At 48.8% G+C, this 141,164-nt stretch overlaps 1 protein-coding gene and 1 pseudogene across 2 annotated transcripts in view; one reads left to right on the forward strand and one right to left on the reverse strand.

Moving 5' to 3' along the window:
• LOC309660906 (NF-kappa-B inhibitor-interacting Ras-like protein 1 pseudogene) overlaps nt 1–873 on the reverse strand; it is an 11,383-nt pseudogene extending 10,510 nt beyond the window's left edge. Inside the window, exon 1 of the transcript in view lies at nt 1–873. This exon is cut by the window's left edge and continues 10,510 nt beyond it. The product of the transcript in view is annotated as an NF-kappa-B inhibitor-interacting Ras-like protein 1 pseudogene (transcript).
• A 30,798-nt stretch (nt 874–31,671) lies between these two features.
• On the forward strand, nt 31,672–82,108 carry LOC309660904 (solute carrier family 2, facilitated glucose transporter member 9-like). The gene is made up of 5 exons (XM_082462029.1): nt 31,672–32,518; nt 35,028–35,126; nt 47,012–47,172; nt 59,357–59,481; nt 75,330–82,108. The coding sequence occupies exons 1-5, from the start codon at nt 32,408–32,410 to the stop codon at nt 75,560–75,562; spliced, it is 729 nt and encodes a 242-aa protein (XP_082318155.1). The 5' UTR covers nt 31,672–32,407; the 3' UTR covers nt 75,563–82,108.
• Nucleotides 82,109–141,164: the final 59,056 nt, after the last annotated feature.

The following is a 141,164-nucleotide window of genomic DNA, read 5'->3' on the forward strand; positions in this document are numbered from 1 at the left end:
CTAAGGGAAGAATCCAAATGATAAAGGAACTATTTGCTCCTTGACGTGGCTGCACCTGCTCATCTGGCCTCATTCTTTGAAATGCATCAGCCCTCATGCACACTCCACAAATAAATAAACGCTTAAGGGACAGACAAGGGGTAACAAAGGTTTAGGAAGAAGAATTAAAGCAGGGAAAGTGGCCACGCGATGCCAAAGGCTGTTTTTCGGAGAATGTGGGTGGAAAACCTTGTCTCAGGATCCGATTCTACACTTGTAAAACGCACCCCACTAGCCTCCCCTCATTCCCCACTAGATCCTGCCTTTATTTAAAATGTTGATATTTTGTTCATCGTGGAGTTTTTTTGTTCATTTTGACTTTTTGGAAATACTGTGTTAAATATTATTTATCTCGATGACTGAATTTTTCAATACCTCCTTCGATTTTGCTCCCAAGGTGAATGTCTCACTGCCCCAAGTCCCAGCTCCAGGAGGAGGAATAACTAGGGTAGTAGGGAAACAAACAAACTCAGTGTCTTGCAAGCCAAGTGAAGAAGGTTTATCAAGAAGACGCTGGCCGACAGGATGAATGGCAAAAATGTCATGCTTAAGTGAAAGAAACCAGACACAAAAGGTCATGTACTGTGTAATCCTGTTTGTAAGAAAAGTCCAGAAAAGGCATATCTGTAATCTACAGAGACAGAACTTAGATTAGAAGTTGCCAAAGCTGGGGAGGCACATGGAGGGGTAGTGTCTGTAAGGGGGCATGAGTTTCTTTTCAGGCATGATGGTGATATTCCAAAATTAGATTGTGGTTGCCTAACTCTGTAACTATTTAATTATACACTTCTAAAGGTGCCTTTTGTGGTATATAAATTACACTGTAACAAAGCTGTTTTTAAAAAACGAAAAAAGGCCAAATAACATGAAAATTGAGAATTAAGCATTGAATGAATAAATGAATGAGTGAATGAGTGAATGACTCAACAAATGGGCACTGTCCCTAAACAAGAGTGCCATGACGCGGGAGCAGAAAGAACTGAGTCGAGAGGCTCAGATTGTTCCTTAGTAAGTCAGAGGAGGGAGTCATGTGTCATGCAGCCTCGTATACACCCCCAAGAATGCAAATTTGTATAAATTTTCTGGAACCCAAAATATCAATGTACATCAAGAAACCTAAAAATGTGCGTTGCATTTTGTGCTTGTGCATTGCATTTTGATGCAGTAATCCCATTTCGTGAAATCTATTTCAAGGAAAGAATCGCAATGTTGGAGGACCTATTTGCCCACATATGTCTGTCTATTCCGGAGCTGTTTGTAATATTGAAAAAAGGAAATCAACCATGACCAACTGGTTAAAGGACATATGAGCACCTAAAAGACAGACTATTATACAGTCAGTACAATAATGTTAATGATGATGGGAATATTCTGGAACATAAATTGGAAAAAGGCTGACAAAGTATAAATAGAGTATGGAAACAACCATATGGAATTACCTGTACACAATGGTAACAAAGTAACAGTGATGACCTTGTTTATGGATTTCTTTTTACTCTCTGTCAACACTGGGAGAGGACATTTTCATACGTTATCTCTTTTAATCCTGACACAAAGCTCGTGAGTTAGATATCATTTTTCAGTTTTACAGATGAAGAAATGAACACTGAGGTTTAAGGAAACTCGTGCAGGGTCACGCAATTGGCAAGAGGTAGAACCCAAACTTTGCTAGCTCTCACCTCTGTGCTTGTAACTGTTATGCTACATATATTTTTCTTCTTTGTTACAAAAAGTGTGAAAATGGAAACATTTGGACTAACTGTGAACTCTGGTCTAAAAGCAACAGCTACCACTTATCGTTGGTGTTGTCCCAATAGTTTGTCCGAGGCAGTCACAGAGAGAGCTTTCCCGAAGATCGAAGAATCCCTCCCAGCCGGTGAGGTGGGGTTTTCTGTTGTTATTCCCATTTCACAGATGCAGACACTGAAGTTTGGAAGAAACAATCGTGGCTCAGGGTCAAGCAGCAGGGACCGAGGGGAGGGGCCTAGGACCCCTGCGGGCTGATCCCAGGCGAACTCCTGACAGCTCATGTTCCGCAAGAGGGTGGGAACCTGCTGGTGCTGAGAGAAGGCCAAGGGTCAAGGGCCAAAGGTCAAGGACCAAGGGTACCACGGGCAACCAGGCAGCACTGGGGGAGCCGGGCATCAGGTGCGGGAAGGAGGACTTAGATTGGCCGCATGCTGAGTCACTGGAGAGAGCTGATGCGCGGGACCGAGGGCAAACACCAGGGATCTTGGTGGCGCAGCAGACAAAGCCCAGCCCAGGTGCTGAGGTTGCTCTTCTGCAAGTCACCTCTCAGAGCGGCCAGGCCTTGGACCTCAGAAATCTGCAGGCCAGCAGTGTTCTTCGGGGAGTGGGGCCCAGATCATCAAAAGCAAATGGTAAAAAGTGAGGCCAACATGTTAAAAGAAGGCAATGGGGCCCGTGCTGGACCAGGGTTCAGGAATTCAGGGATGGATTGATGGGCTTTAGTGCTGAGATTGACGGTGGAGTCAGTCCAAAGCCAAGTGATCCAAGGTCCCTACAGGTCAAAGGTCAGCAGCAACACTGGAGCTTTCCTACGTGTCCTGACCCCATGCCCAGGTACAGAGAAAACCCCTCACGTGAGAGCCAGTGGCCTCTGACATGCCTCAGGAGCTAGTGCGTGGCGGAGGGAGCTGGCTCAGGGGCACTCTGCCCCTGTCTTCCTGTGTGACCTCGGGCTGACAGCCTCCCCTCTGAGCCTCGATTTCCCCGCCTGTTATCAAGCGTTTCTAGCAGCAGATGCTATCGTAAGCACTGCGCACGTGTTGGCTCGATCCACACAACACTCCTGTGAGGCTGGTCTCATGGTCTTCACCCCTATTTACAGATCACGGGACAGAAGCCCCAGGAGGTGAAGGGACTTGTCTGGAATCCCAGGCAGCAGGGAGAGGAGGTGGGATTTGAGTGCAACCCATCGGGTCCCAGGTTCTGGGCTCCGGCTGCCCCTGGGCCGAGGCTACGGGCTTGTGAAAATGAAGCCACATAAAACACCAGGTGACTGGCTCTGACCGTGGTCTCCCTGTCACCACCAAAGGCAAACGCTGGGTGGTTTCTCCAGGTCTGGGCTGCACCCGGGAGATCCTGCCCCTCCAGAGGTGTCAGAATGTTCCAGCTGACAGGAGAGAATTGAACCAGTTCTTCCTGTGTGCATTTCACTTAAAGTTGTTAATGAATTAAATGGCTTAAACTTGAAAAAAAAATTCACCGAATATATATTTCAATGGACTCCCTGCTGTCTCTGTCTTGTGTGAGTCCTTAATTCTCCCAGTTTGTCATCCTCCTTCCGTTTGTGTCCCTGTGGGGACCGGGAGAAGACTAAGTGGGGAAAGCTATGCAGTGCCTGTCAGGACTGACGGGTGGGGTAGACTGGGGAGAGGGAGTGGGCACTGGTGGAAGGCTTCATGGGGAAAGAATCACAGAAGAGAGCAAGGTCCCTGGGGATGGAGGTGGAGAGAGCCGTGAGAAGGGGTGGGGTGACCCCTGAGAAGGATGGAGGGATCTGTAGGGAGCCAGGGCTTGGGGTGACATGAGCCCTCGGGTTTAAGAACAGGAGGTCCTATGGCTCTTCAAGGGAATCGCTTGGATGGGCCTCATCCCGGATTTCAGACGGTAGCACCAGGAAGTCAGCCCCACAAGGGCATGGACCAGGTGGCTTGTCCACCGCTGTGTCCCCGGGACCAGCCCAGGTCGGTCAGGTACGCTGTAGGTGTCAGTACTGATGACTGATTGAATAATTGAGTAGATGAGTGTAGGACACAGGCCTTGACAATGAAATCAGAGAACAGCCATATTTGGATAACCAGCAAGGAAGACTCAGCCCCTTAGGGATGGAGAAAGGATTTGACCATCTAGGGGCTTCGCCACATACATATTTTAAGAATGACAAACTTTCAGAGGAACCCGGCCTCTGCTGAACCAGGCCATGGGAATTCTTGGTGCAGAAGCTTGTCCAGAATAAAGCCTAACCCATGTTTATAACTTCCCTTTTCGGCTCTCATCCCCTGTGATTAAAAAACAAATCAGTGAAGGGTGTGCTCGCTGCCGTTCTGAGTTCCTCCCAGAGGCACTGGGCTCAGGAGGAACTTGGTGCTGGCAGCCCCGGGGCAGAATCCTCGGGCAGATGAAGGCATCATTCATGCCTCCTGGCTGCGCTGGACCATCTTAGGAAGGAGGCAGCTTGGTGTTGGGCAGCGGTGAGTAGGTAGAGGAGGCAGGGGAAGGAGTAAGTACACGCAGGCTCCGAGTTTGTGGCACTCACACTGCAGCACCGAGGCAGCTGCCAGGACAGGCGGGTGGCACGCCCTTTCCCACCCAGGTGTCTGGGTGCCCCTGATGCTTGTGGTGCTGTGTTGAGAAGGATTCTGAAGCTGAATCTGGGCTTAGTGGGAAGAGTAGTCCGAGTCATTAATAATGTCTGCCATGGGACTGGGGCGGGGAGAGGGATGGTTCATTTGTTACTTCTTGGCTAGAAATGGATAGTGAGACCAAGCAGTGAAGGCTAGTGCATATCTGGCTGAGGAATTTGGACTTGATCATGGATACCAAGTTTAGTTTCTCCATTTACAAAGAGTACTACAACCAGGGGCTTCCCTGGTGGCACAGTGGTTAAGAATCCGCCTGCCAATGCAGGGGACACAGGTTTGAGCCCTGATCTGGGAAGATCCCACATGCCACGGAGCAACTAGGCCCATGTGCCACAACTACTGAGCCAGTGCTCTAGAGCCCACGAACCACAACTACTGAGCCCGTGCGCCACAACTACTGAAGCCTGCACGCCCTAGAGCCTGTGCTCTGCAACAAGAGAAGCCACCGCAGTGAAAAGCCCACGCACCACAACAAAGAGTAGCCCCCGCTCGCTGCAACTAGAGAAAAGCCCGCGTGCAGCAACGAAGACCCAATGCAGCCAAAAATAAATAAATTAATTAATTTTTTTAAAAAAGCCCCCAGCCTCTCTTTGGTCTCTAGACTCGGACATGGGCCGGCTCTTTTGTGGACTCACTTGCTTATCCCATCTACTGCAAGACAAACCATCTTAGTTCTTTCCAGTAATATATTCTAACGTCACAGACTCAAGGCAGTTATAATAAGCCACTAAGAGCAGAAATCTGATTTTCATGGAGCACAGGACAAGAAGAGGAAGTTGAGTTAGATATTCAGAGACCCTTTAGCCCTGGGAGAGGATGGAGAGAGAAATATATGCTACCAAAGATGGAGGGAGGGGGCTAAGGTTTAGCGAGCTTCCCCTCAGGGCCTGGCTCACCGCATCTTCATTTGCTGCAGCCCTCGACCTGCAGAGAGAGGTTCCCATTTCCTTTCTCGAAGTGGAAATCATGGCTCAGCATGTTTACACAACTTGCCCAGGGTCACACAGCTAAGTCAGCAGGATCAGAACGGCTCAGTGTGTCTCCGAAGCCAAAGACCCTCCGCTGCCCAGAGGACTGCGCTGTCTTCCCTTGAGGCTTCCTGGAGAGCTGGAAGGAGGGTAACGGTCGCCTGTCCGGCACGGTCTGAGGGCAGGATGGGCTAAGCAGTGACAGTGGCTAAGCCAGGTCTCCTGTTCCCGTGGGTCAGGCCGAGTGTGCAGGCCTCAGCACGAGTGGGTCTCCTGTGATCCCTGGAACCACCTCACGAGTCGTCCACAACTCCTAGCCTCACTCTGGTCCAAGCCTCCATCACCTCTTGTATGGACCAAATTGGGTCTTCCTGCTTCCACTTGGTCACCATCCTCGAATCTACCCCCAACGTTAATAGCCCAGCAATATGGGCTGTCCGAGAGGCCTCTGTAAAGAGCCCGCCTCATTGTCACCCTCAACCCCCCACCTACGTGTAGAAACCTTCAAAACTTTGTTCTCAGGATGCAACCCCGCCTCCCTAACCTCGTCTCTAAGGCAGGACTTGCCCAAACCCCACGGCTGAGGCTCCAGCCACACTGGTCTCTCAGACCCTCACACACAAGCCCCTTCCAGTCCCGGCCCTCCCTGCTCGCTGCTCCTTTCACCAGGCCCCACTGCCAACCCCACCTACGTCCACGCGGGGTTAATTCTCACTCTTCAGTTTAGGTCAGAATCCCAATATTCTCTCTCATACCACCTTACACCACTTTCTAGAGTTTTCCATAATTGTACCTAAACATCCATTCAAGCGCATGCTTGTTTCCTGTCTGATTAGCCACTGTGTGAAGGGCCAGGAGGACAGGGACTTTCTCTGCCTTGTTCAGCTCTGGGTCCATGATGCCTTGAACAGCGTGGTCCTGACATGCAATAGATGCTTGGTACATACTGTTGAATGAATGAATGATGAATGAATGAATGAATGAATGAGTGAGTGAATAAATGAATACAAGAATGGGTAAACATCAAACAACACAGCCACATGCCTCCTCTCTGGCGTCCCACCTCTTCCGCTGTTAGAATATGCTGGAAACTTCCGTGCATGTCTGTGACCCACTTCCCCATCCACAGCGCATTCCTGGGGGACAGGAGCTAAACCTTATCATCTCAGCATCCGCAGTGCTCAGAATCCGGAATGACGTCAGCCTCAGGACGTGTGGCATCAACCCCTTCCAGTTCTGCGAACCAGCGTGTCCCTCTGAACCCTTTCTGACCTCGCTTCTAAAAGGAAGATCTGTAACATGATTCTTCTGATCCCATCATGGCTAGGACTGATATGCTAGGATTTCGTAATCAGAAGCACTCGTTGTCTTTAGGAAAAAAATTAATTTGGGAAATCCCTTCCGGCTTCCTACTGTGCCCATCAAGACGGGGATTTTGTGTCCCCTTGAAGAATCAGACTATAAATACAGCTGCCTCGGGCTACCCGGGAACAGGGAGGCCTCCTTACTCGCTTTGGTGAACACAAGATGCAGCTCATTGCTCTTGAGCTGGTCAGGGAATCTAAAGCTAATTAGATTGGATCAGTAAACAGGCAGGCAGTTTTCAAACTGAGCACAGCTTTCCTGTAATTAGGCTTTGCCAGGAACTAAAGGTCATGGGTCAGCCTATGAGCCACACTAACGATGGAATCATGACAAATCTGATCTTTCTAATGCTGATTAGAGCTTGGCTTCTCTGACAGTAGTAAAACTTTATTCCTTTCTGCTAATCTCAGAAGAAACCAGAGGGAATTAATCACGAGGTGAGCGTGGTAAAGCCAGACTCTTTGCAGAGTTCTGCATACATCTGAACACACTTGATTCCCAAGGTGGGTCTTTTGGAAAGCCTCATCTTAGCCTGTGTTCCAAACTGGTACACAGAGTGAGTCCCATCAACCCTCAATCCCACCCCACTGGAAGGCAGGACCACTCACTTCTCTGCCCCTGACCGGGCAGAAAAAGCATGATGTTTAGAGTTGGGTGGCTGAAATTGAATTCTCTGCAAGTAACGTCCTAATTCTAGAAGAGTCAGCATTTGGGAGCCTCTAAGCCTCAGTTTCCAAATCTGTAAAATAGGCAGGATAGCGACCTCTGCCAGGGTTTCTCAAAGCACGGAACCCAGGATGCTTTTTGGTTGGTTGTAGACGAGCATGCTCTTATGTTAGCATTTATGCATATGTTTCAATATCTAGTAGATTCCATTCATATCATACTTAAGGCTGTGGTCCTCAACCCTGGCCATACCTTACAACTGCCCAGGGAGGTTTTAAAATGCTCCAGCTCAGAGGGGCCTGGTATTGGGTTTTATACAGCACTCCCCAAGGGGCATTAATGAACAGCCAGGGTGAGAACCACTGTCTCAGGGCAAAGCTGGGTACAAAATATAAATAACTCTGCTTAAAGTAACACATCATCAAGGCAGCCAGCTAAGGCTGAAGTTTGGGAAACACTCAAAAGCTGATGATCTGCTTGAAGGCTGCACATCAGGATCATTTAGGATGGCGTGGGGTGAAGTGGGGTGCTTGTGAACTTAATTTGGAAATAGGGTCATTGCAGATGGAATTTCAGATGCCCTGCCCCATCCCTGATCCATTAAATCAGAATCCCAAGGGGCAGGCTTGGAAAAATCTTTGTTCTCACCAGCCAACCTGGCCCTGGTCCTGGTCCTTCAGAGGGCACTTAGGAGCCATTCATTTTATAAAGGTCAAGGCCATGCTCAGGAAGAAGGGAGATACTCCACGGTCTGCCAAATAGCAGAGCAGGGAGGATGCTGGCCAGCCAATGCCAGCCAATCACGCTTTGACTTCTGGGAGGTGTTGAGCCAATGTCCACCCCAGGGCAGTGAGGCGCACAGAGGCTGCAGTTCTGGGTGCACTGAGGGGCTTTCTGGGGGAAACTCTGTGCTCAGTGCAGGAGGTAAGGCTTCTCTGAGCAAGTCCAACCCGAGTCCCTAGGACAGGAGGGAGACAGAGAAGCAGCACGAATGCCCAATGCAGGAGCATGGTTCAAGGGTGCATTTGGCAGGAGTGTTACCTGGGCGGAAACCTGCAGGATGGTGAGTAACTTTCCACATCTAGTACCTCAATATTTGCTGCCCAGAAGACACAGGTGTGAACACCTGGAGAATTCCATACCTACGTACTCCCTGCTGTGCCTGCAGCCTGGTCCCAGGAAGTGCTTGGAGAGGTTGACTGAGGAGGGACACCTCTGAACCAGAGTGACACCCTTGGCAAAAGGCTACACACAAAGGCAGCAGAACACACCATTCTGTTCTTTGACAGCAGGCAAGCCACTTCATCTCTCTGTGTCACTGCGTGTTCATCAAAAAATGGATTCTTGCAGGACGATCGGGGGGATGAAATGCAAATTTATTTGAGGGTCTAGCACAGGATAAGCTCCTAATAATAACAATCCATTGCTTGTCAAAGGACAAATGTAGTACGTATTGATTTCCATCTTTGCTTGGGTTCCAAACTCCAGCTTAGCTACAGAGCCCAGCCTGTTCATTTCAGCAGCTCTCTTCAATACCTTTCAAAGGATCCTTTCAAGTCAATTCAGCCCCATGTACTCTGGCTTGAGAACTCTCCAGGAAGTGGTGGTCTTTCTTAGCTGGAAGGAAGCTATGTTGGAGGGGAGGTTGGAGCCTGTAACGGGGGCCGGGAGTGGCCTCCGTTCCTTCTAGCATCTTCTCTGAGTACCATCCAGTACAAGAACCCCACAGGGCTGGGATGGTGGTGGCCTGTGACTTTATTCCAGCCTTGGAGTTGATGTCTGCTTAGGCTATTTCATAGCTTGTTGAAAACAGATGAGATAATGTCAATTAAGTAGTAACCAGAATGTAAAATATTTTAATTGAATATAGCCATTTACTTACACACTTATTGACTGATTGATTATGATGACTTTGCAGACTGAGCATGCAAAGAGTGGTGGGGAGCATTAAAGCCTTGCTGACATGGGAGAAGTAGTGGGGAGAGGCCTGGGCTGAGAGCCAGGAAACCTGGTTTAGTTGTGACTCATTTACAACTCACTTTGTGGCCTTGACTTACCTCTCTGTCCTTCATTCTTTCATTGTGAGTGTAAGGTGTGAGCCCATCCACTCCACAAAATTCTGGGGAAGATTATCTCTGCTAATAAACATGAAAAATTTTGTAAGTTCCAACGATTTATAAAAATGTTATTTATCCCAGTTATTTAATTTGCATTATCTCATCCATTTTCTAGAACAACACGTGAAACAGCCTTGGGGGTAACATCTTTAAGTTCAGAAGGTCCAGGAGACACACTCTCACATCATCAACTTTCCCTTTGCTTGAAGGGGTCCTTTCCAGACGCCTGGCCACATTCCTGTAAAGATAACTCCCGTGGGGAGTCAGGAGTCCAGACACTCAGAGTGAACCTGAGTCATCAGTGGCTTCAAACCGTCTCTAGCCCAAGCATCTGTTACAGTTATGTCCCCTCTTCCATTTTATTACTTATTCATTATTTCTTATTACCTTAGTCTTGTTTTATCCGTTTTATTTTAGTGTCGGTACCCTGAGATCTTCCCGGAATTAGGAGGCTCATAACCATTAAATATGTCAGCGGGAGGAATGCACAAGCCTTGGAGGTGTTGCAGGTTGAACCGTGTCTCCCAAAAGAGATGCTGAAGTTCTAACCCCGAGTATCTCAGAATGTGAACTTAATTTGGAAATAGGGTCATTGCAGATGGAATTAGTTAAGATGAAGTCACACTGGAGTAGGGTGGGCCCTAATCCAAGATGACCGATGTCTTTACAAGAAGGGGACACACATGGAGAAGGCCAGGTGAGGATGGAGACAGAGACAAGTTGTTTGGCTGTAAGCCAAGGATGGCGAGCGACACCAGCAGGTGAGAGAAAGGCACAGGACAGATGCTCCCCGGATCCTTCAAGAGAGAACAGCCTTGCCCTGCTGACACCTTGGTCTCAGACCTCTAGCCTCTAGAAGTGTGAGAGGACACATGTCTGTGGTTTTAAGCCACCCAGTTTGTGGTGCTTTGTCATGCAGCCCTAGGAAATGAATGCAGATGGGGATGCGAGGGCTCTGATTTCCAGCCTTGCCTCGGCTATTCATTGACTGCTCATCCTCGGGCAAGTCTCTGGACGCCGCGCTTCCTGTCTGCAAAAAGAGGGGGTTGTGTTGGATCAGCATTTGCCAAGTTTGCTGATAATTAGAATTACCTGGGGCACATTGAATGATAGTTTATTAGACCTTCCCATTGGGTTTTCAGAACCAGTGGGTCTGGGTGGGGGCCAGAAATCTGTTTTTAAGAAACTCTCCAGGTGGTGGCAGTGACCGACGTCATGCTGTCGCTGCCCTGTCTGGTGTTCTAGGTTTTTTCAGAGTCAGGCTTTGCCCCTTGACTCCACACACTCTATGCAAGCCTACCCAGGATGGTGCACATTGGAATCCATGCCCCTACACCCAGATTGCAAACCCAAGAGGGCAGATCCATGTCTGTATCTCCAGCATGTTGCCTGGAAGACGGCTAGTGCTTAGGAATCAGGCATCGAACAAAGGGATAAATCATCTTTACATACAAACGTCCTGCTCTAGGACATGTGATCAAAGACCTTGCAAGCTCTCAAATGCGCCTCCCTTCCTCCAGGCTGGCCCGGCCCCTCCGTACTCTTTCGGAGGAATAAATGATGCAGACACAGTTCTAAGACACTTGGTCCTGTGAAGTGGGTTCTGTGACTCTTGTCTTTTACAGATAGGGAAGAAACTGAGGCTCAGAGAGGTTAAGTGACTTGTCAATGTCACAGAGCCAGTGGTGGAGCTGGGGTCTGAAGCTGGTTAGTGGTCTAGTATCAGCATCTTAATCTCTCCATCGCTCACCATCCCACTACTCAAAGCAAATCCCTTGCCAACAGGACCCAGTCCAAGCAACTGGGTTCATCCCATCTTCCTGTCTCACCGACCTCTCTGGAAAGATCTCCCGTCACTCTCCCCACCCCCTCAGTCTACACTCCGGTAGCTACTCACCCTTTTGGCCCTTCTCCCTCGGCTGTCCTTCTGCTGGAAGTCTCTTTTCCTTCCCACCCAGAGAGCTCTTCCCTCTGGGCTGCGGGGGTAGGTAGCCCCTTGGGTCTTTGACGATTGTAACAACCCAGTGCTCCAGGTGGCTCACCCTCTCCCTTCCTTCAAGTCTTTGCTCAGATGTCACCTTTGCAGGGATGCCTTCCAGAACCATCTTTTAAAAATTTGCTATCTCTTTATCCCCACCACCCTACACTCCCATATCCCTCCTTTAATGATTTTTTTCCCCATAGCATCTCTCACATTCTAATATACTGCATCATCTACTTACGTGTTTTATTTACAATCTCTCTCCCTCCCTGAATGTCAGCTCCATGAGGACAGGAATTTTTGCTGTGTTTTTTCATTGCTCCATCCCAGCACCTGGAACAGTGCCTGGACCACAGTGCACATACGGTGCATGTCTGCTGGATGGATGGACAGACGGACAGTTTCCGCACTGTTACACTTCTCTGCTGTGCATCTGTCTCCCTCCTATGAGTGCCAGCTCCTTCCAGGAGGGACTTTATCTGATTCATTTCTGTATCCCAGCAACTCACCAAGGGCCTGCCTCTTAGGAAGTCCCCGGGAAACCTTTGTTGAATAAATGACCGAGTAAGCGAATGAATGAATGGACAGAGGGATTTCTTTCCCAGAGGAGAGCTTGCTTGGCAACACGCGGCGAATAGGTGTCCATGTGCAGCCTCACCTGTGGCTGCTCCTCAGGGAACGAGCCTCCTGCACCGCTGCTGGCACGTTTATAGCCCCGGGAGCAGGGTCAGGGCTGTAAAAGTTAGACAGAGTGTTCTAGCCGCAGGCCTGGGCCCAACAGTGACATCCGCTGGTGTCGGCCCTGATTCTGCCCCTCCCTTGCTCTGCCCCTTTGCCCCTCCCCAGAGGGAGCACTTGGCTTCTGACCTCCTCCAGACCTCACCAGGCTGGAAAGGTGGGGCCGGCAGCTGGAGCTCCAAGGTTACGGGCATCTCAGACCCCGATCCCACAGAGGAGGTGCCTCGGCTCAGCCAGCTCAACCATTCTGAGCAGCTGCTTCTCGGGAAACATAGAAGCAAAGGGCCGCAACTGCAGAAGCCCATCCACATCCACTCCCCGCTCCCTGCGCCTTCTGGGCTCAGGGGCACTTGGATTTGTGGTTCTGTTTTTTTTCTCCCTGGTCCCCTCGCCCTGGCCCAAGCTTTGGGAGACCCAGAAAGGCAACTGCCCACCTTGAAGGGCTAAGTTGTCTGTGGCTCTCCATCCCAAATCCATTGCTGGTTCTCCCCGCTTAGAGTTGTTGTCACAAAGCCACAGAAATGACTGCTCTCTGGCTGGGAGCAGGGAGAACGCGGGGGTCCCCAGGAGCCAGGGCTCCTGCTCAGCAAGGAAGGGCCCCTTGTTGGAGAGACACTCAGCATCCCCTCTCCGTCGTGCAGGGCCATGGGCTCTGGGCACCTTCCTTGAGCCCAGTAAGAGTCTTTGCTGCTTCGAGACAGAGGGTGAGCCTAAACACGGCATGGGCAACCTCAGAGAGTGTGCAGCCAGGCCGGGAAGGGGGGGCCGGCAGCTGGGGCTCCAAGGTCAAGGGGATTTCAGACTCTGTATGCATCTGCCTGGGAGGACCTTCCTGCAATCTTAACCTTCAGGGTGAGAGCCAATGGAGGAGACAGGCTCAGTGGTCCACTGAGCGCACAATTCAGAGAAACCCAGGGATTCTGTTCACCTTTTTTTTTTTTTTTTTTCCGTTTATGCTTCCATGAAAGCTAACTCATCTGCTTAACTCATTTTTTCTTTCAAGGAAACAAAATGCTTTGCTCCATCCGTTTATCTATTCATTCTTTCAAATAGCATATTGATTTCCTTCCATTCATTCTTCTGCTAATTAATTCATTAGCTAATTCGTTGTGAAGAATGTTTACTGAGCGCCCACTACTTTCGGAGCACTGTCCTAGGTGCTGGACACAGCAGAGAATGTGACAGGCTGGCAGGGCTCGGGTTTCAGGAGGGAACAGAATCCACCCCAGACGGTGAAGGGAGGACTTAACAGAGGCGCGGGCAGAGGGAAGGAAACAAACAAGGGACGGCAGGGAGCCGCCAGCCCAAGTGCGAGGGCAGGGAAGGAGCAGTGTTTGCGGAGCTGGTTGAGAGCCTGGGAGGGTGGGCCGCCTGGGGCAGCTGGAGTTGAGGAGGAAGCAGCTGTTACCAGAGCCACTGAACAGCGCAGGGAGGGAGCGGGGAAGAAACGCCCCCCACTCCTTCTCTTCACACCCCTCATCTACTGCTGGGCTGGCAGCCAGTTGCAAGAGAGCAGGCCAGCCAGGGCAGGAGCAGGGCAGAAAAGGTGAAGGACCAGAGCGGGGAGGTGAGTAGTGGCCAGCACAAAAAAACCAAATCCCAGCTCTCTGGGCTACAGGTTCCTGTTGGAGGGCGCGGATCAACAAACAGGTGACTATTCACCAGGTGGCGATGGGTGCCATTCCAGAAGTAAAGGGGTAGGGTAGACGGAAATGAGGGGTTGATTATGTGGGCTGCATTTAGTATCAGGAGGTCAGGGGTCCTCTCCAGTGGGTCCTATTTGAATGGAGACCAGAGGGAAGTGAGCAGGGAGCCCTTTGGGTATCTGAGGCAGGGTGTTCTCGGCAGAAGAACAGCAGGTACCAAAGGTCCTGAGACAAGCGTGTACTAGACTTGCTTGAGGACACCAAGGGGTCCAGGTGGCCAGAGTGGAGGGGAAGGGGGAAGAGAGGGTGGGGGCAGGGGTCGGGTATGAGTCGGTGAGGGTCAGAGCCTGTGGACCTTGCTAAGAGCTGAGGACATAACCCTGAGTGGGTCGGGAGATGATGAAGAGAAGTGGTCAGATCCTGGGTAGATCTCAGGGGCGCGGTGGGGCATGGACCGCAGGTAGAACAGTGATACCATTTACCTGGAAGGGAAGACGGTAGGGGAGCAGGTTCGGAAATAGTGAGTTTGAGACTCAGATTATTCATGCAAGTGGAGGGAGTAGCTGAGTGCAGCCCAGGGGGACCGCTCTGGCCTCAGGCACATGACTGTCTTCAAGTCCTTGCTCTGCCAGGAACTGACCCAGCCACTTGCCAGCTTCATTCCATTTGGTATCCCAGTGACAATGTGCTCTGGACAGGAACGTGGGACACAGGTCTGGGCTGGTGACGTAAAACATGGGACTGTAAAATGAGTCCAAGCTCACTCTGCCTGCCGCATGACAGGAATACGGCTGCTGGCAGACCGAGAAGATGGCAGACTAATGTCTCAAAAGAACCATCTTATAGGGGTTTGGATGCCAGTTTCTTTTATAGAATGGAGAGGGAGAGGAGATGAGGAAGTAAAGTAAAAAGGCCATAAGATTTGCAAATGTCCGCTGGAATGGCCAGCCTCAGGGAGGAGATGTGTTAATTTCTTCTTTCTTGTAGCCATCCACAGGTGAACAAAGGCATTTTGGTTTACTGTTCAGGCAGAGGGGCAGGGTTCCCCGAGGCAGGCCATTGTGTATAGACAGTATCTTTTTAGTGAACAAAAGCAGTGGAAAGCAAAGGTTAAAGTAAAAGAAACAGGTCCAACATGTAGTCAGATTTGGCTCTTCCGGGTTACAGGACTCCCCAGTGCAGAGATGGGATCAGAGCCACCCAGGGGACCAGGGGGCAAGTGCAGAAAGAAGAGGGTGAGGAGAAGGGGAGGCCCCAGAAGAACATGGAGGGCGGCCAGTGAGGCGGCAACAACGCAGCAAGCTCAGGGAAGGGGCTCGGGTGAGCCTCTTCAGGTCTCAGCAGGATCTGAGCTGACCATGTCTGGTCCACAGCCTTTCTTTGACATCTAATCCGGACCCTCTGAATTTTATGAAAGATTGACATAGAGATGTTAAAAACTAGGTACAATTTATGAGTCTCTGCTAGGTGCTGAGTATCATGTCCGCACATGGCTACTGGTCCCCACACATGTTGTTATGGGACATGCTGTTTACGATACAGGTAAGGAAGCTGAGCTCAGAGAGGGTAGCTGAGTTGCTCAAGGTCACACAGCTGGTGGGCAGCAGAGTTAGGGTTTGAAGCTGGGTCACTATGGATGCCAAAGTCTTGATCTGCCAACTCAAAGCAAACTGATGAGTAGGGAGGAGGGTCTGAATTTAGAACATTCCATTCCACCATTTTTTTTTTTTTTAAAACAGGTTGAAATTTTTAATTTATTTAAAAATGGTAACTAAGTCGAGGCATGTTGGCTGGAAGATGGGACAAGGAAGTTTGTAGAAGGACCCAGAAGGAAGAGGAGTAATCAACTTCACCAAAGCTGCTGGGAGGTTACAGGGAGTTGACTACTGACTTTGGATGATTGAGAGGGGCGGTGGGTCAAAAATCCCATGGGCACGAGCTGAGGAGAGAAATGAAAATGATACAGTGAGTTCCTGTAACAAGACCAAGGAAACAGGTGGGAGTGGGAGGTCATGGGGTCAAGGGGAGGTTTGTTTTTTTTTAATTGAGGTGAAATTCACTTAACATAAAATTAAAGATTTTAAAGTGAACAATTCAGGGACTTCCCTGGCGGTCCACTGGTTGGGACTCCGGGCTTCCACTGCAGGGGGCTCAGGTTTGATCCCTGGTCCGGAAACTAAGATCCCGCATGCCGCGCAGTGCCAAAAAAAAAAAAAAGTGAACAGTTCAGTGGCATTTAGTACATTCACAATATTGTGCAACCACCAGGTCTGTCTAGATCCAAAATATTTTCACCACCCAAAAAGCAACCCCTTGACCCATTAATAGCTGCTCCCCAGTCGCCTCCTCCCCTGGCCCCAGGCAACTACTAATCTGCTTTCAGCCTCTGTAGATTTGCCTCTTCTGGACATTTCATTTAAATGGAATCATACCACAGTTGACCTTCCAAATCTAGCTTTTTTCCACTTAGCATGAGGGTTTCAAGTTTCTACATTGTAACACATGTCAGAACTTCATTTCTTTCTTTGGCTGAATAACATTCCATTGTATGGAGAGACCACAATTGCTTCTCTTTTCATTTGTTGATGGATATTTGGGCTGTTTCCACCTTTTAGCCAGTGTGAATAGCACTGCTATGAGCTTTCATGTACAAGTTTTTGTTTGAACACCTGTTTTCAATTCTCTTGGGTATAGACCTAGGTGTGGAATGGCTGGCTCATATGGTAATTCTATATTTATTTTTTGAGAAACCATCAAATTATTTTCCACCATGGCTGAACCGGTTTACATCTCCACTAGCAATGTACAAGGGCTCCAATCTCTCCACATCCTTGCCAACAGTTAGTTTTGTTTTTGTTTTTTAATTGGTGATATTAAGACGTTTTTGTACAGAGCCTGGGATGACCTAAGAGAGAGGGAGAAATTGATGCTATTGAAATGAGATAATTGCTGGAAGGAAGGAAATTTTTGAGTAGGTGAGAGGGATGCACCCATAAGACCTACAAATGGGAGGTGCTCCCAAGTGAGAAGTCTGTCTGGATGCTGGGCTGCCAAAAAAGAAAGAAGAGAAAGGTGTCTGACATCAAGGTCTCACCCTGACGGACTTGTTCTCTCTGGTGAGGGCCTTGCCCACACAGCAGCAGTGAACGGGTGTCAGGGCAGACAGAGCGGGTGGTCTTGCTTTAAAAGCGTCAGTTCTTATCCACAAGGCGTGGTGCTTTGGGCAAAATGGGGTGACTTCTGAAACCCCAGCAGGCTCAGACGTAGAATGGAGATAACAAGAGCTCAGGGGCTGTTCTTCGAATTAGATGAGGCTATGCCTAACCAGTGCCCAGAACATAGTAGGTGCTCACTAAAAGTAGGTCCCTTCCAGTGGCTCATCCTTCTCATTAGACTGTGAATTTCCTGACAGGTTTTCCCTTCTTTGCAGCCTTCTCAGCATCTAGCACTGTATTGGCCTCACAGTAGGAGCTCCATAGACATTTGTAAAAGAATAAATAAAGGAACAGAATAAAAATAATGAGCAATAAAGAGATTTCTCAACAGTAACTGCAATAGCAAATATTTACCTGGAGCTTGCTACATTGCAGGCCATTTCAAAGGTATACACCCGGGAGTGATTAGTGGGAATGTAAACTGGTTTAGCCACTGTGGAAAATAGTTTGGTGTTTCTCAAGAAATAAACACAGAATTACCATTTGATACAGCAATTCCATTCCTAGGTATATACCCTTACATCTCATTTGATCTGTATGTGACCTTGAGATGATTATTCCCTTATCCCCACTTTGCAGAGAGGTCACTTGTCCCACGAGACATGGTGGGGAGCAGCAGTTGGGATTTGAGGTCTGACATCAAATCTCAGGCTCTGTCATCATCTTATACTGTTTATCTAGATGCTGCTAAACCAATGGTTGAATTGTCCTGGCACCTGAGAATGATTTATTACAGCAAAAAAGATGTCAAGAAAGAGTTTGGGTGACTGCTTGGGGAAAGGAGGGGTGGGCGCCAGCTGGGTGATTGTGGAAGGTTTGAAAAGCCTGGGAAAGCAATCCCCTCGCTCCACAGCCTTTTCTTGGTGTGTCTGCATGTCCTAAAGTACAGCTGAAGCCACCCAGGCACAGAAATGTCATCTTTCTAGCATGCGGGCTGTGCAGGCATCAGAGGTCGGTTGATAAAGACACCTTGAGTAGGTGTCTTCCAGGGATCAGGTGATTTCCTCCTGCTCTCCAGCCCTCCTTTGTCAACAACAAGGCACTGGGGAAATGGGATTAGCCATGAGGAGGTTGCCCGGTTGCTTCCAATCGATGCCAAGGGAATTGGATGGGCTTTTCCAGGCTCCCAAGACAGCGCTCTCTCCCAGGGCCTGAATTCATGCCTGAGCCAGGAGCAGGGTTCCTTTCCCGAGGCGGGTGGGACTCCTGGGCACCCATCTCTCTGTGCTTCACCCCAAAACCATGTGTCACTTCTCACGCCCTCACCTCTGTCTGTGAACTCCTCACCTCTCACTGTGAACTGCTCAGAAGGAGGCTGTTGATGCCCTTGGCTGAGCTTGGATCTTGTCCCAGCTGCCCAGCAACGCTCTTAGCCCCTCACCTCTCTCCCTCACATACCTCTGCCACTCCAGCCCTCCATCTGTCTCCTGGGGCTGAAAAAGAGTTGGATTAGCACACCTGCATCACTTTTGAGCTAGAGAGAGGTCAGGAGGACAGTGTGCATTCATAAAATAACAGCAATGGCCGTGACCATGGGAGCAGCACTTCCCAAGCGACGGCTCTCGTGTATTTCACCACGGGCTGATTTTACTCCTCCATCGACAAAGCAGCAAGAGTTGACCCCTCATCCTGTTCCTCTGGACTTCAGACTCGATCAACCTGCATTCCTTTGTGTTTTGCTTTACAACTCTGGCGTGTCATTTTACTGACCTTCACCACAGCTGCCCGGGCAGGTTGGTCCTACACTGTTATCCAGAAGGGAGTTGACACCCTAGGGCAGTCAGCAGTGACTTCGCCAGGGTACCTCTGCCTTGGACTCCCAGGCCAGAACTTGCTGACCCACAGCTGGGCACGTTTTTAATAAGCTGAGCTAGCCATCAGTAGCTCGATGTTAATCATTTATTGCTTGTCAAGATTGCCATCACAGAATGTTTACGGTAGCCGCTGGATGCCTTTTAGTCATTAATGCAGCTTTCTTTCACAATTTCCCAGGCTTATATCTGATTCTACTGGGAGCCGTTCTATTCATGAAGCATCTTCTGTTTGCTCTCTAGACAGGAACGGGCTGAGGAAGCTCCAGGAAACAGGTAAGTCAGGCTCGCAGGTTTGGATTGGCTTTGGGGACCATTTCAGGAATTACCAAGACTTACAGAGCAGTTGGAGCAAGAGATTTAAAAATTGAGGGATATGAAAATCAACTAGGTGAAGATTAAGTGAGAAATGCACTTAGAGTGCTTAGTGTGGTGTCTGACAAATGTTTATATAAAAACGAAATTGATTATGGTGTGGTCATTATTCCAAAGGCAGCTAATAACTCCCCTCCTCCCTTCCCCTTCTTCTTTCCCGCCCCTCCCCTTCTTCCTCGCTGCCCTATTTTCCACATTCCTTTAGGTTAGCTTTAGCTCCATGCCAAAGTCAGCAGAGAATTAACCCTGAAAATTCAGAATAAAGTCACCGTGAAGTGTTGGTCAGAGAACTGGGGCCAGGGCATGTGTGGCATTTTCTGCTCAGAGCTGTCAGCCAGCGACTTGCTGGGCCCACAGGGCTTTGTCAGCAGGGCCACATCTTGGGGTGGACAGGACAGAAGGCCACGACTGCAGACAGGGAGGTGGCTGCTGTCCGCAGGAGCCGGTTTGGGAGAAGACATCTGCCTTCGCTGTCTGCTGACATTTTGTGCTGCGCTGATGCAGGGGGGTGCCTTTTCTTCACTTGTATCCTTACTCTCAACGCAGGCTCATGAGCACGAGACTGACTTCAAGGGCTCTGGGCTCAGATCCCACCTCTGTGATGGGTTGGGTGGGAAAAGATTCTTCTCCAAGCCCTGCTTGCTTTACCTCTAACATGGCCAGTTAAAGCATCCAACACACGGTGCCCCTGACGTTTTTATTATAAGCAGCAGCAGCAATAGTACAGGAGAGGTGATTTTCTAAACATTTAACCCTAGGTGCAGCCTAAGGGGCCCCAATCAAATTGTCAGCATCAGAGTCCGTTGCCTGTAGCTGCTGGATTGTGGCAGGTGGGCCCCTGGGGCCTCAGCACGTGGCTATTCACCAATGGGAACAGCAGCAATCCGACCTTTTAGGCCACAATGATGGGCACTGGCAGGGTGTTAGACTTGAGTAGCAGCAATATTAGTATTGTTACTGCAGATTCAAAAGACAGGACCTAGGATTTTTTGGAACCCCATGCACTGGACTTATATTTATGTTATACTATGTTATGTTATTGATATTATTCTATTTAAGCCTAGAGAATTACTTTGAGGCGGTTTAAGGTTCTCTAGTCAGACACCAAGTGGGTCCCCCTCCTTTTTCCTCTGAACCCGTTCTAAGACACCGTTCGTGATCCTTTAGCATTTACTATGTGCTTCACATACACTGACTCATTTAATCCTCACGAGAGCCCTATGAGGCAGGTCCTATTATTATTCCCTACTTGACAGAAAGAAACAGAGGTACAGAGAGGTTAAGTAACTTTCCCCAAGGCACACAGCTAGCGAGCTATAGAGCTGGAATTTGAACCCATGACTCCATGCTGCCTCGGGTACGAGCCATCTGCACAGGCCTTGCACTGCACAGGCGGCAGTTTCCCCCTGTGACGTGATGTCTTGGGGACGTGGCGTCATTCTCAGCTCCGTGATGGCCTCTGCTGCAGACAGCAACCCTGGGCAGTGGGTCCTTACGGACTTAATAACCCTCTCTGACCAGGGAGTAAGAAGGTCAGAGCTGGCTTTGACCCCAAAGGAAGTACAACCCGCACCCCACACACACATCCTCCTGGTACCAGCAAAATTTCTCCTTTGCAACATATTTTCTGGGAAGAATGAACAAATACCTATGCATCCTTGGCCTCAGGCACAACTCACCTCTCTCAGTGTAGAAGATTTATTCAACCTCTCGTGTTGGATCTTCAGAGCGCACCGCTTCCCCCATCCTGCGCCCGTGCCCCCTCGCCCTAGTTGTACCCACGGGAGGATTTAACACAGGCTGTGATTAGTTAGTGCCCACTTGCTGCCTTCTCTTCTCCCACCCACGTCTGTTCTCACTCCTTCCTCCTCATCTGGGACCGCTCATCAGCTCTGACCATCAGTTCTAGGTGGTTCCAGCTTTGGACACATCCTCACAAAAGCCACCCTCTGATCACAGCTTGGATCCCATCTTCTCTCAGTTGTTCTGCAATCTAAGCCCCCAGGGGAAGCTTCCATCCTCCCTTACCTGCCTCATCATGCCTGCCACTCACCCTCTGTCCCTCCCTCATGAACCCGAGACCCACATCTTCCTTCCCCAGGACCAAGCCAGGCATGGACCGTCCACACCCTCCTACAGCCCGACCAGGCTTGGTTTTTAAGGCTGCTCCCCAGAGGTCCCCATGGCAATTTCTCAGTTTCACAAACCTTCCTGCCCCTTCAGCTGGTTGCTTGGCCTTGTGCTTCACTGAGAATATGGACACCATTGGACAGAAGTCTCCCATCTCCCCACTTCCAAACCTGCATCCTGCCCACGCTTCACCCATGTTCCGTCCTCTGATTCCACACCCACTGCCCACCCTCTTCTCTGCTCCTCCTCGAGGCCAAGGTTCTAGGAAGATCCATCTCCTCCTCCAGATGGTCCAGGCTCTCCCCAACCCACCGACTTACACTTCCCTATGGCCTCCATGTGGCCACATGCCCTGGACACTCTTAGCTCCTCTTCCTTGGCCCCTGAGCCATATTCACACAGCTGACCACTCACATCCTCTTAAAGTTCTCCTGCCAAAGTTCGCTCTCCCTGCTTTCTCCGACTCCGTCCCCTTTGCTGTCTTCTGTCCTCCCTCTGCTCTTTCCTGGTCGGAGTTCCTTAGGAATCTTTTTCTACACTGTGTCCCTGGGTGACTTATCTAATTCCATGGTGTTAATTGTCCTTAATGTATCTCCAGCCCAGACCACTTCTTGAGCACCGCTCTTATTTCCAGCTGCCAGAGTGATATTTGTACTTGGATGTCACACAAATGTCTCAGCCACACGCTTCCTAAAGAGAATTCTTTATTTCCTCCCATCCCCAAATCTGTTGCTTTCTGGGTCTTCTCCAGCTCAGTGAATGATGGTTGCCGTTACTTAGACACCACAGATTTGCCAGGCATCTCCCCAGGCCTTTTATGTACATTCCCTCATCTAACAATCATGACATGAGAGAATGATAACAATCACCCATTGACTGACAAAGAAACAGACCCAGAGGTTGAGTAACTTGTCCTGGGTCACGGTGGCAAAACCAAGATGGGCAGGTTTCTGACTCCAATATAGCTTTGCTCTTTCCACCCGGCTCATGCCTTTTCAAATCAGACTCTTGCTTGATTGTTTGGAGACCATCTTCATCCTTGGGTACCTGCAGGACCACCATGTTGCATAACTCCAGGGGGACTTTGACAACGTCACCTGTGTAATTGGTGCTCCCTGGAGTCATGTGGTGACAGCCATTCACATAAACTAGAATGGGAGTGCAGTCTCTGGAGCTCAACAGGTGGTGGCCATGGATACCGTCATTCTGGCTCCCTTGGTCCCATCCCATCTCATCTGATCCCATCCTGACTCCTCTCTTCCACCCCACCCACCCATTCTGTTTACTGTGCTCGTCTCAAGCCAGGCACTGTCAGATCTGTGGGCACAGAGGTGGATCAGCTGTGATCCTGGAGTGTGAGGAGTGTATCAGGCAGGGTTCTCCAGAGAAACAGAACTGACAGGATGTATGTCTAGATAGATGCATAGATAGATAGATAGATAGATAGATATAGATATTGATAGAAGGATAAAGAGAGAAAGCTTTTAAGGAATTGACTTGCATGATCGTGGGGTTGGCAAGCCCCAGACCCATATGGCAAGCCCACAGGCTAGAAATTCTGGCAAGAGTTGATGTTGCAGCCTTGGTCTCAAGTCTGGAAACTCAGGCAGGATTTCTATGTTGTCATCTTGATGCTGAGTTCCTTCCTCTTCAGACACCTTAGTCTTTGCTCTTAAGGCCTTCAGCTAATTGGATGAGGCTCACCCGCATTATGGAGGGTCGTCAACTTAAAGTCAACTGATTGTAAATATGAGTCATACCTAAAAACTACCAGCAACATCTTGCCCGTTCTCTAAGTGTCCGACCACACAACTGGGCACCATGGCTTTGATGAGCTGCCACTTAAAATGAACCCTCAGGAGGAGGTCACGGTCACCGGCGAGGACACAGACGAGGGAACAGTCAGCCGGTACAGTCTGGCTCCTGCGAGACTAATGCAATGAGCTAGGGGATGCACAGGACAAAGTGATTCAGATTTTCTAGAAGGAATAGATAGATAGACAAGCAGAGTAGGTGAGCCTTGAAAGTGAGACAGGAACAAAGGAGAGGCACTCCAGGCCAGGGGCCAGCCTAGGAAACAGCCAGAGCGGCCTGAACACAGAGGTCCAGTGTATGGCATGTCCCTGGGCGTGTGCTGGAGGGAGAGAGGCGGTTCCCTCGGTGGAGGGCCTCGAATGTCACGCTCACGTGTGACCAACTGACATTCTGTCAGGCCAGCTCACATGACTTCGGCCCTCACAGCCCGTCATCCTATAAGAACTGTGTATTCTTCCACAATTGTAGTTTTTAAGTCTACTTGGCTCCTTGAGATCTTAAGGGCTTAATTCTTCAAAAAAAAACTGTTTCTTTTTAATTTGAAGAAATTCTAAAAGCTTGTTTTTCCAGTTGTAGAAGTGGTTGGTTTTTGTTGGATTGTTTCAGTGTAGAAAATTGGAAAACTGTAGGAAAACAAATCAGATTAAAAAATTGGCTAAGATAACCACGGCCAAGTGGTAATTGTTATTATGTTGTGCTGCTTCCAGGAAGTCTGTTTTCTATGCACAGAAGTATGCGATCTGTCCCCTGCTCATCTCTGCAGCCCATCTCCCACTGCTCCCCCATCCCGTGCTGGGCCAGGCCACTTTCCTTCCATATGCCCCATGAGCAGCCCATATGCTCTTCCTACATTGTCTCCTCTCCCAGAATGTATGCTCCATAAGGGGAGGGCAAGGTCGGTCTTGCTCAAGATCGCATCCCCATAACCTAGATACCAGGGGCTTAATAAATAATTTAATGTATGAACATTTTATTTCACTTTTAATTTTAAATTAAAAAACACATGCACATAGTTTAAGTACATATATTGTTTAACAGTATGACTCTATTAATAAGTACACCTATTTTATTTTATTTATTTATTTATTTATTTTGCTGCACTGGGTCTTCATTGCTGCACGCGGGCTTTCTATAGTTGTGGCAAGCGGGGGCTGCTTTTCGTTTTGGTGCATGGGCTTCTCATTGCGGTGCCTTCTCTCGTTGCAGAGCACGGGCTCTAGATGTTAAATGTTGACTAATGTATATCCTTTTATATATCTTCCTCTTATCAAGTAAGAATATATTATGAGCATTTTCCAATGACATGAAATCTTCTTTAACATTAGTTTTGAAGTGCTGCATGAGTTTCATCACTTTAAACTTTACTCTTAGATATTTTGTCCTATTGTGAAGACCATTTTTCTACCATGAAAAATGCTGCAATGACCATCTCAGGCTTAAATCTTCACACATTGTTATTACTGCTTTAGACTAACTATTTATAAATGGAGTCATTGGGCCAAAGGACCTAAATATTTTTATGGCTCTAGAAACATATTTCCAAACTCCAGAGAAGCTGTACAGTTTTCCACTTCTGTTGTGCCAGTGATTTGGGTTATAATTTTGGTAACTGTCTCCAATTTGACAAGGGAGATTGGCACTTTGTTTGAATTTGCACTGCTTTAATTTTCACACCTTTGGGACAGAAAGTCTAAGGTTTCCAAAGCATGTCCCACCGTAAGACTGACCTTCTGAATAAGGATGTTCCAGGGAAGGGCCTGTACTTGATAAGTGATGTGGCATGTGTAGGAAAACAGAGAAGTGGTCCAACCTGACCATCTCGCAAATGGAGAAACCGAGGCCAGAGAGGAGCAGAGAGGTACCCAGGTCTCTGGGGGGAGCTGGGCCCCCCATCCTGGTGTCCTCGCCAGGGACTCTCCCCTGCGTTCCTTAACTGTGACAGCAAATGTCTGTCTAATGACTTCTTCCTTTTTTGTCTTTTTCAGGAACAAAAAAGCCCAGCCCAAAAGCTGAAAACTAACCATGAAGCTCAGGGAAAAGGACCCAGCAGATAACAAAGAAAGCGACTTGGAGAAAAAGAAATTGGTCAGTCCTGGTCTCCCTATGTCTCCCTTGTAGGAGTGTTCAGGTGACCCTGGGACAGTCCCTCCTGGCACCCTCCCTCCTCCCAGGGGAAGGGATGTTGAGGTGAGGTCAGGCAGAGAAGGAGCAGAGGCTGGAAGCAAAGTTATGCAGGAAGGACCCATGTGAACTGTAAATTGTATATGGTGAGGCACAGGCTGCTGATGGTGATGTACTCTGGTTGATGGTGATACTATCTGTGGTGACCTTCCAGACTGGGGGGGGTCTCCGTTCCAAAGGTCATTTCTCAGCAAGAGGACGTTGATGTTGAAGGTGATAATGTCATCATCCTTAAGGAAACACTGAAACCCAACCCTCTGCAAGGCCCAGTCCATGTGCCCCCTCCTCCAGGAAGTCCTCGGCACTTAGAAAGTCCCTCTCCTTCCTCAGGACTCCTTGGACCCTCTCTTTAAACCAGATTCAAAACCAACAGCCAAACAGTGCCTGCTCTGTGCCAGACCTTACATGGGTCTCTTGTTCTGTTCTCCTGGCTACACTGTAGTGGAGGCATCACTACCCCCATTTTACAGGCGAGAAACTGAGGCTCAAAGAAGGCTGAAGCCACGTGTCCAAGGCTACGTAGCTAGTTTAAGGTGCAGCTGATCTCGAACACTGACCCATCTGTGCCTCGTGTCCTGTGATGGGTGTGGAGGCAACCAGGACTCAGAAAAATATGTGTCCATATTTGTAATAAACCTGTATTTAGCAGAACAAAGATCAATACAAGTGTATTTACGAAATTCCCTGGGGAGTGTGAAATGGCAGCTAAGCATCCCCATCCCCATCTCATAGGTGTGAACTGGAGGTCCAGGGGGGCCAAGCCACCTGTCTCAGGGGCCCCAGGGACCCTGCAGACCCAGGCTAAGCAGACAGAGATTCCCTCCAAGTGGACACAGTATCTTTTCATTTGTCTCTAGGTATTTTTTGATTTCCTCTTTGATTTCTTCAGTGATCTCTTGGTTATTTATTAACGTATTGTTTAGCCTCCATGTGTTTGTGTTTTTTACCTTTTTTTCCCTGTAATTGATTTCTGATCTCGTAGCATTGTGGTCAGATAAGATGCTTGATATGATTTCAATTTTCTTAAATTTACTGAGGCTTGATTTGTTGACCCAAGATGTGATCTATCCTGGAGAATGTTCTGTGTGCACTTGAGAAGAAAGTGTAATCTGCTGTTTTTGGATGGAGTGTCCTATAAATATCAATTAAATCTATCTGGTCTATTGTGTCATTTAAAGCTTGTGTTTCCTTATTAATTTTTCTGTTTGGATGATCTGTCCATTGGTGTAAATGAGGTGTTAAAGTCCCCCACTATTATTGTGTTACTGTCAATTTCCTCTTTTATAGCTGTTGGCATTTGCCTCGTGTGTTGAGGTGCTCCTATGTTGGGTGCATATTTATTTAGAATTGTTATATCTTCCTCTTGGATTGATCCCTTGATCATTATGTAGTGTCCTTGCTTGTCTCTTGTAACAGTCTTTATTTTAAAGTCTATTTTGTCTGATATGAATATTGCTACTCCAGCTTTCTTTAGATTTCCATTTGCATGGAATATCTTTTTCCATCCCCTCACTTTCAGTCTGTATGTGTCCCTAGGTCTGAAGCGGGTCTCTTGTAGACAGCATATATATGGGTCTTGTTTTTGTATCCATTCAGCGAGCCTGTGTCTTTTGGTTGGAGCATTTAATCCATTCACGTTTAAGGTAATTGTCGCTATGTATGTTCCTATTACCATTTACTTAATTGTTATGGGTTTGTTTTTGTAGGTCCTTTTCTTCTCTTGTGTTTCCCACTTAGAGAAGTTCCTTTAGCATTTGTTGTAGAGCTGGTTTTGTGGTGCTGAAGTCTCTTAGCTTTTGCTTGTCTGTAAAGCTTTTGATTTCTCTGTTGAATCTGAATGAGATCCTTGCTGGGTAGAGTAATGTTGGTTGTAGGTTCTTCCCTTTCATCACTTTAAATATAACATGCCACTCCCTTCTGGCTTGTAGAGTTTCTGCTCAGAAATCAGCTCTTAACCTTATGGGAGTTCCCTTATATGTTATTTGTCGTTTTTCCCTTGTTGCTTTCAATAATTTTTCTTTGTCTTTTATTTTTGTCAGTTTGATTACTATGTGTCTCGGCGTGTTTCTCCTTGGGTTTATCCTGCCTGGGACTCTCTGCCCTTCCTGGACTTGGGTGTCTATTTCCTTTCCCATGTTAGGGAAGTTTTTGACTATAATCTCTTCAAATATTTTCTCGGGTCCTTTCTCCCTCTCTTCTCCTTCTGGGACCCCTATAATGTAAATGTTGTTGTGTTTAATGTTGTCCCAGAGGTCTCTTAGGCTGTCTTCATTTCTTTTCATTCTTTTTTCTTTATTCTGTTCTGCAGCAGTGAATTCCACCATTCTGTCTTCCAGGTCACTTATCCATTCTTCTGCCTCAATTATTCTGCTATGATTCCTTCGAGTGTATTTTTCATTTCAGTTATTGTATTGTTCATCTCTGTTTGTTTGTTCTTTAATTCTTCTAGGTGTTTGTTCTTTAATTCTTCTAGGTCTTTGTTAAACACTTCTTGCATCTTCTCGATCTTTGCCTCCATTCTTTTTCCGAGGTCCTGGATCATCTTCACGATCATTATTCTGAATTCTTTTTCTGGAAGGTTGCCTGTCTCCACCTCATTTAGTTTTTTTTCTGGGGTTTTACCTTGTTCCTTCATCTGGTACATAGCTCTCTGCCTTTTCATCTTGTCTATCTTTCTGTGAATGTGGTTTTTGTTCCACAGGCTGCAGGATTGTAGCTCTTCTTGCTTCTGCTGTCTGCCCTCTGGTGGATGAGGCTATCTACCATGTGAGTTTTTTAGGGTTGCCATGACAAAGCTCAACAGACTGGGTGGCTTAAACAACAGAAATATATTTCCTCACAGTCTGGAGGCTGGAAGTCCAAGATCAAGGTGTGGGCAGCTTGGTTTCTTCTGAGGCCTCTCTCCTTGGCTTGTAGGTGTCCGTCTTCTCCCTGTGTCCTTACATGATTGTCCTGCTGTGCTTGTCTGTGTCCTAATCTCTTCTAGGACACCAGTCAGGTTGGATTAGGGCCCACCCATATGACCTCATTTTACCTTAATCTCCTCTTTAAAAGCCCTGTCTCCAAATCATCACATTCTGAGGTAGCAAGGTTAGGACTTCAATATATGAATGTTGGGGGGCACAGTTTACCCCTTAACATACACAGTCCCTGCCCTTGCTGAGGTCCTATCCAGAGGGGAAGACACACATGAGGATAACACTTGGGAGAAAGGTCACAGCCAGCACAGCTGTTAGCAGCACATGGAACACAGGGGCGGCAGAGAGAGGCCCAGGGAGGCTTCTGGGGGGAGGTGGCGAAGGCGCTGAGCACTGAAGGATGAGCAAAGTTATGGGCACCGGTAAATGGGTGTGTGCAGGGAGGAGTGAGTGAGTGTCAGGACAGGCCCAGCACACCCAGGAATGCTGGTTTATGACCACATCCTTTTTTTTAAATTAACTTTTTAAAAACTGAAGTATAGTTGATTTACAATGTTGTGTTAATCTCTGCTGTACAGCATTCAGTTATGCATATATACATTCTTTTTTTCATATTCTTTTCCATGATGGTTTATCATAGGATACAGAATATAGTTCCCTGTGCTATGCAGTAGGACCTTGTTGTCTATCCATTCTATATATAATAGCTTCCATCTGCTGACCCCGACCTCCCACTGCATCCCTCCCCCAACCCCCTCCCCCTTGGCAACCACCAGTCTGTTCTCTATGTCCATGAGTCTGTTTCTGTCTGTTTCTGTTTCATAGATAGGTTCATTTGTATATGACCACATCCTTGATAGAGTTTATTTTCTAGGATCTGCCTGAGAGCATGGGCCACAGACTGTGTGCATGGGGGGCTGGCACTGGATTTGGAGACGGATGAATCCAGGCTCTCCCTGAACTTCCATTCTTTTCTGTAACGTCAGGCTAGTGGCTCCTCCTGAGCCTGCTGGGAAGGTTGGTGATACCACAGGTGTGAACACACTTGGCCAAGGGCAGAGCAGTGTAGACGTGTGCTGTGAGATGGGTAACTGGGAAGCTGGTTAGCTGCCATCTGGTTCACAAAGCTGTACCCAATCATGCTCGTTACGGAGGCAGGAACCCAAGCCCAGGAAAGAGCCTTAGCAGTGGTCCAGCAACATCAAGTTGGCCCCAGACCTCTTCTTTACAGCTGTGGACAGTTATATCCCGGGGGTGGGGGGCAAATCTTCCTACATGGAGTACTTACCATGGCGTTTGTTTAGAAAAGGATGAGATCATTTGGGTCAAGAAATAGCTCATTTTCTGGGGACAGGGGGTTTGAAGAATAATAATGAATATTCATTGTGCAATTGATATATGCCGGGTGCTGTTTTAGGTTCTGTGGTTTAGTGTGTTCCGTGTACAAACTCATCAAATCTTAAGTGTAAGACGTGGTGGCACCATTATCACACCCATTTTACAGATGAGGACACTGTGTCACAGGGAAGCCTAGTAACTTGCCCAAGAGCTCACAGGTTGTAAGTGGCTGGGCCAAGATCCAAACCCAGGCCGTCTGTCCAGAGCCACTGTCTGGGCTTTAACCCTCTGAGCTGTGGCAAAGTGAGGGGACAGCTCCCATCACCCTCACCGAGGCTTTCCAAAGAGTGGAGCTGTTTGTTTTCTCACCCTGCGATGCTCTGGGGACGCCCGCTGGGAATCTGAGATCTCCCACCTGCCTGAAGGAGGAAAGCGTGGTTCACCCGAAGGCCAGGCTTCTTAAACAGCCAAGGCCACCCTGGAACTTGAGCCAGGACACCTGGGCTCTGATCTCAGGTGCCGGACTTCGCTGCTCACCTCTGGGCTGGTTTGTGGGCAGGTTGGGGGGCGGACTCACAGACAGCCAGCTCCACCAGTAAGAGGAGGTCTTCATGCCAAGCACTGCCTCCCGGCTGCAGGACAAAAAGGGAAAGTGATGTCCTGCAAGTTTCTCTCACTCCTCTGACTGGGAGAGCCCCTGGTGCAGGGCAGGGCCAGGGCAGCTGCGGGCAGTTTGTCCCCACCCTCCACCCCTGGCCTCCAGTCTGCACGCCCTCTGGGTGGCAGAGCCTTTAGTGCTTTTGGACTAGGATGCCTTTGCAGCTCAGGTACTCCCCACACACCAAGGACCCTCCCAGTTGTAGCTGCACATTTGTGTGGACCACTGGGGTCCTGGGGTCTTTTGAGTTTTCAACCCCCACGGGGAACATGGAACAATTTTAAATGAAGCGGGCAGATCACCTGATCCACTGTGAGTTTTAGCAAGATCAGGGAGACCCCTTGTTACAGATGAGGAGACCAGGGTGGATACATGGAAGGGCCTGGGTCAAGGAGGGGGTGGAGGAGGAAATGAGATGACGAATACGACACCCCACAGGATGGCACAGGGGATTCCTCACTGCACAGCAACGCAGCCATGCTGCCCCTCCCACACTTTAGGCCCCAATTAGCTCAATTATTTTGCTTCTCCCCACGTCCCAGGGCATCCATGTCTGCAGGCCTGGCTCAGTGCCCTCCCACCCCGCACCCTTCTCTGTCTGCATATTCCCCCGGCTTACTCATCCTGTAAGAGTCTGCTCTCCAATCACCTCTTCCAGGAAGTCTTCCGAGATCAGCCCCCCTGGTTGGCTCGGTGCCTCCTCCGTGTTTCCCCAGGAATCCTCGGCCATCGCACGTGATGTCATAATCGAGAACTTCCATGTTAGAGTCCTGCTCTGGACCCAGCTCTGTGAAGGGAGCTGGCCAACTGGCCAAAAACTGTTTCCAGAAACAGCCAATTCTCCAAGCCGCATCCCTGCGTGATTGACATGCGGAATGAGTATTGTGCTGACTGATTCATGCACTCAGCAAATAACTAGCCTAATTATTCAGGGTTGGCTTTTTCTTTTGGAAGTTTCAGTTCCCCGTTGAGCAGATCCCTTCCCACTGTTGTGCATTCCGGGCTGGATGTTTTCACGTGCATTTGATAATCCCCGCTCCCAGTGCTTCTGCCATGATCCACAGCTTTTATTTCAACATGCGCTTTCCATTAAACCCAGGTTGCCGGCTTCTGGTCTTCTTCATGCGGACTTGAGGCCGCCCTGGCCTTCTAGGGGTTCTGCGTACCCCAAGCACGCCATCATTCTGCCGGCCTCTGCACCTGTTCTCTGCCTCTGGGAGGAAACAGTCAAGGCAACCTGTCCTACGCATGATTTAAGGCCCTTCTCTGACATCTGGGCAATTCGGCCACGCGGTGAGTTAATTCCCATGACATCCTGGTGTGCATGAGGGTCTTGCCTCCTTAATGCTTTCACTGAGCCAGCCTGGCTGAATGAGCAGGGCAGAGTAATGACCAGTGGCAAATTCTTTTTCTTCCAAACCCACAGCCTCCCCTTGTTCTAGAGCTGCAGGGCAGCCCAGGTCCATCTCCAACACGCTGCTCGGGGTTGTGTGTTTTCTATTCCAGCCTCAGAATAACTCTGCAGGATAATCAGGGCGGGATCAATCGCCCATTTCGCACTTGTATACGTGGTAGCTCAGAGAGGCAAAGCGACTTGCCTAAGGACACACAGCTAAAAAGCAGTGGAGTCAGGGTTGGAACCGCACCAGCCTTCTCCTGTAGTCCGTGACCTTTCCATTTGTCCCAGTCCTGAGGGAAACTTGCCCTGGGATCATGCCAGTCGCTCCCCTCCCAGCACGCTGGCCTTAAGAGGGACAATAAAAACATGCCAAAGAAAGAATCCAAACTCAGGGTGGTGATTCCCGGGAAGACAAGTTTCCCTTTCAGGGCTCTCCAGACGCTGTGATGATTTGGAAAGGGGAAAAACATTCACTGCCCATTTCCTGTTCAGACAAAATACAATTGCCACACTTCCTGTTCAGCGCTCCCGCACACCCTCCCTCCGTGGACTCTGCCTCCTCATTTACGGAGATGCCCCAGCAGAGACGGGGCTGGAAGGCACTGTGGGCCGAGCCAGCTTGAGGGAGGGCCGGCAGGTGGGTTGTCGGGAAACAGAACATGGACTCTCTGGAACCGAGCTCAGCTCCTGTTGCCCGTGACCCGAGCCGCTCGGTGCCTCCTGAGTGTATCCACCTGAGAAGCGGGACGCCGTGTGGGAGGAGAAGAAAGGTAAACACAGAAACTGGCCTCTGTCTGGGCCACAGAGGCACTCTCTGACTGCTTGAAAGGCCTCTGGCCTTGAGTCCTGGCCTCCTAGTCCCTGTGACCTTGGCCGTGGTGCTCCAACTCGTAAGTCGCAGCTTCCTGGGACCCACAGTATCTTCTGGCAGCGCGGCTGTGCTCGTGCAATGAGGTCCAGGCAGCGAACTGCTCGCACGTGCTGGGTGGTGTCCCCACCTTGCGGCAGGTGGTGAGAGGTGGTGGGCACAGGTGGGCCACAGAGGGGTGTGGGGGGCTCGGGGGAGATGGCTCCCACCTGCTCTTCTCTGCCCTCTGATGGGTGCAGACAAGGGAATAATGACCAGGGCTGGGAGTGAGGGAAGCCCAGGGGACCAGCACAGCCCGGGAGTCAGAAGGAATAACATCTGAGCTGAGACCCAGAGGATGAGTTTAAAGATGAAAGGCGATGGAGAATGGGCCTTTTGTCCAAAATGTGATTCTGTTCCATCAATGAATCCCGTTCAGTAAAAGCTCCTATTACTGCAGAAAAATATTCTGGCTCCACACTTGCCAACGTCCCTCTCCACGGCCTCTGAACCCTCCCTCTGGCCTCAATTCAATCACCAGCATTTACCAAGCACCTCCTCTGTAGCAGGCTCGGTGCCTGGAAGCAAGACCCCTGCCCTCAAAAAGTAAGACCCACGCCCACTGTCCAGCCTCTGCTGCTGACCCCCAGGGGCACCTACCCCTGGACAGGTGAGGACCTTACCTGCTCTAACTCCTTTCTTTGGCAGAATATCCTATGAGGTGGGTGTATTATCATCGCCATTTCACAGATGAGAACACCGCATCAGAGAGCAGCTGTGTAACTGGTCTGAGGTTACGCAGTCATAAGAGGCAGACCTGGGGGTCAGACAACGTTGAATCAAAGATAGAAAAGTAAAAATGAGGAGGTGGAACTTTCAGGGTGGCTTTCAGTGGGTCTTAGATATGAAAGTCTCCAGAAGGGAAGGTTTCAGCGGGGCATGGCCATATGGGCCAGGGCAAGAGAGACCTTGGCACGTAGCCTGGGCAATGGCCATTCTGCACGGCTGGGTCAGAGGGAGTAGAGAGAGAGAACAAAGTGAGTGAACAGCCTTTCTGAACACTGGCTACGTGCACAAGCCCCTCAACGTCCTCAGCCAGCAACACATCCACAACAGCCTATGCAGCTGGTGCTGTAATTTAGATCCCATTTTACAACTGGGCAAGCTGAGGCTCAGAAAGGTCAAGACCCTGGACAGATCCCACAGCTGAGTGGTGGAGCCATCAAGCACTGAAGCCTGTGCTATAGGAGGCTGTCTAGGCGGGCAGAGCAGGAAATCGGCTATCGAAGTCTGGCTTTCCCTTTGAAACAGTGTTTGATCCCTTCAGGTCCCTAAACCTTGGACCTCATCTGCCACATTTACCTGCTGTATCCCAGGAGCTTGTCAGGGCTTGGCACCTAGAACACACCGCCCTCCCCACCCCACCCCCCCCCAATCACCACACACACACACACCACATGATAAATCATGGAGAGAAAGTGCCTTCCAAGAGCACCTGGGTCCCTCTGACAAGTGGCCCACACTTTCCTGGTCAGCTTAGGATGGCAGCCCCTCCTGCCTCCAGCCCCTGCCTTCTGGCCAGCCTTTGCCAAGGGGCCCAGATGTTTCTACTCTTGGTCCTGTCATGCCTGTGGCCGTCCATGGATGGGTCCATAGGGAAGGATTACATGGAGGCAGATGCTTGGTTCTCCGGGTCAAGCCCTGTATCTCTCTCTGCAGGTCCTTGTCCCAAGGTGCTCACACTGGCCTGTAGATGGACAGCTCCAGCCTGGAACAGAGTGTGCGCGGGTGTGCGTGCGTCTGTGTGGCCGTCAGCAGCGTCAGCGGGGGAGAGGCAGTGGGGGAGAGGCAGTGTGGTGCAGTGGGTGGCTGCATGGGGGCTGGAGCTGGACCACCTGGGCTCTGGTCCCCAACCCAGACAGCACCAGGGACTGCCCCATGCCTCTGTTCCTCACCTGTAAAATCAAGATAAAACAGTACTGATCTAAGGATTCTATGGGAGAATGCCCGGAAAGGGCTTAGAACAGATGCCTGGTCCGTAGCGCTTAATAAGAACCAGCTGCTGCTGCTGGCGGCTTAGTCTGGCTTTGCTTTTTGCTCCTATGTGAGTCAGAGACTGGCTGAATTCAGCTAAAATAAGTGTCGTAGCTGTTAACAGCACCTGTGAAGGACAGTAGGTCTGAGTTTCACAGATCCTCTTGCAGCCGGACAAGGAGGGCAGTGTTGTGGACAGAGGCAAACTGAGCTCCCTGGGCTGGCCACATCCCCCTGGGCCGGACCTGGATGGGAGCCCCTCCTGCCGGCTGGCTCTGAGGAACCTGCATCCTTGATCTGGAAATCCTCCCCAGCAGAGGACGGTCCAGCTGCGTCCTGCAGGCCCCTGGCTGTGTGCCCGAGTGCCAGGTCTGACGTGCATTGCTCTCCTTTCCCAGGACTGGTCCTGCTCGCTGGTCGTGGCCTCTCTCGTGGGCGCCTTCGGCTCCTCCTTCCTCTATGGGTACAACCTCTCGGCGGTGAACGCCCCCACTCCGGTGAGTGCCCGCGGCAGCGGGATGTGCCCAGCAGAGGGCGCTGCGGCAACGCGGAAAGCCGGGTATTACCGCCTAGCCCGGGGTGGTACCCCATTCTGCAAACATTTGCAGGCCGGTTCTGTGCCAGACCCTTGCTGGACACTGGGGTGGAGGGAGGGACAGAGAGAGTGAGACCAGCACCTGCCCTCGAGGGAGAGATGGGAGATACAGAAATAGAGGATGATGACAATTCGTGAGGTCAGTTCCCTGCTCGTGGAGGGTCCTGGGAGAGTGTAGAGAGGAGAGGGATCTTCGGAGGTCCCAGGGGCCAGATCCTAAGGGTCTTATTCCAGGGCAAGGAACATGAAATCTGAGGCTTACGGAAGGATATTAGGCACAGAAACATTTCCCTGATCTGCTTTTTCTTTGTTTATGGCTTTTAATCACAGCTGGAGGTCACTTGAGTATCTGTTGGTTTAAGATCCATTGCTGGCTTTTGTTTTCTTCTGAAATCAGGTCATTAGGTGCAGTTCCCCAGGCCCTCCTAATACCACTCTGCTGGTTTGCAGATGAAGGTTTGGTTCTCACCCACCTAGGCTGTTAGGTTTAGGTGCTACCCATTCCTGGGGGTGCTGGCTTCTGCTTGACCTACCTTCATCCCTGGGGTAAAGTGGATGGGTCGATGGTGGTATACAGGCAGTCTTCCTGGAGGAGGTGATGCCAGAGCTGCATCTTGAAGGTGGAGCAAAGGCACTGAAGCCTGAGATATGAAACATTTGCAGAAATGAAGGTCTGATGCTGTTGGAGCCCAGGATGCATTTTGGACAGCATAAGGGCATGAGCTACAGAGGCAGACAGAAGCCAGGCTGTGGACCTTTGTGGGTGCTTTTAAGGCTTTTCCTTGTTTGGGGGCCCAGCATGCTGTGTGAAAAACATAGGGGGAAGCTGGACCAGTGGGTCTCAAAGGGGCCCCAGGAGCCCTGGACTTTGCAGAAGTGCCTCAGGGATCCAGACTCCATCTGTACTAGAACAGCACTTTTTTTATTCTGTTAACTCTTTTACATTTTAGGGGCTCTGTAAGTTCATTTGAAAAATTGATTCTGATACTAAAAACAGTTTGAAAACCAGGGGGTCTAGATGGCTTCTCCGAATGCTTGCATTAATCAACGGCTTTGATTTTGTCATCGTGATGTCATCCTGAGATGGGATCCAATTTGTCCATATTTGTCTTTAAGAGGATAGAGAATTTGCACTCTTGCTTCATCTTGGTAATCCAACAGAGCCTCCAGCAGAGGGTGGAGAACGTTTACACTCATGGCTTATAATGCAAAGAGACGTTTAAAACTTGAACCTGGAATAGAATGATATGGGTAGAAAAGTAGTAGTGCAAGCAATGACTGTGGGAACACGAGGAAGGAGCAATCCTGTCTTTCACTCATTCAAAAAATGTTTTTAATTAATAAACTTTATATTTTAGAGCAGTTTTAGGTTCTCAGCGAAATTGAGTGGAAAGCACAGAATTCCCGTATACACCCTGCCTCCACTCCCCCACTGTTAACATCCTGCACCAGAGCAGTACCTTTGTTATAATTGATGAACCCACCTTGACACATCATTATCACCCAAACCGCACAGTTTATATTAAGGTTCACTCTTTGTGTTGTACTTTCTATACATTTTGACACGCGTGTGATGATTGGTACCCACCATTGTAGTATCTTACAAAATATTTTCACTGCCCTGAACATTCTCTGTGCTCTACCTATTCATTCCTCCCATCCTCACCCTGGCAACCACTGATCTTTTTACTGTCTCTATACAGGCACACCTTGCTTTATTCCCTTTGCTTTATTGCAGATATTGTATATTTTACAGATTGAAGGTTTCCCTTTCCAGAGTGTCATATCGTTGGACTCATACAATGTATAATTTTTCAGGCTGGCTTCTTTCACTTAGTAATATGTATTTAAAATCCCTCCGTGTCTTTTCATGGCTTGAAAGCTCATTTGTTTTTGATTCTGAATAATATTCCATGGTCTGGCTGTACCTCAGTTTATTTATCCATTCACCTACTGAAGGACATCTTAATTGTATCCAAGTTTTGGCAATTATGAATAAAGCTGCTATAAACATCCATGTACAGTTTTTTGTATGGATGTAAGTGTTCAATTCATTTGGGTAAATACCAAGAAGCATGATTTCTGGATTGTATGGGGAAAGTATGTTTAGTTTCGTAAAAAATTGACAAAATGTCTTCCTAAGTGGCTGTTCCATCTTGCATTCCCACCAGCAGTGAATGAGAGTTCCTGTTGCTCCACATTCTTGCCCATATTTAATGTTGTTAGTGTTTTGGATTGGATATTCTAATAGGTTTGTAGTGGTATCTTATTGTTTAATTTGCATTTCCTCAATGATATATGATGTAGAATGTCTTCTCATATCCTTCTTTGCCATTTGTATATCTTCTTTGGTGAGGTGTCTGTTTGCATCTTTTGCCCATTTTTTAATCAGATTTGTTTGTGTTATTATTGAGTTTTAAGAGTTCTTTATATATTTTGGGTAATAGATCTTTATCAGATGTGTCTTTTGCAAATATTTTCTCCCAGTCTGTGACTTTTTTTCTCATTCTCTTGACATCATCTTTTGCAGACCATTAAATTGTAATGAAGTCCAGATTATAAATTATTACTTTCATGAATCACGCATTTAGTGTTTTATCTAAAAAGTCATCACCATACTCAAGGTCATCTAGATTTTTCTCCTATGTTATCCTATGTTAAAAATTTTAGGAGTTTTATAGTTTTGCATTTTACATTTAGGTCTTTGATCCATTTTGAGTTAATTTTTATGAAGGGTGTAGGATCTATGTCTAGATTCTTTTTTTTCCCCTATTTTGCATGTGGATGTCTATTGTTCCAGTGCCATTTGATGAAGACTATCTTTGCTCCATTATATTGCCTTTGCTCCTTTGTTAAAGATCAGTTGGCTATATGTGGGTCCATTTCTGAACTCTCTTCTGTTCCATTGATCTGCTACTATTTTTTTACCAATACCACACTGTCTTGATTACCGTACTTTATAGTAAGTCTTGAAGTAGGGTAATATCAGACCCTACTTTGTTCTCCTTCAATGTTGAGTTGGCTATTCTGGGTCTTTTGTGTCTCCATATAAACTTTAAAATCAGTTTGTCAGTATCCGCAAAATAACTTGCTGGGATTTTGACTTGTATCGTATTGAATGTATAGATCAAGTTGGGAAACTGGTATCTTGATAATATTGAGTCTTCCTGTCTAAGAACATGGACTATCTCTCCATTTACTTAGTGAAATATTTTCTCCCAAGGACAGGCCTTGTGAAGAAGAACAGAATGCTCTGATGTATTTCACAATGGTTCCTTTTCCCCTCCCCTGCTGGAAGCATAAGGGGATTTTTCTGACAGTCCCTGTGAGAATCTGGTAGAGCCCCTGGAGGTAAAACTCACAAAAGGGGGACGGATATGACTGGGTCCCCAGAGATATTAACTCTCAGACTTGTCCACACTGAGCCTTCAGCAATTCATTAATTACAGTTCAGGTTTTCCTGCCCCAGCACTGGTTTGCTACTGTGCATTTTTGCTCTGGTAAGTTGTGGTTCTCTGTATCTGCCTGTCTCTCCAGTTTGGGGAGATGCCCAGCAGTGAGAGATGCGCGGGGTGGAGATGGGAACACAGGCAGGTGGAAGGGCTTTATGTTACCCCGGGCTTGAGAGAGAGCGGCAGGCTTCCTGGGAATGGTGCAGAGAGGGGGCCGCCGGATTGCGGGGTCCAAAGGGCTGGAGGGGGAGGAGGCTGGGAAGGAGGCCAGGGCCGGCTCAAAGAGGATCACAGGCGCCAGAACAGGAGCACGAGTCAGCACCACCCAGCCTGCGAGCACTGGAGGCGGGCTGGGGGCCAGGGCTCAGCCTGGGCGCCCCTCCCAGGGCGGAAACTGCCTGGAGCTGGAAGAGCTGGAGCCGGGCAGGCCTGCACGGGGACCCCAGCTCCCCTGGGGACCCCAGATCCTGACAGGTGGTGACAATCCCCTGGTGAAGTGGCCAGGAGGATGGAAGGGGGCCCGAGGCTGGAGGGGCTCAGCCTGTGGCCAGTGATCACTCAGAAATCTCTTCCCTTTGCTGTGGGCCTAGGTGTGGGCAAGCGAGGCAGCCCCAGGGTCCAGGAGACCAGTATGGGAGCAGAGAGCCCAGGGAGCGGGGTCTAACACAGGTGGGAAGGGCCCACGCCTTGTGGTGGGTTTCTGTGTCGGCGTCAGACTTCACCGGGGCTCTGGCCTCTCAGAAGGAGAAAGAAACTCTCGGACCCAGGAGATGCAGATGCTGGGGTGACCGTGCACAGACCTGGTGAATAGAGGCTGCCGCCGGAGGTGCTGATGAAAATAAGTCACAGCGAGGGCACTGACCCAGCAGAAGGGATGCTGGTTTAGCGATGACACAGGGTCCTGAGGCCCCTGCCCACCAGCTTCACCTCTTGAGTGGTGGGATAACCGGGTCCGGGCGGGGGGGGGGTTGGAGGAGGAGAGGGACTGCAGGCCAAGGCTGTGTACCCTCAGGCGAGGCGGAATTTCACCACTTGAACAATCCAGGCAGTAGCTGACGCCGGCCCTGGCCGCCACCCGGCTGCATCTCACAAGCATTCCGTGTTTCTCTCGCCTCAGATATTTGGAAACTTTCTGGAAAGCTGATGATGAAAATAATGCCCACTGTGGGCACCGACTGCGCTGCCCCATTAGGGATGGTATCAGATTTCATCCTCATTACAGTCCCCAAGGGAGCCAGAACTAACCCCTGTTATAGATGAGGAAACCGAGGCCCAGGGAGGTTAATGTGTCTGCATTCCTGGTGTGTGTGGGGGGAGCCCTTAGCCCCATTCTTAATATATCCACTTGTTTCTCGTCAACACAGTTACCCTAAATGACTGTAGGTCCTGTGCACCCTGCTTTCAAGGAGCCCCCCGAGTCTGACTACCTATCATGCCCCATTTGGAAGAGGATACCCAGGTACCTCGGGCATCCACACATGGCCCTTGCCCAACTTTGGCCAATGGAATATGAGCAGAAGTGAGTATAAGACACTGGAGGCCTGGCCCGTGAGGACATTCCAGAATGTTCTTCAGTTCTTTCTTCCCCCAGATGGCACGGGGACAAGTTGTAGGACACACACTAGGCATTGCAGGAGCTCGAAAGGAATCTTCATTGTCTTCAGCCATTGAAGCTTCAGGGTTTCTGCACCAACCAGTGGCCAGTACCCTGGCAGCTGCCCCCGAGTAGGTCTCCAGCCGGGCCTGCCGTTGGGTCTTCTACCCGGTTTTCCTGTTTCCACTCTGGCTCCTCTAGTTTATTCTCCACCCAAGGCCAGAGGGACCCTTTACAAATTAAGGCAGATCAAATTGTGCTTCTGCTCAAAACCTCCATGGCTGCCCATCACACCTGGAAAACAGCCCTGAAGCCCACTGTGGCCCCAAGCCCAGGGGGCCTGGCGCCTGGTGACCACTCTGCTCTCATCACCAGCACTTTCCCCCTTGCTCCCTCTTTTGCCCCCACAAGACCCCCCTCCCCCAATGCTGTTCCTCAAACACACCCATACTCGGGCACCCCAGGGCCTTTGCACTTGCTTTTCCCTCTGCCTGGAACACTTTTTCCCAGATGTGCCCAGATAGTCCTATGCTCTCTCCTTCAATTACCTCTGGCTCCTCCTCAAATGTCCCCTCCTCAGATGTCTTCCCCGACCAGCCCATCCCAGCAGCACCTCTCTATCACTCTCTAGCCCCTCACCCTAATTTACTTCTCTTTACAGAATATAACACCACCTGAGATACTATATATTTATTTGATTCTTGTCCATTTTTCCCCCATTTTCGAAAGTAAGCCCCATGAAGACATGGGCTTCATGGTTTCCTTGCTTCTATAGTGCCAGCACCTAGAACGGGGTCTGGCACATATTAAGCATTTATAATAAATATTTGCTGAATGAGTAAATGGATAAATTTAAGATTTTTTTAAAGTTCTTTGTGTGAAAATTCAGTTCCAAGGCAAGTCCCCTAGGCTTCCTCACCCCCCAGCCAAACTGCCAGCTGTGAGTCTGCCCTTTGTGAAAATTCTAGTGCTGCCTCTGCCACATTCACACGGACAGAGATTTGACCCAGGTCTGCCTAACTCGAAGGTGTACCCTTTTTCTGCTCTACTAAGTTGATCTGCTAGAGCTTTTGCAGGTTTTTGGCTTTGCAGGCCATAAGACCTTTGTCCCAACTACTCAAGTCTATCTCTGTAGTGAGAAAGCTGCCATAGGCGATATGTAAGTGAATGGGCAAGGCTGTGTTCCAATAAAACTTTATTTACAAAGACAGGCATTGGGCCAGATTTAGCCCAGTGATCCATGTTTGCTAATCGCTGTGCTAAAGGTTCCAGGAAAGTGGTGAGGCCCCTGTGGACGCCTGCTGTCATTAGGACCTCCTGGCAGAGAGCTGGCTGGCTTTCTGAACAATCAATTCACGAGTGGTGAATTTTCCTACAGATGTTATATGCCTAATATTTTTCTCTCTTTTATCCATTTATTGCTGCATGTCTAAACCTTTATCTTTTCTGTTTCCAATGACTAATTCTAATTGGCATAGTTCTATCTATCTATCTATCTAATCTGTCCGTCTACCTACTTCTCTATTTATCAATTTATCCATCTCTTTTTTTAATATCTTTATTGGAGTATAATTGCTTTACAATGTTGTGTTAGTTTCTGTTGTACAATAAAGTGATTCAGCTATATGTATACATATATCCCCATATCCCCTCCCTCTTGCGCCTCCCTCCTATCCTCCCTATCCCACCCCTCTAGGTGGTCACAAAGCATCGGGCTGATCTCCCTGTGCTATGCAGCTGCTTCCCATTAGCTATCTATTTTACATTTGGTAGTATATATATGTCAGTGCTACTCTCTCACTTCGTCCCAGCTTACCCTTCCCCTCCTGCGTCCTCAAGTCCGTTCTCTACATCTGCGTCTTTATTCCTGCCTTGCCACTAGGTTCATCAGTACCGTTTTTTTTAGATTCTATCGATCTATCCATCTATCTACTTATCTATCATCTTCTTTTCTTTTTTTTTAAAATTTATTTATTTTTATTTTTGGCTGCATTGGGTTCTCGTTGCTGCTTGCGGGCTTTCTCCAGTTGCGGTGAGCGGGGGCTACTCTTCATTGCGGTGCGCAGGCTTCTCATTGTGGTGGCTTCTCTTGTTGTGGAGCACAGGCTCTAGGCGTGTGGGCTTCAGTAGTTGTGGCTTGTGGGCTCAGTAGTTGTGGCTCACGGGCTCTAGAGCACAGGCTCAGTAGTTGTGGCGCATGGGCTTAGTTGCTCTGTGGCATGTGGGATCTTCCCAGACCAGGGCTCAAGCCCAAGTCCCCTGTGTTGGCAGGCGGATTCATAACCACTGTGCCACCAGGGAAGCCCATCTATCATCTTCTATCTACTTATTTACCTATCTATTTAAAGCATTCTGAACCCTTGTAAAAGGCTATGCAAAATCTAGAGCTAATTTATATACCAATCAAATGAAACATGATAATTGCTGAATTTTCAAGCAGTCATGTATGCAGGCTAAAGGGGCTCCTCTGAAACCTGGCAAATGGCCTCATATTTAAGCCATTTTAAGCCTTGACTTTTAGTAGGAGAATGCTTCTTGCCTGGGATCTGTTCCATTAGTGCTGCTACGATAATCCAGAGCTGTCGTGGGAGATGTCCCCTTGGTGCCTGAGGGCCCCCTGGCCCCCTGGGTCTGGATCTCGCCTGAGAGGCCGATGACGGCTGGATGGAGACATCAGAGTCTTATTCCCAGGGCTGTTGTGTGGGAGCCAAGGTGGGTGCCTGTCCTCTGGCAGGCAGGGCTGATGTGGCTTGGGTGAGGTGATGTGTCAGCCTAGAGCATGAATCAAAATTCCTCTTGCTCATGAGTGATGTCTGGAGAGCCTACAGGAAGATTCTGGAAGCAGTATTCTAAAGGAATGAAAGGTCCAAGCCTCAGTGGAAGATATGGAGCCCAGACTCCCATCCAAAGGGGTCCCACAAAGACAAGGATGGGCCCAAACGGGATGGGGCTGGGGTGTAATCAATCACGAGGAGCGTGGGTGAGGAGTGGCGGGCCTGGATGCATTCCTGCTGGGACCTGTGCAGTGCTTGGGGCTGCAGGACGAGCCACGGGCACACAGCCAGGGCCTGAGAGAGCAGCCAGCCTCAAGCAGGGTGACCACTGGGGCAGACATTAAGAAGAGTCACCCAGAAGGACCAAAGTTGAGCTAAATGAGTGTGTTGAATAGGAGGCCTAAGTGAAAACAGAAATTAGCTAGTAAACAGGCAATGTTATGGCTGGGAGGACAGACAGGAAGGTGGCTGGGAGGGAGAGTTTAGAGCTGATTCCAAAAATAGAGAGGGAACACCTAGAGCCCGTTTGCCCAGTCCTGGCCCACAGTTCAGGCAAGTGCTTTGAGGTTTAGCAAAAGGACAGCGGATGGGATTCTATAGGTCAAAGTGTCCTTGCAAACAATGCTGGTCATTGCTTCCCTGGCACCCAGCAGACTGCCTGGAGCAAAGGTCTGTGATGCCTTCAGATGCTGACTACCCAGAGGTAGGCCAAGTTCACGGGCTAAGGGCACTGTCTTCTAACGACTGCTCTCACTTCAGACACCAGCTTGCAAGCTCGGGGATCCCAGGGCTGCCCACAACTCTGACCAACTGCTTACAGATTTGGGGGCACCCACTAGCCCCTCAGCCTTGATAATTCGCTAGGACAACTCAAAAATCTCAGGAAAGCACTACGCTAACAATTACAGCTTTATTATTGCCAAAAGGATACAAATCAGAAGCAGACAAAAGAAGAGACACTTACAGGGAGGGCGTTCCAAACATGAAACTTCTGGAGTTCTCTCCCCTTGACATCCAGACACATCACCTTCCCAGCACCTCGATGTGTAACAACTCACAGAGTACTGTCCACCAGGGAAGCTCACCATGCTTCCATGTCTGGAGTTTTTGTTGACGCTTCATTACCTAGGCATGACTGATCACGTCAATCTCCAGTACCCCGCCCCTCCTTGGAGGCAGGGCTGCCACCACCTGGCTCGAAGCTCTCCCCCCCCAATGCCAGCCACATGGTGGGTATTTCCAGCACGGCCAGCCCCCAAAATGGGGTATCTCACTTGCATAAGCCATCAGGTGGGGTCCGAGAGCCCCTCTGTGGATAACAAAGACACTCCTATCATCAACATTTCCTATCCAGGAAATCCCAAGGGTTTAGAGGCTACTATTCACGAACCAGGAAGAAATGTTACAGAGCCGGACTCGGGTCTGCTCACCTGCATACAGTAAAGCCAATCTACTGACACTGGGTTGTGGTGAAGGAAACTGCAGCATTTACTGCAGGGCGCCCAGCAAAGAGTCCCGGGAAACTAGTGCTCAAAACACTGGAACTCCCCGATGGGTCTCAGGAAAGCATTTTTAAAGGCCATGTGAGGGGATGTGATCAGGGGATGTGATCGCTCATGCACAGTTCTTTGATTGGTTGATGGTGAGGTAACAGGGCGGAGTCACAGGGGTTAACACGATCAATTCTTTTTTTTTTTTAACATCTTTATTGGAGTATAATTGCTTTACAATGGTGTGTTAGTTTCTGCTTTATAACAAAGTGAATCAACTAGTTATACATATACATATGTTCCCATATCTCTTCCCTCTTGCGTCTCCCTCCCTCTCACCCTCCCTATCCCACCCCTCTAGGTGACCACAAAGCACCGAGCTGATCTCCCTGTGCTATGCGGCTGCTTCCCACTAGCTATCTATTTTACATTTGGTAGTGTATATATGTCCATGCCACTCTCTCACTTTGTCACAGCTCACCCTTCCCCCTCCCCATATCCTCAAGTCCATTCTCTAGTAGGTCTGTGTCTTTATTCCCATCTTGCCCCTAGGTTCTTCATGACCTTTCTTTTTTTCTTAGATTCCATATATATGTGTTAGCATACGGTATTTGTTTTTCTCTTTCTGACTTACTTCACTCTGTATGACAGACTCTAGGTCCATCCACCTCACTACAAATAACTCAATTTCGTTTCTTTTTATGGCTGAGTAATATTCCATTGTATATATGTGCCACATCTTCTTTATCCATTCATCTGTTGATGGACACTTAGGTTGCCTCCATGTCCTGGCTATTGTAAATAGAGCTGCAATGAACATTTTGGTACATGACTCTTTTTGAATTATGGTTTTCTCAGGGTATATGCCCAGTAGTGGGATTGCTGGGTCGTATGGTAGTTCTATTTTTAGTTTTTTAAGGAACCTCCATACTGTCCTCCATAGTGGCTGTATCAATTTACATTCCCACCAACAGTGCAAGAGTGTTCCCTTTTCTCCACACCCTCTCCAGCATTCATTGTTTCTAGATTTTTTGATGATGGCCATTCTAACCGGTGTGAGATGATATCTCATTGTAGTTTTGATTTACATTTCTCTAATAATTAATGATGTTGAGCATTCTTTCATGTGTTTGTTGGCAATCTGTATATCTTCTTTGGAGAAATGTCTATTTAGGTCTTCTGCCCATTTTTGGATTGGGTTGTTTGTTTTTTTGATATTGAGCTGCATGAGCTGCTTGTAAATTTTAGAGATTAATCCTTTGTCAGTTGCTTCATTTGCAAATATTTTCTCCCATTCTGAGGGTTGCCTTTTTGTCTTGTTTGTGGTTTCCTTTACTGTGCAAAAGCTTTTAAGTTTCATTAGGTCCCATTTGTTTATTTGTGTTTTTATTTCCATTTCTCTAGGAGGTGGGTCAAAAAGGATCTTGCTGTGATTTATGTCATAGAGTGTTCTGCCTATGTTTTCCTCTAAGAGTTTGATAGTGTCTGACCTTACATTTAGGTCTTTAATCCATTTTGAGTTTATTTTTGTGTATGGTGTTAGGGAGTGTTCTAATTTCATTTTTTTACATGTACCTGTCCAGTTTTCTCAGCACCACTTATTGAAGAGGCTGTCTTTTCTCCACTGTATATTCTTGCCTCCTTTATCAAAGATAAGGTGACCATATGTGCGTGGATTTATCTCTGGGCTTTCTATCCTATTCCATTGATCTATATTTCTGTTTTTGTGCCAGTTTGGCACCTGTAGGTTTGGGGCTACGTGCTCATGGTCATCAAGTCGTTAACGTCTTCCATTTGGTAGGGATTTTAGCATCTGTAAAACAACTCAGGAAATGTGCATCTGACACTGTTATCTAGGTCCTTCAGAGAGGGCTACAGCAGAGGCTCTGGGGGCGGGGTCTGTCCCGGGAAGGTCCCATAGGGTCCTGCTGGGTTCCAGAAAGGCCAGCCAAATTCTTAATTACACAACAGTACATTGTATAAATACAAGGTATATCTTACAAAAGTATGTTCTAAACATAAAAATACTGAAAAAAGTTTGTAAATCCAAATGAGCATTTTGTTTCTCTTTTATGGTTGGTGTTTTTGTGTGTCTTGAATCTTTACCTAGCTAGGTGGTAAATATTTTCTCTTATGTTAGGTACGTACATTTTAAACACATTCCTGAGGTGATTCTGCTGTGCGGTTCCCCTAAGTTCAGAGTCAGACCTGAGTTTGACTCCCAGATTTGCCACTTAGCTGAGCAAGTCACTTTGTCTCTCTGAGCCTCAGTTTCCCTATCTGCAAAAGGATGTAAAAATAGGGCCCATCCACAAAATGTGTTAGAAGGATTCAACAAAATAAAGCTCAAAGAGAGCTTAACAAAGTACCTGGCATGAAGACAGTGCTCCATAAAAGCTGTTTTGTTTACAAACTGGCTGGCTTCGAGGACGGCAGAATGGGACGGAGGAATAACATGGTTTGTTGTTTGTTTTCAGTACATCAAGACCTTTTACAATGAGTCGTGGGAGAGGAGGCATGGACGTCGGATAGACCTGGATACTCTGACTCTGCTCTGGTCTGTGACCGTGTCCATCTTCGCCATTGGTGGACTCGTGGGGACGTTCCTGGTGAAGTTGATCGGAAAGGTTCTTGGGAGGTAAGTGGGGGCCATCTCTGTCTGGGGATCCCTTCTGTGATGTTCATAAATATGCCTGTATCAGAGTCAGGATCCCAGCAGGCAACAGAGTTCCATTCAGTCCAACTGGAGAAGTTTTAACGCCAGAAGGGCAAGGAGCGGAAATAGGGTACCGGAGGCCGAGGAGAAGTGAATCCATGGGCGATGGGCTGACAGGCAGCCGCTGAGGTTGTAGAGGCGCCAGGCTATGGCAGAACCCTACTGTCCAAACAGGGAGGAGCTAGGAAGAGATACCCTGGCTCCTCTCTCCTCCTGCCCCCCAGTCTGCTGCTGGTGCCCCTCATTGGTCAAACCCAAGTGGAAGCCTGAAAACTCAGGAGTCTTGTTGGTGCAGTTCAGGAGGACCAGCTCCCAGGGCACAGAGCAGAGCAGGAAGAGAGGGGAGGGATCCATTTACAGGAGCAAATGGAGAAGAGTCAGCACAGTGTCTTAGAGATTGTTCCACATTAAGTACCGATAGATCTGCTTTTTAAAAATCAGTTGCTTAGACAGTCTTCCGTTGTATGACTGGATGATAACTTATTTAACCAGTTCCCTATTGAGAGACATTCAGGTTATTTCACATCCTTTCCATTACAAACAGGGCTGCAGTGAGTATCAATTTCATGTTGAAATTCCCAATCCTCGCCCCCTCTACTCAGATCCAATTTACCTCTGAGCTTCATTCCTCATTCATTTTTTACGTGAGGCCTTCTCTCGTATAAGATTGAGTTATCAGTAAATTCCCCCCAAACATTTTCTCTATGTCGTTTCTCATGGCAACTTCCTGGGGGACATTGAGGTGTTAATGGAAAGAGTAGTCTCTAGAGCAATCGTGTGTGAACTTGAATCATGAGTCTTCTACGTCCTGGCTGTGTGGGCTTGGCCAAGTCATTTAATGTATTTGAACCTCAGTTCCGTCACCTATAAAATGGAGTCAATAGTTGCTGCCCTGCAGGGGATGCTGTAAGGGCTAAAGAAAATTAATGAAGGGGGAATGGCCCATTAGCAGTAGCTCAATAAAGAGAAGCTATTATTATCTACCATATTATTTACTCATCATCACCTTGACACCCATACATAGTAGGGACTCCACAAATCTCCGTATTGCACTGACCTGAATTAGCAAAGAGATTCATCAGACCCCAGGAAATCGCCCCCGGCCTTGGGGCTACAAAAACAGTGTTAATAATGGTGCTGCCCACTCCTTTACACTCAGCCTCACATCCCCAAATTAGAACCGATGGGGTTCAGAGCAGCCTTTCCATAGGCTGGGGCAGGAGGCCAGCTGAAAACATCATGTGATGCTCATAAAAGCCTGTGGTACCCCAGTGAGGTAGAGGAGCTGCCAACATTCTCTGTGTCCCCAAGGGCACTTCCAGGGCAGTAGCCAATGAGAACTCAGTACACGGGAGGTACAACGATCGTGGAATGGAGTCAGGGCTGCCGTTTTCTGAGGTCCCCCAATGTTTCAGGCACTCACACACTCCCTCTTGTTTAATTCTTTCGACTCCGTGGGGTCTATCGATGGAGAATGGGAACTGAGCAAGGTCAGAGCATCTGGCCAGACTCAGCCAGCTCACACAGTGCCTGAGCTCAGGTAGGAACCAACACACGTCAGCCACGGCACCGTGATCTTTCCACTTGCCAAGGAGATCATAATTAGTGTCCTGCTGGCAATGGTCTTGGAACATCCTTGACTATTTGACGACGGATAAGTGACCAGCTGGCCCCCAGACTGGCACCACTGGCCAGGGTCTCCAAGGCACTGTTGCTAAGCCTGTGGCCCCAAGTCCTCTTGCCTATTCCAGTAGATGGAGTCACCCCTGGCCCCAGACACTATTGCCTGTGACACATACCTACCTTATATCTGGCCGTGGGCACTTATGCCCCAAGCCTGCCCCAGAAGAAAGCTCTGAAGCCAGGCAGCTGGTACAGGAAAAGGAACACTGGAATCGGATGTCATGGACCAGCAAGTCCTGACTCCCCAACTTGCCAATTGTGTGATGTGGGACTTTGCCACCTCTCACCTCTCAGCCAGCACTTTTCCTGCGTGTGAAATGAAGGTGATCAAAGTGGCTTTTACCATCCTCAATAACATGGCAGCAAAACAAAACAGAAGGAAAGCAAAAGAGAAAATGTATTTGAAAAGTACTAAATTTCTAAGTGATGGAAGAGTCCTAGGATGCAGAGAGAGATTGATCCAAGGGCTTTGGTTGTCATACCCCAAGCAGCTGCCAATTCCTTTTTTCATCATTATGAGTGTAAAAGTTGAATTGAGTCTCAGCTTGAATAGTAACTCATCATTATGAGTGTAAAAGTTGAATTGAGTCTCAGCTTGAATAGTAACTCTGTAGGGGAGAAAAGGAGCAAAAATTAAAGAAGTTGGCTACCATTTATTCACCTCCAGCTATAGACCAGTCCTTGACATATGGTACATCATTTACTTCTTACAACTCTCTGTATTATTGTAAACCAGAGGCCCTGAGAGGCCCAGCAACTTGCCCAAGGTCACAAAGAATGGGGTTGACCTGATTCAGACACAGGTCTGTTAGACCACAAGGCTGCACTCTTCCCATCATGTGGTGTGGATGGAAACTGCATCCTGATGCCTCGTTTTTTGTCTCTGATGGTGGCTGTCCCAGAGGAAGAGGAGGCTGAGCTCAATGTCTAAGGCTGGGATGGGATCCAAAGAAAGGGGCCCAGATGGGTGACTTGGACGGAAGTTTGGGTGGAGCTGGGGGTCCTTGGAGTCAGGTGGTCCTGGTCATCCAGCAGGTCCAGCAATGGGATTGATCCTGGCTGAGGCATATGGCTCATCTGTGATTTAGGAGAGGAATGAGGACAGGGGAGCATAAGGGACCGGAAACCGTCTCTGGCTGAGCCACCCCCATTATCTGGTCTCAGGGATGCAGGTTCCTTGTCTCCTGGAGTCTCTAGCTTGGGTTTAAGAGAGAAAGAGACAAGAACTGGAGACAGTGAGCGTGGACCACTCTTTGAGGAGTTTTACTATAAAGTGGAACAGAGAGAATGATGTGATAAATGGAGGAAGACGTAGGATCAGGAGAATTGTTTGTGTTTTGTCTTAAGATGGGAGGTACAACAGCATGTTAATGAGATGTTCCAGCAGAGAGGGGAAAATGGATAGTCAGGAGCAAGGGGTGAAGCTCACTGAAGCAATATCCTTGAGCAGGTTGGAGTGGGTGGGGAACTAGTAGGTAATTGGAGGAATCGATTTCAGATAGTAGTGGGGAGAATCCATCTGTAGAAACAGGACGGAAGGCAGAGTGTGTGGGCGCAGATGCAGGTAAGTCCGTCCACGTGGAAGGAACATATGGAGGGTCTTTTCGGATTTCCTCTGCTTTCTTGGTGGAAGAGGAAGCAAGGTCATCAGCTGAGAAACAGGACAAGGGGATTAAAAGAGAGAGAAGATATAGAAATAGTCCCCTAGGAGACCAGGAGATTGAACAAACCAGGAAACTCTAGAATGGTTGCTAGGGGGCCCTAAAGTCTGCTGGAGATGAGTGGTCATGAATTTCAAGTGAGACCAGTCAACATAATTCTGTATTTTTCCCAGCCAAGATGAGTTTTGTACGCATGTGCAAGGTAGACTGAGATCTAACCAGGGCTGGGCTTTTGTCAGACACATAGAATGAAGGGGGTGGGTCACTGGATCAAGGAGTTGAGGGTGTATGAATGTTTAAAATGATGGGCCTTGGAATTCAAACTGGATAAGAAGAAATGGACAGACATGAGGAGGGTGACAGATGGTAGAAGCTAGATACCATCTTGGCTTATAGGCTTGGTCAGGCTAAAGAACTGTTGGAAGGGTAAGTGGTAGGAGCCAGTATCTCTAGAGTTTCCCCCATTTCACTAGGACTTAATGAAAAGTACTTTGCACCTTTCCAAATCCAAACTGAAATAGCACTCCCTGTATCTTCCACCACTTGATCCTGGTCCTGTGCATCATGTTAAAGCGTAACATAGTGGAAGGCAGCTCTCACACTTTCTCTGAGCTTTCTCTTGTCTAGGCTAAGTGTCCCCAGTCCCTTTGGCCATTTCTCAAGGATATGGGCTTCAATCTCCTCATTATCCTATTGCTGTTCCTTGAATTTGACTTCTTCTGCCAAGAGCTGATGATCTGGGCTGCACTGGGGAGATTCTTCACCCCTGGAGAAGCTCAAAACAGTGAAGCCGGTGTCCGCAGTGGGGTTCCCAGGGGGCGCTGGAGTTCTGCTCTCAGAAACGGCATGGTGCTGGCCCCCCTTGTTCTGCTGCATGTCATGCCTGGGAAAAATATGGAAACACAATGATTAAAATCCCCGTCTCTGAACCTGAGTGAGTCAGCTTTGTGAATTATCTGCAAATAAGGTTTCTATCCTCACTGGGATACTGTCATGCTGGGGGTTATTTTGGGAAGGAATATATTAATATGATGAACTTGCTTAGAGGGTATGCAGCCCAATTTGCAAATGTTTCAAATCAGACTTGAATGTGATTTTAACATCCCCTGCATAGCACAAAATACATCATCACATCTAGTGCAGGGGCTCAGACCAAAGCCCTGGGAGGCATCACTGGCTCCTCTATTTCTCTCCACCTCTATCCAATTCATCAGTATTTGGGGTTCTGAACCCCAATTTCCAACATGTGTGGGGGGGAGGGTGTTCCCACACACCATCAAGCAATTCTCCGGACACCAGCTGGGTGTCCTATAATTCAACTCCATTCTGACACCATCTACCTAGAGATGGCAGCAGATTACAAGACTGAGGGCTCAGTCCTACAAGACTGCCCCCTCCCCCAGTTCAGACGCCCGTCACAAGCCCAGGTTGTCACCTGTGTTTCTGACCAACTGGCTATAGATTAGAGGTTCCAACGACCCCCTGCCTCAGGTTTCAGGTTAAGGGTTTAGTCTCACAAGACTGCCCCCGCCCCAACTTCAGATGCTAATTGCAAGTCCAGGTTGTCAGCTGTGCTTCTGACCCAATGGCTATAAGTCAGAGGTTCCAATGACCCCCCTCTTCCAGTTTGATTAATTTGCTAGAGCAGGTCACAGAACCCAGAGAAACATTTTCCTTAGTAGATCACTGGTTTATTATGGAAGGATATAGTTCAGGAACAGCCAGGTGGAAAAGATGCGTAGGGCTAGGTATGGGGAAAGGGCACGGAGCTTCCATGCTTTCTCTGAGTGCACCACTCTCTCCAAATCTATACGTGTTCATCAACCTGGAAGCTCTTCAAACCCTGTCCTTTTGTGTTTTTATGGAAGCTTTATTACATAGGCACAGTTGCTCAGGTCATTGGCCATTGGTGATTGAACTCAATCTCCAGCCCCTCCCCTGTCTCTGGAGGTTGGGGATGGCATTGAAAGTCTCAATCTTCTGATCACATGGTTGGCTCCACTGGCAACAATCCCCCACCCTTAGCTCCTTTCCAAAAGTCACCTCATTGACATAAACCCAGTTGTGGTGGAAAGGGGCTTGTTATGAATAACAGGACATCTATTTCATCTTTATGGCTCTGAAGCAATTTCAGGAACTGAGTACAAGAGACTAAATATTATAACAAAAGATGCCCTCATTGCTCTCATCACTTGGGAATTTCCACGGGTTTCAGGAACTGTGAGCTGGAAACCAGGGACGAAGACTGTGTATATTTTTGTTATTATAAATCAGAATATCACAATCAACAAATTCCAGCAGCTCAGGCTTCAAAACACACCAAGATCTGGCACTCCCTCCACTGCTACTGGCTCACTCCCTCCACCGCTACCATCCCGGTGCAAATTCCTATTAGCACTTGCCTGATCTATTGCAATATTCCCAGTTGTTCTCCCTGCTCCCACACTTACCCCTACAGCCCAGGGTTGACACAGAAGGCTAAGTGGTCAGGCCATGACACTTCTCTCCTTAGAATCTTCTAGTGCTTGCCTATCTCACTCAGGGTAGAAACCCAAGCTCTCTTGGTGGCATACAAACCCCTTATGAGCTCTCTACCACTCCCCTCCACCTTCACCTTCTACTGCTTGCTCTCTGGTTCTTCAATGCTTCCAGCCATGCTGGCCTCACTGATGTTCCTGAAATAGCCCACGTCTGGCTCTTCTCTGCCAGGATTGCTGTACCCCAGTGTCCATATGGCTCACGTCTGCTCTTTCTTCAAATCACACGCTGCACTGTCTTTAAGTCTGTGGTCAGGTGTTACCTTCTTGGGGAAGCCCTCCCTGGCCACTCTGTGTAAAAGTACACTCCCTTCCCTTCTTTCGTTTTCTGTACAGCATTTATCACCGTCTGATATGCTACATATGTTTTATTTTTACTTGTGCAGGGACTTGGCCGTGTTCGTGGCCGTGTGCCAGAGCCTAGAATGATGCTCAGCACCCAATCCACCCTCAAACATGTGCTGAGTGAATGAATGTCAGTTGAATGAATAAATGATTGTTGAAAGATGAATGGCTGTGAATAAATATGGCAGCCACCATTGTGAGCGGCCTTCGTATCCTGGTTCCTGGAATGCCAAATCTCCCATTTAATAGCATGTGACCTTGGCCAAGTACTTAACTTCTAGATCTGTTTCTTCATGTGAGAAATGGGGTAACAAGATTACTTGACTTCTAGGGTCTTCCGTGAGTATAAAACACTTAAAACAGTGCCTGGTACATCATAAGAACTCCGTGAATGTTAGCTATCACCATGGGCTTATTTTATTTCTTTTTAAATTAATTGAAGCTCTAAATATGTTCCAGGTGCCATCCTAAGCACTTTACATAAATCATTCTCATAGAAGCCTAACAAGATAGACATTATTATATCCATTTTACAGAGGGGTAAATCAAGGCTGAGAGAGAGTAAGAAACCTGCCCAAAGTTGTTCAATTAGTATGTGGCTGGGCTGTCCAAGCAGGAACATTATTGGATGTGGATTCGGGCGAACAGCAGCTCTCCAGCCCATAGACGTAGAAGCTAAAGTGAGATTCAGGGCAGATCAGAGCTGGGCCATGTGGGGTGAGTTGGGGTCCACATGACTTGGCTCCTAGATTCATTTCCTTCATTTATGCAGCAAATATATCTGGGACACCTGCATATGCCGGGATCTGGTGTAGTTGCTGGGGCTACAGTGGCAAGACAAAGTCGCTGACCCCATAGCACTTACATTCTAGTAGGGGAAAATGGACAACTAACATAAAGCAAATAAATACAGAGGATAATTTTCTACAGTGTTGGGACTGTGAAGAAAATAGAACAGTGTGAGAGGATGGAGGGGGATGAACTCTGCATTTGGGGGAAGCAGCCATGTCAAAGAGTGTCAGGAGGTTGCATTTGAGTTGAGACTTTAGTGAGATAAGACTCATGCAATGAATAGAGGGGCACCAAGGATGAGGGCCATGAGTTAGGAAGCAGCCTGGCACACCTGAGGGACCATGGGAAGGCTCATGAGCATGAAGGTGAGAGTATGAGATGATGTGGCAAAAGCCATCTCATGCAGGGCTTTACAGGCCCTGGTGAAGAGTTTATTCTAAGTGCAGTGGGAAGCCACTAGCAGGTTTTAAGAAAAAGTATGTCAGTGTGTGCTGTGAGAGGATAACTTTGGCTGCTCTGTGGACCATGAACTTCAGCAGGGCAAGAATGTGTGTGAGCCTATTGCAGTTTTATGAGTGTAGTATGATGGTGGTCTGGACCACTGCCATATTGTGGGGCTGTAAATGGGAGAAGTGGTTTGATTTGGGATATATCTTGGAAGTATTATAGATAGGACTCAGTGATGGATTGCATATGGGTCATGAAGAAAATAAAAGATGTAAGTAGTATTCCCAGATATTTGCCTAAGCCACTAGGAAGGTAGTGGCTTTTTTTATGAAAAAGTCTATGGGAAGAGGGACTTGGCGTGCATTTTGGGGCAGGGAGGGATTTAGTAGTGGGAATTCAAGAATTCTATTTTAAATATGCTTGGTTTGAGATACCTACTAAATATGCTAGTGGAAGTGTCCAGGAGGCAGTTGGATATGTAAGTCTAGACTTGAGGAGAGTCTGCATCCAGAGATACAGTTGGGAATTGTCATCGGTTAGAGGGATGAACTGGATGGGATCACCCAGGGAGGGAGTGTAGAGAGAGGTGAGACTAGGAGATGAGCCGGAGCTCTGGGCACCCCAAGTTTCAAGGCTCAGCGAGGTGAGGACAAACCAGCCTAGAGACTGAGAAGGTGAGGCTGGTGGGGAGAAAAATGGGAGAGGGTGCAATCACAGATGTCCAGAGAAGACTGTGTTTCAAGAAAGAGGGTGTGGTCAACCACGTCAAATGCTGCTGAGAGGTTGTACCAGGGGAAGGCAGAGAATTGGCAGTTGTTTGTCAAGGTAGAGGTTGTTGATGACCTTCAAAAAGGGAATCTCCATAGAGTGGTAGAAATCATCTAATCAGAGTGGGGGTGAGGAAAGTCTAGAAGATGAGCAGACAACATTCATGAAGGAGTTTCACTCTAAAAGGGAGCCAAGACAAGGAGCAGAGGGATGAGGAGAAGAGAGACAATATTTAGGTGTGTTTATATGGGAATGAATGGGAAGAGAGGGAACAAGTCCTTTACTGGGGTAGGGATGCACAATGACACTGATAGACCTTACATCACTGGGGCAGTTTCATCCAATGCAGGTAGGTGGGTGAATTTGGTGGTGGGGGATGAAGTAGTCCTTACCTCCTCCTCTGTGAACTGATTATTTCATTAACACTGATAACTACAGGTGTTAAAGATGAAATGAGATGAAATAATTTACATAAAAGCCATGTTCTTTCTTAGTACTATACTAAAGGTATCACACTGAGTCTGCACCAAGGATTAAAATTCTCTAGAGGTGGACCCAAGAATCTCATATTTGTATGTGCTCTTGGTAAATCTGATGCGCAACCAGACTGGAGAACCACTAAATAATGCTAGCATTATTTTTATGGATATCATTAATATCATCCTAGTATCAAATGTCCAGTTTAACTGAAGTAGGGCAGTGGACAAAGTGTCTGGGGATAGGAATTGAAGTATGATTCCTAATCAAGCCCTTTATTTCTCATTGTCTACGGATTATAGAACATATTGTTTTGTCCAACATCCAAGAACCCTCCAAATCTGGCCACAGCATCCCCCTCCTGCCTCTCCTCTCTCAACAATCTCTTCACAAACTTACCTTACACTAGCCTCTACAGCAACAGGGGTTTGTCCTGTGTGGCCTCAAGGCGGGAACTGAGACCCAGAGGTGGAGCTACAGGGAGAATATTTGGGTATGTTGTGAGAAATCTTTTTTTTTTTTTTTTTTTACGGACAAGCTGCTACCACCCATGAGATGGAAGGTCCAAAAGGGAGAAGCAGCATTCCTGGGTTTAAAAGCCAGGGCCAAACTTTAGTGAGCAGGTTGCTGGGACTACAGAGAGAAGGCTAGGGCAGAGGAGGAGACACAGAGCTGCTGGAATGGAGCACAGAGAGGGGGAAATACCCTGCTTCTCCCCTTCCCCGCCCTCTAGACGGACATCAGGCCTCTCATTGGCCAATCCTCCCAGGAAGCCAGAAGCAAGGGAACCTGGGAAAGATAGTTGCCCCTGAAACAGAGCCAGGCAGAGAAAGAAGGGAGCCGAGCGCAAACAGGCAAATGGTGGGTACAGTTCTGAGTTATACAATCTCATAGTTTCTATATCTTTACTTATAGAAGTCACAGATGGTCAGTAATTGACTTGTGTGATTTATTTGCTGTCTGTGTTCCTCACGAGGCTCTAAAGCCCATGATGCGGAGGACGGGGATGACTCCCATATTCCTGAGGTAGACCCGGTGTCTAGCACGCACTAAATACATGAGTGGAACCCCAGTGAAAGCTTCTGTGAGGAGGGTCCAGGTCTTCCTGCCTCTCCCTCCAACCATTGCCCCGCTTTCCTCTCAAGGCTGACACAGTAGTTCCTCAGAGGACTGAGGGGTAGGGCCCTGAACATGGAGCAGTGCCATGGGGTGCAGGGTATTCGCATCCTGCTTTGAGCTTTCACCAATAACAGAAATTAGTGCCTTCAGACTTATCTTTATTGAATCCTGAGGCTGTGACCTTCAGAATAAGGGCATCAGAATAAGGCATCAGAATAAGGGAGGTTACTCTAGATTGGAATTTTTGTTTTAAGTCTCTGCTAAATCACATTTTTTCGCCATCATAAGGTCCAGTTAAATTAATCTTTTGAAAGACTAATTTGAAATCATATTTATTTTTTAATAATTAATACATTCATGTGACTTAACTTTCAAAAGGACCAATTAAATATAAAGTCGAAAGTTTCGTTTTTGTTTCTGTCTTCTGTCTCCTCCCTCCTCCTTGGAGACAATCAGTGTTACCAGCTTTTTGTGTATCTTTTCCAAGATTTGTGCCTATCTCTACACACACACACACAAACACACACTTTATCACATAAGTTGTTGCATATTCTACATAAAGTTCTGTATCTTATTCTTTGCACTTAACAATACATCTTTGAGATTTTTCCATATCAGAATATAGAAGGCTACCTCTATTTTAATGTCTGCATAATATGCCACTTTATATATGTATCATAATTTATTTAAATAGCCCCTTATTAATGGACACTTGGGTTGTTTCAATCATTTGCTGTTATAGAAGTTGCAATGAGCAGCCTTTATACCATCCTAATTGAGCTGCAAAATTCACTAAGTTTGGGGTTCTCCAAGAAGTTGTAGGAAAGGGAAAAAAATTAAATGAACAGCTTGAGATAAATCAAAAATAGTAGAAAGAACTTTGGCCCGGAAGTTAAGAGAGCTAACTCCTACAAGTAATAACGAAGTTCCCTTTCAAGCCCTAGCTTCTTACAATTTCTAAAACAGTTTAATACTGTTAGATCATTGAGTCTTTAGGGAAAAAGTATCCTGTGAGAGGCTGTTTCCCCAGCTACTTGATTCATTAGTTGTATGACCTAAAACAAGTCACTAATTTATCTGTGTCCCAGTTAACTTATCTATAGAGCAGAGATAAGAATAGTACCTACTTCATAGGGTCCTTCTGAGCAGTAAATGAGCTACTCATGTAAAATGCTTAGAATGGGGTCTGTCATATAGCAAAAGTTCAATTAGTGTGAGCTATTAAGATCATTTTGCAGGTGAGGCAAGGAAAGCACAGAGCAACGAAGTATGAAGTCCCCTAGATCATAAAAGAGAGAGCTGGTGCAGGAACCCAGGTCCCCAGGCCTCCAAACAAGTTATGCTTCTCAACCATGAGGTCTTAGGAATATGTTATATATTCATATAAAACAGTGGTAGTGGTCCTAACAAGGAGCAATGAATAGTAAGTCTTGCCAAAGGAATTTGGCTGACCTCGTTTGAGGGGATTAGCTCAGCCTCATGCTTCATGCTATGGTTCATTAAATTGAAGGTGCCATTAGGTATAAGAAACATTGTTACATGAACTGCAGAGCAAAAGAAAGAAAGAAAGAAAGAGAGAGAGGAAGAGAGGGAGGGAGGGAGGAAGGAAGGAAGGAAGGAAGAAGGGAGGGAGGGGGGAAGGAAGGAAGGAAGAAGGGAGGGAGGGAAGGAAGGAAGGAAGAAGGGAGGGAGGGAAGGAAGGAAGGGAGGTCTCCTAGGACTGAAGTCATAGGATGCTGTAGGTGTGCTGATTAACAAGCTATTGCTCCCAGCTCCAAAAGTACCCTTCTGTGCTCTGCTCTGTGATGCAAGGGCTGAGACCTGCATGCCTCACCTGCCCTTTGCCACAGGGGCACTAGAAGAGGAGGGACAAGGGACTTGCTCCCTTTAGTTTGCCTGAATTGCCTGCCAGCCCCAGCAGTGACCTTAACCAGTTCCCTGTGTTAATTCACTCTGTGAAACTAACTAGAGTAGTTTTCATTTCCCTGCCTGACATCTGACTCATGGATTGTAAGACGCATTTTGACTTTGTAACGTTAAATGAAGGTCTTAGAACCGATGAGATAAAATATTGCAACAGGGAGATTTATAGAATATCAGGGCTCACAGTTCCTTCAGAGGTGACCTAATCAACCGTGGTAATGAACCCAGAGGAAGGAAGTGCCTTGCTCAGGGTCATATGGCCAAAGTTGGCAATGGGGATGGGGGGGACCTGGATCCTGTTCCGGGGATACACAGGCCAGTGGCAGCCTCATCAAACCCCTCCTTTTCTTCCAGGAAATACACTTTGCTGGTCAACAATGGGTTTGCAATTTCCGCCACGTTGCTGATGGCCTGTTCTCTCCAAGCAGGAGCCTTTGAAATGCTCATCATGGGACGCTTCATCATGGGCGTGGATGGAGGTGAGCCTTCACCATGGCAGGAGAGGGGGCAGTAACACATTCCTGGGGGGGGTTTCAAAATGGGAGGGGTACTTGTGGCTGTCACATGCATCCCTACTGATATTGAATTGGCAGAGACCGAGAACACAAGAACCCTGCATGAAGTGGGGAAGTCCCATGGGACGGACCACCCACCCACGATGCTCCTGTAACGGAGAAGCACTGACTGGGACGGACCCAAACCAACTCCAAAGACCTGGATGGTCTTCGGCACATCACGCATTCTATTTGTCATCCTCACCATAAAATTCATATTCCAAGTTGTCGGTGGTTTCCAGGGAGTTTTTATGAGGATTATGTTTCCTGTCTGGGCCTCTGACTCATTCATTCTTTTTTGTTTTTTTTTTTAACGCTTTTTTTTTGATGTGGACCATTTTTAAAGTCTTTATTGAATTTGTTACAATATTGCTTCTGTTTTACGTTTTGGTTTTTCGGCCTCGAGGCATGTGGGATTTTAGCTCCCCTACCAGGGATCGAACCCGCACCCCTGCATTGAAAGGCGAAGTCTTAACCACTGGACCACCAGGGAAGTCCCTCATTCGTTCTTTCATTTATTCACCAAGCAGCATTTACGGAGAACATGCTGTGCCTTGTGGTCTACACTGGGGACACAGTGGTGAACAGGAGCCCCCAGTCCCTACACCTGGAGCTTACGTTCTGGTGGGTGGACAGATAGGTAATTAGATATATGAGGTAGATAATGGTAAGCCCTAGGAGGAAAAGAAGCAGCACAGGAAGATAGCAAGGGCTATTTTAAATAGGACTCAGGGAAGGCTGCTTGGAGGAGGAAACAAATGAGCAGAGACCGGAATGAACCAAGGGCAAGAAACAAATGAATACTGTGGGAACTGTGTACCTGGTGGAGAGAAGAGGACAGTGACCCTGAAGCGGAAGCATGCTTGGCAAGTTCAAGGAAGAGTCAGGAGGCCAGTGTGGTGGAGCTCGGTGAGCCAGGGGGAGAGTGGATGCAGATGAGTTGAAGAGGGGCCAGTCAGATCCCACAGGACCTTGTAGGTCACAGTGAGGACTGCGGATTTGTGCTGAGTGTGATGGGAAGTCGGAGGAGGGTTGAGAGGAATGTGACAAGAGTTGGTTTATGATTCAATAAGATTCCTCCTACTTCTGTGTAGAGAGAAGGCAGCGGGAGGGCAGGAGTGGGGTGGGAAGGCCATCCGTCCAGGGGTGATAGCTATGAGTAGGACAGGATGGTGGTGGTGGAAGTGGCGAGACATGGCCTGATTCTGGCCATGGCCTGTGAGAGTAGGAGACTCAAAATATATTGTGAAAACCAACAAGCCAACCCTGCTTTCTTTCTAAATACACAAATCCGTAGAGTGTTACTTTCAGGCCTTTGTGGAAAGATCCCAAGCTTTAGGATTAGAAACCCCTGGGATTGGATCCCAGCTCTGCTATTTGCCAATTACTGACTTTTGATAAGTTACTGAATGGTTCTGAGCCTCAGTTTCCTCATCTGTAAAATGGAGATAACAATAGCTACTTTGGAGGGCTGTTAAAAGGCTGACATGAAGACGTGTGTGTGTGTGTGTGTGTGTACATACACTGCCTAATGCTGCTGGAACCCTGTATGAAGTCGTTAAGGGCTAGTTCCCTTCCTTGTCCATCTTTTATAAGCTGAGGGCACCAGGCGTTATGAGTGACGGGAACGACAAGGGAGAGCATGAGAGTAAGAGGCCGTATAGGAGGTCAGGGAGGAAGAGACTTCATTTATTTTTATTGCTTTGCTGACAGGAAATAATTCAGGATTTTGTAATACCTCAAACTCTCACTATTCAAGTAGAAGGGAGAAGCCTGTACAAAGAACATTAACTGGAGAGAATACTGGCTGGTGTTCATGTAGAATTTTCTAATTGACCAATCATGTTCCTGAACTTCATCACCTTTGATCTCCCACTAACGCTGAAAGGCTGTTATATATATTTTTTCAACGGCCATGGTTTATTCACCACGATGGGCCAAACGCTGGGTATAGAACAATCCTCGATAAGTTTGAAAAGATTGAAATCTTTTATTGAAATCATATAAGTATATTCTCTGACCACAGTATAATTAAATTAGAAATCACAAACAATATCTAAGAACCCCCCCTAAATTTGGAAAATAATAAAAACACACCTCTAAGTGTTACATGAGCCAAAGAGGAAGTTACAAGGGAAATTAAAAATACTTTACGCTCTAGAGCCCGGGAGCCACAGCTGCTGAGCCCACGTGCCACAACTATTGAAGCCCGATCTCCTAGAGCCCATGCTCTGCAACAAGAGAGGCCACTGCAGTGAGAAGCCCATGTGCCGCAATGGGGAGTGACCCCTGCTCGCCCCAGCTAGAGAGAGCCCACATGCAGTGGCGGGGACCCAACGCAGCCAAAAATAAAAAAAAAATAAAAAAAAAATTTTTTAACAGAATGATAATGAAAATACAGCATATCAAAATTTGTTGGATGAAGTTAGAGGAAAAGCTATGAATTTTAATGCTTATATTAGAAAAGAACAGGATTTGGTAAACTACTTCCCTTGGGACAAATTTGGCCTGTAGACAGTTTTTTATGGCCTGTGAGCCAGAGGGTAGCATGCTAAGTGAATTAAGTCAGACAGAGAAAGACAAATACTGTATTTTTTCACTTATATGTGAAATCTAGCAAAAAAAAATCAAATGAACAAACATAGCAAAACAGAAATAGACTCATAGATATAGAGAAAAATGGGTGGCTGCCAAAGGGGAAGGGGGTGGGGCATTGGGCAAAATAGGTGACAGAAATTAAGAGGTACAAACTTCCAGTTATAAAATAAATAAGTCATGGGATGGAATGTACAGCGTAGAGGGTATAGTCAATGCTATTGCAATAACTTTGTATAATGACAGATCATAAATAGACTTAGTGGTGATCATTTTGTAATGTATAAAAATATTGAATCACTATATTGTACACCTGAAGCTAATATAATATTATAAGCCAACTGTACTTCAGAGGAATGCTGTTTTGTTGTCATTTTACATGTGAGGGCCCTGAGGCTCAGAAATGTGAGACAGTAAAGTGGTTAAGGGTGAGGGCTATGGATTAAGCCGGCCTGGATTCTGACACTTACCAAGGTTAACTTCATCAGTTAGGTTTTGCTGCATTAAAAAACAAAACCAAAACATAATGGCTTAAGGCAATAATTCTTTTGCTGAGCTTACAGTTCTGAGGGTTGGTGGGGCAATTCTAATCTGGGCCAGCCCTGCTGGTCTCTGCTGGGCTCTCTCTCCCATGGCTGAGGTTGGCTGCAGGCCAGTCAGCGGCTGAATGACCTTGGATGTTCTCAGGCTCATGTTTGGTTGCCAGCAGGTGGGCTGGTCTTGGGATCCCAAGGGCTGGCTCATCTCTGTCCCACGTGGTCTCTCACCCCCAGATGGGGTGACCCAGCCTCTTCCATGGGGTTTTCGGGGTTCCAATGAGCAGCAAGAGGAACAAGTCCCAGTGTGCAAGCGCTTATCAAGTCTGCTTGGACACATCTGCCAGAGTCCCACTGGCCAAGGTGAGTCCCATGACGGGATGCAGAGTCAGGGTCAAAGGCATCTAACCACCCAAGGATGTGGACTCAGGGAGCATGGACAAAGTGGAGGCCACACAGCAGCAGTCTGCCTCCCTGTCTTAGCCCCTTTCTCTAATCTGGTGAAGGGGAATACTCCTAAGCCTCCCTTGTTAGGGAATGTAAAACTTAATGGTATGCTGTGTGTGCAAAACAAGTACATTCCAGGCCCTCATTACCTTCCCCCAACGCCAATAATGGTATCATTGCCATTACTGTTGTTGTCATTTTTATTCTTAGTTAATACGATGCAGATCCAGGATTTGGACCGATGGTCGGGTTTCGAAGACCCTGCCTGCTCAGGAGAAAGGGTGGCAAGATGGAAGCGTCTAAAAGTCCTTTTCTAACAGAGGCCACTGAAGTCTCTCTTTCTGGCAGTTTTGTATTTTACCCATTTAGTCTCTTTCCTGCTGCTTTACTTGTCTAGCTATTCTGGGGGAGGTGACACTTACTAGTTACACATAACTGGTTGCTCTCTGAATTTCCTTAATTAAAAATAAGCTGAGTATCTTTTCCGACCACAATGCTATGAAACTAGATATCAGTTACAGGAAAAAAAACTGTAAAAAATACAAATACATGGAGGCTAAACAATATGCTACTAAATAACCAAGAGATCACTGAAGAAATCAAAGAGGAAATCAAAATATACCTAGAAACAAATGACGATGAAAACACCATGGCCCAAAACCTATGGGAGGCAGCAAAAGCAGTTCCAAGAGGGAAGTTTACAGCAATACAATCCTACCTCAAGAAATAAGAAAAATCTCAGGTAAACAACCTAACCTTACACCTAAAGCAATTAGAGAAAGAAGAAAAAAAAACCCCAAAGTTAGCAGAAGGAAAGAAATCATAAAGATCAGATCAGAAATAAATGAAAAAGAAATGAAGGAAATGATAGCAAAGATCAATAAAACTAAAAGCTGGTTCCTTGAGAAGATAAACAAAATTGATAAACCATTAGCCAGACTCATCAAGAAAAAAAGAGAGAAGACTCAAATCAGTAGAACTAGAAATGAAAAAGGAGAAGTAACCACTGACACTGCAGAAATACAAAGGATCATGAGAGATTACTACAAGCAACTCTATGTCAATAAAATGGACAACCTGGAAGAAATGGACAAATTCTTAGAAGTGCACAACCTTCCGAGACTCAACCAGGAAGAAGTAGAAAATATGAACAGACCAATCACAAGCACTGAAAGTGAAACTGTGATTAAAAATCTTCCAACAAACAAAAGCCCAGGACCAGATGGCTTCACAGGCGAATTCTATCAAACATTTAGAGAAGAGCTAAAACACCTATCCTTCTCAAACTCTTCCAAAATATAGCAGAGGGAGGAGCACTCCCAAACTCATTCTACGAGGCCACCATCACCCTGATACTAAAACCAGACAAAGATGTTACAAAAAAAGAAAACTACAGGCCAATACACTGATGAACATAGATGCAAAAATCCTCAACAAAATACTAGCAAACAGAGGCCAGCAGCACATTAAAAGGATCATACACCATGATCAAGTGGGGTTTATCCCAGGAATGCAAGAATTCTTTAAAATATGCAAATCAATCAAGATGACACACCATATTAACAAATTGAAGGAGAAAAACCATATGATCATCTCAATAGATGCAGAAAAAGCTTTCAACAAAATTCAGCACCGATTTATGATAAAAACTCTCCAGAAAGTAGGCATAGATGGAACTTACCTCAACATAATAAAGGCCATATATGACAATCCCAGAGCCAACATCCTTCTCAGTGGTGAAAAACTGAAACCATTTCCTCTAAGATCAGGGACAAGACAAGGTTGCCTACTCTCACCAGTATTATTCAACATAGTTTTGGAAGTTTTAGCCACAGCAATCAGAGAAGAAAAAGAAATAAAAGGAATCCAAATTGGAAAAGAAGAAATAAAACTGTCACTGTTTTCAGATCACTATATGGTACTATACGTAGAGAATCCTAAAGATGCTACCAGAAAACTACTAGAGCTAATCAATGAATTTGGTAAAGTAGCAGGATACAAAATTAATGCACAGAAATCTCTTGCATTCCTATACATTAATGACAAAAAATCTGAAAGAGAAATTAAAGAAACACTCCCATTTACCATTGCAATGAAAAGAATAAAATACCTAGGAGTAAACCTACCTAAGGAGACAAAAGACCTGTATGCAGAAAACTATAAGTCACTGATGAAAGAAATTAAACATGATGCAAACAGATGGAGTGATATACCATGTTCTTGGAGTGGAAGAATCAACACTGTGAAAATGACTATCCTACCCAAAGCAATCTACAGATTCAATGCAATCCCTGTCAAACTACCAATGGCATTTATCACAGAACTAGAACAAAAAATTTCACAATTTGTATGGAAACACAAAAGACCCCGAATAGCCAAAGCAATCCTGAGAAAGAAAAATGGAGCTGGAGGAATCAGGCTCCCTGACTTCAGACTATACTACAAAGCAACAGTAATCAAGACAGTATGGTACTGGCACAAAAACAGAAATATAGATCAGTGGAACAGGATAGAAAGCCCAGAGATAAACCCACACACGTATGGTCACCTTATTTTTGATAAAGGAGGCAAGAATATACAGTGGAGAAAAGACAGCCTCTTCAGTAAGTGATGCTGGGAAAACTGGACAGCTACATGTAAAAGAATGAAATTAGAGCACTCCCTAACACCATACACAAAAATAAACTCAAAATGGATTAAAGACCTAAATGTAAGGCCAGACACTATCAAACTCTTAGAGGAAAACATAGGCAGAACACTCCATGACATAAATCACAACAAGATCCTTTTTGACCCACCTCCTAGAGAAATGGAAATAAAAACAAAAATAAACAAATGGGACCTAATGAAACTTAAAAGCTTTTGCACAGTAAAGGAAACCACAAACAAGACAAAAAGACAACCCTCAGAATGGGAGAAAATATTTGCAAATGAAGCAACTGACAAAGGATTAATCTCCAAAATTTGTAAGCAGCTCATGCAGCTCAATATCAAAAAACCAAACAACCCAATCCAAAAATGGGCAGAAGACCTAAATAGACATTTCTCCAAAGAAGATACACAGATTGCCAACAAACACATGAAAGGATGCTCAACATCACTAATCATTAGAGAAATGCAAATCAAAACTACAATGAGGTTAAAAAAAAAAAAAAAACTACAATGAGGTATCACCTCACACCAGTCAGAATGGCCATCATCAAAAAATCTACAAACAGTAAATGCTGGAGAGGGTGTGGAGAAAAGGGAACCCTCTTGCACTGTTGGTGGGAATGTAAACTGATACAGCCACTATGGAGAACAGTATGTAGGTTCCTCAAAAAATTAAAAATAGAACTACCATATGACCCAGCAATCCCACTACTAGGCATACACCCTGAGAAAACCATAATTCAAAAAGAGTCATGTACCACAATGCTCATTGTAGCACTGTTTACAATAGCCAGGACATGGAAGCAACCTAAGTGTCCATTGACAGATGAATGGATAAAGAAGATGTGGCACATATATACAATGGAATATTACTCAGCCATAAAAAGAAACGAAATTGAGTTATTTGTAGTGAGGTGGATGGACCTAGAATCTGTCATACAAAGTCAAGTAAGTCAGAAAGAGAAAAACAAATACCATATGCTAACACATATATATGGAATCTAAAAAAAAAAAAAGAGTTCTGAAGAACCTAGGGTTAGGACAGGAATAAAGACGCAGATGTAGAGAATGGATTTGAGGACATGGGGATGGCGAAGGGTAGGCTGAGACTAAGTGAGAGAGGGGCATTGACATATATACACTACCAAATGTAAAATAGATAGCTAGTGGGAAGCAGCAGCATAGCACAGGGAGATCAGCTCGGTGCTTTGTGACCACCTAGAGTGGTGGGATAGGGAGGGTGGGAGGGAGAGTGACGCAAGAGGGAGGGGATATGGATATATATGTATATGTATAGCTGATTCACTTTGTTATACAGCAGCAACTAACACAACAATGTAAAGCAATTATACCTCTATAAAGATGTTAAAAAAAAATAAGCTGGATTCAAAGAGAGATGCCATTTTTACAAAACCGCATATTCAAGACAAACGTCTTTTAGACCCTTTGTCCTATGAGCTTTTCAAAAAGAAACAGAAAAAAAGGTAAAATCAACAGGTGGGGAAAAAATGCACTCCTGATTTCTGGAATGTGGCCTCTTGGAGTTGAGCCAAGACGTGGAAGTTTTGTGTCATCTATTCTCACCAAACCCTCTCAAATCAGAGAGACAAATGTGAGGGCATTTAAGGTGAGGCAATTGGTCAGAAAGAAAGAAAATTGCTGGTTGTGAGGTGAATTGCTGCCCTGCTTGAAATAAATAATTTAAAGCCAAATGAGATGCCCGGAGGATTTTCAGGTGGCTGTGCTGCTCAAACCAGGTTCTTGGGGGGAATATTTGGAACCATTGCAGAAAACATCGGACACCTGCCTGAAGTTTCCTATTTCTAAAAGGCTTGGAGCAAAAATAAACACACAATTTTTACATTGAAACAAACATGATGAAGCATGGCGTTGGAGGGCAATTCCTTGCTGATTGTAAAGTCAAGATAAAAGAGTGCAGAGGTGTTTTGTGTTTGTGGATGATTGCGTTGGACAGGTTCCTGCCTCAGCGTTCCCAGAGCTGCCCACACTCCCAGGGGTGCAAGCCCACATCTCCTGCATTAGCACCTCTGCAGTGGAGAAGCCCACGTCTGCTGCATTAAGAACTCTCCAGTGACAAGTTCACCTCTGCTGCATTAAGTGCTCTCTAGTGGACAAGTTCAGGCAGCAGCGTTTAGAGGATCACATGGCATGGACATGAAATCAGGGTCAAGGACTTGACTTCAAGTTCTGGCTCTACCACTGACTTGCCAGGTGACCTTGGGGCCATCAGTTCCCCTCTCTGGGCCTCAGTGATGTAATCTAGAAAATAAGGAGAATGAACTCTGGTAGCTGAGGTTTCCACCAGCTCTAAAAATCTACTCTGGCTCCTTTTCATTCTCCCCTTAGAGCTACTACCATGAATGTCCTCTTTAGGCTTCCAGACCTCACATGCCACATGTAGCTCTATCGTCTACTAATTAAACAACACCACAGTATAGGAGACTGAGAAATAAAGGCATAGGGCAGAAACAAATGGAAAATGAGGATCCTTTGCCATAAAGAAATGGTTTTATATATATATATATAGAGAGAGAGAGAGAGAGAGAGAGAGAAGGGAGGAAGAGAGAGTTCTGCTTTTAGAATAAAATGGTTAGAAAAAACATCTGTTTAAAGGTATCAGACAGCTACCGAGGCAGGGAGGACTTATAGGACCACAGTCTGGGAAAGGAGTGAAACCCAGAGAGGTAAGCCCTGCATTTGGGGCAACTTTTCCTCTAGAGGTATCTCCCAATTCCAGAATGATGGCTGAGAATCTGAGATGCTTAGTAGACCTTTCAACAGATTCATGGGGCTGAGGAGGAGGAATTGGAGTTGAACTCCTGCCAAGTAAGAAGGTCACTAGTCACCACAGGGCTACACCATAGGAGCAAGAATGAATCATAAATAGATCAGATCTTCAAATCACTTCAATCACCAACTGATTTGTGGTAAGCTGGGATTGCTAATACCTCTAGCCTCTCACCCTGCCACATGCATACATCCAGAACCTCAAATTATTTTTACAGTTTTCATATACACTCTGATATTCAATCAAAAGTAGCCAAACATACAAGGAGAAAACCAAGAGAAATAACATAAAAAATAAACTGATAGTGATTCTGAAAATAGCAGTATTAGACACAGCCATTAAAATAATTATGCTTAATATGTTCAGATAATCAAGAGATAACGTCAAGAATTTTGGCAAAGAAATGGAAGCTATATTTTGACTTACCAAATCGAAATTCTGGGACTAAAAAATGCAAAAACTGAAAAATGCAAGAACTTAATGAATGGTTTTACCAGCAGATAGCATGCAACCGAAGCAAGAATCAGGGAACTAAAGCATCAAAGATCAGAAGAAAGCATCCAGGTTGAAGCATGAGAACACAGAAAAGAGGGTAAGAAATGTCTGGGAAATTGTAAAAATGTCTAACATACATTAATTGGAGAGTCAGAAAGAGAGGAGACAGAGGATCGAGAAAAAGCAATTTTTGGAAGATAATGGTCAACATTTTTTTTTTCTGATGAAAAGCCACAAGTCCAAGAAGCACTATGGATCCCTAGTAGGATAAAAACAAAGAAAACCACACCTTTGCACAGCTTAGTAAAACTTCTGACAACCAAGGGCAAACAGAAAGTTATTCTAAAAAACAATCAGGATAAAAAGATATGTTACCTTCAAATAAGTAGGAATAAAATGGAAAGCTGGCTTTTCAACAAAAACAATGGAAGACAGAAAAACAGCAAAATGATATTTTCAAAGAGCCGAAAGAAAATAACTGCCCACCTAGAATTCTCCAACCACTGAAAATATCTTTCAAAAATAAAGGTGAAATGAAAACACCTTTTCAGTCAAACAAAAGCTAATAAAGTTTATCACTAGCACACTTGCACGAAAGAAACTAATTACAGAAATATAAGTAGAAAATCCTCATATGTTTGGAAATTAAGATGTAAGTGATGTGTACTTCTAAGTAACCAGGGGATAAAAAAGAAATCACAATGGAAATTTTAAAGTAGTTTGAATTAAATGATTATGAAAATACCACATAAGGCATATCAAATTTTGTCAGATACAGCTAAAGCCATGTTTAGAGTAAAATTTATAACCTCAAATGCATATAGTCTAAAACATGAAAGGCTGAAAATCAATGATCTAATATTCCATCTCAAAGAAGTTAGAAAAAGAATTTTCATTAGAGAACATCAGCAAAGACAAGTGAGTTCTAGAAAAGATTAATAAAATTGATAAACCCCTTGCAAGACTGTTTATAAAAAGAGAGAAAAGGAATTAATAACTAATGCTATTGGGTTGGCCAAAAAGTTCGTTTGTGTTTTTCCTTAAGATCGGAATGGATAGATCCTGAAGCATTAAAAACATAAGAATATATCATGAACATGTTTATGCAATATATTTGAAAACTTTAGATAAATGTACAAATGCCAAGAAAGAAAAAACTTACCAATACTGACTTAAGAAAAAATAGAATTTCTGAATAGTCCTCTTCTATTAAATAAGTTGAACATGTAATTTAAAACCTTTTAACAAAGGAAATGCAAGGCCTATATGGCTTCTTTAAGAAAGAATAACACTAACACCATACAATCATTTCCAGAGAGGACACTCCCCAACTCGTTTTATAAAATGAATGTATCCTTGATTGTATATCCTAATAGGAACTTTACAAGAAAGGAAAATTACAGGCCAATATCATTACAAAACAATGATTTTGCAGTCATATATGTATGCATTTTCAGTTTTCCATACATGTGCACCAAAAGACTTGTACAAGAGTATTTATGGGGCACTATTAGTATTTTTAAAATTTATTTTATTGAAGTATAGTTGATTTCCAATGTTGTATTAGTTTCCAGTGTACAGCAAAGCAATTCAGTTATGCATATATCTAATAGTTTGTATCTGCTAATCCCAAACTATCAATCCATCCCTCCCCAACCCTGCTTTGGCAACCACAAGTCTGTTCTTTATGTCTGTGAGTCAATTTCTGTTTCATAAACAAGTTCATTTGTGTCATATCTTAGATTCCATATGTAAGTGATATCATATGGTATTTGTCTTTCTCTTTCTGACTTACTTCACTTAGTATGATAATCTCTAGTTGCATCCATGTTGCTGCAAATGGCATTATTTTGTTCTTTTTTTATGGCTGAGTAATGTTCCACTGTATATATGTACCACATCTTCTTTATCCATTCATCTGTCGATGGACATTTAGGTTGCTTCCATGTCTTGGCTATTGTAAATAGGGTCACTATTAGTGTTAACCCCAAACTGTCCATCAATAGTAGGGTGGATAAACTGTGGAATACTTACACATTGGAATACTACACAGCAATGAAAACAGACAAATTAGAGCTACATGCTACAACACTGATGCATTTCACAAACATAATATCAGCAAAAGAGGCAAGAAATAAAAGAAGTACATATTCTCTGATTCCATATGCTAATCTTTGGTGATTGCAGTTAAGCTGGTGGTGATCCTTGGGAAGGAGGGGAAGGATAGTGATTCTGAGGGAGCACAGGATGGGGGCTTTCTGGGGTGTTGGTCTTGTAAGTTGATTCTTGACCCGGGTGGAGGTTACACAGGTGTGTACATTTTGTGATGATTCATCAAACTGCACACATATTATTTGTGCAATTTAAAAATGTGTGTCACACTTTAATCTTCAAATTTAAGTTTATATTCAGTGAAATGCTTAGTTTTGGACTGGACTCAAATTTTTCTGCAACCCCATAGAAAAATGCAAATATCCAGTTGTCCCTAGAGTATTTCCTGCAACATCTTTGAGTGTCCTTAGAGAATATTTTCCCTCAATCCTTTCTGCTTTGTATGGGCTAAAATGCTACTTCTGGAATTGGACTCTAGGAGGAATCTGGAAGTTAGGCTAGCTCTGTGTGAGGGAGCCTATCCCCAGTTGCTCCTTGCATTCCATCAGGCCATGTACCCTGAGGAAGCCGAAGGCTGTAAAGTGGTTCTGGAAGTTGTGAAGTGCTCGGTAGATTGGAACTGTTGTTGATGTTTTAGATGAGAGGCACTCTGCCCTCTGCGCACTTCTTGGAGTCTGCAGCCCCTGTAGGACTAGCCTTTGATGCCTGTTCCCATAGACCACAATTATAACCACACCAGCCTGCTGGTCTGCAACTCCGAACCACTGGAGACCCCAGCAACCTCCCCTTTTCCGCAGCCTTGGTTAAATAACTAACGGTAGAGTGAAAGTGCCTTGGGGACCCAATAAACTTTGATCAAGCACATGTGCTGGATCTGGTGCTGTTCTCCCAAGGAAATTTTCTGTGGCTGGAAGTGGGGAAACAGACAATATACAAGTACAGGTGACCCTTGAACAACGTGGTGGTTAGCGGTGCCGACCCTCAGTGCAGTCGAAAATTCACGTGCAACTTTACAGTCGACCCTCCGTACATGTGGTTCTGCATCTGCGGATTCAACATCGGATTGTGTGGCACTGTCGTACGTATTTAGTGAAAAAAAATCTGAGTATAAGTGGACCCGTGTGGTTCAAAGCCATGCTGTTCAAGGGTCCACTGTAAATACCGAACAAGATACTTTCAAAAAGCACTAAGTGCCATGAGGAACATAAGACAGGATGGAGAGATAAGGAGTGATGGGGAGGGATTGATTTTGACAGGTGAAGGCCTCCATGAGGAGGTATGGTAGTTTCCTATGGCTGCTGTCACCAAGAACCACAACTGGGGGGCTGAAAACAACAGAAATTATGCTCTCAGAGTTCTGGAGGCCAGAAGTCCAAAATCAAGGTATCTGCAGGGTTGGTCCCTTCTGGAGGCTCTGAAGGAGAATCTATTTCATGCCTCTCCTGGCTTCTGGTGCTGCCGAGAAGCCTTGGCATTCCCTGGCTTGTGGCAGCATCACTCCAATCTCTGTCTCCATCTTCACGTGCCCCTCTTCCCTCTGTGTCTCCCTGTGTCTTATCATCTTATAAGGACACCAGTCGTTGGGTTTAGGGCCCACCCTAATCCAGTGTGACCTCACCTTAACCTGATTCCATCTGCAAAGGACCCGTTGGGTCACATTAGTTCCCGTTAGCGGGAGGTAGTGAGGCTGAGCTGAGACGGGAAGGACAGTGGGGCGTCAGCCTGTGGAGCTGTGAGGCCAGAGGACTCGGGATAAACAGAACAGCAAAGGCTGATATCCCACGATCAGAATGAGCCTGGAGTGTCCGGTAAATCGTAAGGCTGGGGCACCTGTGGGGGAAGAATGGCAGGATATGGGGTCACAGGTCAAGAGGGGCCACTCAGGTGTGTGGGATGCTTGGTGCAGCAACACGACCCGAGGGTAAGCAACCATCCTCATTTGCCCGGAACTCAGGGGCTTCCCGGGACACAGCATTTTCAGTGCTAACGCCAGGATGGTCCCTGGCAAACTGGGGTGAGTTGGTCATCCTACAGCCGGCTACCTCCTCATGGCTCACCACTGGTTTAGCCAGCACCATCTCACTTTCCCCCGAAATTTCACAATGGGCAAGGAAGAAGAGTCTCCATTAATTGACAGCGTCCTGTGTGCCTTTCACTCTGCTAAGCGTTCTCCAGGGATTCAGTCTGCGCAGGCGCCCTGTGAAGGAGGCGTTCTTACTGTGCCAACCGTATGCCACGTCCATTACCATGACCCATGCCTCCTCTTTCCTACCAGCCATATCATTTCCTTAATAGCTTTTCGTGAGATGATGATGATAATTAACCCCAGAGGGTAGGGGGAGTGTCAGGGTGAGGACCTAACAGTTTTCCAAGTGTCCATCAGGTGACCAAAAGTGAGCCAGGTGCTTTATATGTAGAAATTTTATTCCCACCGCAACAGGAATAGACAGCAATTATGACCCTTCTTTCATAGATGGGTAGGCGGAGGCTAGGAGAAGCTAACTAACTTGATCAAGGTCACCTAGTGAGGAAAGCAGGGCTCTGGGACTTGAATCCTGCACCTTCCTCTCTATTCCACTGCCCCCTAAGCAACAATGTGCCACATTGATCCGTGGCCACTTGATTTTTCCATGAGGCCAGATGCTCTCAGTATGTGTGTTTGGGATAAAAATTCAGATAGCATCTGGTTTATGTTGCAACTTTGGAGATAATTCCTGTCTCTTTGCACCTTAAGCGTGTTTCCCTTGTGTGCTGAACCAGAAAAAGTTATCCTGGGCTGAGATGCAATGAATGAGATGCTCAGCTTGTAAATTGGGCAGCACATTCCCTTCACTATTTCTTTTTAGGAAGGGCTTCCCTGAATGCTAGAAACTGGGGTGAATCCAGCTTAAGATGAAACACATCGATTGGTGCCTAAAGTGTGTCGGGAACTGTGCTCTAACCTCTAGGCATCAGGATGCCAGGGCAGGAAAGAAATTTTTGATGCCCAAACAATCTGGTGAAAAATTAGAAGACAATAATAGTTAGTGCTAGTAATGCTGACTTGTACAGCTTTACGTTGAGTGAAGCACTGAGCAAATCTCAATTAACTCTCATAGCAATCCTATGAAGTCAGACTCAGTTCTTAACCCCATCTTGTGGATAGAGAAACTGAGGCTGAGAGAGGCTAACTCTCTCAGCCCAAGTCCTCAACTTTTGTAAGTTGCAAGGATTTGACCCAGGAAGCAGTGTGACTCAGTGTGTAATAAGCAAGCCACGAGTCTGCCTGGGATAAGTGCATTTGTAGACCTTCATGGGTCTATAAAGGGTCTTAAGAATAACCCTGCCCAGAAATGGGTAGAAAACTAAGTTTCTTGAACCTGACAAGGCCTCATGATATTTTTACTAACAGAACCTCTATGAGTGCAGTGTATTATGTTTTATGAGACATATTTATAACTATTACTTTTTAAATAGAAATATCAGTTATAAGCCTTTGAACACATAAATTTATCTCAAAGGTTATGAGACCCTATGTGGGTGACGTAGTCTATAAAATGCTGTAAAATGGGTTTAACAGTATCTGCCATAACTGAGTTCCATGATTTACCTAAGGAGGTGCCGTTAGCTGGTGGGAAAGTTGAAGTTCTAGAATCAGAGACCTGACCTACTGGGCAAATAATCTCTTGGAGCATTTTTGGATGTCACTTGGTGATTTGGGAAAGTTACTCAACCTCTCTGTGCCTCAGTTTTCTCATATTTAGAATGGGGATAATGATAGTACATTTACTTCAGAGGGTTGTTATTTAAAATAGATAAGTTAATATACGTAAAGAGAGGAGAAAGATCCCTGCTACTAGGTAGGCACTATGTGCGTTGGTTATTATTATCACCACCGTCACCATCACCACCAGTATCACTACCATCAGCTACTACCATTTCCTCTCCTATGAAATCCACCTCCCAGCCATACTCTGTGGAGTAAATGATAAAGTGCATGTTAAAATGTTGGCAATTTGTGCAGCGTGCTGGGAATGGTGTTGTGGCTACAGCACTATTTTTGTCAAGCACAGACAGAGGGAGGTGCCATGACCAGAGTCTTCCTTGAAGAAGACAGCTCTCTCACTGCTGCCATGCTTCCTTCATAGGTATCGCCCTCAGTGTGCTCCCCATGTACCTGAACGAGATCTCGCCCAAGGAGATCCGCGGCTCTCTGGGGCAGGTGACCGCCATCTTCATCTGCATCGGCGTGTTCACGGGGCAGCTGCTGGGCCTTCCTGAGCTGCTGGGAAAGGTAAGTGTGGCTCCCCAGCCAACCACGTCCATTCTCACTTCATGTCACCATCTCTGCTCCCCATGTCCCTTGGCAGACGAAGGGTAGAAAGAGGTGAGCCCTTCCTCCAAAAGCTTGTCCCTATGTCCTAGAATTCTTGAGCATTCAAGCCTTTTGCTTATTATTGGAGAAAAGTTGTTGTTGAGTTTCTTTGATAGGGTTTGATTTTTTTTTTTAGAAAATAAAAAATATACAAAAAATTCAAACCTTACAGAATGTTCGAATCCACCCACCCAATAGCTATTGTTAACAGCCCAATAATTTTCATTTAGGCTTTTTTCTTTGCTTATATAAACTTATATATACATAGTTTTGTTTTGTTTTTTAATGGAATCATGCCATATACATTGTTCTGTTACTTGCCGTCTTCAGTTAATATATTTTGGGCATCTTTCCAAGATGTTTGGCTTAGCTCTACCTCACTCTTGAGCCTTTCTTTCCCACATTAATATGTAATTGCAGAGTCTTCTGTTGTTGGCTTTCTGTTTTGGAAACAGGAAGGCCTGACTTTAAATCCCAGTACAGGCATGTACTTGCTGTGTGGCCTTGGCAAGGAGGAACACCTCACCCACGTTGGGGTGGGGATAGATGGAATCAAGGGAGGCTTCCCAGAAGAGGTGGCCTCTAAATAGAGCCCTGAAGGGTGAGCAGCAATTAGGCAGGTGATGAGGGAGTTTGGAGAGAAGACCCTGCAGAGAAAGGGAATAACTAAAGAAAAGGCCCTGAGATGGGAACAGGCCTGTAAAAGACGTAGGAGTGGCTTGGGGGCTGAGGGAAAAGCGTGCGTGGGGAGCATGAGAGGTGAGGCACCTCTTTGCTGAGCCATGGTAGACTTCCTCCTGGGGGAGTAGGGAGCCCTGGGTGACACTAGACCAGGGGAGTGACGTGGGCAGATCCGAGTTAGAAGGTGGCTCTGGGAAGGTGGGGGCAGGTGTGGGTAGGAGTGGGAGGGGTCAGAAGGGAGGAGAGGAACCTGACGGAGACTTGCTATTGGTGCACATAGTGAGGGAAGGATGAGACGGGAACTGAGGCAGGGGCCCGGGGGAGAGAGAAGAAGGGCAGATTGAATCCACAGGCTTTGCTGCCTGAGTGTCCAGTGAAAAAGAGGGAAGAATGGTGAGGAGGCCTCCCAGGGATATAGAGGCATCCCCTTCCCACTTACACAAGAAGACCAGGAGGGAGGGAGGAGATTAAACCATGACTGAAGGTCGATCGTCAAATGCCCACCCCTTCTGGGCATTTGAAGAGAGCACAGCTGACCAACCCCCGCCCTGTGGGCTGCATCCCAGCAGGAGGAGGCCGGCAACAGAAACAAACCGAACAGATGCTCACATCAATGGTGCGCTCGTGTGAAGCACATATTTAATGCCATTCATACCCGCACACTACTTTGTGAACAGCTCGTATCTACAGGCACGGAAACAGGAGCTGAGAGAGGTGAGGGATAGAGCTAACTAGTAAAAAAATGTTGGAGCTGAACTCAGAATCCGGGTCTGCCTGCTCCAGACCCACGTGTGGGGTGTGTCTTTTACAGCCACGAATGGGACCCTCTGGGTTCTCTGGGAATGTGACTATGACTCTGACTCCAGTCCCATCCAGTGGGTTCTTTCCCCACGTCAAGCAATTGCCCGACACCAGCTGGGTGTCCTACCATTCAACTCAATTCTGACACTATCCACCCGGACGTAGTGTCAGATTCTACAGGTTAAGGGCTCAGTCCCGCAAGACTGTCCCTGCTTCAGATGCTAAACTCAAGTCCAGTTACATGAGCTTCTGACCTGTGGGCTATAAATTAGAGGTTCCCAGGACCCCTCCTTGGGTTCAATTAATTTGCAGGAGTGGCTCACAAAACTCAGGAAACCAGTTTTCTATAAAAGGATGTAACTCAAGAATGGCCAAATGGAAGAGCTGCATAGGGCAAGGTGTGGAGAAAGGGTGTGGGGCTTCCATGCTTTAAAACGTGTTCACCAACAGGGAAGCTCTCCAAGCCCCATCCTTTTGGATTTTAATGGAGGCTACATTACACAGGCATGACTGATTGAACATTGACCATTGGTGATTGTACTCAATCTCCAGCCCCACTCCCGTCCCCAGATGTCACGGGGGTGGGACCAAAAGTTTCAACCCTCTAATCAATTGGTTGGTTCACCTGGCAACCAGCAACCCCATCCTTAGGTGTGGTCCAAAAGTTGCCTCATTGACATAAACTCAGGTGTGGTTGAAAGGGGTTTGTTATGAATACCAAAACATCTTTATTTCTCTTATCACTTAGGAAATTCCAAGGGTTTTAAGAGGAGCTCTGTGCCAGAACCAGGACAAAGACCAAATATAAATTTCTTATTATAAACCACAATAGCACAGTAAGCGCTTGGGTTAGAAAACAGGTCCCATTCTTTGTGCCAGCTACCTGAGTCTTACTAACCCTAGGGCTGGCTCCTGCCTCAATCAGCAAAGGTTTTATAAGCTGACAAATCAAGCATGGTGGCTGCATGATGATAGGATAATGGGAACTGGTTGACATTTATCACTTAAAAAACTTTTTTTTTAATGTTTTGCTATTTTTATTGTGGTAAAATGTACATAATATGGGATTTACATTTTAACCATTTTAGTGTATAATTCCATAGCATTATGTATGACTTTTTATATTTCAGCTAATCCAGGTCACATCAGAGACATCTGTTTCTGATCTTTTATTATTTACCCTTTTGGATTATTATGGCTACCATTTTGGTTTGGTTGTTTTTGTTGTTTTGCAAAACAAAAAACAACTCACACTTACATTTTTGGTTGTCACATGCATGACAATTTCTACAATTAATGCTTGTTGGAAACAGTTTCCTTACCAAAGTGAGGTCCCATATTAAAGAGACTCTTTTGCTTTTTGTTTTTAAAGTATAAAAGTAACCATTTTTTTGTGTGACAATAAAACAATATAACAATTACAGCCTCAGCTGTTTAAACATAAAATAATATTTTAAAATCAATGAATAGAACTGTGCTCCAGGGGTAAAAAGTAAATAAATATCTGCCTCAATAGAGCCTAAGCTTTTTTCTTTTGTGATACTTGTCAATTTCTCATCACTCAATAAAGTTCTCTTTGGTAAATCTAATATCAGATTCTTTCTGCTACTTGGGTCCTGTCTTAGTCCTGTGAGGGCTACTATAACAAATACCATAGACCGGTGGCTTATAAACAACAGAAATATATTTCTCACAGTTCTGGAGTCTGGGAAGTCCAAGATCAAGGTGCGCGCATGGTCAGGTTCTGGCAAGAGCCCTCTCCCTGCTTTGTACACAGCCACCTTCTCACTGTGTCTTCATGTCATGGAGAGTGAGGTAGTATCTCCCGTGTCTCTTCCTCTAAGGGAAGAGAAGCCCAAAATCCATTTTCCCTTAGCATGAATTTGAAAAAAAAGACATTCCTTGAGTTACTCACACATCCTCATGGCTAGGCCCAAGACTATCTGAAATAAATCCAATCTGATGGGAAAAAATAACCTAGGGGTACCAATGTAGCAAGTAGCAAGAAGGCTTTTAGAACAGATGCCAGAAGGCAAGAGAGAGAATTAATGCTGGTTCCTTGAGTTTAATCAAAGACACATTGTAAAACACTGTGGGGTTGAACATTTATGTGACATTTTGTATTTCGAAAGAATATTTCAAAAAACATACTAATTAGCTATTTCTCCTACAATGACAAAGAAGAAAGGAACTGAGATAAAAATTGTAGGCAAAAGTGTGAGAAGACTTGGGAACAGCTTGAGGCCATGAGTGAATGGTTTCACATGCCGGGGAGAGCATCCGTTCCAGATGAGGATGCGGCCAAGAAAGAATTGGAGCTCAGAGCTCATCACTGCATCACACACAGCTTACGTCCAGTTTCTTCTTTTGTACAGATATTTAGTGCTCAGCTTGGTACACTTGGGAAATATGAAAAAGGAAGTAAAGCCACTTGAAATTCTGCAGTGATAAGAAAGGCAGACACTTTGAGTATTTTGGTCTATAAGTTTCTTTCTACATTTCTATATCTCTGTTATGCAAGAGAGATAATACTGTGCTTAGCTTTGTGTTTTACTTTTAAAAAATCACCACTCTATCAAAGTCATTTCTCTATATCACTAGACTCTTTGTAAACACATTTTTAAAATAGCATAGATACATTTTCAGTGTTACATTATATTCTATCACAAAGGTGCAATGTAACTATTGCCCATTACTGAATGCCTTTGCTGTTCCTGAATTTTCACTAACATGAACAATACTGAAACAAATACCTTTCATAAAGCTCTTATCTCCTTTCTGTTATCTGGTTTGATTTTTTTTTGTTTTTGGCTATGCTGTGAGGCATGCGGGATCTTAGTTCCCTGACCAGGGATCGAACCTGCGCCCTCTACAGTGGAAGCGTGGAGTCTTAACCACTGGACTGCCAGGGGAGTCCCTTGTTTGATTTTTATGATTATGTTGCATCCATATCCATTGTACACAATATGGAAGAAACTGGTAAATAAAAACATTAAAATGTCTATATCTCACCATTTCTAGACAAACACCTTAACAGTTTTAAAAGTTTTTTCCATTATTTTTTAATCACATAAACTTACACACACACATACACACAAACACAACATTTGGTTCATTACATTTATAACTTTTTGTGTGCTGATTATTTTGCAATGCTATATTGTGAACAAGTCATTAAAATTATTTGCCATGATAATTTTAATAATTGTACATTATTCTATTTTTTGAGTTACCATAATTTGTTTCATTATTCTTTTATTTGCTGGACATTTGGATTGTGTTTATTATTGAAACACTGAATTTATAAACTTAGGATGAACAATCTTACACATAAATCATTATTCAAATCTCTATTTGTGTGGTTTAGCATCCTAGAAATGAAAACAATATGTCAAAGAATATAAATTTATTTGAGGCTTTCATACATATCAAATTTTTCTCCAGAGGCCGCCTCAGTTTGCTTCCACACCAGCAGTGTACAAGATGCCTTTGTCATCCATGAGCATTTAAATAACTCTTTGGTATTTGAAAGGCAAAAATAATATATCAATAGTGTTGCCTTAGAATATTTTTTTGTGTTTCTTTGCTTATTAGCAAGGTTGGATATTTCATAAATGCATTAGTTTCCTGTTGGTGCTATAACAAATCACCACAAAAGAGATGGAAATTTATTCTTTCATATTCCTGGATGCCAGAAGTTCAAAACCAGTTTCACTGGGATGAAATCAAGGTGTCAGAAGGGCTGTGCCCTTCTGAGGAGGAGAATTCTGTTCCTTGTCTCTTCCAGCTTCTGGTGGCTGCTGGCGTTCCTCGGCTTGTGGCCACATTGCTCCAAGGTCTGCCTCTGTGGTCACATTGCCTCCTCCTCTCCTTTCTGTGGTCAGATTTCCCTTTGCCTCTGTCAGCTGAAAAAAAATGCACAACCTAAAAGTTGAGAGTTATGTTTTATTTAGCCGACATTCTTAGGACTTCAAGCCCGGGAGACAGCATCTCAAATAACTCTGAGAAAACTGCTCCTCGGAGGTGAGGGGGGAGCTGCAATATATAGGAGTTTTTGCAACAAAGGGCAGGCAGTCGGAACGTAAAAAGATTATTGTTAATTAAAGAAAACCAGATAACTCAAGGAATTTAGCGCTTTTCTATGTATGGGAAGATGTAAGAGTCTGGACTCACTGAAATCATTCCTTTGATATGCACCTCAGCTACCTGGGGCCAGTATCCTGTGTTTTCTCATCCTGAGTTTCCTCAAGCTGCAGTCTTGATGTCTGCTAGATGGCGGGCAGTCCTTGTTTCCGTCCTGAGTTCCCTTAGCGCTCAATGTCAGGAGTGCCTGCAATCTCAGATGGCTGCAACACCCTTTGTTTACTGATATGGCAGGCAACATTTTTAGTCTACCCCTCCCTCTTCTAAGAACACCTGCGATTGCATTTAGGGCCCATCCAGATAATTCAGGATAATCTTCCCATCTGGAGATCTTTAACTGCAAAAATCTTTTTTTGCCACATAGGTTCCAGGGATTAGAATGTGGGTGTCTTCGAGGAGGCCATTACTGAGCCCACCACACTAAGTTAGTTAGTTTTCAAACATGTCTTCTGTAAATGGTCTATTCATGTACTTTGCTTATGTGTCTGTTGGGAAGTTAACAACTCTCTTAGTAATTTTACAACCTCTTTTGCTTTTAAGAATATTAACCCTTTGAGTCATTTGTAGAGACGTGGATGGATCTAGAGACTGTCATACAGAGTGAAGTAAGTCAGAAAGAGAAAAACAAATATCATATATTAACGCATATATGTGGAACCTAGAAAAATGGTACAGATGAACTGGTTTGCAGGACAGAAACTGAGACACAGATGTAGAGAACAAACGTATGGACACCAAGGGGGGAAAGTGGGGGGGGGTAGTGGTGGTGGGATGAATTGGGAGATTGGGATTGACATACATACACTGATGTGTAGAAAAGTGATGACTAATAAGAACCTGCTGTATAAAAAATAAATTAAATTTTAAAAAAGAATATTAACCCTTTGATATATTTGTGCAAATATATATATATATATGTATTTACATATTTATTTATTTATTTTTGGCTGCATTGGGTCTTCGTTGCTGTGCGTGGGCTTTCTTTAGTTGCATGAGCAGGGGCTACTCTTTGTTGCAGTGTGCGGGCTTCTCACTGCAGTGGCTTCTCTTGTTTTGGAGCATGGGCTCTAGGTGCGTGGGCTCACTAGTTGTGGCTCGTGGGCTCTAGAGCACAGGCTCAGTAGTTGTGGCGCACGGGCCCAGTTGCTCCGCGGCATGTGGGATTTTCCCAGACCAGGGCTTGAACCCGTGTCCCCTGCATTGGCAGGCGTACTCTCAACCACTGCTCCACCAGTGAAGTCCTGCTGTGCAAATATTTTTATGACTTGGGGTTTTTTACGTTTAATTTCCTTTTTATTTTCAAAGTGCGGATTATAAAAAAAATTTTTTTATGTAACAAAGTCTTTCTTTTCCTTTGAGATTTCTTCCACTGGTTTTTAGCTTAGAAATTTCTTCTTCTCTTAGGAATGCAATGAATCTTCATCTGTATTTATTTGCAGTTTGTCTACGGTATCAGTTTTTACATTTAATTCTTAAAATCTTTTGAGTTATTGTAGAATATGGTGTAAAGCATTTAAATTTATCTTTTTCCCACCTCTCTTACCACTTTTTCCTAAACTACTCTTTAATCCAAACAACCTTTCCCCTATTGATTTTTGAGGTTTCTTTACCACACATTAAATTCAAAATATATGTGAGTTTCTGCTTCTGGGCCATCCACTTTGTTCCTTTTATATTTCTATTCTAGTGTCCATACTTCATTGTTTTCATCATTGTAACTTTGTTATATGTTTACTACGGTCCTCACCACTGTTCATTTTCAAAACTGTGCCGGAAGCATTCACTTGTATATTCTTCCATGGGAACTTTAAAACTATTTCCTCATTTTTCAACACAAAAAAGTCATTGAAATTTTGATTGGAATTGTGTTAAACTGAATCATTAGTTTGAACCCAATTAAGATTGTTTTTCATAATTCATTATTTCCATTGAGAAACATATCATGCCTCCCTCTTCATCTAGATTGTCTTTTGTATCACTCAGCTGTTTTTATTGCTTTTGTATTTCTAACTAAGCAATAGGAACTAATTTTCTTATTCATTATAGTTATTTTCTATCTTCTTGCTGCTACTGGAGGTTTCTTCCATTACGTTTTTGGTTGTCAACAAAATATGGAAAAGCTACTGATTATATATGTTAATCTGGAACTCTCTTTTGCTTTCTTACAGTTTTTGTCTGTTTATTTGTTTGCTTATCTAGACAATTCAAATGAGTGATTACTGATAGCATCTGCAAAGACTGATAATTCTGTCCCCTCCTTTCTAATGGTTATGCCCTTTCTTTCTTTTTACTGACATTCATGTCTTATTGCATCGGCCAGGGTTTCTCAAACCCTTTGTGATGTGGGCCGTTCGGTGTGAGGTGGTTTCTCATCCGGATTGTGATGTGGGCCCTGTGGTGTGAGGTGGTTTCTCATCCCCTTTGTGATGTGGGCCCTGTGGTGTGAGGTGGTTGGTTATCCTCTTTGTAATGTGGGCCCTGTGGTGCTGGGTGGTTTGTCATCCGGTTTGTGATGTGGACCCAGTGTTGTGAGGTGGTTTCTCATCCACTTTGTGATGTGAGCCCTGTGGTGTGAGGTGGTTTCTCTTCCCTTTTGTGATGTGGGCCCTGTGGTGTGAGGTGGTTTCTCATCCCCTTTGTGATGTGGGACGATTGGTGTGAGGTGTTTTATCCTCCTCTTTGTGATGAGGGCCCTGTGGTGTGAGGTGGTTACTCTTCCCCTTTTTGATGTGCTACCTGTGGTGTGGGGTGGTTTCTCTTCCCTTTTGTGTAGTGGGGCCTGTGGTGTGAGGTGGTTTCTCATCCCCTCTGTGATGTACGCCCTGTGGTGTGAGGAGATTTCTCATCCCCTTTGTGATGTGGGCCGATTGGTGTGAGGTAGTTTCTCAACCCCTTTGTGATGTGGGCACTTTGGTGTGAGGTGTTTTCTCATCCGGAGTGTGATTTGGGCACTGTGGTGTGAGGTGGTTTCTCATCCCCTTTGTGATGAAGGCCCTGTTGTGTAAAGTGGTTTCTCATCCTCTTTGTGATGTGGGCCCTGTGGTGTGAAGTGGATTCCCATCCCCATTGTGATGAGGGCCTAGTGGTGTGAGGTGGTTTCTCATTCCGTTTGTGATGTAGGCCCTGTGTTGTGAGGTGGTTTCTCATCCCCTTTGTGATGTGAGCCATTTGGTGTGAGGTGGTTTCTCATCCCTTTTGTGATGTGGGCCGTTTGGTGTGAGGTGGTTTCCCATCCCTTTTGTATGTGGGCAGTTTGGTGTGAGGTGGTTTCTCAACCACTTTGTGATGTGAGCCCTGTGGTGTGAGGTGGTTTCTCTTCCCCTTTGTGATGTGCACCCTGTGGTGTGAGGTGGCTTCTCATCCCCTTTGTTATGTGGGCCGTTTGGTGTGAGGTAGTTTCTCAACCCCTTTGTGATGTGGGCCGATCGGTGTGAGGTGGTTTCTCATCCGGATTGTGATGTGGGCCCTGTGGTGTGAGGTGGTTTCTCATCCCCTTTGTGATGTGGGCCCTGTGGTGTGAGGTGGTTGGTTATCCTCTTTGTAATGTGGGCCCTGTGGTGTTAGGTGGTTTGTCATCCGGTTTGTGATGTGGACCCAGTGTTGTGAGGTGGTTTCTCATCCACTTTGTGATGTGAGCCCTGTGGTGTGAGGTGGTTTCTCTTCCCTTTTGTGATGTGGGCCCTGTGGTGTGAGGTGGTTTCTCATCCCCTTTGTGGTGTGCGCCCTGTGGTGTGAGGTGATTTCTCATCCCCTTTGTGATGTGGGCCGTTTCCTGTGAGGTGGTTTCTCATCCGGATTGTGATGTGTGCACTCTGTTGTGAGGTGGTTCCTCATCCCCTTTGTGATGTGAGCCGTTTGGTATGAGGTGGTTTCTCTTCCCCTTTGTAATGTGCTACCTGTGGTGTGGGGTGGTTTCTCATCCCGTTTGTGACGTGGGACCTGTGGTATGAGGTGGTTTCTCATCCCCTATGTGACGTACGCCCTGTGGTGTGAGGTGATTTCGCATCCCCTTTGTGATGTGGGCCGTTTGGTGTGAGGTGATTTCTCTTCCCTTTTGTGATGTGCACCCTGTGGTGTGAGTTGGTTTCTCATCCCCTTTGTGATGTGGGCCTTTTGGTGTGAGGTAGTTTCCAAACCCCTTTGTAATGTGGGCCACTTGGTGTGAGGTGGTTTCTCCCCCTCTTTGTGATGCGGGCCCTGTGGTGTGAGGTGGTTTCTCATCCTCTTTGTGATGTGGGCCCTGTGGTGTGAGGTGGATTCTCTTCCCCTTTGTGATGTGGGCCGTTTGGTGTGAGGTGCTTTCCCATCCCCTTTGTGATGAGGGCCTTGTGGTGTGAGGTGGATTGTCTTCCCCTTTGTGATGTGGGCCGTTTGGTGTGAGGTGGATTCTCTTCCCCTTTGTGATGTGGGCCGCTTGGTGTGAGGTGGTTTCCCATCCCCTTTGTGATGAGGGCCCTGTGGTGTGAGGTGGTTTGTCATCTGTTTTGTGATGTGGACCCTGTGTTGTGAGGTTGTTTCTGAGCCACTTTGTGATGTGCGCCCTGTGGTGTGAGGTAGTTTCTCATCCCCTTTGTGATGTGGGCCGTTTGGTGTGAGGCGGTTTCTCATCCAGATTGTAGTGTGGGCATTGTGGTGTTAGGTGGTTTCCCATCCCCTCTGTAATGAGGCCCCTGTGGTGTAAGGTGGTTTCTCATCCCCTTTGTGATGTGTGCCGTTTGGTGTGAGGTCGTTTCTCAACCCCTTTGTGATGTGGGCCGTTTGGTGTGACGTGGTTTCTCATCCGGATTGTGATGTGGGAACTGTGGTGTGAGGTGGTTTCTCATCCTCTTTGTGATGTGGGCCCTGTGGTGTGAGGTGGTTTCTCATGCCCTTTGTGATGAGGGGCCTGTGGGGTGAGGTGGTTTCTCATCCTCTTCTTGATGTGGGCCCTGTGGTTTGAGGTGGATTCTCTTCCCCTTTGTGATGTGGACCGTTTGGTGTGAGGTGTTTTCCCATCCCCTTTGTGATGAGAGCCCTGTGGTGTGAGGTGGTTTCTCATCCTCTTTGTGATGTGGGCCGTTTGGTGTGAGGTGGTATCTCATCCCCTTTGTGATGTGCGCCCTGTGGTGTGAGGTGATTTCTCAACCCCTTTGTGATGAGGTCCCTGTGGTGTGAGGTGGTTTCTCATCCTCTTTGTAATGTGGGCCCTGTGGTGTTAGGTGGATTCTCTTCCCCTTTGTGATGTGGGCCTTGTGGTGTGACGTGGTTTCCCATCACCTTTGTGATGAGGGCCCTGTGTTGTGAGGTGGTTTCTTATCCCCTTTGGGATGTGGGCCGTTTGGTGTGAGGTGGTTCCTCATCCGGTTTGTGATGTGGGCACTGTGGTGTGAAGTCGTTCCTCATCCCATTTGTGCTGTGGGCCCTGTGGTGTGAGGTGGTTTCTCATCCCCTTTGTGATGAGGGCCCTGTCGTGTGAGGTGGTTCCTCATCCCCTTTGTGATGTGGGCCGTTTGGTGTGAGGTGGTTTCTCATCCCCTTTGTGATGAAGGCCCTGTGGTGTGAGATGGTTCCTCATCCTCTTTGTGATGTGGGTCACTTTGTGTTAGGTGGTTTCTCCTCCCCTTTGTGATGAGGGCCCTATGGTGTGAGTTGGTTTCTCATCCTCTTTGTGAGGTGGGCCCTGTGATGTGAGGTGGATTCTCTTCCCCTTTGTGATGTGGGCCGTTTGGTGTGATTTGGTTTTCCATCCCCTTTGTGATGTGGGCAGTTTGGTGTGAGGTGGTTTCTCATCCACTTTGTGATGTGAGCCCTGTGTTGTGAGGTGGTTTATCATCCCCTTTGTGATGTGGGCCGTTTGGTGTGAGGTGGTTTCTCTTCCCCTTTTTGATGTGCACACTGTGGTGTGAGGTGATTTCGCATCCCCTTTGTGATGTGGGCCGTTTGGTGTGAGGTGGTTTCTCATCTCCTATGTGATGTACGCCCTGTGGTGTGAGGTGATTTCGCATCCCCTTTGTGATGTGGGCCGTTTGGTGTGAGGTATTTTCTCAACCCTTTTGTAATGTGGGCCGTTTGATGTTAGGTGGTTTCTCATCCAGATTGTGATGTGGGCCCTGTGGTGTGAGGTGGTTTCTCATCCCCTTTGTGATGTGGGCCCTGTGGTGTGAGGTGCTTTCTCATCCGGTTTGTGATGTGGGCCCTGTGTTGCGAGGTGGTTTCTCATCCACTTTGTGATGTGCACCCTGTGGTGTGAGGTGGTTTCTCATCCCCTTTGTGATGTGGGCCGTTTGGAGTGAGGTGGTTTCTCTTCCCCCTTCTGATGTGCACCCTGTGGTGTAAGGTGGTTTCTCATCCCCTTTGTCATGTGGGCCGTTTGGTGTGAGGTAGTTTCTCAAACCCTTTGTGATGTGGGCCGTTTGGTGTGAGGTGGTTTCTCATCGGGATTGTGATGTGGGCCCTGTGGTTTGAGGTGGTTTCCCATACCCTTTGTGATGTGGGCCCTGTGGTGTGAGGTGGTTGGTCATCCTCTTTGTGATGTGGTCCCTGTGGTGTGAGGTGGTTTCTCTTCCGGTTTGTGATGTGGACCCTTTGTTGTGAGGTGCTTTCGCATCCACTTTGTGATGTGTGCCCTGTGGTGTGAGGTGGTTTCTCATCCCGTTTGTGATGAGGGCCTTGTGGTGTAAGGTGGTTCCTCATCCCGTTTGTGATGTGGGCCGCTTGGTGTGAGGTGGTTTCGCATCCCCTTTGTGATATGGGCCGTTAGGTGTGAGTTAGTTTCTCAACTCCTTTGTGATGTGGGGCGTTTGGTGTGAGGTGGTTTCTCATCCGGATTGTGATGTGGTCACTGTGGTGCGAGGTGGCTCCTCATCCCCTTTTTGATGTGGGCCCTGTGGTGTGATGTGGTTTCTCATCCCCTTTGTTATGTGCTACCTGGGGTGTGGGGTGGTTTCTCATCCCCTTTGTGACGTGGGCCCTGTGGTATGAGGTGTTTTCTCATCCCCTATGTGATGTACGCCCTGTGGTGTGAGGTGATTTCGCATCCCCTTTGTGATATGGGCCGTTTGGTGTGAGGTGGTGTCTCATCCCCTATGTGATGTACGCCCTTTGGTGTGAGGTGATTTCGCATCCCGTTTGTGATGTGGGCCGTTTGGTGTGAGGTGGTGTCTCATCCCCTATGTGATGTACGCCCTTTGGTGTGAGGTGATTTCGCATCCCCTTTGTGATGTGGGCCATTTGGTGTGAGGTATTTTCTCAACCCCTTTGTGATGTGGGCCGTTTGATGTTAGGTGGTTTCTCATCCGGATTGTGATGTGGGCCCTGTGGTGTGAGGTGGTTTCTTATCCCCTTTGTGATGTGGGCCCAGTGGTGTGAGGTGCTTTCTCATCCGGTTTGTGATGTGGGCCCTGTGGTGTGAGGTGGTTTCTCATCCCCTTTGTGATGTGGGCCCTGTGGTGTGAGGTGCTTTCTCATCCGGTTTGTGAGGTGGGCCCTGTGTTGCGAGGTGGTTTCTCATCCACTTTGTGATGTGAGCCCTGTGGTGTGAGGTGTTTTCTCATCCCCATTGTGATGTTGGCCGTTTGGTGTGAGGTGGTTTCTCATCCGGATTGTGATGTGGGCACTGTGGTGTGAGGTGTTTCCTCATCCCCTTTGTGATGAGGGCCCTGTGGTGTGAGGTGGTTCCTCATCCCCTTTGTGATGTGGGACGATTGGTGTGAGGTGGTTTATCCTCCCCTTTGTGATGAGGGCCCTGTGGTGTGAGGTGGTTACTCTCCCCCTTTTTGATGTGCTACCTCTGGTGTGGGGTGGTTTCTCTTCCCTTTTGTGCAGTGGGGCCTGTGGTGTGAGGTGATTTCTCATCCCCTATGTGATGTACGCCCTGTGGTGTGAGGTGATTTCTCATCCCCTTTGTGATGTGGGCCGTTTGGTGTGAGGTAGTTTCTCAACCCCTTTGTGATGTGGGCACTTTGGTGTGAGGTGGTTTCTCATGCGGAGTGTGATGTGGGCACTGTGGTGTGAGGTGGTTCCTCATCCCCTGTGTGATGTGGGCTGCTGGATGTGAGGTGGTTTCTCATCCCCTTTGTGATGAGGGCCCTGTGGTGTGAGGTGGTTCCTCATCCCGTTTGTGATGTGGGACGATTGGTGTGAGGTGGTTTATCCTCCTCTTTGTGATGAGGGCCCTGTGGTGTGAGGTGGTTTCTCATCCTCTTTGTGATGTGTGTCCTGTGGTGTGAGGTGGATTCTCTTCCCCTTTGTGATGTGGGCCGTTTGGTGTGAGGTGGTTTCCAATCCCGTTTGTGATGAGGGCCCTGTGGTGTGAGGTGGTTTCTCTATCCTTTGTGATGAGGGCCCTGTGGTGTGAGGTGGTTACTCTCCCCCTTTTTGATGTGCTACCTGTGGTGTGGGGTGGTTTCTCTTCCCTTTTGTGTAGTGGGGCCTGTGGTGTGAGGTGGTTTCTCATCCCCTATGTGATGTACGCCCTGTGGTGTGAGGTGATTTCTCATCCTCTTTGTGATGTGGGCCCTGTGGTGTGAGGTGGTTTCCCATCCCCTTTGTGATGAGGGCCTTGTGGTGTGAGGTGGTTTCTCATTCCGTTTGTGATGTAGGCCCTGTGTTGTGAGGTGGTTTCTCATCCCCTCTGTGATGTGAGGCATTTGGTGTGAGGTGGTTTCTCATCCCTTTTGTGATGTGGGCCGTTTGGTGTGAGGTGGTTTCCCATTCCTTTTGTATGTGGGCAGTTTGGTGTGAGGTGGTTTCTCATCCCGTTTGTGATGACGGCCCTGTGGTGTGAGGTGGTTCCTCATCCCCTTTGTGATGTGGGCCATTTGGTGTGAGGTGCTTTCTCATCCCCTTTGTGATGTGCGCCATGTGGTGTGAGGTGGTTTCTCATCCCCTTTGTGATGTGGGCCCTGTGGTGTGAGGTGTTTGGTCATCCTCTTTGTGATGTGGGCCCTGTGGTGTGAGGTGGTTTCTCATCCGGATTGTGATGTGAGCACTGTGGTGTGAGGTGGTTCCTCATCACCTTTGTGATGTGGGCCCTGTAGTGTGAGGTGGTTCCTCATCCCATTTGTGATGTGGGCCGTTTTGTGTGAGGTGGTTCCTCATCCCCTTTCTGATGTGGGCCGTTTTGTGTTAGGTGGTTTCTCATGCCCTTTTAATGAGGGCCCTGTGGTGTGAGGTGGTTTCTCATCCCCTTTGTGATGTGGGCCGTTTGGTGTGAGTTCGTTTCTCAACACCTTTGTGATGTGGGCCGTTTGGAATGAGGTGGTTTCTCATCCGGATTGTGATGTCGGCACTGTGGTGTGAGGTGGTTCCTCATCCCCTTTGTGATGTCGGCACTGTGGTGTGAGGTGGTTCCTCATCCCCTTTGTGATGTGGGCCCTGTGTTGTGAGGTGGTTTCTCATCCCCTTTGTGATGTGCGCCCTGTGGTGTGAGGTGGTTTCTCATCCCCTTTGTGATGTGGGCCCTGTGGTGTGAGGTGGTTTCTCATTCGGTTTTTGATGTGGGCCCTGTGTTGTGAGGTGTTTTCTCATCCCCTTTGTGATGTGCGCCCTGTGGTGTTAGGTGGTTTCTCATAACTTTTGTGATGTGGGCCCTGTGGTGTGTGGTGGTTTCTCTTCCCTTTTGTGATGTGGGCCCTGTGGTGTGAGGTGGTTTCTCTTCCCTTTTGTGATGTGGGCCCTGTGGTGTGAGGTGGTTTCTCATCCCCTTTGTGATGTGCGCCTTGTGGTGTGAGGTGATTTCTCATCCCCTTTGTGATTTGGGCCATTTCGTGTGAGGTGGTTTCTCATCCGGATTGTGATGTGGGCACTCTGTTGTGAGGTGGTTCCTCATCCCCTTTGTGATGTGGGCCGCTTGGTGTGAGGTGGTTTCTGATCCCCTTTGTAATGGGGGCCCTGTGGTTTGAGGTGGTTTCTCATCCTCTTTGTGATGTGGGCCCTGTGGTGTGAGGTGGATTCTCTTCCCCTTTGTGATGTGGGCCGCTTGGTGTGAGGAGGTTTCTCATTCCCTTTGTGATTAGGGCCCTGTGGTGTTAGGTGGTTTCTCATCCGGATTGTGATTTGGGCACTGTGGTGTGAGGTGGTTCCTCATCCCCATGTGATGTGGGCCCTATGGTGTGAGGCGATTTCTCATCCCATTTGTGATGAGGGCCCTGTGGTGTGAGGTGGATTGTCTTCCCCTTTGTGATGTGGGCCGTTTGGTATGAGGTGGTTTCTCTTCCCCTTTGTTATGTGCTACCTGTGGTTTGGGGTGGTTTCTCATCCCGTTTGTGACGTGGGACCTGTGGTATGAGGTGGTTTCTCATCCCCTATGTGACGTACGCCCTGTGGTGTGAGGTGATTTCGCATCCCCTTTGTGATGTGGGCCGTTTGGTGTGAGGTGATTTCTCTTCCCTTTTGTGATGTGCACCCTGTGGTGTGAGTTGGTGTCTCATCCCCTTTGTGATGTGGGCCTTTTGGTGTGAGGTAGTTTCCAAACCCCTTTGTAATGTGGGCCGCTTGGTGTGAGGTGGTTTCTCCCCATCTTTGTGATGCGGGCCCTGTGGTGTGAGGTGGTTTCTCATCCTCTTTGTGATGTGGGCCCTGTGGTGTGAGGTGGATTCTCTTCCCCTTTGTGATGTGGGCCGTTTGGTGTGAGGTGCTTTCCCATCCCCTTTGTGATGAGGGCCTTGTGGTGTGAGGTGGATTGTCTTCCCCTTTGTGATGTGGGCCGTTTGGTGTGAGGTGGATTCTCTTCCCCTTTGTGATGTGGGCCGCTTGGTGTGAGGTGGTTTCCCATCCCCTTTGTGATGAGGGCCCTGTGGTGTGAGGTGGTTTGTCATCTGTTTTGTGATGTGTGCCCTGTGTCGTGAGGTTGTTTCTCAGCCACTTTGTGATGTGCGCCCTGTGGTGTGAGGTAGTTTCTCATCCCCTTTGTGATGTGGGCCGTTTGGTGTGAGGCGGTTTCTCATCCAGATTGTAGTGTGGGCATTGTGGTGTTAGGTGGTTTCCCATCCCCTCTGTAATGAGGCCCCTGTGGTGTGAGGTGGTTTCTCATCCCCTTTGGGATGTGGGCCCTGTGGTGTGAGGTGGTTTCTCATCCCCTTTGTGATGTGTGCCTTTTGGTGTGAGGTCGTTTCTCAACCCCTTTGTGATGTGGGCCGTTTGGTGTGACGTGGTTTCTCATCTGGATTGTGACGTGGGCACTGTGGTGTGAGGTGGTTTCTCATCCTCTTTGTGATGTGGGCCCTGTGGTGTGAGTTGGTTTCTCATGTCCTTTGTGATGAGGGGCCTGTGGGGTGAGGTGGTTTCTCATCCTCTTCTTGATGTGGGCCCTGTGGTTTGAGGTGGATTCTCTTCCCCTTTGTGATGTGGACCGTTTGGTGTGAGGTGATTTCCCATCCCCTTTGGGATGAGAGCCCTGTGGTGTGAGGTGGTTTCTCATCCTATTTGTGATGTGGGCCGTTTGGTGTGAGGTGGTATCTCATCCCCTTTGTGATGTGCGCCCTGTGGTGTGAGGTGATTTCTCTACCCCTTTGTGATGATGGCCCTGTGGTGTGAGGTGGTTTCTCATTCCTTTTGTAACGAGGGCCCTGTGGTATGAGGTGGTTTCTCATCCCCTATGTGATGTACGCCCTGTGGTGTGAGGTGATTTCGCATCCCCTTTGTGATGTGGGCCGTTTTGTGTGAGGTGGTTTCTCTTCCCCTTTTTGATGTGCACCCTGTGGTGTCAGGTGGTTTCTCATGCCCTTTGTGATGTGGGCCCTTTGGTGTGAGGTAGTTTCTCAACCCCTTTGTGATGTGGGCCCTTTTGTGTGAGGTGGTTTCTCATCCGGATTGTGATGTGGGCACTGTGGTGTGAGGTGGTTCCTCATCCCCTTTGTGATGTGCACCCTGTGGTGTGAGGTGGTTTCTTATGCCCTTTGTGATGTGGGCCGTTTGCTGTGAGGTAGTTTCTCAACCCCTTTGTGATGTGGGCCCTTTTGTGTGAGGTGGTTTCTCATCCGGATTGTGATGTGGGCACTGTGGTGTGAGGTGGTTCCTCATCCCCTTTGGGATGTGGGCTCTGTGGTGTGAGGTGGTTTCTCATCCCGTTTGTGATGACGGCCCTGTGGCGTGAGGTGTTTCCTCATCCCCTTTGTGATGTGGGCCATTTGGTGTGAGGTGTTTGGTCATCCTCTTTGTGATGTGGGCCCTGTGGTGTGAGGTGTTTTTGGTCATCCTCTTTGTGATGTGGGCCCTGTGGTGTGAGGTGGTTTCTCATCCGGATTGTGATGTGAGCACTGTGGTGTGAGGTGGTTCCTCATCACCTTTGTGATGTGGGCCCTGTAGTGTGAGGTGGTTCCTCATCCCATTTGTGATGTGGGCCGTTTTGTGTGAGGTGGTTCCTCATCCCCTTTCTGATGTGGGCCGTTTGGTGTGAGTTCGTTTCTCAACACCTTTGTGATGTGGGCCGTTTGGAATGAAGTGGTTTCTCATCCGGATTGTGATGTGGGCACTGTGGTGTGAGGTGGTTCCTCATCCCCTTTGTGATGTCGGCACTGTGGTGTGAGGTGGTTCCTCATCCCCTTTGTGATGTGGGCAATGTGTTGTGAGGTGGTTTCTCATCCCCTTTGTGATGTGCGCCCTGTGGTGTGAGGTGGTTTCTCATCCCCTTTGTGATGTGGGCCGTTTGGTGTGAGTTCGTTTCTCAACACCTTTTTGATGTGGGCCGTTTGGTATGAGGTGGTTTCTCTTCCCCTTTGTAATGTGCTACCTGTGGTGTGGGGTGGTTTCTCATCCCGTTTGTGACGTGGGACCTGTGGTATGAGGTGGTTTCTCATCCCCTATGTGACGTACACCCTGTGGTGTGAGGTGATTTCGCATCCCCTTTGTGATGAGGGCCGTTTGGTGTGAGGTGATTTCTCTTCCCTTTTGTGATGTGCACCCTGTGGTGTGAGTTGGTTTCTCATCCCCTTTGTGATGTGGGCCTTTTGGTGTGAGGTAGTTTCCAAACCACTTTGTAATGTGGGCCGCTTGGTGTGAGGTGGTTCCTCCCCCTCTTTGTGATGCGGGCCCTGTGGTGTGAGGTGGTTTCTCATCCTCTTTGTGATGTGGGCCCTGTGGTGTGAGGTGGATTCTCTTCCCCTTTGTGATGTGGGCCGTTTGGTGTGAGGTGCTTTCCCATCCCCTTTGTGATGAGGGCCTTGTGGTGTGAGGTGGATTGTCTTCCCCTTTGTGATGTGGGCCGTTTGGTGTGAGGTGGATTCTCTTCCCCTTTGTGATGTGGGCCGCTTGGTGTGAGGTGGTTTCTCCCCCTCTTTGTGATGCGGGCCCTGTGGTGTGAGGTGGTTTGTCATCTGTTTTGTGATGTGGCCCCTGTGTTGTGAGGTTGTTTCTGAGCCATTTTGTGATGTGCGCCCTGTGGTGTGAGGTAGTTTCTCATCCCCTTTGTGATGTGGGCCGTTTGGTGTGAGGCGGTTTCTCATCCAGATTGTAGTGTGGGCATTGTGGTGTTAGGTGGTTTCCCATCCCCTCTGTAATGAGGCCCCTGTGGTGTGAGGTGGTTTCTCATCCCCTTTGTGATGTGTGCCGTTTGGTGTGAGGTCGTTTCTCAACCCCTTTGTGATGTGGGCCGTTTGGTGTGACGTGGTTTCTCATCCGGATTGTGATGTGGGAACTGTGGTGTGAGGTGGTTTCTCATCCTCTTTGTGATGTGGGCCCTGTGGTGTGAGGTGGTTTCTCATGCCCTTTGTGATGAGGGGCCTGTGGGGTGAGGTGGTTTCTCATCCTCTTCTGGATGTGGGCCCTGTGGTTTGAGGTGGATTCTCTTCCCCTTTGTGATGTGGACCGTTTGGTGTGAGGTGATTTCCCATCCGCTTTGTGATGAGTGCCCTGTGGTGTGAGGTGGTTTCTCATCCTCTTTGTGATGTGCGCCCTGTGGTGTGAGGTGGTTTCTCATCCCCTTTGTGATGTGGGCCGTTTGGTGTGAGTTTGTTTCTCAACACTTTTGTGATGCGGGCCGTTTGGAATGAGGTGGTTCCTCATCCGGATTGTGATGTTGGCACTGTGGTGTGAGGTGGTTCCTCATCCCCTTTGTGATTTCGGCACTGTGGTGTGAGGTGGTTCCTCATCCCCTTTGTGATGTGGGCCCTGTGTTGTGAGGTGGTTTCTCATCCCCTTTGTGATGTGCGCCCTGTGGTGTGAGGTGGTTTCTCATCCCCTTTGTGATGTGGGCGCAGTGGTGTGAGGTGTTTGGTCATCTGATTTTTGATGTGGGCCCTGTGTTGTGAGGTGGTTTCTCATCCCCTTTGTGATGTGTGCCCTGTGGTGTGAGTTTGTTTCTCATACCTTTTGTGATGTGGGCCTTGTGGTGTGAGGTGATTTCTCTACCCCTTTTTGATGAGAGCCCTGTGGTGTGAGGTGGTTTCGCATCCTCTTTGTGATGTGGGCCGTTTGGTGTGAGGTGGTATCTCATCCCCTTTGTGATGTGCACCCTGTGGTGTGAGGTGATTTCTCTACCCCTTTGTGATGAGGGCCCTGTGGTGTGAGGTGGTTTCTCATTCCCTTTGTAAGGAGGGCCCTGTGGTATGAGATGGTTTCTCATCCCCTATGTGATGTACGCCCTGTGGTGTGAGGTGATTTCGCATCCCCTTTGTGATGTGGGCCGTTTTGTGTGAGGTGGTTTCTTTTCCCCTTTGTGATGTGCACCCTGTGGTGTGAGGTGGTTCCTCATGCCCTTTGTGATGTGGGCCGTTTGGTGTGAGGTAGTTTCTCAACCCCTTTGTGATGTGGACCGTTTTGTGTGAGGTGGTTGCTCATCCGGATTGTGATGTGGGCACTGTGGTGTGAGGTGGTTCCTCATCCCCTTTGTGATGTGGGCCCTGTGGTGTGAGGTGGTTTCTCATCCCGTTTGTGATGAGGGCCCTGTGGTGTTAGGTGGTTCCTCATCCCCTTTTTGATGTGGGCCATTTGGTGTGAGGTGCTTTCTCATCCCCTTTGTGATATGCGCCATGTTGTGTGGGGTGGTTTCTCATCCCCTTTGTGATGTGGGCCCTGTGCTGTGACGTGTTTGTTCATCCTTTTTGTGATGTGGGCCCTGTGGTGTGAGTTGGTTTCTCATCCGGATTGTGATGTGAGCACTGTTGTGTGAGGTGGTTCCTCATCACCTTTGTGATGTGGGCCCTGTAGTGTGAGGTGGTTCCTCATCCCCTTTGTGATGTGGGCCGTTTTGTGTGAGGTGGTTCCTCATCCCCTTTGTGATGTGGGCCGTTTTGTGTTAGGTGGTTTCTCATGCCATTTTAATGAGGGCCCTGTGGTGTGAGGTGGTTTCTCATCCCCTTTGTGATGTGGGCCGTTTGGTGTGAGTTCGTTTCTCAACACCTTTGTGATGTGGGCCGTTTGGAATGAGGTGGTTTCTCATCCGGATTGTGATGTCGGCACTGTGGTGTGAGGTGGTTCCTTATCCCCTTTGTGATGTCGGCACTGTGGTGTGAGGTGGTTCCTCATCCCCTTTTTCATGTGGGCCCTGTGTTGTGAGGTGGTTTCTCATCCCCTTTGTGATGTGCGCCCTGTGGTGTGAGGTGGTTCCTCATCCCCTTTTTGATGTGGGCCATTTGGTGTGAGGTGCTTTCTCATCCCCTTTGTGATGTGGGCCCTGTGGTGTGACGTGTTTGGTCATCCTTTTTGTGATGTGGGCCCTGTGGTGTGAGGTGGTTTCTCATCCGGATTGTGATGTGAGCACTGTGGTGTGAGGTTTTTCCCCATCACCTTTGTGATGTGGGCCCTGTCGTGTGAGGTGGTTCCTCATCCCCTTTGTGATGTGGGCCGTTTTGTGTTAGGTGGTTTCTAATGCCTTTTAATGAGGGCACTGTGGTGTGAGGTGGTTCCTCATCCCCTTTGTGATGTCGGCACTGTGGTGTGAGGTGGTTCCTCATCCCCTTTGTGATGTGGGCCCTCTGTTGTGAGGTGGTTTCTCATCCCCTTTGTGATGTGCGCCCTGTGGTGTGAGGTGGTTTCTCATCCCCTTTGTGATGTGGGCGCAGTGGTGTGAGGTGGTTGGTCATCCGTTTTTTGATGTGGGCCCTGTGGTGTGAGGTGTTTTCTCATCCTCTTTGTGGTGTGGGCCTTTTGGTGTGAGGTGTTTTCTCATACGGATTGTAATGTGGGCATTGTGGTCTGAGGTGGTTCCTCATCCCCTTTGTGATGTGGGCCCTGTGGTGTGAGGTGGTTTGTCATCCCTTTTGTGATGAGGGCCCTGTGGTCTGAGGTTGTTCCTCATCCACTTGTGATGTGGCCCGCTTCTTGTGAGGTGGTTTCTCATCCCCTTTGTGATGAGGGCCCTGTGGTGTGAGGTGGTTCCTCATCCCCTTGTGATGTGGCCCGGTTCGTGTGAGGTGGTTTCTCATCCCCTTTGTGATGTGGGCCCAGTGGTGTGAGGTGTTTGGTCATCCTCTTTGTGATGTGAGCCCTGTGGTGTGAGGTGGCTTCTCATCCCCTTTGTGATGAGGGGCCTGTGGTGTGAGGTGGTTTCTCATCCTCTTTGTGATGTGGGCCCCGTGGTTTGAGGTGGATTCTCCTCCCCTTTGTGATGTGGACCGTTTGGTGTGAGGTGTTTTCTCATCCCCTTTGTGATGAGGGCCCTGTGGTGTGAGGTGGTTTCTCATCCTCTTTGTGATGTGGGCCGTTTGGTGTGAGGTGGTATCTAATCCCCTTTGTGATGTGCGCCCTGTGGTGTGAGGTGATTTCTCTACCCCTTTGTGATGAGGGCCCTGTGGTGTGAGGTGGTTTCTCATTCCCTTTGTAACGAGGTCCCTGTGGTATGAGGTGGTTTCTCATCCCCTATGTGATGTACGCCCTGTAGTGTGAGGTGATTTCGCATCCCCTTTGTGCTGTGGGCGGTTTTGTGTGAGGTGGTTTCTCTTCCCCTTTGTGATGTGCACCCTGTGGTGTGAGGTGGTTTCTCATCCCCTTTGTGATGTGGGCCGTTTCGTGTGAGGTAGTTTCTCAACCCCTTTGTGATGTGGGCCCTTTTGTGTGAGGTGGTTTCTCATTCGGAATGTGATGTGGGCCCTGTGGTGTGAGATGGGTTCTCATCCCCTTTGTGATGAGGGCCCTGTGGTGTGAGGTGGTTCCTCATCCCCTTTGTGATGTGGGCCATTTGGTGTGAGGTGCTTTCTCATCCCCTTTGTGATGTGCGCCATGTGGTGTGAGGTGGTTTCTCATCCCCTTTGTGATGTGGGCCCTGTGGTGTGAGGTGGTTTCTCTTCCCCTTTGTGATGTGCGCCCTGTGGTGTGAGGTGGTTTCTCTACCCCTTTGTGATGAGGGCCCTGTGGTGTGAGGTGGTTTCTCAGCTGGTTTGTGATGTGGGCCCTGTGTTGTGAGGTTGTTTCTGAGCCATCACAAAGTGGATGTGGGCCATTTGGTGTGAGGCGGTTTCTCATCCAGATTGTGATGTGGGCACTGTGGTGTTAGGTGGTTTCCCATCCCCTTTGTAATTAGGCCCCTGTGGTGTGAGGTGGTTTCTCATCCCCTTTGTGATGTGTGCCGTTTGGTGTGAGTTAGTTTCTCAACCGCTTTGTGATGTGGGCCGTTTGGTGTGAGGTGGTTTCTAATCCGGATTGTGATGTGGGCCCTGTGGTGTGATGTGGTTTCTCTTCCCCTTTGTGATGTGCTACCTGGGGTGTGGGGTGGTTTCTCATCCCCTTTGTGACGTGGGCCCTGTGCTCTGAGGTGGTTTCTCATCCCCTATGTGATGTACGCCCTGTGGTGTGAGGTGGTTTCTCATCCCCTTTGTGATGTGGGCCTTGTGGTGTGAGGTGCTTTCTCATCCGGTTTGTGATGTGGGCCCTGTGTTGCAAGGTGGTTTCTCATCCACTTTGTGATTTGAGCCCTGTGGTGTGAGGTGTTTTCTCATCCCCATTGTGATGTTGGCCGTTTCGTGTGAGGTAGTTTATCTTCCGCTTTGTGATGTGCACCCTGTGGTGTGAGGAGATTTCTCATCCCCTTTGTGATGTGGGCCGTTTGGTGTGAGGTAGTTTCGCAACCCCTTTGTGATGTGGGCCCTGTGGTGTGAGGTGGTTTCTCATTCGGTTTTTGATGTGGGCCCTGTGTTGTGAGGTGGTTTCTCATCCCCTTTGTGATGTGCGCCCTGTGGTGTGAGGTGGTTTCTCATAACTTTTGTGATGTGGTCCCTGTGGTGTGAGGTGGTTTCTCATCCCCTTTGTGATGTGCGCCCTGTGGTGTGAAGTGTTTTCTCATCCCCTTTGTGGTGTGGGCCGTTTGGTGTGAGGTGGTTTCTCATACGGATTGTAATGTGGGCATTGTGGTCTGAGGTGGTTCCTCATCCCGTTTGTGATGTGGGCCCTGTGGTGTGACGTTGTTTCTCATCCCCTTTGTGATGAGGGCCCTGTGGTGTGAGGTGGTTCCTCATCCCCTTGTTATGTGGCCCGCTTCGTGTGAGGTGGTTTCTCATCCCCTTTGTGATGAGGGTCCTGTGGTGTGAGGTGATTTCGCATCCCCTTTGTGATGTTGCCCCTGTGGTGTGAAATGGTTTCTCATCCGGATTGTGATGTGGGCACTGTGGTGTGAGGTGGTTTCTCATCCCCTTTGTGATGTGGGCCCTGTGGTGTGAGGTGATTTCTCATCCCCTTTGTGATGTGGGCCCTGTGGTTTGAGGTGGTTTCTCATCCCCTATGTGATGTGGGCCCTGTGGAGTGAGGTGGTTTCTCATCCCCTTTGTGATGAGGTGCCTGTGGTGTGAGGTGGTTTCTCATCCACTTTTTGATGTGAGCCCTGTGGGTTGAGGTGTATTCTCTTCCCCTTTGTGATGTGGACCGTTAGGTGTGAGGTGTTTTCCCATCCCCTTTGTGATGAGGGCCCTGTGGTGTGAGGTGTTTCCTCATGCCCTTTGTGATGTGGGCCGTTTGGTGTGAGGTAGTTTCTCAACCCCTTTGTGATGTGGACCGTTTTCTGTGAGGTGGTTTCTCATCCGGATTGTGATGTGGGCACTGTGGTGTGAGGTGTTTCCTCATCCCCTTTGTGATGAGGGCGCTGTGGTGTGAGGTGGTTCCTCATCCCGTTTGTGATGTGGGCTGTTTAGTGTGAGATGGTTTCTCATCCCGTTTGTGATGAGGGCCCTTTGGTGTGAGGTGGTTCCTCATCCCGTTTGTGATGTGGGCAGCTTGGTGTGAGGTGGTTTCCCATCTCCTTTGTGATGAGGGCCCTGTGGTGTGAGGTGGTTTCTCATCCTCTTTGTGATGTGGGCCCTGTGGTGTGAGGTGGATTCTCTTACCCTTTGTGATGTGGGCCGTTTGGTGTGAGGTGGTTTCCCATCCAGTTTTTGATGAGGACCCTGTGGTGTGAGGTGGTTTCTCTTCCCTTTGTGATGAGGGCCCTGTGGTGTGAGGTGGTTTCTCATCCCCTTTGTGATCTGGGCCGTTAGGTGTGAGTTAGTTTCTCAACCCCTTTGTGATGTGGGCCGTTTTGTGTGAGGTGTTTTCTCATCCGGATTGTGATGTGGGCACTGTGGTGTGAGGTGGTTCCTCATCCCCTTTGTGATGTGGGCCCTGTGGTGTGATGTGGTTTCTCATCCCCTTTGTGATGTGCTACCTGGGGTGTGGGGTGGTTTCTCATCCCCTTTGTGATGAGGGCCCTGTGGTGTGAGGTGGTTTCTCATTCCCTTTGTGATGAGGGCCCTGTGGTATGAGGTGGTTTCTCATCCCCTATGTGATGTACGCCCTGTGGTGTGAGGTGATTTCGCATCCCCTTTGTGATGTGGGCCGTTTTGTGTGAGGTGGTTTCTCTTCCCCTTTGTGATGTGCACCCTGTGGTGTCAGGTGGTTTCTCATGCCCTTTGTGATGTGGGCCGTTTGGTGTGACGTAGTTTCTCAACCCCTTTGTGATGTGGGCCCTTTTGTGTGAGGTGGTTTCTCATCCGGATTGTGATGTGGGCACTGTGGTGTGAGGTGGTTCCTCATCCCCTTTGTGATGTGCACCCTGAGGTGTGAGGTGGTTTCTTATGCCCTTTGTGATGTGGGCCGTTTGGTGTGAGGTAGTTTCTCAACCCCTTTGTGATGTGGGCCCTTTTGTGTGAGGTGGTTTCTCATCCGGATTGTGATGTGGGCACTGTGGTGTGAGGTGGTTCCTCATCCTCTTTGGGATGTGGGCCCTGTGGTGTGAGGTGGTTTCTCATCCCGTTTGTGATGACGGCCCTGTGGTGTGAGGTGGTTCCTCATCCCCTTTGTGATGTGGGCCATTTGGTGTGAGGTGCTTTCTCATCCCCTTTGTGATGTGCGCCATGTGGTGTGAGGTGGTTTCTCATCCCCTTTGTGATGTGGGCCCTGTGGTGTGAGGTGTTTGGTCATCCTCTTTGTGATGTGGGCCCTGTGGTGTGAGGTGGTTTCTCATCCGGATTGTGATGTGAGCACTGTGGTGTGAGGTGGTTCCTCATCACCTTTGTGATGTGGGCCCTGTAGTGTGAGGTGGTTCCTCATCCCATTTGTGATGTGGGCCGTTTTGTGTGAGGTGGTGCCTCATCCCCTTTCCGATGTGGGCCGTTTTGTGTTAGGTGGTTTCTCATGCCCTTTTAATGAGGGCCCTGTGGTGTGAGGTGGTTTCTCATCCCCTTTTTGATGTGGGCCGTTTGGTGTGAGTTCGTTTCTCAACACCTTTGTGATGTGGGCCGGTTGGAATGAGGTGGTTTCTCATCCGGATTGTGATGTCGGCACTGTGGTGTGAGGTGGTTCCTCATCCCCTTTGTGATGTCGGCACTGTGGTGTTAGGTGGTTCCTCATCCCCTTTGTGATGTGGGCCCTGTGGTGTGAGGTGGCTTCTCATCCTCTTTTTGATGTGGGCCCTGTGGTTTGAGGTGGATTCTCTTCCCCTTTTTGATGTGGACCGTTTGGTGTGAGGTGTTTTCCCATCCCCTTTGTGATGTGGGGCCTGTGGTGTGAGGTGGTTTCTCATCCCCTATGTGATGTGGGCCCTGTGGAGTGAGGTGCTTTCTCATCCCCTTTGTGATGAGGGGCCTGTGGTGTGAGGTGGTTTCTCATCCTCTTTTTCATGTGAGCCCTGTGGGTTGAGGTGTATTCTCTTCCCCTTTGTGATGTGGACCGTTAGGTGTGAGGTGTTTTCCCATCCCCTTTGTGATGAGGGCCCTGTGGTGTGAGGTGGTTCCTCATGCCCTTTGTGATGTGGGCCGTTTGGTGTGAGGTAGTTTCTCAACCCCTTTGTGATGTGGACCGTTTTCTGTGAGGTGGTTTCTCATCCGGATTGTGATGTGGGCACTGTGGTGTGAGGTGTTTCCTCATCCCCTTTGTGATGAGGGCCCTGTGGTGTGAGGTGGTTCCTCATCCCGTTTGTGATGTGGGCTGTTTAGTGTGAGATGGTTTCTCATCCCGTTTGTGATGAGGGCCCTTTGGAGTGAGGTGGTTCCTCATCCCGTTTGTGATGTGGGCAGCTTGGTGTGAGGTGGTTTCCCATCTCCTTTGTGATGAGGGCCCTGTGGTGTGAGGTGGTTTCTCATCCTCTTTGTGATGTGGGCCCTGTGGTGTGAGGTTGTTTCTGAGCCATCACAAAGTGGATGTGGGCCATTTGGTGTGAGGCGGTTTCTCATCCAGATTGTGATGTGGGCACTGTGGTGTTAGGTGGTTTCCCATCCCCTTCGTAATGAGGCCCCTGTGGTGTTAGGTGGTTTCTCATCACCTTTGTGATGTGTGCCGATTGGTGTGAGTTAGTTTCTCAACCGCATTGTGATGTGGGCCGTTTGGTGTGAGGTGGTTTCTCATCCGGATTGTGATGTGGGCCCTGTGGTGTGATGTGGTTTCTCATCCCCTTTGTGATGTGCTACCTCGGGTGTGGGGTGGTTTCTCATCCCCTTTGTGACGTGGGCCCTGTGCTATGAGGTGGTTTCTCATCCCCTATGTGATGTACGCCCTGTGGTGTGAGGTGGTTTCTCATCCCCTTTGTGATGTGGGCCTTGTGGTGTGAGGTGCTTTCTCATCCGGTTTGTGATGTGGGCCCTGTGTTGCAAGGTGGTTTCTCATCCACTTTGTGATGTGAGCCCTGTGGTGTGAGGTGTTTTCTCATCCCCATTGTGATGTTGGCCGTTTCGTGTGAGGTAGTTTATCTTCCGCTTTGTGATGTGCACCCTGTGGTGTGAGGAGATTTCTCATCCCCTTTGTGATGTGGGCCGTTTGGTGTGAGGTAGTTTCGCAACCCCTTTGTGATGTGGGCCCTGTGGTGTGAGGTGGTTTCTCATTCGGTTTTTGATGTGGGCCCTGTGTTGTGAGGTGGTTTCTCATCCCCTTTGTGATGTGCGCCCTGTGGTGTGAGGTGGTTTCTCATAACTTTTGTGATGTGGTCCCTGTGGTGTGAGGTGGTTTCTCATCCCCTTTGTGATGTGCGCCCTGTGGTGTGAAGTGTTTTCTCATCCCCTTTGTGGTGTGGGCCGTTTGGTGTGAGGTGGTTTCTCATACGGATTGTAATGTGGGCATTGTGGTCTGAGGTGGTTCCTCATCCCCTTTGTGATGTGGGCCCTGTGGTGTGAGGTTGTTTCTCATCCCCTTTGTGATGAGGGCCCTGTGGTGTGAGGTGGTTCCTCATCCCCTTGTGATGTGGCCCGCTTCGTGTGAGGTGGTTTCTCATCCCCTTTGTGATGAGGGTCCTGTGGTGTGAGGTGATTTCGCATCCCCTTTGTGATGTTGCCCCTGTGGTGTGAAATGGTTTCTCATCCGGATTGTGATGTGGGCACTGTGGTGTGAGGTGGTTTCTCATCCCCTTTGTGATGTGGGCCCTGTGGTGTGAGGTGTTTTCTCATCCCCTTTGTCATGTGGGCCCTGTGGTTTGAGGTGGTTTCTCATCCCCTATGTGATGTGGGCCCTGTGGAGTGAGGTGGTTTCTCATCCCCTTTGTGATGAGGGGCCTGTGGTGTGAGGTGGTTTCTCATCCGCTTTTTGATGTGAGCCCTGTGGGTTGAGGTGTATTCTCTTCCCCTTTGTGATGTGGACCGTTAGGTGTGAGGTGTTTTCCCATCCCCTTTGTGATGAGGGCCCTGTGGTGTGAGGTGTTTCCTCATGCCCTTTGTGATGTGCGCCGTTTGGTGTGAGGTAGTTTCTCAACCCCTTTGTGATGTGGGCCCTTTTGTGTGAGGTGGTTTCTCATCCGGATTGTGATGTGGGCACTGTGGTGTGAGGTGTTTCCTCATCCCCTTTGTGATGAGGGCGCTGTGGTGTGAGGTGGTTCCTCATCCCGTTTGTGATGTGGGCTGTTTAGTGTGAGATGGTTTCTCATCCCGTTTGTGATGAGGGCCCTTTGGTGTGAGGTGGTTCCTCATCCCGTTTGTGATGTGGGCAGCTTGGTGTGAGGTGGTTTCCCATCTCCTTTGTGATGAGGGCCCTGTGGTGTGAGGTGGTTTCTCATCCACTTTGTGATGTGGGCCCTGTGGTGTGAGGTGGATTCTCTTACCCTTTGTGATGTGGGCCGTTTGGTGTGAGGTGGTTTCCCATCCAGTTTTTGATGAGGACCCTGTGGTGTGAGGTGGTTTCTCTTCCCTTTGTGATGAGGGCCCTGTGGTGTGAGGTGGTTTCTCATCCCCTTTGTGATATGGGCCGTTAGGTGTGAGTTAGTTTCTCAACCCCTTTGTGATGTGGGCCGTTTTGTGTGAGGTGGTTTCTCATCCGGATTGTGATGTGGGCACTGTGGTGTGAGGTGGTTCCTCATCCCCTTTGTGATGTGGGCCCTGTGGTGTGATGTGGTTTCTCATCCCCTTTGTGATGTGCTACCTGGGGTGTGGGGTGGTTTCTCATCCCCTTTGTGATGAGGGCCCTGTGGTGTGAGGTGGTTTCTCATTCCCTTTGTGATGAGGGCCCTGTGGTATGAGGTGGTTTCTCATCCCCTATGTGATGTACGCCCTGTGGTGTGAGGTGATTTCGCATCCCCTTTGTGATGTGGGCCGTTTTGTGTGAGGTGGTTTCTCTTCCCCTTTGTGATGTGCACCCTGTGGTGTCAGGTGGTTTCTCATGCCCTTTGTGATGTGGGCCGTTTGGTGTGACGTAGTTTCTCAACCCCTTTGTGATGTGGGCCCTTTTGTGTTAGGTGGTTTCTCATCCGGATTGTGATGTGGGCACTGTGGTGTGAGGTGGTTCCTCATCCCCTTTGTGATGTGCACCCTGAGGTGTGAGGTGGTTTCTTATGCCCTTTGTGATGTGGGCCGTTTGGTGTGAGGTAGTTTCTCAACCCCTTTGTGATGTGGGCCCTTTTGTGTGAGGTGGTTTCTCATCCGGATTGTGAGGTGGGCACTGTGGTGTGAGGTGGTTCCTCATCCTCTTTGGGATGTGGGCCCTGTGGCGTGAGGTGGTTTCTCATCCCGTTTGTGATGACGGCCCTGTGGTGTGAGGTGGTTCCTCATCCCCTTTGTGATGTGGGCCATTTGGTGTGAGGTGCTTTCTCATCCCCTTTGTGATGTGCGCCATGTGGTGTGAGGTGGTTTCTCATCCCCTTTGTGATGTGGGCCCTGTGGTGTGAGGTGTTTGGTCATCCTCTTTGTGATGTGGGCCCTGTGGTGTGAGGTGGTTTCTCATCCGGATTGTGATGTGAGCACTGTGGTGTGAGGTGGTTCCTCATCACCTTTGTGATGTGGGCCCTGTAGTGTGAGGTGGTTCCTCATCCCATTTGTGATGTGGGCCGTTTTGTGTGAGGTGGTGCCTCATCCCCTTTCCGATGTGGGCCGTTTTGTGTTAGGTGGTTTCTCATGCCCTTTTAATGAGGGCCCTGTGGTGTGAGGTGGTTTCTCATCCCCTTTGTGATGTGGGCCGTTTGGTGTGAGTTCGTTTCTCAACACCTTTGTGATGTGGGCCGTTTGGAATGAGGTGGTTTCTCATCCGGATTGTGATGTCGGCACTGTGTTGTGAGGTGGTAACTCATCCCCTTTGTGATGTCGGCACTGTGGTGTTAGGTGGTTCCTCATCCCCTTTGTGATGTGGGCCTTGTGGTGTGAGGTGCTTTCTCATCCGGTTTGTGATGTGGGCCCTGTGTTGCAAGGTGGTTTCTCATCCACTTTGTGATGTGAGCCCTGTGGTGTGAGGTGTTTTCTCATCCCCATTGTGATGTTGGCCGTTTCGTGTGAGGTAGTTTATCTTCCGCTTTGTGATGTGCACCCTGTGGTGTGAGGAGATTTCTCATCCCCTTTGTGATGTGGGCCGTTTGGTGTGAGGTAGTTTCACAACCCCTTTGTGATGTGGGCCCTGTGGTGTGAGGTGGTTTCTCATTCGGTTTTTGATGTGGGCCCTGTGTTGTGAGGTGGTTTCTCATCCCCTTTGTGATGTGCGCCCTGTGGTGTGAGGTGGTTTCTCATAACTTTTGTGATGTGGTCCCTGTGGTGTGAGGTGGTTTCTCATCCCCTTTGTGATGTGCGCCCTGTGGTGTGAAGTGTTTTCTCATCCCCTTTGTGGTGTGGGCCGTTTGGTGTGAGGTGGTTTCTCATACGGATTGTAATGTGGGCATTGTGGTCTGAGGTGGTTCCTCATCCCCTTTGTGATGTGGGCCCTGTGGTGTGACGTTGTTTCTCATCCCCTTTGTGATGAGGGCCCTGTGGTGTGAGGTGGTTCCTCATCCACTTGTGATGTGGCCCGCTTTGTGTGAGGTGGTTTCTCATCCCCTTTGTGATGAGGGCCCTGTGGTGTGAGGTGGTTCCTCATCCCCTTGTGATGTGGCCCGCTTCGTGTGAGGTGGTTTCTCATCCCCTTTGTGATGAGGGTCCTGTGGTGTGAGGTGATTTCGCATCCCCTTTGTGATGTTGCCCCTGTGGTGTGAAATGGTTTCTCATCCGGATTGTGATGTGGGCACTGTGGTGTGAGGTGGTTTCTCATCCCCTTTGTGATGTGGGCCCTGTGGTGTGAGGTGTTTTCTCATCCCCTTTGTCATGTGGGCCCTGTGGTTTGAGGTGGTTTCTCATCCCCTATGTGATGTGGGCCCTGTGGAGTGAGGTGGTTTCTCATCCCCTTTGTGATGAGGGGCCTGTGGTGTGAGGTGGTTTCTCATCCGCTTTTTGATGTGAGCCCTGTGGGTTGAGGTGTATTCTCTTCCCCTTTGTGATGTGGACCGTTAGGTGTGAGGTGTTTTCCCATCCCCTTTGTGATGAGGGCCCTGTGGTGTGAGGTGTTTCCTCATGCCCTTTGTGATGTGGGCCGTTTGGTGTGAGGTAGTTTCTCAACCCCTTTGTGATGTGGACCGTTTTCTGTGAGGTGGTTTCTCATCCGGATTGTGATGTGGGCACTGTGGTGTGAGGTGTTTCCTCATCCCCTTTGTGATGAGGGCGCTGTGGTGTGAGGTGGTTCCTCATCCCGTTTGTGATGTGGGCTGTTTAGTGTGAGATGGTTTCTCATCCCGTTTGTGATGAGGGCCCTTTGGTGTGAGGTGGTTCCTCATCCCGTTTGTGATGTGGGCAGCTTGGTGTGAGGTGGTTTCCCATCTCCTTTGTGATGAGGGCCCTGTGGTGTGAGGTGGTTTCTCATCCTCTTTGTGATGTGGGCCCTGTGGTGTGAGGTGGATTCTCTTACCCTTTGTGATGTGGGCCGTTTGGTGTGAGGTGGTTTCCCATCCAGTTTTTGATGAGGACCCTGTGGTGTGAGGTGGTTTCTCTTCCCTTTGTGATGAGGGCCCTGTGGTGTGAGGTGGTTTCTCATCCCCTTTGTGATATGGGCCGTTAGGTGTGAGTTAGTTTCTCAACCCCTTTGTGATGTGGGCCGTTTTGTGTGAGGTGGTTTCTCATCCGGATTGTGATGTGGGCACTGTGGTGTGAGGTGGTTCCTCATCCCCTTTGTGATGTGGGCCCTGTGGTGTGATGTGGTTTCTCATCCCCTTTGTGATGTGCTACCTGGGGTGTGGGGTGGTTTCTCATCCCCTTTGTGATGAGGGCCCTGTGGTGTGAGGTGGTTTCTCATTCCCTTTGTGATGAGGGCCCTGTGGTATGAGGTGGTTTCTCATCCCCTATGTGATGTACGCCCTGTGGTGTGAGGTGATTTCGCATCCCCTTTGTGATGTGGGCCGTTTTGTGTGAGGTGGTTTCTCTTCCCCTTTGTGATGTGCACCCTGTGGTGTCAGGTGGTTTCTCATGCCCTTTGTGATGGGGGCCGTTTGGTGTGACGTAGTTTCTCAACCCCTTTGTGATGTGGGCCCTTTTGTGTGAGGTGGTTTCTCATCCGGATTGTGATGTGGGCACTGTGGTGTGAGGTGGTTCCTCATCCCCTTTGTGATGTGCACCCTGAGGTGTGAGGTGGTTTCTTATGCCCTTTGTGATGTGGGCCGTTTGGTGTGAGGTAGTTTCTCAACCCCTTTGTGATGTGGGCCCTTTTGTGTGAGGTGGTTTCTCATCCGGATTGTGATGTGGGCACTGTGGTGTGAGGTGGTTCCTCATCCTCTTTGGGATGTGGGCCCTGTGGTGTGAGGTGGTTTCTCATCCCGTTTGTGATGACGGCCCTGTGGTGTGAGGTGGTTCCTCATCCCCTTTGTGATGTGGGCCATTTGGTGTGAGGTGCTTTCTCATCCCCTTTGTGATGTGCGCCATGTGGTGTGAGGTGGTTTCTCATCCCCTTTGTGATGTGGGCCCTGTGGTGTGAGGTGTTTGGTCATCCTCTTTGTGATGTGGGCCCTGTGGTGTGAGGTGGTTTCTCATCCGGATTGTGATGTGAGCACTGTGGTGTGAGGTGGTTCCTCATCACCTTTGTGATGTGGGCCCTGTAGTGTGAGGTGGTTCCTCATCCCATTTGTGATGTGGGCCGTTTTGTGTGAGGTGGTGCCTCATCCCCTTTCCGATGTGGGCCGTTTTGTGTTAGGTGGTTTCTCATGCCCTTTTAATGAGGGCCCTGTGGTGTGAGGTGGTTTCTCATCCCCTTTGTGATGTGGGCCGTTTGGTGTGAGTTCGTTTCTCAACACCTTTGTGATGTGGGCCGTTTGGAATGAGGTGGTTTCTCATCCGGATTGTGATGTCGGCACTGTGGTGTGAGGTGGTTCCTCATCCCCTTTGTGATGTCGGCACTGTGGTGTTAGGTGGTTCCTCATCCCCTTTGTGATGTGGGCCCTGTGGTGTGAGGTGGCTTCTCAACCTCTTTTTGATGTGGGCCCTGTGGTTTGAGGTGGATTCTCTTCCCCTTTTTGATGTGGACCGTTTGGTGTGAGGTGTTTTCCCATCCCCTTTGTGATGAGGGCCCTGTGGTGTGAGGTGGTTTCTCATCCTCTTTGTGATGTGGGCCGTTTGGTGTGAGGTGGTATCTCATCCCCTTTGTGATGTGCGCCCTGTGGTGTGAGGTGATTTCTCTACCCCTTTGTGATGTGGACCCAGTGTTGTGAGGTGGTTTATCATCCACTTCGTGATGTGAGCCCTTTGGTGTGAGGTGGTTTCTCTTCCCTTTTGTGATGTGGGCTCGGTGATGTGAGGTGGTTTCCCATCCCCTTTGTGATGAGGGCCTTGTGGTGTGAGGTGGTTTCTCATTCCGTTTGTGATGTGGGCCCTGTGTTGTGAGGTGGTTTCTCATCCCCTTTGTGATGTGAGCCATTTGGTGTGAGGTGGTTTCTCATCCCTTTTGTGATGTGGGCCGTTTTGTGTGAGGTGGTTTCCCATCCCCTTTGTATGTGGGCAGTTTGGTGTGAGGTGGTTTCTCATCCCCTTTGTGATGTGCTACCTGTGGTGTGGGGTGGTTTCTCATCCCCTTTGTGACGTGGGCCCTGTGGTATGAGTTGGTTTCTCATCCCCTATGTGATTAATGCCCTGTGGTGTGAAGTGATTTCGCATCCTCTTTGTGATGTGGGCCGTTTGGTGTGAGGTGGTTTCTCTTCCCCTTTGTTATGTGCGTCCTGTGGTGTGAGGTGGTTCCTCATCCCCTTTGTGATGTGGGCCGCTTGGTGTGATGTGGTTTCTCATCCTCTTTGTGATGTGGGCCCTGAGGTGTGAGGTGGATTCTCTTCCCCTTTGTGATGTGGGCCGTTTGGTGTGAGGTGGTTTCCCATCCCCTTTGTGATGAGGGCCCTGTGGTGTGAGGTGGTTTCTCTTCCCCTTTGTGATGTGGGCCGTTTGGTGTTAGGTGGTTTCTCTTCCCCTTTGTTATGTGCGTCCTGTGGTGTGAGGTGGCTTCTCATCCCCTTTGTGATGAGGGCCCTGTGGTGTAAAGTGGTTTCTCATCCTCTTTGTGATGTGGGCCCTGTGGTGTGAGGTGGTTTCCCATCCCCTTTGTGATGTGCGCCCTGTGGTGTGAGGTGGTTTCTCATAACTTTTGTGATGTGGTCCCTGTGGTGTGAGGTGGTTTCTCATCCCCTTTGTGATGTGCGCCCTGTGGTGTGAAGTGTTTTCTCATCCCCTTTGTGGTGTGGGCCGTTTGGTGTGAGGTGGTTTCTCATACGGATTGTAATGTGGGCATTGTGGTCTGAGGTGGTTCCTCATCCCCTTTGTGATGTGGGCCCTGTGGTGTGAGGTTGTTTCTCATCCCCTTTGTGATGAGGGCCCTGTGGTGTGAGGTGGTTCCTCATCCCCTTGTGATGTGGCCCGCTTCGTGTGAGGTGGTTTCTCATCCCCTTTGTGATGAGGGTCCTGTGGTGTGAGGTGATTTCGCATCCCCTTTGTGATGTTGCCCCTGTGGTGTGAAATGGTTTCTCATCCGGATTGTGATGTGGGCACTGTGGTGTGAGGTGGTTTCTCATCCCCTTTGTGATGTGGGCCCTGTGGTGTGAGGTGTTTTCTCATCCCCTTTGTCATGTGGGCCCTGTGGTTTGAGGTGGTTTCTCATCCCCTATGTGATGTGGGCCCTGTGGAGTGAGGTGGTTTCTCATCCCCTTTGTGATGAGGGGCCTGTGGTGTGAGGTGGTTTCTCATCCGCTTTTTGATGTGAGCCCTGTGGGTTGAGGTGTATTCTCTTCCCCTTTGTGATGTGGACCGTTAGGTGTGAGGTGTTTTCCCATCCCCTTTGTGATGAGGGCCCTGTGGTGTGAGGTGTTTCCTCATGCCCTTTGTGATGTGGGCCGTTTGGTGTGAGGTAGTTTCTCAACCCCTTTGTGATGTGGACCGTTTTCTGTGAGGTGGTTTCTCATCCGGATTGTGATGTGGGCACTGTGGTGTGAGGTGTTTCCTCATCCCCTTTGTGATGAGGGCGCTGTGGTGTGAGGTGGTTCCTCATCCCGTTTGTGATGTGGGCTGTTTAGTGTGAGATGGTTTCTCATCCCGTTTGTGATGAGGGCCCTTTGGTGTGAGGTGGTTCCTCATCCCGTTTGTGATGTGGGCAGCTTGGTGTGAGGTGGTTTCCCATCTCCTTTGTGATGAGGGCCCTGTGGTGTGAGGTGGTTTCTCATCCTCTTTGTGATGTGGGCCCTGTGGTGTGAGGTGGATTCTCTTACCCTTTGTGATGTGGGCCGTTTGGTGTGAGGTGGTTTCCCATCCAGTTTTTGATGAGGACCCTGTGGTGTGAGGTGGTTTCTCTTCCCTTTGTGATGAGGGCCCTGTGGTGTGAGGTGGTTTCTCATCCCCTTTGTGATATGGGCCGTTAGGTGTGAGTTAGTTTCTCAACCCCTTTGTGATGTGGGCCGTTTTGTGTGAGGTGGTTTCTCATCCGGATTGTGATGTGGGCACTGTGGTGTGAGGTGGTTCCTCATCCCCTTTGTGATGTGGGCCCTGTGGTGTGATGTGGTTTCTCATCCCCTTTGTGATGTGCTACCTGGGGTGTGGGGTGGTTTCTCATCCCCTTTGTGATGAGGGCCCTGTGGTGTGAGGTGGTTTCTCATTCCCTTTGTGATGAGGGCCCTGTGGTATGAGGTGGTTTCTCATCCCCTATGTGATGTACGCCCTGTGGTGTGAGGTGATTTCGCATCCCCTTTGTGATGTGGGCCGTTTTGTGTGAGGTGGTTTCTCTTCCCCTTTGTGATGTGCACCCTGTGGTGTCAGGTGGTTTCTCATGCCCTTTGTGATGTGGGCCGTTTGGTGTGACGTAGTTTCTCAACCCCTTTGTGATGTGGGCCCTTTTGTGTTAGGTGGTTTCTCATCCGGATTGTGATGTGGGCACTGTGGTGTGAGGTGGTTCCTCATCCCCTTTGTGATGTGCACCCTGAGGTGTGAGGTGGTTTCTTATGCCCTTTGTGATGTGGGCCGTTTGGTGTGAGGTAGTTTCTCAACCCCTTTGTGATGTGGGCCCTTTTGTGTGAGGTGGTTTCTCATCCGGATTGTGATGTGGGCACTGTGGTGTGAGGTGGTTCCTCATCCTCTTTGGGATGTGGGCCCTGTGGTGTGAGGTGGTTTCTCATCCCGTTTGTGATGACGGCCCTGTGGTGTGAGGTGGTTCCTCATCCCCTTTGTGATGTGGGCCATTTGGTGTGAGGTGCTTTCTCATCCCCTTTGTGATGTGCGCCATGTGGTTTGAGGTGGTTTCTCATCCCCTTTGTGATGTGGGCCCTGTGGTGTGAGGTGTTTGGTCATCCTCTTTGTGATGTGGGCCCTGTGGTGTGAGGTGGTTTCTCATCCGGATTGTGATGTGAGCACTGTGGTGTGAGGTGGTTCCTCATCACCTTTGTGATGTGGGCCCTGTAGTGTGAGGTGGTTCCTCATCCCATTTGTGATGTGGGCCGTTTTGTGTGAGGTGGTGCCTCATCCCCTTTCCGATGTGGGCCGTTTTGTGTTAGGTGGTTTCTCATGCCCTTTTAATGAGGGCCCTGTGGTGTGAGGTGGTTTCTCATCCCCTTTGTGATGTGGGCCGTTTGGTGTGAGTTCGTTTCTCAACACCTTTGTGATGTGGGCCGTTTGGAATGAGGTGGTTTCTCATCCGGATTGTGATGTCGGCACTGTGGTGTGAGGTGGTTCCTCATCCCCTTTGTGATGTCGGCACTGTGGTGTTAGGTGGTTCCTCATCCCCTTTGTGATGTGGGCCTTGTGGTGTGAGGTGCTTTCTCATCCGGTTTGTGATGTGGGCCCTGTGTTGCAAGGTGGTTTCTCATCCACTTTGTGATGTGAGCCCTGTGGTGTGAGGTGTTTTCTCATCCCCATTGTGATGTTGGCCGTTTCGTGTGAGGTAGTTTATCTTCCGCTTTGTGATGTGCACCCTGTGGTGTGAGGAGATTTCTCATCCCCTTTGTGATGTGGGCCGTTTGGTGTGAGGTAGTTTCGCAACCCCTTTGTGATGTGGGCCCTGTGGTGTGAGGTGGTTTCTCATTCGGTTTTTGATGTGGGCCCTGTGTTGTGAGGTGGTTTCTCATCCCCTTTGTGATGTGCGCCCTGTGGTGTGAGGTGGTTTCTCATAACTTTTGTGATGTGGTCCCTGTGGTGTGAGGTGGTTTCTCATCCCCTTTGTGATGTGTGCCCTGTGGTGTGAAGTGTTTTCTCATCCCCTTTGTGGTGTGGGCCGTTTGGTGTGAGGTGGTTTCTCATACGGATTGTAATGTGGGCATTGTGGTCTGAGGTGGTTCCTCATCCCCTTTGTGATGTGGGCCCTGTGGTGTGACGTTGTTTCTCATCCCCTTTGTGATGAGGGCCCTGTGGTGTGAGGTGGTTCCTCATCCACTTGTGATGTGGCCCGCTTTGTGTGAGGTGGTTTCTCATCCCCTTTGTGATGAGGGCCCTGTGGTGTGAGGTGGTTCCTCATCCCCTTGTGATGTGGCCCGCTTCGTGTGAGGTGGTTTCTCATCCCCTTTGTGATGAGGGTCCTGTGGTGTGAGGTGATTTCGCATCCCCTTTGTGATGTTGCCCCTGTGGTGTGAAATGGTTTCTCATCCGGATTGTGATGTGGGCACTGTGGTGTGAGGTGGTTTCTCATCCCCTTTGTGATGTGGGCCCTGTGGTGTGAGGTGTTTTCTCATCCCCTTTGTCATGTGGGCCCTGTGGTTTGAGGTGGTTTCTCATCCCCTATGTGATGTGGGCCCTGTGGAGTGAGGTGGTTTCTCATCCCCTTTGTGATGAGGGGCCTGTGGTGTGAGGTGGTTTCTCATCCGCTTTTTGATGTGAGCCCTGTGGGTTGAGGTGTATTCTCTTCCCCTTTGTGATGTGGACCGTTAGGTGTGAGGTGTTTTCCCATCCCCTTTGTGATGAGGGCCCTGTGGTGTGAGGTGTTTCCTCATGCCCTTTGTGATGTGGGCCGTTTGGTGTGAGGTAGTTTCTCAACCCCTTTGTGATGTGGACCGTTTTCTGTGAGGTGGTTTCTCATCCGGATTGTGATGTGGGCACTGTGGTGTGAGGTGTTTCCTCATCCCCTTTGTGATGAGGGCGCTGTGGTGTGAGGTGGTTCCTCATCCCGTTTGTGATGTGGGCTGTTTAGTGTGAGATGGTTTCTCATCCCGTTTGTGATGAGGGCCCTTTGGTGTGAGGTGGTTCCTCATCCCGTTTGTGATGTGGGCAGCTTGGTGTGAGGTGGTTTCCCATCTCCTTTGTGATGAGGGCCCTGTGGTGTGAGGTGGTTTCTCATCCTCTTTGTGATGTGGGCCCTGTGGAGTGAGGTGGATTCTCTTACCCTTTGTGATGTGGGCCGTTTGGTGTGAGGTGGTTTCCCATCCAGTTTTTGATGAGGACCCTGTGGTGTGAGGTGGTTTCTCTTCCCTTTGTGATGAGGGCCCTGTGGTGTGAGGTGGTTTCTCATCCCCTTTGTGAAATGGGCCGTTAGGTGTGAGTTAGTTTCTCAACCCCTTTGTGATGTGGGCCGTTTTGTGTGAGGTGGTTTCTCATCCGGATTGTGATGTGGGCACTGTGGTGTGAGGTGTTTCCTCATCCCCTTTGTGATGTGGGCCCTGTGGTGTGATGTGGTTTCTCATCCCCTTTGTGATGTGCTACCTGGGGTGTGGGGTGGTTTCTCATCCCCTTTGTGATGAGGGCCCTGTGGTGTGAGGTGGTTTCTCATTCCCTTTGTGATGAGGGCCCTGTGGTATGAGGTGGTTTCTCATCCCCTATGTGATGTACGCCCTGTGGTGTGAGGTGATTTCGCATCCCCTTTGTGATGTGGGCCGTTTTGTGTGAGGTGGTTTCTCTTCCCCTTTGTGATGTGCACCCTGTGGTGTCAGGTGGTTTCTCATGCCCTTTGTGATGGGGGCCGTTTGGTGTGACGTAGTTTCTCAACCCCTTTGTGATGTGGGCCCTTTTGTGTGAGGTGGTTTCTCATCCGGATTGTGATGTGGGCACTGTGGTGTGAGGTGGTTCCTCATCCCCTTTGTGATGTGCACCCTGAGGTGTGAGGTGGTTTCTTATGCCCTTTGTGATGTGGGCCGTTTGGTGTGAGGTAGTTTCTCAACCCCTTTGTGATGTGGGCCCTTTTGTGTGAGGTGGTTTCTCATCCGGATTGTGATGTGGGCACTGTGGTGTGAGGTGGTTCCTCATCCTCTTTGGGATGTGGGCCCTGTGGTGTGAGGTGGTTTCTCATCCCGTTTGTGATGACGGCCCTGTGGTGTGAGGTGGTTCCTCATCCCCTTTGTGATGTGGGCCATTTGGTGTGAGGTGCTTTCTCATCCCCTTTGTGATGTGCGCCATGTGGTGTGAGGTGGTTTCTCATCCCCTTTGTGATGTGGGCCCTGTGGTGTGAGGTGTTTGGTCATCCTCTTTGTGATGTGGGCCCTGTGGTGTGAGGTGGTTTCTCATCCGGATTGTGATGTGAGCACTGTGGTGTGAGGTGGTTCCTCATCACCTTTGTGATGTGGGCCCTGTAGTGTGAGGTGGTTCCTCATCCCATTTGTGATGTGGGCCGTTTTGTGTGAGGTGGTGCCTCATCCCCTTTCCGATGTGGGCCGTTTTGTGTTAGGTGGTTTCTCATGCCCTTTTAATGAGGGCCCTGTGGTGTGAGGTGGTTTCTCATCCCCTTTGTGATGTGGGCCGTTTGGTGTGAGTTCGTTTCTCAACACCTTTGTGATGTGGGCCGTTTGGAATGAGGTGGTTTCTCATCCGGATTGTGATGTCGGCACTGTGGTGTGAGGTGGTTCCTCATCCCCTTTGTGATGTCGGCACTGTGGTGTTAGGTGGTTCCTCATCCCCTTTGTGATGTGGGCCCTGTGGTGTGAGGTGGCTTCTCAACCTCTTTTTGATGTGGGCCCTGTGGTTTGAGGTGGATTCTCTTCCCCTTTTTGATGTGGACCGTTTGGTGTGAGGTGTTTTCCCATCCCCTTTGTGATGAGGGCCCTGTGGTGTGAGGTGGTTTCTCATCCTCTCTGTGATGTGGGCCGTTTGGTGTGAGGTGGTATCTCATCCCCTTTGTGATGTGCGCCCTGTGGTGTGAGGTGATTTCTCTACCCCTTTGTGATGTGGACCCAGTGTTGTGAGGTGGTTTATCATCCACTTCGTGATGTGAGCCCTTTGGTGTGAGGTGGTTTCTCTTCCCTTTTGTGATGTGGGCTCGGTGATGTGAGGTGGTTTCCCATCCCCTTTGTGATGAGGGCCTTGTGGTGTGAGGTGGTTTCTCATTCCGTTTGTGATGTGGGCCCTGTGTTGTGAGGTGGTTTCTCATCCCCTTTGTGATGTGAGCCATTTGGTGTGAGGTGGTTTCTCATCCCTTTTGTGATGTGGGCCGTTTTGTGTGAGGTGGTTTCCCATCCCCTTTGTATGTGGGCAGTTTGGTGTGAGGTGGTTTCTCATCCCCTTTGTGATGTGCTACCTGTGGTGTGGGGTGGTTTCTCATCCCCTTTGTGACGTGGGCCCTGTGGTATGAGTTGGTTTCTCATCCCCTATGTGATTAATGCCCTGTGGTGTGAAGTGATTTCGCATCCTCTTTGTGATGTGGGCCGTTTGGTGTGAGGTGGTTTCTCTTCCCCTTTGTTATGTGCGTCCTGTGGTGTGAGGTGGTTCCTCATCCCCTTTGTGATGTGGGCCGCTTGGTGTGATGTGGTTTCTCATCCTCTTTGTGATGTGGGCCCTGAGGTGTGAGGTGGATTCTCTTCCCCTTTGTGATGTGGGCCGTTTGGTGTGAGGTGGTTTCCCATCCCCTTTGTGATGAGGGCCCTGTGGTGTGAGGTGGTTTCTCTTCCCCTTTGTGATGTGGGCCGTTTGGTGTGAGGTGGTTTCTCTTCCCCTTTGTTATGTGCGTCCTGTGGTGTGAGGTGGTTTCTCATCCCCTTTGTGATGAGGGCCCTGTGGTGTAAAGTGGTTTCTCATCCTCTTTGTGATGTGGGCCCTGTGGTGTGAGGTGGTTTCCCATCCCCTTTGTGATGAGGGCCTTGTGGTGTGAGGTGGATTCTCATTCCGTTTGCGATGTGGGCCCTGTGTTGTGAGGTGGTTTCTCATCCCCTTTGTAATGTGGGCCCTGTGTTGTGAGGTGGTTTCTCATCCCTTTTGTGGTGTGAGCCATTTGGTGTGAGGTGGCTTCTCATCCCTTTTGTGATGTGGGCCTTTTGGTGTGAGGTGGTTTCCCATCCCCTTTGTATGTGGGCAGTTTGGTGTGAGGTGGTTTCTCATCCACTTTGTGATGTGAGCCCTGTGGTGTGAGGTGTTTTCTCATCCCCTTTGTGATGTGGGCCGTTTCGTGTGAGGTGGTTTCTCATCCGGATTGTGATGTGGGCACTGTGGTGTGAGGTGGTTTCTCATCCCCTTTGTGATGAGGGCCCTGTGGTGTGAGGTGGATTGTCTTCCCCTTTGTGATGTGGGCCGTTTGGTATGAGGTGGTTTCTCTTCCCCTTTGTGATGTGCTACCTGTGGTGTGGGGTGGTTTCTCATCCCCTTTGTGACGTGGGACCTGAGGTATGAGGTGGTTTCTCATCCCCTATGTGATGTACGCCCTGTGGTGTGAGGTGATTTCGCATCCCCTTTGTGATGTGGGCCGTTTGGTGTGAGGTGATTTCTCCTCCCTTTTGTGATGTGCACCCTGTGGTGTGAGTTGGTTTCTCATCCCCTTTGTGATGTGGGCCTTTTGGTGTGAGGTAGTTTCCAAACCCCTTTGTAATGTGGGCCACTTGGTGTGAGGTGGTTTCTCCCCCTCTTTGTGATGAGGGCCCTGTGGTGTGAGGTGGTTTCTCATCCTCTTTGTGATGTGGGCCCTGTGGTGTGAGGAGGATTTTCTTCCCCTTTGTGATGTGGGCCGTTTGGTGTGAGGTGGTTTCCCATCTCCTTACTGATGAGGGCCCTGTGGTGTGAGGTGATTTCTCAGCTGGTTTGTGATGTGGGCCCTGTGTTGTGAGGTGGTTTCTCATCCCCTTTGTTATGTGAGCCCTGTGGTGTGAGATGTTTTCTCATCCCCTTTGTGATGTGGGCCGTTTGGTGTGAGGTGGTTTCTCATCCAGATTGTGATGTGGGCACTGTGGTGGGAGGTGTTTCCTCATGCCTTTTGTGGTGTAGGACGCTTGGTGTGAGGTGGTTTCTCATTCCCTTTGTAATGGGGGCCCTGTGGTGTGAGGTGGTTGCTCATCCTGTTTGTGATGTGGACCCTGTGGTGTGAGGTGGATTCTCTTCCCCTTTGTGATGTGGGCTGCTTGGTGTGAGGTGGTTTCTCAGCTGGTTTGTGATGTGGGCCCTGTGTTGTGAGGTTGTTTCTGAGCCATCACAAAGTGGATGTGGGCCGTTTGGTGTGAGGCGGTTTCTCATCCAGATTGTGATGTGGGCACTGTGGTGTTAGGTGGTTTCCCATCCCCTTTGTAATGAGGCCCCTGTGGTGTGAGGTGGTTTCTCATCCCCTTTGTGATGTGCTACCTCGGGTGTGGGGTGGTTTCTCATCCCCTTTGTGACGTGGGCCCTGTGCTATGAGGTGGTTTCTCATCCCCTATGTGATGTACGCCCTGTGGTGTGAGGTGGTTTCTCATCCCCTTTGTGATGTGGGCCTTGTGGTGTGAGGTGCTTTCTCATCCGGTTTGTGATGTGGGCCCTGTGTTGCGAGGTGGTGTCTCTACCCTTTGTGATGAGGGCCCTGTGGTGAGAGGTGGTTTCTCATCCATTTTGTGATGTGAGCCCTGTGGTGTGAGGTGTTTTCTCATCCCCATTGTGATGTTGGCCGTTTGGTGTGAGGTGGTTCCTCATCCCCATTGTGATGTGGGCCCTGTGGTGTGAGGTGGTTTCTCATCCCCTTTGTGATGAGGGCCCTGTGGTGTGAGGTGGTTTCTCTTCCCCTTTGTGATGTGGGCCGTTTGGTGTGAGGTGGTTTCCCATCCCGTTTGTGATGAGGGCCCTGTGGTGTGAGGTGGTGTCTCTACCCTTTGTGATGAGGGCCCTGTGGTGAGAGGTGGTTTCTCTTCCCCTTTGTGATGTGCTACCTGTGGTGTGGGGTGGTTTCTCTTCCCTTTTGTGAAGTGGGGCCTGTGGTGTGAGGTGGTTTCTCATCCCCTATGTGATGTACGCCCTGTGGTGTGAGGTGGTTTATCATCCCCTTTGTGATGTGTGCCGTTTGGTGTGAGGTCGTTTCTCAACCCCTTTGTGATGTGGGCTGTTTGGTGTTACGTGGTTTCTCATCCGGATTGGGATGTGGGCACTGTGGTGTGAGGTGGTTTCTCATCCTCTTTGTGATGTGGGCCCTGTGGTGTGAGGTGGTTTCTCTACCCCTTTGTGATGAGGGCCCTGGGTGTGAGGTGGTTTCTCATCCGATTTTTGATGTAGGCCCTGTGTTGTGAGGTGGTTTCTCATGCACTTTGTGATGTGCGCCCTGTGGTGTTAGGTGGTTTCTCATCCCCTTTGTGATGTGAGCCATGTGGCGTTACGTGGTTTCTCATCCCTTTTGTGATGTGGGCCGTTTGGTGTTAGGTGGTTTCCCATGCCCTTTGTAATGAGGGCCCTGTGATATGAGGTGCTTTCTCATCCTCTTTGTAATGTGGGCCCTGTGGTGTGAGGTGGATTCTCTTCCCCTTAGTGATGTGGGCCGTTTGGTGCGAGGTGGTTTCCCATCCCGTTTGTGATGAGGGCCCTGTGGTGTGAGGTGGTTTCTCTACCCTTTGTGATGAGGGCCCTGTGGTGTGAGGTGGTTTCTCTTCCCATTTGTGATGTGCTACCTGTGGTGTGGGGTGGTTTCTCATCCTCTTTGTGATGTGGGCCCTGTGGTGTGAGGTGGACTCTCTTCCCCTTTGTGATGTGGGCCGTTTGGTGTGAGGTGGTTTCCCATCCCGTTTGTGATGAGGACCGTGTGGTGTGAGGTGGTTTCTCTACCCTTTGTGATGAGGGCCCTGTGGTGTGAGGTGGTTTCTCATCCCCTTTGTGATATGGGCCGTTAGGTGTGAGTTAGTTTCTCAACTTCTTTGTGATGTGGGCCGTTTGGTGTGAGGTGGTTTCTCATCCGGAGTGTGATGTGGGCACTGTGGTGTGAGGTGGTTCCTCATCCCCTGTGTGATGTTGGCCGCTGGATGTGAGGTGGTTTCTCATCCCCTTTGTGATGAGGGCCCTGTGGTGTAAAGTGGTTTCTCATCCTCTTTGTGATGTGGGCCCTGTGGTGTGAGGTGGTTTCCCATCCCCTTTGTGATGAGGGCCTTGTGGTGTGAGGTGGTTTCTCATTCCGTTTGTGATATGGGCCCTGTGTTGTGAGGTGGTTTCTCATCCCCTTTGTGCTGTGAGCCATTTGGTGTGAGGTGGTTTCTCATCCCTTTTGTGATGTGGGCCGTTTTGTGTGAGGTGGTTTCCCATCCCCTTTGTATGTGGGCAGTTTGGTGTGAGGTGGTTTTTCATCCCCTTTGTGATGTGCTACCTGTGGTGTGGGGTGGTTTCTCATCCCCTTTGTGACGTGGGCCCTGTGGTATGAGTTGGTTTCTCATCCCCCATGTGATTAATGCCCTGTGGTGTGAAGTGATTTCGCATCCTCTTTGTGATGTGGGCCGTTTGGTGTGAGGTGGTTTCTCTTCCCCTTTGTTATGTGCGTCCTGTGGTGTGAGGTGGTTCCTCATCCCCTTTTTGATGTGGGCCGTTTGGTGTGAGGTGTTTTCCCATCCCCTTTGTGATGAGGGCCCTGTGGTGTGAGGTGGTTTCTCTTCCCCTTTGTGATGTGGGCCGTTTAGTGTGAGGTGGTTTCTCTTCCTCTTTGTTATGTGCGTCCTGTGGTGTGAGGTGGTTTCTCATCCCCTTTGTGATGAGGGCCCTGTGGTGTAAAGTGGTTTCTCATCCTCTTTGTGATGTGGACCCTGTGGTGTGAGGTGGTTTCCCATCCGCTTTGTGATGAGGGCGTTGTGGTGTGAGGTGGTTTCTCATTCCGTTTGCGATGTGGGCCCTGTGTTGTGAGGTGGTTTCTCATCCCCTTTGTGATGTGGGCCCTGTGTTGTGAGGTGGTTTCTCATCCCCATTGTGATGTGAGCCCTGTGGTGTGAGGTGTTTTCTCATCCCCTTTGTGATGTGGGCCGTTTCGTGTGAGGTGGTTTCTCATCCGGATTGTGATGTGGGCACTGTGGTGTGAGGTGGTTTCTCATCCCCTTTGTGATGAGGGCCCTGTGGTGTGAGGTGGATTGTCTTCCCCTTTGTGATGTGGGCCGTTTGGTATGAGGTGGTTTCTCTTCCCCTTTGTGATGTGCTACCTGTGGTGTGGGGTGGTTTCTCATCCCCTTTGTGACGTGGGACCTGAGGTATGAGGTGGTTTCTCATCCCCTATGTGATGTACGCCCTGTGGTGTGAGGTGATTTCGCATCCCCTTTGTGATGTGGGCCGTGTGGTGTGAGGTGGTTTCCCATCCCCTTACTGATGAGGGCCCTGTGGTGTGAGGTGATTTCTCAGCTGGTTTGTGATGTGGGCCCTGTGTTGTGAGGTGGTTTCTCATCCCCTTTGTTATGTGAGCCCTGTGGTGTGAGATGTTTTCTCATCCCCTTTGTGATGTGGGCCGTTTGGTGTGAGGTGGTTTCTCATCCAGATTGTGATGTGGGCACTGTGGTGGGAGGTGTTTCCTTATCCCCTTTGTGGTGTAGGACGCTTGGTGTGAGGTGGTTTCTCATTCCCTTTGTAATGGGGGCCCTGTGGTGTGAGGTGGTTGCTCATCCTGTTTGTGATGTGGACCCTGTGGTGTGAGGTGGATTCTCTTCCCCTTTGTGATGTGGGCTGCTTGGTGTGAGGTGGTTTCTCAGCTGGTTTGTGATGTGGGCCCTGTGTTGTGAGGTTGTTTCTGAGCCATCACAAAGTGGATGTGGGCCGTTTGGTGTGAGGCGGTTTCTCATCCAGATTGTGATGTGGGCACTGTGGTGTTAGGTGGTTTCCCATCCCCTTTGTAATGAGGCCCCTGTGGTGTGAGGTGGTTTCTCATCCCCTTTGTGATGTGTGCCGTTTGGTGTGAGTTAGTTTCTCAACCGCTTTGTGATGTGGGCCGTTTGGTGTGAGGTGGTTTCTCATCCGGATTGTGATGTGGGCCCTGTGGTGTGATGTGGTTTCTCATCCCCTTTGTGATGTGCTACCTGGGGTGTGGGGTGGTTTCTCATCCCCTTTGTGACGTGGGCCCTGTGCTATGAGGTGGTTTCTCATCCCCTATGTGATGTACGCCCTGTGGTGTGAGGTGGTTTCTCATCCCCTTTGTGATGTGGGCCTTGTGGTGTGAGGTGCTTTCTCATCCGGTTTGTGATGTGGGCCCTGTGTTGCGAGGTGGTGTCTCTACCCTTTGTGATGAGGGCCCTGTGGTGAGAGGTGGTTTCTCATCCACTTTGTGATGTGAGCCCTGTGGTGTGAGGTGTTTTCTCATCCCCATTGTGATGTTGGCCGTTTGGTGTGAGGTGGTTCCTCATCCCCGTTGTGATGTGGGCCCTGTGGTGTGAGGTGGTTTCTCATCCCCTTTGTGATGAGGGCCCTGTGGTGTGAGGTGGTTTCTCTTCCCCTTTGTGATGTGGGCCGTTTGGTGTGAGGTGGTTTCCCATCCTGTTTGTGATGTGGGCCCTGTGGTGTGAGGTGGTGTCTCTACCCTTTGTAATGAGGGCCCTGTGGTGAGAGGTGGTTTCTCTTCCCCTTTGTGATGTGCTACCTGTGGTGTGGGGTGGTTTCTCTTCCCTTTTGTGAAGTGGGGCCTGTGGTGTGAGGTGGTTTCTCATCCCCTATGTGATGTACGCCCTGTGGTGTGAGGTGATTTCGCATCCTCTTTGTGATGTGGGCCGTTTGGTGTGAGGTAGTTTCTCTTCCGCTTTGTGATGTGCACCCTGTGGTGTGAGGAGTTTTCTCATCCCCTTTGTGATGTGGGCCGTTTGGTGTGAGGTAGTTTCGCAACCACTTTTTGATGTGGGCACTTTGGTGTGAGGTGGTTTCTCATCCGGAGTGTGATGTGGGTACTGTGGTGTGAGGTGGTTCCTCATCCCCAGTGTGATGTTGGCCGCTGGATGTGAGGTGGTTTCTCATCCCCTTTGTGATGAGGGCCCTGTGGTGTAAAGTGGTTTCTCATCCTCTTTGTGATGTGGGCCCTGTGGTGTGAGGTGGTTTCCCATCCCCTTTGTGATGAGGGCCTTGTGGTGTGAGGTGGTTTCTCATTCCGTTTGTGATGTGGGCCCTGTGTTGTGAGGTGGTTTCTCATCCCCTTTGTGCTGTGAGCCATTTGGTGTGAGGTGGTTTCTCATCCCTTTTGTGATGTGGGCCGTTTTGTGTGAGGTGGTTTCCCATCCCCTTTGTATGTGGGCAGTTTGGTGTGAGGTGGTTTTTCATCCCCTTTGTGATGTGCTACCTGTGGTGTGGGGTGGTTTCTCATCCCCTTTGTGACGTGGGCCCTGTGGTATGAGTTGGTTTCTCATCCCCCATGTGATTAATGCCCTGTGGTGTGAAGTGATTTCGCATCGTCTTTGTGATGTGGGCCGTTTGGTGTGAGGTGGTTTCTCTTCCCCTTTGTTATGTGCGTCCTGTGGTGTGAGGTGGTTCCTCATCCCCTTTTTGATGTGGGCCGTTTGGTGTGAGGTGTTTTCCCATCCCCTTTGTGATGAGGGCCCTGTGGTGTGAGGTGGTTTCTCTTCCCCTTTGTGATGTGGGCCGTTTAGTGTGAGGTGGTTTCTCTTCCCCTTTGTTATGTGCGTCCTGTGGTGTGAGGTGGTTTCTCATCCCCTTTGTGATGAGGGCCCTGTGGTGTAAAGTGGTTTCTCATCCTCTTTGTGATGTGGACCCTGTGGTGTGAGGTGGTTTCCCATCCCCTTTGTGATGAGGGCGTTGTGGTGTGAGGTGGTTTCTCATTCCGTTTGCGATGTGGGCCCTGTGTTGTGAGGTGGTTTCTCATCCCCTTTGTGATGTGGGCCCTGTGTTGTGAGGTGGTTTCTCATCCCCATTGTGATGTGAGCCCTGTGGTGTGAGGTGTTTTCTCATCCCCTTTGTGATGTGGGCCGTTTCGTGTGAGGTGGTTTCTCATCCGGATTGTGATGTGGGCACTGTGGTGTGAGGTGGTTTCTCATCCCCTTTGTGATGAGGGCCCTGTGGTGTGAGGTGGATTGTCTTCCCCTTTGTGATGTGGGCCGTTTGGTATGAGGTGGTTTCTCTTCCCCTTTGTGATGTGCTACCTGTGGTGTGGGGTGGTTTCTCATCCCCTTTGTGACGTGGGACCTGAGGTATGAGGTGGTTTCTCATCCCCTATGTGATGTACGCCCTGTGGTGTGAGGTGATTTCGCATCCCCTTTGTGATGTGGGCCGTTTGGTGTGAGGTGGTTTCCCATCCCCTTACTGATGAGGGCCCTGTGGTGTGAGGTGATTTCTCAGCTGGTTTGTGATGTGGGCCCTGTGTTGTGAGGTGGTTTCTCATCCCCTTTGTTATGTGAGCCCTGTGGTGTGAGATGTTTTCTCATCCCCTTTGTGATGTGGGCCGTTTGGTGTGAGGTGGTTTCTCATCCAGATTGTGATGTGGGCACTGTGGTGGGAGGTGTTTCCTCATCCCCTTTGTGGTGTAGGACGCTTGGTGTGAGGTGGTTTCTCATTCCCTTTGTAATGGGGGCCCTGTGGTGTGAGGTGGTTGCTCATCCTGTTTGTGATGTGGACCCTGTGGTGTGAGGTGGATTCTCTTCCCCTTTGTGATGTGGGCTGCTTGGTGTGAGGTGGTTTCTCAGCTGGTTTGTGATGTGGGCCCTGTGTTGTGAGGTTGTTTCTGAGCCATCACAAAGTGGATGTGGGCCGTTTGGTGTGAGGCGGTTTCTCATCCAGATTGTGATGTGGGCACTGTGGTGTTAGGTGGTTTCCCATCCCCTTTGTAATGAGGCCCCTGTGGTGTGAGGTGGTTTCTCATCCCCTTTGTGATGTGTGCCGTTTGGTGTGAGTTAGTTTCTCAACCGCTTTGTGATGTGGGCCGTTTGGTGTGAGGTGGTTTCTCATCCGGATTGTGATGTGGGCCCTGTGGTGTGATGTGGTTTCTCATCCCCTTTGTGATGTGCTACCTGGGGTGTGGGGTGGTTTCTCATCCCCTTTGTGACGTGGGCCCTGTGCTATGAGGTGGTTTCTCATCCCCTATGTGATGTACGCCCTGTGGTGTGAGGTGGTTTCTCATCCCCTTTGTGATGTGGGCCTTGTGGTGTGAGGTGCTTTCTCATCCGGTTTGTGATGTGCTACCTGGGGTGTGGGGTGGTTTCTCATCCCCTTTGTGACGTGGGCCCTGTGCTATGAGGTGGTTTCTCATCCCCTATGTGATGTACGCCCTGTGGTGTGAGGTGGTTTCTCATCCCCTTTGTGATGTGGGCCTTGTGGTGTGAGGTGCTTTCTCATCCGGTTTGTGATGTGGGCCCTGTGTTGCGAGGTGGTGTCTCTACCCTTTGTGATGAGGGCCCTGTGGTGAGAGGTGGTTTCTCATCCACTTTGTGATGTGAGCCCTGTGGTGTGAGGTTGTTTCTGAGCCATCACAAAGTGGATGTGGGCCGTTTGGTGTGAGGCGGTTTCTCATCCAGATTGTGATGTGGGCACTGTGGTGTTAGGTGGTTTCCCATCCCCTTTGTAATGAGGCCCCTGTGGTGTGAGGTGGTTTCTCATCCCCTTTGTGATGTGTGCCGTTTGGTGTGAGTTAGTTTCTCAACCGCTTTGTGATGTGGGCCGTTTGGTGTGAGGTGGTTTCTCATCCGGATTGTGATGTGGGCCCTGTGGTGTGATGTGGTTTCTCATCCCCTTTGTGATGTGCTACCTGGGGTGTGGGGTGGTTTCTCATCCCCTTTGTGACGTGGGCCCTGTGCTATGAGGTGGTTTCTCATCCCCTATGTGATGTACGCCCTGTGGTGTGAGGTGGTTTCTCATCCCCTTTGTGATGTGGGCCTTGTGGTGTGAGGTGCTTTCTCATCCGGTTTGTGATGTGCTACCTGGGGTGTGGGGTGGTTTCTCATCCCCTTTGTGACGTGGGCCCTGTGCTATGAGGTGGTTTCTCATCCCCTATGTGATGTACGCCCTGTGGTGTGAGGTGGTTTCTCATCCCCTTTGTGATGTGGGCCTTGTGGTGTGAGGTGCTTTCTCATCCGGTTTGTGATGTGGGCCCTGTGTTGCGAGGTGGTGTCTCTACCCTTTGTGATGAGGGCCCTGTGGTGAGAGGTGGTTTCTCATCCACTTTGTGATGTGAGCCCTGTGGTGTGAGGTGTTTTCTCATCCCCATTGTGATGTTGGCCGTTTGGTGTGAGGTGGTTCCTCATCCCCGTTGTGATGTGGGCCCTGTGGTGTGAGGTGGTTTCTCATCCCCTTTGTGATGAGGGCCCTGTGGTGTGAGGTGGTTTCTCTTCCCCTTTGTGATGTGGGCCGTTTGGTGTGAGGTGGTTTCCCATCCTGTTTGTGATGTGGGCCCTGTGGTGTGAGGTGGTGTCTCTACCCTTTGTAATGAGGGCCCTGTGGTGAGAGGTGGTTTCTCTTCCCCTTTGTGATGTGCTACCTGTGGTGTGGCGTGGTTTCTCTTCCCTTTTGTGAAGTGGGGCCTGTGGTGTGAGGTGGTTTCTCATCCCCTATGTGATGTACGCCCTGTGGTGTGAGGTGATTTCGCATCCTCTTTGTGATGTGGGCCGTTTGGTGTGAGGTAGTTTCTCTTCCGCTTTGTGATGTGCACCCTGTGGTGTGAGGTAGTTTCTCATCCCCTTTGTGATGTGGGCCGTTTGGTGTGAAGTGGTTTCTCATCCAGATTGTGATGTGGGCACTGTGGTGTTAGGTGGTTTCCCATCCTCTTTGTAATGTGGGCCCTGTGGTGTGAGGTGGATTCTCTTCCCCTTAGTGATGTGGGCCGTTTGGTGCGAGGTGGTTTCCCATCCCGTTTGTGATGAGGGCCCTGTGGTGTGAGGTGGTTTCTCTACCCTTTGTGATGAGGGCCCTGTGGTGTGAGGTGGTTTCTCTTCCCCTTTGTGATGTGCTACCTGTGGTGTGGGGTGGTTTCTCATCCTCTTTGTGATGTGGGCCCTGTGGTGTGAGGTGGACTCTCTTCCCCTTTGTGATGTGGGCCGTTTGGTGTGAGGTGGTTTCCCATCCCCTTTGTGATGAGGGCCCTGTGGTGTGAGGTGGTTTCTCTTCCCCTTTGTGATGTGGGCCGTTTAGTGTGAGGTGGTTTCTCTTCCCCTTTGTTATGTGCGTCCTGTGGTGTGAGGTGGTTTCTCATCCCCTTTGTGATGAGGGCCCTGTGGTGTAAAGTGTTTTCTCATCCTCTTTGTGATGTGGACCCTGTGGTGTGAGGTGGTTTCCCATCCCCTTTGTGATGAGGGCGTTGTGGTGTGAGGTGGTTTCTCATTCCGTTTGCGATGTGGGCCCTGTGTTGTGAGGTGGTTTCTCATCCCCTTTGTGATGTGGGCCCTGTGTTGTGAGGTGGTTTCTCATCCCCATTGTGATGTGAGCCCTGTGGTGTGAGGTGTTTTCTCATCCCCTTTGTGATGTGGGCCGTTTCGTGTGAGGTGGTTTCTCATCCGGATTGTGATGTGGGCACTGTGGTGTGAGGTGGTTTCTCATCCCCTTTGTGATGAGGGCCCTGTGGTGTGAGGTGGATTGTCTTCCCCTTTGTGATGTGGGCCGTTTGGTATGAGGTGGTTTCTCTTCCCCTTTGTGATGTGCTACCTGTGGTGTGGGGTGGTTTCTCATCCCCTTTGTGACGTGGGACCTGAGGTATGAGGTGGTTTCTCATCCCCTATGTGATGTACGCCCTGTGGTGTGAGGTGATTTCGCATCCCCTTTGTGATGTGGGCCGTTTGGTGTGAGGTGGTTTCCCATCCCCTTACTGATGAGGGCCCTGTGGTGTGAGGTGATTTCTCAGCTGGTTTGTGATGTGGGCCCTGTGTTGTGAGGTGGTTTCTCATCCCCTTTGTTATGTGAGCCCTGTGGTGTGAGATGTTTTCTCATCCCCTTTGTGATGTGGGCCGTTTGGTGTGAGGTGGTTTCTCATCCAGATTGTGATGTGGGCACTGTGGTGGGAGGTGTTTCCTCATCCCCTTTGTGGTGTAGGACGCTTGGTGTGAGGTGGTTTCTCATTCCCTTTGTAATGGGGGCCCTGTGGTGTGAGGTGGTTGCCCATCCTGTTTGTGATGTGGACCCTGTGGTGTGAGGTGGATTCTCTTCCCCTTTGTGATGTGGGCTGCTTGGTGTGAGGTGGTTTCTCAGCTGGTTTGTGATGTGGGCCCTGTGTTGTGAGGTTGTTTCTGAGCCATCACAAAGTGGATGTGGGCCGTTTGGTGTGAGGCGGTTTCTCATCCAGATTGTGATGTGGGCACTGTGGTGTTAGGTGGTTTCCCATCCCCTTTGTAATGAGGCCCCTGTGGTGTGAGGTGGTTTCTCATCCCCTTTGTGATGTGTGCCGTTTGGTGTGAGTTAGTTTCTCAACCGCTTTGTGATGTGGGCCGTTTGGTGTGAGGTGGTTTCTCATCCGGATTGTGATGTGGGCCCTGTGGTGTGATGTGGTTTCTCATCCCCTTTGTGATGTGCTACCTGGGGTGTGGGGTGGTTTCTCATCCCCTTTGTGACGTGGGCCCTGTGCTATGAGGTGGTTTCTCATCCCCTATGTGATGTACGCCCTGTGGTGTGAGGTGGTTTCTCATCCCCTTTGTGATGTGGGCCTTGTGGTGTGAGGTGCTTTCTCATCCGGTTTGTGATGTGGGCCCTGTGTTGCGAGGTGGTGTCTCTACCCTTTGTGATGAGGGCCCTGTGGTGAGAGGTGGTTTCTCATCCACTTTGTGATGTGAGCCCTGTGGTGTGAGGTTGTTTCTGAGCCATCACAAAGTGGATGTGGGCCGTTTGGTGTGAGGCGGTTTCTCATCCAGATTGTGATGTGGGCACTGTGGTGTTAGGTGGTTTCCCATCCCCTTTGTAATGAGGCCCCTGTGGTGTGAGGTGGTTTCTCATCCCCTTTGTGATGTGTGCCGTTTGGTGTGAGTTAGTTTCTCAACCGCTTTGTGATGTGGGCCGTTTGGTGTGAGGTGGTTTCTCATCCGGATTGTGATGTGGGCCCTGTGGTGTGATGTGGTTTCTCATCCCCTTTGTGATGTGCTACCTGGGGTGTGGGGTGGTTTCTCATCCCCTTTGTGACGTGGGCCCTGTGCTATGAGGTGGTTTCTCATCCCCTATGTGATGTACGCCCTGTGGTGTGAGGTGGTTTCTCATCCCCTTTGTGATGTGGGCCTTGTGGTGTGAGGTGCTTTCTCATCCGGTTTGTGATGTGCTACCTGGGGTGTGGGGTGGTTTCTCTTCCCCTTTGTGATGTGGGCTGCTTGGTGTGAGGTGGTTTCTCAGCTGGTTTGTGATGTGGGCCCTGTGTTGTGAGGTTGTTTCTGAGCCATCACAAAGTGGATGTGGGCCGTTTGGTGTGAGGCGGTTTCTCATCCAGATTGTGATGTGGGCACTGTGGTGTTAGGTGGTTTCCCATCCCCTTTGTAATGAGGCCCCTGTGGTGTGAGGTGGTTTCTCATCCCCTTTGTGATGTGTGCCGTTTGGTGTGAGTTAGTTTCTCAACCGCTTTGTGATGTGGGCCGTTTGGTGTGAGGTGGTTTCTCATCCGGATTGTGATGTGGGCCCTGTGGTGTGATGTGGTTTCTCATCCCCTTTGTGATGTGCTACCTGGGGTGTGGGGTGGTTTCTCATCCCCTTTGTGACGTGGGCCCTGTGCTATGAGGTGGTTTCTCATCCCCTATGTGATGTACGCCCTGTGGTGTGAGGTGGTTTCTCATCCCCTTTGTGATGTGGGCCTTGTGGTGTGAGGTGCTTTCTCATCCGGTTTGTGATGTGCTACCTGGGGTGTGGGGTGGTTTCTCATCCCCTTTGTGACGTGGGCCCTGTGCTATGAGGTGGTTTCTCATCCCCTATGTGATGTACGCCCTGTGGTGTGAGGTGGTTTCTCATCCCCTTTGTGATGTGGGCCTTGTGGTGTGAGGTGCTTTCTCATCCGGTTTGTGATGTGGGCCCTGTGTTGCGAGGTGGTGTCTCTACCCTTTGTGATGAGGGCCCTGTGGTGAGAGGTGGTTTCTCATCCACTTTGTGATGTGAGCCCTGTGGTGTGAGGTGTTTTCTCATCCCCATTGTGATGTTGGCCGTTTGGTGTGAGGTGGTTCCTCATCCCCGTTGTGATGTGGGCCCTGTGGTGTGAGGTGGTTTCTCATCCCCTTTGTGATGAGGGCCCTGTGGTGTGAGGTGGTTTCTCTTCCCCTTTGTGATGTGGGCCGTTTGGTGTGAGGTGGTTTCCCATCCTGTTTGTGATGTGGGCCCTGTGGTGTGAGGTGGTGTCTCTACCCTTTGTAATGAGGGCCCTGTGGTGAGAGGTGGTTTCTCTTCCCCTTTGTGATGTGCTACCTGTGGTGTGGGGTGGTTTCTCTTCCCTTTTGTGAAGTGGGGCCTGTGGTGTGAGGTGGTTTCTCATCCCCTATGTGATGTACGCCCTGTGGTGTGAGGTGATTTCGCATCCTCTTTGTGATGTGGGCCGTTTGGTGTGAGGTAGTTTCTCTTCCGCTTTGTGATGTGCACCCTGTGGTGTGAGGAGTTTTCTCATCCCCTTTGTGATGTGGGCCGTTTGGTGTGAGGTAGTTTCGCAACCACTTTTTGATGTGGGCACTTTGGTGTGAGGTGGTTTCTCATCCGGAGTGTGATGTGGGTACTGTGGTGTGAGGTGGTTCCTCATCCCCAGTGTGATGTTGGCCGCTGGATGTGAGGTGGTTTCTCATCCCCTTTGTGATGAGGGCCCTGTGGTGTAAAGTGGTTTCTCATCCTCTTTGTGATGTGGGCCCTGTGGTGTGAGGTGGTTTCCCATCCCCTTTGTGATGAGGGCCTTGTGGTGTGAGCTGGTTTCTCATCCCCTCTGTGATGTGGGCCCTGTGGTGTGAGGTGGTTGGTTATCCTCTTTGTGATGTGGGCCCTGTGGTGTTAGGTGGTTTTTTATCCGGTTTGTGATGTGGACCCAGTGTTGTGAGGTGGTTTATCATCCACTTCGTGATGTGAGCCCTTTGGTGTGAGGTGGTTTCTCTTCCCTTTTGTGATGTGGGCTCGGTGATGTGAGGTGGTTTCCCATCCCCTTTGTGATGAGGGCCTTGTGGTGTGAGGTGGTTTCTCATTCCGTTTGTGATGTGGGCCCTGTGTTGTGAGGTGGTTTCTCATCCCCTTTGTGATGTGAGCCATTTGGTGTGAGGTGGTTTCTCATCCCTTTTGTGATGTGGGCCGTTTTGTGTGAGGTGGTTTCCCATCCCCTTTGTATGTGGGCAGTTTGGTGTGAGGTGGTTTCTCATCCCCTTTGTGATGTGCTACCTGTGGTGTGGGGTGGTTTCTCATCCCCTTTGTGACGTGGGCCCTGTGGTATGAGTTGGTTTCTCATCCCCTATGTGATTAATGCCCTGTGGTGTGAAGTGATTTCTCATCCTCTTTGTGATGTGGGCCGTTTGGTGTGAGGTGGTTTCTCTTCCCCTTTGTTATGTGCGTCCTGTGGTGTGAGGTGGTTCCTCATCCCCTTTGTGATGTGGGCCGCTTAGTGTGAGGTGGTTTCTCATCCTCTTTGTGATGTGGGCCCTGAGGTGTGAGGTGGATTCTCTTCCCATTTTTGATGTGGGCCGTTTGGTGGGAGGTGGTTTCCCATCCCCTTTGTGATGAGGGCCCTGTGGTGTGAGGTGGTTTCTCTTCCCCTTTGTGATGTGGGCCGTTTGGTGTGAGGTGGTTTCTCTTCCCCTTTGTTATGTGCGTCCTGTGGTGTGAGGTGGTTTCTCATCCCCTTTGTGATGAGGGCCCTGTGGTGTAAAGTGGTTTCTCATCCTCTTTGTGATGTGGGCCCTGTGGTGTGAGGTGGTTTCCCATCCCCTTTGTGATGAGGGCCCTGTGGTGTGAGGTGGTTTCCCACCCCCTTTGTGATGAGGGCCCTGTGGTGTGAGGTGTTTTCTCATCCACTTTTGATGCGGGCCGTTTGGTGTGAGGTGGTTTCTCATCTCGATTGTGATGTGGGCACTGTGGTGTGAGGTGGTTTCTCATTCCCTTTGAGATGTGGGCCCTGTGGTGTGAGGTGGTTTCTCATCCCCTTTGTGATGTGCGCCCTGTGGTGTGAGGTGTTTTCTCATCCCCTTTGTGATGTGGACCGTTTGGTGTGAGGTGGTTTCTCATCCAGATTGTGATGTGGGCACTGTGGTGTGAGGTGGTTCCTCATCCCCTATGTGATGTGGGCCCTGTGGTGTGGGGTGGATTCTCATCCCCTTTGTAATGAGGGCCCTGTGGTGTGAGGTGGATTGTCTTCCCTTTGTGATGTGGGCCGTTTGGTGTGAGGTGGATTTTCTTCCCCTTTGTGATGTGGGCCGCCTGGTGTGAGGTGGTTTCCCATCCCATTTGTGATGAGGGCCCTGTGCTGTGAGGAGGTTTCTCATCTGGTTTGTGATGTGGGCCCTGTGTTGTGAGGTTGTTTCTGAGCCACTTTGTGATGTGCGCCCGGTGGTGTGAGGTAGTTTCTCATCCCCTTTGTGATGTGGGCCGTTTGGTGTGAAGTGGTTTCTCATCCAGATTGTGATGTGGGCACTGTGGTGTTAGGTGGTTTCCCATCCTCTTTGTAATGTGGGCCCTGTGGTGTGAGGTGGATTCTCTTCCCCTTAGTGATGTGGGCCGTTTGGTGCGAGGTGGTTTCCCATCCCGTTTGTGATGAGGGCCCTGTGGTGTGAGGTGGTTTCTCTACCCTTTGTGATGAGGGCCCTGTGGTGTGAGGTGGTTTCTCTTCCCCTTTGTGATGTGCTACCTGTGGTGTGGGGTGGTTTCTCATCCTCTTTGTGATGTGGGCCCTGTGGTGTGAGGTGGACTCTCTTCCCCTTTGTGATGTGGGCCGTTTGGTGTGAGGTGGTTTCCCATCCCGTTTGTGATGAGGACCGTGTGGTGTGAGGTGGTTTCTCTACCCTTTGTGATGAGGGCCCTGTGGTGTGAGGTGGTTTCTCATCCCCTTTGTAATATGGGCCGTTAGGTGTGAGTTAGTTTCTCAACTCCTTTGTGATGTGGGCCGTTTGGTGTGAGGTGGTTTCTCATCCGGATTGTGATGTGGGCACTGTGGTGTGAGGTGGTTTCTCATCCTCTTTGTGATGAGGGCCCTGTGGTGTGAGGTGGTTTCTCTTCCCCTTTGTGATGTGGGCCGTTTGGTGTGAGGTGGTTTCCCATCCCGTTTGTGATGAGGGCCCTGTGGTGTGAGGTGGTATATCTACCATTTGTGATGAGGGCCCTGTGGTTTCTCTTCCCCTTTGTGATGTGCTACCTGTGGTGTGGGATGGTTTCTCTTCCCTTTTGTGAAGTGGGGCCTGTGGTGTGAAGTGGTTTCTCATCCCCTATGTGATGTACGCCCTGTGGTGTGAGGTGATTTCGCATCCTCTTTGTGATGTGGGCCGTTTGGTGTGAGGTAGTTTCTCTTCCGCTTTGTGATGTGCACCCTGTGGTGTGAGGAGTTTTCTCATCCCCTTTGTGATGTGGGCCGTTTGGTGTGAGGTAGTTTCGCAACCCCTTTGTGATGTGGGCACTTTGGTGTGAGGTGGTTTCTCATCCGGAGTGTGATGTGGGTACTGTGGTGTGAGGTGGTTCCTCATCCCCTGTGTGATGTTGGCCGCTGGATGTGAGGTGGTTTCTCATCCCCTTTGTGAGGAGGGCCCTGTGGTGTAAAGTGGTTTCTCATCCTCTTTATGATGTGGGCCCTGTGGTGTGAGGTGGTTTCCGATCCCCTTTGTGATGAGGGCCTTGTGGTGTGAGGTGGTTTCTCATTCCGTTTGTGATGTGGGCCCTGTGTTGTGAGGTGGTTTCTCATCCCCTTTGTGATGTGAGCCATTTGGTGTGAGGTGGTTTCTCATCCCTTTTGTGATGTGGGCCGTTTTGTGTGAGGTGGTTTCCCATCCCCTTTGTATGTGGGCAGTTTGGTGTGAGGTGGTTTCTCATCCCCTTTGTGATGTGCTACCTGTGGTGTGGGGTGGTTTCTCATCCCCTTTGTGACGTGGGCCCTGTGGTATGAGTTGGTTTCTCATCCCCTATGTGATTAATGCCCTGTGGTGTGAAGTGATTTCGCATCCTCTTTGTGATGTGGGCCGTTTGGTGTGAGGTGGTTTCTCTTCCCCTTTGTTATGTGCGTCCTGTGGTGTGAGGTGGTTCCTCATCCCCTTTGTGATGTGGGCCGCTTGGTGTGAGGTGGTTTCTCATCCTCTTTGTGATGTGGGCCCTGAGGTGTGAGGTGGATTCTCTTCCCCTTTTTGATGTGGGCCGTTTGGTGTGAGGTGTTTTCCCATCCCCTTTGTGATGAGGGCCCTGTGGTGTGAGGTGGTTTCTCTTCCCCTTTGTGATGTGGGCCGTTTGGTGTGAGGTGGTTTCTCTTCCCCTTTGTTATGTGCGTCCTGTGGTGTGAGGTGGTTTCTCATCCCCTTTGTGATGAGGGCCCTGTGGTGTAAAGTGGTTTCTCATCCTCTTTGTGATGTGGACCCTGTGGTGTGAGGTGGTTTCCCATCCCCTTTGTGATGAGGGCGTTGTGGTGTGAGGTGGTTTCTCATTCCGTTTGCGATGTGGGCCCTGTGTTGTGAGGTGGTTTCTCATCCCCTTTGTGATGTGGGCCCTGTGTTGTGAGGTGGTTTCTCATCCCCATTGTGATGTGAGCCCTGTGGTGTGAGGTGTTTTCTCATCCCCTTTGTGATGTGGGCCGTTTCGTGTGAGGTGGTTTCTCATCCGGATTGTGATGTGGGCACTGTGGTGTGAGGTGGTTTCTCATCCCCTTTGTGATGAGGGCCCTGTGGTGTGAGGTGGATTGTCTTCCCCTTTGTGATGTGGGCCGTTTGGTATGAGGTGGTTTCTCTTCCCCTTTGTGATGTGCTACCTGTGGTGTGGGGTGGTTTCTCATCCCCTTTGTGACGTGGGACCTGAGGTATGAGGTGGTTTCTCATCCCCTATGTGATGTACGCCCTGTGGTGTGAGGTGATTTCGCATCCCCTTTGTGATGTGGGCCGTTTGGTGTGAGGTGGTTTCCCATCCCCTTACTGATGAGGGCCCTGTGGTGTGAGGTGATTTCTCAGCTGGTTTGTGATGTGGGCCCTGTGTTGTGAGGTGGTTTCTCATCCCCTTTGTTATGTGAGCCCTGTGGTGTGAGATGTTTTCTCATCCCCTTTGTGATGTGGGCCGTTTGGTGTGAGGTGGTTTCTCATCCAGATTGTGATGTGGGCACTGTGGTGGGAGGTGTTTCCTCATCCCCTTTGTGGTGTAGGACGCTTGGTGTGAGGTGGTTTCTCATTCCCTTTGTAATGGGGGCCCTGTGGTGTGAGGTGGTTGCTCATCCTGTTTGTGATGTGGACCCTGTGGTGTGAGGTGGATTCTCTTCCCCTTTGTGATGTGGGCTGCTTGGTGTGAGGTGGTTTCTCAGCTGGTTTGTGATGTGGGCCCTGTGTTGTGAGGTTGTTTCTGAGCCATCACAAAGTGGATGTGGGCCGTTTGGTGTGAGGCGGTTTCTCATCCAGATTGTGATGTGGGCACTGTGGTGTTAGGTGGTTTCCCATCCCCTTTGTAATGAGGCCCCTGTGGTGTGAGGTGGTTTCTCATCCCCTTTGTGATGTGTGCCGTTTGGTGTGAGTTAGTTTCTCAACCGCTTTGTGATGTGGGCCGTTTGGTGTGAGGTGGTTTCTCATCCGGATTGTGATGTGGGCCCTGTGGTGTGATGTGGTTTCTCATCCCCTTTGTGATGTGCTACCTGGGGTGTGGGGTGGTTTCTCATCCCCTTTGTGACGTGGGCCCTGTGCTATGAGGTGGTTTCTCATCCCCTATGTTATGTACGCCCTGTGGTGTGAGGTGGTTTCTCATCCCCTTTGTGATGTGGGCCTTGTGGTGTGAGGTGCTTTCTCATCCGGTTTGTGATGTGGGCCCTGTGTTGCGAGGTGGTGTCTCTACCCTTTGTGATGAGGGCCCTGTGGTGAGAGGTGGTTTCTCATCCACTTTGTGATGTGAGCCCTGTGGTGTGAGGTGTTTTCTCATCCCCATTGTGATGTTGGCCGTTTGGTGTGAGGTGGTTCCTCATCCCCGTTGTGATGTGGGCCCTGTGGTGTGAGGTGGTTTCTCATCCCCTTTGTGATGAGGGCCCTGTGGTGTGAGGTGGTTTCTCTTCCCCTTTGTGATGTGGGCCGTTTGGTGTGAGGTGGTTTCCCATCCTGTTTGTGATGTGGGCCCTGTGGTGTGAGGTGGTGTCTCTACCCTTTGTAATGAGGGCCCTGTGGTGAGAGGTGGTTTCTCTTCCCCTTTGTGATGTGCTACCTGTGGTGTGGGGTGGTTTCTCTTCCCTTTTGTGAAGTGGGGCCTGTGGTGTGAGGTGGTTTCTCATCCCCTATGTGATGTACGCCCTGTGGTGTGAGGTGATTTCGCATCCTCTTTGTGATGTGGGCCGTTTGGTGTGAGGTAGTTTCTCTTCCGCTTTGTGATGTGCACCCTGTGGTGTGAGGAGTTTTCTCATCCCCTTTGTGATGTGGGCCGTTTGGTGTGAGGTAGTTTCGCAACCACTTTTTGATGTGGGCACTTTGGTGTGAGGTGGTTTCTCATCCGGAGTGTGATGTGGGTACTGTGGTGTGAGGTGGTTCCTCATCCCCAGTGTGATGTTGGCCGCTGGATGTGAGGTGGTTTCTCATCCCCTTTGTGATGAGGGCCCTGTGGTGTAAAGTGGTTTCTCATCCTCTTTGTGATGTGGGCCCTGTGGTGTGAGGTGGTTTCCCATCCCCTTTGTGATGAGGGCCTTGTGGTGTGAGGTGGTTTCTCATTCCGTTTGTGATGTGGGCCCTGTGTTGTGAGGTGGTTTCTCATCCCCTTTGTGCTGTGAGCCATTTGGTGTGAGGTGGTTTCTCATCCCTTTTGTGATGTGGGCCGTTTTGTGTGAGGTGGTTTCCCATCCCCTTTGTATGTGGGCAGTTTGGTGTGAGGTGGCTTTTCATCCCCTTTGTGATGTGCTACCTGTGGTGTGGGGTGGTTTCTCATCCCCTTTGTGACGTGGGCCCTGTGGTATGAGTTGGTTTCTCATCCCCCATGTGATTAATGCCCTGTGGTGTGAAGTGATTTCGCATCGTCTTTGTGATGTGGGCCGTTTGGTGTGAGGTGGTTTCTCTTCCCCTTTGTTATGTGCGTCCTGTGGTGTGAGGTGGTTCCTCATCCCCTTTTTGATGTGGGCCGTTTGGTGTGAGGTGTTTTCCCATCCCCTTTGTGATGAGGGCCCTGTGGTGTGAGGTGGTTTCTCTTCCCCTTTGTGATGTGGGCCGTTTAGTGTGAGGTGGTTTCTCTTCCCCTTTGTTATGTGCGTCCTGTGGTGTGAGGTGGTTTCTCATCCCCTTTGTGATGAGGGCCCTGTGGTGTAAAGTGGTTTCTCATCCTCTTTGTGATGTGGACCCTGTGGTGTGAGGTGGTTTCCCATCCCCTTTGTGATGAGGGCGTTGTGGTGTGAGGTGGTTTCTCATTCCGTTTGCGATGTGGGCCCTGTGTTGTGAGGTGGTTTCTCATCCCCTTTGTGATGTGGGCCCTGTGTTGTGAGGTGGTTTCTCATCCCCATTGTGATGTGAGCCCTGTGGTGTGAGGTGTTTTCTCATCCCCTTTGTGATGTGGGCCGTTTCGTGTGAGGTGGTTTCTCATCCGGATTGTGATGTGGGCACTGTGGTGTGAGGTGGTTTCTCATCCCCTTTGTGATGAGGGCCCTGTGGTGTGAGGTGGATTGTCTTCCCCTTTGTGATGTGGGCCGTTTGGTATGAGGTGGTTTCTCTTCCCCTTTGTGATGTGCTACCTGTGGTGTGGGGTGGTTTCTCATCCCCTTTGTGACGTGGGACCTGAGGTATGAGGTGGTTTCTCATCCCCTATGTGATGTACGCCCTGTGGTGTGAGGTGATTTCGCATCCCCTTTGTGATGTGGGCCGTTTGGTGTGAGGTGGTTTCCCATCCCCTTACTGATGAGGGCCCTGTGGTGTGAGGTGATTTCTCAGCTGGTTTGTGATGTGGGCCCTGTGTTGTGAGGTGGTTTCTCATCCCCTTTGTTATGTGAGCCCTGTGGTGTGAGATGTTTTCTCATCCCCTTTGTGATGTGGGCCGTTTGGTGTGAGGTGGTTTCTCATCCAGATTGTGATGTGGGCACTGTGGTGGGAGGTGTTTCCTCATCCCCTTTGTGGTGTAGGACGCTTGGTGTGAGGTGGTTTCTCATTCCCTTTGTAATGGGGGCCCTGTGGTGTGAGGTGGTTGCTCATCCTGTTTGTGATGTGGACCCTGTGGTGTGAGGTGGATTCTCTTCCCCTTTGTGATGTGGGCTGCTTGGTGTGAGGTGGTTTCTCAGCTGGTTTGTGATGTGGGCCCTGTGTTGTGAGGTTGTTTCTGAGCCATCACAAAGTGGATGTGGGCCGTTTGGTGTGAGGCGGTTTCTCATCCAGATTGTGATGTGGGCACTGTGGTGTTAGGTGGTTTCCCATCCCCTTTGTAATGAGGCCCCTGTGGTGTGAGGTGGTTTCTCATCCCCTTTGTGATGTGCTACCTGGGGTGTGGGGTGGTTTCTCATCCCCTTTGTGACGTGGGCCCTGTGCTATGAGGTGGTTTCTCATCCCCTATGTGATGTACGCCCTGTGGTGTGAGGTGGTTTCTCATCCCCTTTGTGATGTGGGCCTTGTGGTGTGAGGTGCTTTCTCATCCGGTTTGTGATGTGGGCCCTGTGTTGCGAGGTGGTGTCTCTACCCTTTGTGATGAGGGCCCTGTGGTGAGAGGTGGTTTCTCATCCACTTTGTGATGTGAGCCCTGTGGTGTGAGGTGTTTTCTCATCCCCATTGTGATGTTGGCCGTTTGGTGTGAGGTGGTTCCTCATCCCCGTTGTGATGTGGGCCCTGTGGTGTGAGGTGGTTTCTCATCCCCTTTGTGATGAGGGCCCTGTGGTGTGAGGTGGTTTCTCTTCCCCTTTGTGATGTGGGCCGTTTGGTGTGAGGTGGTTTCCCATCCTGTTTGTGATGTGGGCCCTGTGGTGTGAGGTGGTGTCTCTACCCTTTGTAATGAGGGCCCTGTGGTGAGAGGTGGTTTCTCTTCCCCTTTGTGATGTGCTACCTGTGGTGTGGGGTGGTTTCTCTTCCCTTTTGTGAAGTGGGGCCTGTGGTGTGAGGTGGTTTCTCATCCCCTATGTGATGTACGCCCTGTGGTGTGAGGTGATTTCGCATCCTCTTTGTGATGTGGGCCGTTTGGTGTGAGGTAGTTTCTCTTCCGCTTTGTGATGTGCACCCTGTGGTGTGAGGAGTTTTCTCATCCCCTTTGTGATGTGGGCCGTTTGGTGTGAGGTAGTTTCGCAACCACTTTTTGATGTGGGCACTTTGGTGTGAGGTGGTTTCTCATCCGGAGTGTGATGTGGGTACTGTGGTGTGAGGTGGTTCCTCATCCCCAGTGTGATGTTGGCCGCTGGATGTGAGGTGGTTTCTCATCCCCTTTGTGATGAGGGCCCTGTGGTGTAAAGTGGTTTCTCATCCTCTTTGTGATGTGGGCCCTGTGGTGTGAGGTGGTTTCCCATCCCCTTTGTGATGAGGGCCTTGTGGTGTGAGGTGGTTTCTCATTCCGTTTGTGATGTGGGCCCTGTGTTGTGAGGTGGTTTCTCATCCCCTTTGTGCTGTGAGCCATTTGGTGTGAGGTGGTTTCTCATCCCTTTTGTGATGTGGGCCGTTTTGTGTGAGGTGGTTTCCCATCCCCTTTGTATGTGGGCAGTTTGGTGTGAGGTGGTTTTTCATCCCCTTTGTGATGTGCTACCTGTGGTGTGGGGTGGTTTCTCATCCCCTTTGTGACGTGGGCCCTGTGGTATGAGTTGGTTTCTCATCCCCCATGTGATTAATGCCCTGTGGTGTGAAGTGATTTCGCATCGTCTTTGTGATGTGGGCCGTTTGGTGTGAGGTGGTTTCTCTTCCCCTTTGTTATGTGCGTCCTGTGGTGTGAGGTGGTTCCTCATCCCCTTTTTGATGTGGGCCGTTTGGTGTGAGGTGTTTTCCCATCCCCTTTGTGATGAGGGCCCTGTGGTGTGAGGTGGTTTCTCTTCCCCTTTGTGATGTGGGCCGTTTAGTGTGAGGTGGTTTCTCTTCCCCTTTGTTATGTGCGTCCTGTGGTGTGAGGTGGTTTCTCATCCCCTTTGTGATGAGGGCCCTGTGGTGTAAAGTGGTTTCTCATCCTCTTTGTGATGTGGACCCTGTGGTGTGAGGTGGTTTCCCATCCCCTTTGTGATGAGGGCGTTGTGGTGTGAGGTGGTTTCTCATTCCGTTTGCGATGTGGGCCCTGTGTTGTGAGGTGGTTTCTCATCCCCTTTGTGATGTGGGCCCTGTGTTGTGAGGTGGTTTCTCATCCCCATTGTGATGTGAGCCCTGTGGTGTGAGGTGTTTTCTCATCCCCTTTGTGATGTGGGCCGTTTCGTGTGAGGTGGTTTCTCATCCGGATTGTGATGTGGGCACTGTGGTGTGAGGTGGTTTCTCATCCCCTTTGTGATGAGGGCCCTGTGGTGTGAGGTGGATTGTCTTCCCCTTTGTGATGTGGGCCGTTTGGTATGAGGTGGTTTCTCTTCCCCTTTGTGATGTGCTACCTGTGGTGTGGGGTGGTTTCTCATCCCCTTTGTGACGTGGGACCTGAGGTATGAGGTGGTTTCTCATCCCCTATGTGATGTACGCCCTGTGGTGTGAGGTGATTTCGCATCCCCTTTGTGATGTGGGCCGTTTGGTGTGAGGTGGTTTCCCATCCCCTTACTGATGAGGGCCCTGTGGTGTGAGGTGATTTCTCAGCTGGTTTGTGATGTGGGCCCTGTGTTGTGAGGTGGTTTCTCATCCCCTTTGTTATGTGAGCCCTGTGGTGTGAGATGTTTTCTCATCCCCTTTGTGATG

The sequence above is a fragment of the Balaenoptera physalus genome (genome assembly GCF_965194825.1).
Source record: "Balaenoptera physalus genome assembly, chromosome: 5".
Taxonomy (NCBI): domain Eukaryota; kingdom Metazoa; phylum Chordata; class Mammalia; order Artiodactyla; family Balaenopteridae; genus Balaenoptera; species Balaenoptera physalus.

Coding starts and splice junctions, on each gene's coding strand:
- LOC309660904 (XM_082462029.1), top strand. CDS start 32,408: ATGGACTCTCTGGAACCGAGCTCAGCTCCTGTTGCCCGTGACCCGAGC. Junction 32,519..35,027: donor CGTGTGGGAGGAGAAGAAAG/GTAAACACAGAA, acceptor CTCCTTTCCCAG/GACTGGTCCTGCTCGCTGGT. Junction 59,482..75,329: donor CATCATGGGCGTGGATGGAG/GTGAGCCTTCAC, acceptor CTTCCTTCATAG/GTATCGCCCTCAGTGTGCTC.